General features: G+C 36.0%; 2 protein-coding genes, 2 long non-coding RNA genes and 1 pseudogene across 18 annotated transcripts; 2 read left to right on the top strand and 3 right to left on the bottom strand.

Annotated features, from left to right (window-relative positions):
* Positions 1 to 11,884: 11,884 nt before the first annotated feature.
* LOC120084227 lies at positions 11,885 to 17,547 on the bottom strand. Of its 2 annotated transcripts, XR_005483595.1 has the most exons (4): positions 17,401 to 17,547; positions 15,538 to 16,523; positions 13,459 to 13,627; positions 11,885 to 12,308 (listed from the first exon to the last, which is right to left on the bottom strand). It is a non-coding gene; the product is annotated as an uncharacterized LOC120084227 (long non-coding RNA). The 2 variants fall into 2 exon arrangements; XR_005483594.1 differs by lacking the exon at positions 11,885 to 12,308 and having other exon boundaries at positions 13,022 to 13,627.
* Positions 17,548 to 25,425: 7,878 nt separating this feature from the next.
* Positions 25,426 to 26,878, top strand: LOC120083710. Its single transcript, XR_005483521.1, has 2 exons — positions 25,426 to 26,047; positions 26,497 to 26,878. It is a non-coding gene; the product is annotated as an uncharacterized LOC120083710 (long non-coding RNA).
* An 8,645-nt stretch (positions 26,879 to 35,523) lies between these two features.
* On the bottom strand, positions 35,524 to 65,264 carry LOC120083856 (annotated as a pseudogene).
* LOC120083855 (G-type lectin S-receptor-like serine/threonine-protein kinase SD1-13) lies at positions 42,093 to 70,615 on the bottom strand. 14 transcript variants are annotated; one of them, XM_039039745.1, is made up of 11 exons: positions 68,978 to 69,169; positions 67,293 to 67,489; positions 67,007 to 67,217; positions 66,699 to 66,936; positions 66,436 to 66,586; positions 65,144 to 66,348; positions 44,431 to 44,527; positions 43,958 to 44,084; positions 43,502 to 43,570; positions 43,030 to 43,118; positions 42,093 to 42,353 (listed from the first exon to the last, which is right to left on the bottom strand). In XM_039039745.1, exons 1-6 carry the CDS (start codon positions 69,126 to 69,128, stop codon positions 66,040 to 66,042), a joined length of 1,257 nt encoding a protein of 418 aa, XP_038895673.1. In that variant the 5' UTR covers positions 69,129 to 69,169; the 3' UTR covers positions 42,093 to 42,353; positions 43,030 to 43,118; positions 43,502 to 43,570; positions 43,958 to 44,084; positions 44,431 to 44,527; positions 65,144 to 66,039. The 14 variants fall into 14 exon arrangements, with proteins under 14 accessions (XP_038895673.1, XP_038895674.1, XP_038895678.1 ...); XM_039039746.1 differs by having other exon boundaries at positions 44,431 to 44,469; XM_039039750.1 differs by lacking the exon at positions 43,958 to 44,084.
* A 42,939-nt stretch (positions 70,616 to 113,554) lies between these two features.
* LOC120084138 lies at positions 113,555 to 114,430 on the top strand. Its single transcript, XM_039040038.1, has one exon. The coding sequence runs from the start codon at positions 113,555 to 113,557 to the stop codon at positions 114,428 to 114,430; it is 876 nt and encodes a 291-aa protein (XP_038895966.1).
* The last annotated feature ends 18,239 nt before the right edge of the window (positions 114,431 to 132,669 follow it).

Genomic DNA, 132,669 nt, shown 5'->3' with positions numbered 1-132,669 from the left:
ACCGATAGGGTACATTAGTCGCGTAATAGTTCCATATGGTTTAGATTTGGAGTGGATGTAAACGTTGGAATAGATTGATATGAGGAAATCGGGATCGAATAGGCTTCAGGATAACTCACACATGGAGATAGAAAGAGATGAATCTATAAATTCACTAAGAGCAAGGTATTGATACTTAATGGAAAGGATTTGATTTGTTTACTTCACCGCACAATGAATTTCTCTCAAAAATTCATATTACACTAGAGAAATTATACTATTCTTTTTGCTACATATGGCAGTTCAGAATGGTACATCTACCACTCATACTGTCCATTTATCAGAAGAGCTGAGAAACTTTTCCACAGGTCTATTGTATGAACTAATGATCAGGCATATCATTTAAACATTCGTCTCAGCTGCAAATCGAGCGCGCATAGACATACCGTTTCAATATTGCTGAAGAATCATTCAAACCAGTATCTTTACATATAGAATCCTTCCTTAAGATGTCAGTTCTATGTAGTTAGTCATGCGAGCTTATTCTTCAGAGAGTTTCTGATATATCACACACGTTCTAAAGAATTTCTTTAGTAGAACTAGATGTGCCTGAAAGCCTTCAAATCTTAGGTGCACATGCATGACGGAGAAGTGGCTCCATAACTAAATAGGGCATGTAGATAGAATATGGTGATCAGAATTAAACCGGAACAACAAAGACACACACTCTCAGAAAAATAGGAGACGAGATAATTCTAAGATTTCTGGCAAACTACGGAACAAGACAACATCTGGAAACCAATCATATGCCTAAACGCGCATATATGTATAGATAAAACGATAAGAGCACAAACATCTACATCATAGCAAGGCCGTTAATGCTACATAGACACTGATAAGTTTCAGTCGATATAATGTAGACAAAGCATCGCATTATTCCTATTTAGAGCGATCACTGATTGAAGCGTTCCGTTCTGTGCCTAGGTCTTACGAGAAACCACTTTGTAACTTAATTGATGCTACTCTACATACTCCTTGAGGGATATCAAAATGGTTTTTAGAATGATAGACTACTCCTAGGATGTATAGACTCCAGCGAAAGATTTCGTACCCGAGGATGTCGATTTTATACCAGGGTTGCCACTTTCTTCTATATGAACAATCTCTGTCAAAATTAATCACTATGGCATTTCTTGTACATCGTATCATGTGCAATCGAGACACATAAATATGGATAGGCTCAGTCTTATGACAGGGGCAACACACACCACAATGATTTATTCACGAGGTTAGGGATGAATGAGGAAACATGCCATTGGGTAGCCCCTATAACATCCAAGGATGAGTGCAATTTCATTCGGAAACGTCGTGGGCATGTGAAAAAGTAGCATATCAAGTATACTTAGAGAATGCACCCGTGAAATCCGAAAGGTGATGGAAATCTAAACAGGCATTTGAGGGGAATGGGGTCGAAAAATCTCTCTTTTTACGACCTTGGGGTAGGGGCAAAAATGTGCAAATGATAGAAGAAGAAAGTCAGCAATGGAGAGATTCAGAAATACTTTCCTACTGTTGTCTAGAGGAGCAATTGGTTAAGAAAGAAAAAAATGAGAAGTTGTGCTATGGCAGACATCAGCGATATTTCCACCAGCAATATCGCTATTAGTCAAGAACCTTTGGTCTTGATGGCAATGACCCAAGGATAAGTCTTTGGTAATTCTCTGAATGCATACGTCTTCAGAATGCGACTATATGGATGGCACTAGATGACAGCACCATTGTATTCAAGGAAGGTGTAATACAGTTATTTCTAGCCAGGCATCTACTCTATGTTACCTGTCACGGCTGTTTTTCCGTGAAAAGGCAAGGAACTCCCATAGTGCAGTCCAGAAGCTAAATGTTCGGTGCTAACTGTCCAATCGGAATTTGGTGGGGATGTAGGTGAGTGAAGCGGGGATTCCGACTTACAGTGATGATGTTACACTACATAGAATGGCGCTCTTCTTACCACATAACAAGAGCAGGGGTGTGTCTCCCCTCTTAACTATACAGGTACAACTAGCTTATGAATAGAGCCTATTGCAGGCTTGCCTCGCTGTGCTTTGTTCCACAGTGAGTCTACTAATCTGAGCTTAGTAGTGTTTCCATACGTAGACTGTTATGTCAATAACTTAATGATGAACTTTAAGGAAAGTTGATCTTCTTCTTAAACAAGGGAATTGCTTTATCTTTGAGATATGGATAGTACAGGGCAGAGACACGCAAAATAGCACCAGATAGAGACTGATAGGTTTGCGTCTCTATGGATCGGAAAGTACACACGAGCATGACCAGAACTAGACATTTGGTATACTTTTTGACACCGGTCGAGACCACATAGTTTCGATATTTGGGATACAGAACTTCTCGTTAAGAGTGAGAAACATAAGCCTAACTCACCTAGCAGCTCGTTTTTACATTACGAGCAGGAGGAAAGGATATTAGGCATTGGGTTAAGACTCATGCAAGAAACGAATAGGTGGCAATTGGACAACCGCTTTGTTTAGCAATGACAGGGGTTTTCAGACGAGACACATGAACATTATGGCAACAACATAACTAGAAAATACAAGAAAGCCGTTAACTGGATATCCTTTAGATGTTAGTCCAAGGCGAAGACAATTAGTGGTCGGAATACTAACTTGCCGCCTTAAATTGCTTCTTATACATCGGGAAAGCGATTCAGCACATCACACATCTATCCCGTATCTGGACATAATTTAGCTTTATCCTACGATTCATACCACATAGCGCGATTTGGCGCCAAGCACCCACTGTGAGTATCTACCCGTAAACTATAGTGAGAGGACATCCTGGTTGGGCGCAATGGCGTAGAAGCTCATAGAATGAAATATGAGTAAGCATCTAGCTTCAGAGATAGAGTCTAGGTACAGTGGCTCGGTGTCGATACTGTCTCTGAGGACACCGGAGGGCCAATATCATAAATGTTCAGCATCTTCCAACAGCGCCACTCAAAGGCTGTGGATCAATGAGGAGCTACAGGTGGATTTACAATGACCATCTAGGTGATGTGCTTGGGATGTATCATCAGGTTTCGGATGGATTAAGATTGACGCATTATGTCAAACATTTGTTTCTTGAAGAAATCTTTCAAACAGACAGCCTATAGTAAGTTGGCTAATGTCCGAAGTAGGATCGTAGTTTGGTCACGGATGATGGTACCCTCCAGTCTCTGATTGCGGCCACCTTGCCCTCTTCCATAACAATCCGACCACCTCAATCACGTGGCCGAAGAAATTATGCGCGTTCTTGGGCAAAGGAGACACTTCTCTCTCTTACATACAAACTGATTTTTCCTCAGCTTTTCGAAGACTAGTTGGAGTGATCTCGATGGTCCTCCAGCGAGGCACTATAGACCAAATGTATCGAGATACACTACGACGAATTGTCGAGGTTATTCGTGAACACTTGGTTCATTAAGGTACAAAAGTTGTTGGCGCATTGGTGAGGCCAAAAGGCATCACGAGGAATTCGCAAGGCTCCATATCTCGTGACACAGGTGCGTCTTAGGTTTGGTTCCTTAGCAATTCGGCCTAATAATATCCCGACCACAGGTCAGCCGTTCGAGAAATAACTTGGCACCCCGTGAAGCCGATCAAATAAGTACAGTAATGATAGGAAGGAGGGATATTATGTTGCGGACTGTGAGCGTTGTTCAAGGCCCGATAGTCGATGCACAACCGGGGGCTCCCTCCTTCTTCTTCTGAAAATAGTACTGGGGCTCCGTAGGGGCCTTTGTCGGTTCTGATAAATCTACAACTCTAACAACTTCGTCTAAACTATTTTCGGAGTTCAGGGCCAATTCTGGCGGGGCTATCCGATATGCATTCTTGGCGGGCGGCTTTGCCCCTGGTAAAAACTCAATCTCAATGCTGAATCCCAGTCGTGGGGGTTAATGCGTGATTGGGCAAGCTTTTAGGCATGACATCTCGATATACTTCCAAAGACAATAGAAACGTCTTGGGGACTTCTCTCTTCGGTGGATTTCAACTGATTCTTCGGGACGGCCATGAACGTGGGTTCTCGTGGCTGCTTGATAGCTAAGGCTTGAACTATGTTAGGGTAGATCTGTAATGATTAGACCATTTGGCAGGGGCATTGGTATAACTTTATGTTCAGTCCGAACTCCATCCTCCAATATCCCTAAGTCGAAATCATATCACATCTTGACAATCATGAAGTTAACAAGGCCCTTCCAGTCTCCTAACTTCGCCGAGTTCTTTCGCTATCCCCGTATCGTAGGGCTGCAGACGTTCAACTTTTCATCTTCTTCTGCATCTCTTGTCCCAGGTCAGTTCAGGCGCGGGCTTCTCGTTTCAGTCATGAGTTATGGATGCCCCAGAGTTCGACCCTAGTGCTTTCGGTCCACTCATATGCCAGTTCCTCACACGACGCATAGTCGTCTTCATCCCTATCGTAGATCTAAATACACTTCACTTTCTGCATCCAGTCAGTTCAGCTTCCTCGTCTGAGTTATGGTGCCGCATCGCCTTGTCTTTGCCTGACAAAGTATCTGGTTCTTCTAGTGTCTCCTTATTCCTGCGCAGATAAGAATTTCATGCCCCATCATCCTGGTCTTAATTTTTGCAGGCTGGCTCGATTACTGTCTCTCCAGTTCACCTTGTCTTACGAAGCTAGAGGTTAATGTGGTTGAAAAACTATTGAATGCGGTCCGATTTGAATATTGCCCGCCCTATTGGCCACTCTACACTATGAACAAGACAGGGGGCGATGTAATTGTTAATCTGTTGCGCGCGCCCCGCAGTTGTTTCTTGATCTCTGATTGGGATGTTTTATCGGTCTCCCCTGTGTTATCTTGTCGCCTCCCAAGGTCTGAAGGACGGAACGACTATTTCTTGTCCAACTCCATTTGGAGGAAGTTGCTGGTCTCCTTCACGTCTTGGCGATCAGTGCTACAGGTTATAGCCGTTCTAGAGCGCTAGCATTATAGGCAGAACGGGGAGGTTCCTGTACTCTCTATTTCATAATATTTTGATTCGCTCCATGGTTCCAGCCCTTCGACATAAGCAAAAGATTGTTCTTTCTAGACATATCTCGTAATGTCCAACACGAGTTCATGTAACTGTTTTATACGTATTAGCTGTTCCTGTTGGCTTCACTTCGGAGTTTTCGTCGAGCCAAGAATCTCAATTTGTCAGGGAAGAACACTGCGAGCGAAGTTCTTGTTCAATCTATCTCCAGTTCAATAGTGCATCGTCTTCCTGTCTGTCTGTAATCGTGATCTCCACCATAGCTTTGCCACCTTCCCAATGCATCGTTGCTAGTTGATTTCGACTCTTCAGTCACTGTGTTGTCGCACTTGACAGTATTGCTCAGGTCGAAAATAAAGTTGTTGTCCGGGTTTTTGCTTCCGCAGCCCTATTGAAGGTGTCATCGTTCTGGGATTTTTATTTGTCTTACTGCCATTCGCCCCAGATGGGGCTTGGTTCCTTAACGCTCGGATGGTGAGATTCACCTCTTGAGCATCGACATCCGCTATCTCGGCCTGATGACGAGGGCCGATACCAAAAGTTTTTCAGACAAATCGGTTACAATCTGAAGTATTGGCTTTTGGGGAGCCGTCCAAACTCTTCGAACGCGCTCCTCTATGTGACAACAGAGCTCGATGAGATTCGCGACGTTTTAAAGCTTGCTAGACCGTGCTGTTTTGGTCTCGAGGAGTCTCTACCCTCTACATCATTTCTGACGGGTATCGTCTAGAGCGGCCCAACTACTAAGCATCAATTCCATCGGCTTTCTCAGTATTTCCTTGTAGCCGAGTCTCTAGGAAACGGATATTATCCGGGACCTCTCAGGTAGAGATATTGCTCTTCCATCTCTACCAACCTATCCACATGGGACTTGTTCAGGTTCTTCGTCGCCGACAATAATGTAGTATGATGATCACTGATCTTTCCCTCTGTGAGCCAACCTGTCTCTGATACCAACTGTCACAATCGCTCTTTCAGAAGCTTCTCTTAGCGATTGTGCGGCACTTGTTCCCGCTCACGAACAAGTCAGCCAACTCGAATATGGACTACCGGTGGCACACCGAGAGTCTCTCGCAATCTCCACCCCCGTTTTAGGAAAAACGGTTTTAGAAAACGGTTTTGGAGAAAAAGTTTTCGTAAGCAGTTTTTGTGAGTGTGAATAAAGAAAGAAAGATTGTAGTAGGCTAGAAAGCAATAAGCAACAACAACAACTTTATAGAGTACTACTCCGGGTATGGGGAAGTGATGATTAGTCTTATCCCCATATAGTGCATTCTGAACAAAAAGCTAACTGGCACCCTTGCATATGCAAAAGGGCGAATGGTCACTTACAATGAAAATGTAAAGAAAGCAAGCTAACTAAGTTAATACAATACATGATATGAAAGTATGCTAGAAGGGGGTTGGATCGGGCATGCGACCATGGGCAACAGGCCTTGGACAAGCATGATCGTGACACCGTGCGCCAAGTGCACAGGCCATGCATTGAGGCCCAACGCACAGGCCATGCGCCATGTGCGCAGGCTATGCGGCAAGGACAAGCGCAGGCCATGTGTCAAGTCACGCCCATGCGTCGATGGAGAACGCACTGCCCATGCGTCGATGGGTATGCCGAGTGCGCAGCCCATGCGTCGATGAGCATCTGCCTATACGTCGAACGAACGAGCGAGCGAGCCATCCTATGCGCTGCCGAGCAACCATGCGTCGATGCACCAAACCAAGCGCACGCCCATGCAGTCGAGAGTGCCTATGCGGCCAACCGTGCAAGCGCCTAGGCAGCACACCATGCGTCGATGGTCAGTACCATGCGTTCATGCCTGGTAGGCCGAGCAAGCACACCTAGCAAGCCCAAGCGTCGAGGGTGAGCGGCCACCCTATGCGTTGGTGAAGACCAACTCATGCGTTGGCTAAGTTGGATTTTGATGAAGGAAAGGTGAGTTGCTATGCGTTAAGGATCAAAGGTGAGGCTAATTGATGGAAAACTTCAAGAGAGAATGCCAAGGGTATTCGAATAAAAGACACAAACATTTTGAGTAGGAAAATATGTGAGGTATTTAAGGGATTTAGGTGGCAAAAGGAGGATCCACATAAAACTCAAGTAGGAGGTGGCTAAAGGAGATTTCATGCAGTTCACCCAAGCATGAGGTGGGTGAAGGAGATTTCATGGAACAAAAGGGATTTTGGCTGGCAAGGTGGAAGAGGAACAACTCAAGACTAGTCTAGGGATAAGCTGGGTAGACTTCATGCTGGCAGCTTCAAAGTAAGACAAATGGGAGTTGTGTTGTCAACATGGGGTGAGTTTAAAATGGCTATAAATAGGGGAGTTGGGCAAGGGAAATTCATTCATACTAGCACCTAAATCGTGTGTTGAGAGCATTTTTAGAGAGTGACGTTGAGTTATTAGGCTGATTTGAGATCAAAAGAAATAAGGTTGCGTTGGTGAGATAGTAAGGCAGCCGGACGCATAGCCAGCCCAAGGCAGCCGAACGCACAGCTAGCCCACGCCTTGCGTGCACGTAGCATTGCGTCCAGCCATCCGTCCATCCACACACGCGCATTGGTCATCCCGTGCGCCAGCCCAACGCGTCTGCCTTCCCCGTGCAGCGCCCAAGCGCAACGCCCAACGCCCAGCGTCTAACCCACGCTTAGCGCGCAACACGTCTAGCATGCCCAGCACGCATCACGCCTAGCGTGCAGCGCACACCCAAACGCACCAGCCTGTATAGCATCCCACACCCACCCTGCCTACTGCCCAACACCCAACTGCCTATTTTGGACCAAATAATCTCTAAAGTGGCTAACTTTGATATTTTGGCAGATTTTGAGTAGGGTAAGCTGGTGTTTTCAATAAATAATGATATTTTGGCTAAGTTTGACATATTTATTTATATAACAAATATTAATTAAGAAATTTTCATTGATATGGAGAAATTCATGGGAGAGTAGTCCAAAGGTGATTTTAATGGAAAGCGTGCTGACGGTAAGTGTTTACTTAGCTTTATGCTTTGATATGTGAATAAATGCATATGTAAGTGCAAAATACATGCTTATGATGATATGATGATTGTCATGATATTGTTTGTGGAATTGCTATGGAAACTAAGATTATACCCTGATTACATAGTTAGCATGCTTAACACAAGGTGTTTGGTAAGAAAATATAGTCGGCCTCGGTATGTGGGAGATAATAGTCGGTGACGACCGGCGGAAAATATAGTCAAGTACCTAAGCATGACTAGTGGGATAAAGAATTGTCGGTGTGCACATTGGCGGGGAAGCGGGTTATAGGAAGTTTCCATAGAAAGTTGTGATGATTGATAATGTATCCATGAACATATACATGATCATGCATAGATTATTCTTTATAGCATGGAACTAGAGGATGTTGATTTAATGAACATATACATGATCATGCATAGATTATACTGGAATTATGATTATGTGATTGATTTCCCAAAAATATGATTTGCAAATTGATTATTATTCTAAAAGAACCATTCACTGGGCTTAGTAGCTCACATTCTTCCAAATGTTTTCTTATATCTCCCCAGGGAGCAAAGCGGAGCGTTCAAGGAGGAGTCTACTACCCACCATCACACCAGGACTTGGTAAATTCTCAGGGTACGGCTCGGATCATGTAACAAAGAATATAGAAAATTAAACTATATGTATGAAAGATAGATAGAGTGTTGTAAACATACTGAAGTCTTTAATAGATATAGGGGGAATGTTAAATGTAAATGTTGTCTTGGAATACTACTAGTTTACCCTCACACTCCCTTCCCAGTCTTGGGGGTTAAGGCTAGGGAGGGGGTTGGACAAGAATAAAGCTAAAAATCAAAATAAAATAATAAAAGATAATATGAGATTTTATCCTAGTTTGTTAGGGATTAGGAAATTCATATTGTAATCCTAGTAGGATTAAGATAAATCCTAGCACAAATCCCCTATAAATACACTTTTTATGGCTCCATATGAGGTAATAAAACCTTCGGACTTATTATCTTATTCAACAATTCTCTTACCGACTTACATATTTGAGCATTTTTTTCCTTTTGTTTTATAGGTCTTCACTTCTCCAAATTCTGGTGTCACATAAGGGTTATGTACATTTCCCCTATTCCAAATTTTGCATCAACAACACTAGTTATACAAGTGAAATTATTTCCATTAATTTTTCTATGTCATGCATACCAAATATTTTTAGAAAAATTGCAATGGATAGCCATAGCCATAAGGGTATTGGCAAATATAGTAATGATTTTCCAAAAATGCAAATATAACAAAAAATTTAAACTTGCTTCTCGATTTTTTTTTATCTTTATAATTTTACCCTTGCTTGTGTATCAACAAGTATATCATATATACCTTATATTTTTGTATCTCAGTCAACTGATAGACATTATATTTAGTATATCAATCAAATGATATGCTTTATTTAAATAATATCATTTATACAATTAATAGATCATGATTTTAATTGTGTTATATGGTCGATATTGTTTACTTGATTATGATAAATATTATTTGTATTTGTATTTATAAAGTTATTTTCATTCAGTTAGTTCAATTTTGATGTCATGGTATATGTTAAATGCATTAATATTGTAAGTAATATACCAAATATAAATTATATTAGTTAATCTGTTTTATTTTCAAATTTTTATATGATTTTAATGATATATAAGTTATATTTAATTTGGTATATCAATTGTATAACAAACATTTCATATTTTGTATATTAATTGGTTGATATATCTGATTTAGAAAGGGAAAAAAACCATATCAATGATATTGTTGATATACCAAATATGAAATATATCGTTTCCAATAATACATAAAGTTTTAACATTAACATTTCAATTATATATTAGTACTAATTCAAATGAATCATAAGTAGCCCATTCGTGTATCAATGTTATATCATAATGAGTTGAAAATTAAATGTAATATTATATATTTGTTGTATCAATAATTTATCAACACTCATTCAAATTTTATTTAAATTGTAATATAGACGTATCAATAGTATATCAGTAGTTATTAAGAATTCATGTCATGTACATTTTTAGTGTATCAATCAATAGTATCACTTATGAAATAAATCCATTTTAAGTGTTGTATTGGTATATTATTAGTATATCAACACTCATTCAAAATTCAATTTCAAGTATTATATTATTAATACATTAGTAGTTATAGATAGACACTTATTTAAAATTCATTTAAAGTATAAATTCTTTTGTCAACATTGTTTGAATGCTCATAAAAAACTAATTTAAAATATATCATTAATATATCATCTAAAATGTCTCTAAACTTGCAATTTTGTACTAATAAATCCATGACTACTTTCAATTTTATGTTAAATATCTTTGAAGAATAAAAATTTGTGTATAATATAAATGTTAAACTTTCAATTTTGTACACCATAGATTTTTGAATTTTTAGATATAGTGAATATGTCAATAACCTATTTGATACAAAATTGAAAGCTTGGGACTTATTAGACATAATAATGAAAGTTTAATGACTTATAAATACCTTATAAAGGTACTCTAAAACCTATTAGACACAAAAATTGAAAGTTTAAGAATCTATATTCGATACTAACCTATAAGTCTAGGAACTAGATTCTTTATGAGTGTTCTTATCAAAATTTAGGGGCCTCAAATTGAAAAGGTTGCTTAACCCAAAAAAAGAAAAAAGAAAAAAGAAAAAAGTTCTTTGGTGGATGGCGTGCGTGGGAACAAACAGAAGTTGATCGTATTTTTCTGTCTTCATTAATTCCTCACATCTTCATTTTTCTCGTTCTTCAACCAACAAAACACTTCCAATTCATCTTTTGTCAATTTTCATGGCTAATTTAAACATCAAACCTTTGAATTTTCTCTCTTACCATCTTAGAAATTCAATTGTAATTAATTATGGCTAAAAAATATCAAATTTATAGGGTTTAACGTGTAAACTAAAAGTTTATTTATCTCCATTCTTGTTCAATCTTTCTTCGATTATACTTTACTCAACTAATAATCTATACTAAAATATCTAAAAGCCAACAAAAAAGGTTTCTTCTAAGGGTGTTCGTGGGTTGAGTTGGATTTAGGGATATTTTAGACCCAACCCTATGTGTTGGTTTGTGTATTTTTCTAACCAAAACTAACCCTTGCTAAATTATGAACCCGAACCAAAAAGCTTGGAATCACCAATAAAAACACATAAGATTCCACAATCCACGAGAACAATATCTAAAATCTATTATAACAAAACAAGACTCCAAAATTCACAAGAAAGACCATAATGTCTACACAATTCAAAATATAGGCAACAATGTTTTCAAATGTCTACAAAATCCATAAGTAAGACTATAATGTAATGTCTACAAAAGTTTTTAGATTTCAACGACTCATTCATGATCTTGACAAAACTTGATCCTTGAAGAACTCTAAACAAGATTTAAACAATAAATTATATAAGAATACTATCATAATTTCAATATATTAATATAGATTATAGAGTAAATATATAAAAGATAACACTACCTCATAAAACTTGATCACAAGTTTCCAATTCTCCAGTTTGTGGAGTAAGATCTAATAATGTTGGCTTAACACATAGCCAATTTTGTGTACATATTAAAGCCTCCACCATCTTAGGACGTAAAGAACTTCTAAAACAGTCAAGTATTCTACCTCTTATACTAAATGTTGATTTAGAAGCAATTGTTGACACTGGTACGGGTAAAACATCTCGAGCAACTTGTGATAAAATTTTGTATTTAGGAGCATTTAATTTCCACCTATTCAAAATATCAAAATTTTCCATCAGATCTTCATTAGGTTCTGACAAATATCTCTCCACATCATTTATTGTTTCATTCAAATTTTTCTCTTTTCTTCTTCGTTTGTATTCCAACTGTAGATCTATTTCCATGTCATCACAATCCTCAATTATTTCAACTATGTGACATGGTTATTCAAAAGCATGACCACTTGAATCACTTATCTTATAAAACTCATACAATTGCATCAAACTAACTTTCACCTCATCAGTCATTGTTCTAGCAACTCCATCCCCATAGATACTTATGAAGAAAAAGTCACATAATCCAACTTATTTCGTGGATTAAGCACAATAGCTAGAAACAACATTTAGTTCATCATGTCAAGAGATCCCTAATACTTATCAAATTTCATTCTCATATTGGAAGCCATAGTATATCACACTATTTACATTTTCGCTCCAACCTGTTAAAAGTCGTTGAATCCTACGAAGTTCCTGAAAAAATGTATTAGAAGTGACATAAGTTGAGCCATTAACTTTCAATGTCAGATCATAAAACATCTTGAAAAATTTGACAAATGTTTGAACGTTGTTCCAATCGGCTAAGGTCAGTGATCCCTTTCTTTTCTTTCCATTCTCATCTTCAGTAAAGGGATGTATAAAATCTTCATCGTCTTCTTTTAAGCACTGAAAAGTCTTTTCAAATTTTAAAGCATGATCAAGCATCAAATAGGTTGAATTCCATCTTGTAGACACATCCAGACAAACAAGGGCTTTAGATTCATTCTTTTCATGTCCAACACAATCTAATTTTTTTTTTCAATCGCTTAGGAGAAGATCTAATATATCTTACAACATTTCGTACACTAGCTATCGAATCATGCAATTCTTTCAATCCATCATCGACAATCAAGTTCATAATATGAGCATAATTTACCATCCAAAATAAGATACTTCCAAATCTTTAGTTTTCCCTTCATATATGAAATTGCTGAATCATTTGAAGTTGCATTATCAACAATAGTTGAAAATACTTTATCAATACCCCAATCTAATAAACAATATTCAATTACTTTACCAATTGTCTCTCCCTTATGATTAGACACTTGACAAAAATTCATTATTCTTTTCTATAAATTCCATTCAGAATCAGCAAAATGTGTTGTAAGAACAATATATTTGATGTTCTATAAGGAAGTCCAAGTATCTGTTGTTAGGCTCACTCTTTGACTACTTTTGATTGAAGTTGATTTCAACAATTTTTTTTCATCCACATACAACTGATAAATATCCATAGCAATTGTGATTCTGGAAGGAATGTCAAACTTAAGACATGCAATATTACAAAATTCTTTAAACCCCTCTGTCTCTACAAATCTAAATGGTACCTCAGACAATACTAGCATCTTAGCACATGCATTTCTAACTCTTTGTTGACTAAAGGCAGTAGACAAAAACTTCATATTGATAGCACCTTTTGCATCAATTTCATTCGGTTGAAATTTTAGTATGGTTTGTCCTTTAGGTTGCTCTTTAAATGGATAATTTTTGCATTATTTTCGTAAATGCTTCCATAAGGTACTAGTTCCACATGAAGTGTCATAAGCGTAATCTTTATCACAATAATTATATTTGCATCTTATACCTTCAGTGTTAAATCTTTCCATCTTTGTAAAGTGATCCCACATTGAAGATGATGGCCTAGTTGGTTTTCTCTTGCCAATGACTTCCGATGGTTTAGAACATGCATCGGGGACGAAAATATTTATAGGTGGTGATTCATTGTCGATGTCGATCAACTCACTATTTTGCATCTACAATATTAACAAATAAAGAAAAACTAAAAAAAATTGTGAGCATAGGTGAACCATGAGGAATAAATAAAATAATAAAAAATATATATATATATATATAAAATCGTTTAATGGCTAACGTGAAGATGACACTCACGAAGAGGAAGAGTCAGAACTCGGACAAGTGATGAAAAGGAGTGACTCGAAAGATGACATTGACAGAGAGGAGTGACGGACGGAGAGGCTTGGCGTGATGAGTGACGAAAAGCGGAAAAGGGAATGGCAGACGGACGATTGAGGAGTGACGGACTCGGACGGAGTCGACGAGTCGATGGAACAGACGAGTGAAGAATGACGTGACAAAAAAAAGGGACGAATGGCGCCGCTGACCTACCGTCTGGTCTGTCTCTGTCTGACGTGAGCGTCTATTGACTACTGGGAAGTTGAAATGTGGAGAAGAAGGAAATCAAAATGACCTCCAATCTCTAAGGGCCACGTGTCAACAAGAGAATGGCTTTAGCCTTCAGGCTTCTACCGAGAAGTGGGAAGTTGATTTGGGCCTTATGGTTCTTGGGCTGAGATGAACTGAAGGCCGAAGGGAATGGGCTGAGTTGAACTGGGCACTGGGTCTACATACAAATTACAATTAATTCTCTATACTTCCTAGGTCGGTTTGGTTTGAACCGAACTTTTTTTCTACGAACCCGCAAACCGAACCAACCTATTTGGGTTCATTAAAAAAAACCCAAACCAAACCATTTTTTTTAACCAACCCAAATCAGCTGATTGGATTGGATTGCTCGATTTTTTCGGATCTTCGATTTTTTTAACACCCTTAGTTCCTATCCAGTGACTGTTTACTTCTATTTATTGTATTGAAATTTGAATTTGGAAATTATGAGAATTTGAAAATTGTTTTGTGTTCAATTCGATATTATTGAAGATATATAATTTTTTTAAAAAAAAAATTTAAATACAATTTTTGGGTAGATTTACGAATTTTTTTTTTTTTTTTTTTATTAAAATTTATCAATGTACTCATATTTTTGTTTGTTTTATGGTTTTTCATTGAAGGTTAAATTTATAATTGGGAGATAAGGTGAATGGCCAACGCTCTTCAAGTTTTTGAATCTTTATTAATTGATGACTAATGTTTCAGATAATTATTTTCTATTTTCTTGTTATCCTTCTATTTTTAATTCTCTCGCTTGATTTATTTTTTAAGAATTCGATCAGTAGTCTTGGAATTAGAAAACTATATATCCTTTTGATTCTTATTCTCTCACTTGGTTTCTTTTAGATTTTTTTCCTAATGTTATTATTACATATAGAATTTTGTTTATTATTCCTATGACAGTTGTATTCGTATAAAGAAACTTTTCCAAATTGAAGTTGTTGAAGATTTTTATGCACTATACAATATCACAGGAAAGGCTTATGTGAGTTAGCAATGATAGTGACTCAAAATGATATTTTGGAGAGAGTTGACTATAAACAGTTTACTGATAATTTTGCTTCAAAAAAAAGTTTGGAGGATTACGCTTTTTCTAAAAAAAAAAAAATATATCATTGTTATATAGTTGTTTGATGACATATTCTTAGTTTCATATATTTTGTTATTTATTTTTATTTATTTTTTTTTGTAAGAAGCAATTGTATAATATGATAAAATTTTGATATTGTACAATTTATTCTTTGGTATCACATATTTTAGGGTCTCAATTTGAAAAATATCACGAGGTCCATCTCATTTGGGACGAGCATGCAAACTATAAGGACTAATGTAAAGTCTGTGACAGAACTAATGTGAAAACAACATTTATACTTTAAAACTCACTCTATTTGTAACATCCTACTCTATATAAAGGATGATAATTAGTAAGAAATGAAGAGATGATAATTAGTAAGTTGAACCACGTATATCTACTTACTTCTCTTTTGCTTCTATCTTTTTCTACTTCATGTTCTTCGGTGCTTCATTATCTCAATCAAAATCCATAGCCATTCGAATAACAGTGAGAGCGAGCTTTTGGGAAAATCGTGAAGAAACTGAGAGGAAGAGAAAGGTCTGAAGCTCTCCTCTACTCATGCATGCCTCCACTAACCAGAAAGAAAGGGGAGGAAGCTTCCTCTGATCATCCCTGCAGCAACGTGGCGTCTTCACAGCCACTTCCTCAAGCCAGCCTCCATTTCCCTACTAAATCACAATCTTGGGCCTAATATTTGGCCCATCCGATATTAGATTCTTACATTTTGTACAACTGTGTTTTGTGAACAATAATTTCCCATGATACATGACCATCAAGAAAATATGAATAAATAAAAGAGTTAGACAACTGAGGCAAACACCAGGGGAATTTAAGATTGTAAAATCTGTAACATCTAGAGTGAAAACAATATTTACATACCCTTCTAGACTCACTAATCATGTACCATCTTTCTCTTTATAAAGGATGCTTGTCAGTAAGAAAATTAGAGTGTGAGAGTTAGAGACTTATCTTTGTAAAATTCCTCCAAGAATCAAAAAATTCTTCTTCTCCCTTGGATGTAGGCATCTTGTCGAACCATGTACATCTGCTTGCAATATTCTCTTATCTCCATCCTCTTCTACTTCTTCGTTCATCCATGCACAATTCTCTCAATCAATTTGCACAGTCATATGAATTACAAGTTAGAGAAGTTTTAGGAAGTAATCGAGAGAGAGTTTGAGAAGTTTTTCCACTTTATCTTTCTAATCAGAATACAATTCAACTTACAAAGATAAAAGATGAAAAGAAGGACGAAGCTTCCTCTGTCTTGTCATCAGCTAGTGGCTTCTTTACAACCACTTCTTCCAAGTCATACCTCATTCCCTTGCATTAATCACAATCATGGGCCTAGTTTGGGCCCTTCAAACCCAACAGATTGGTATCAGAGCCTGCAAGAAGTAGGCAAGAACTTCAAAGAAAGAAAATCTCGAAGAATTAACATCAGTCAATGGCATTCACAAGGTATGAAGTTGAAAATTTTGATGGCAAATGAGATTTTAACTTGTGGAAAACAAAGGTAAAAGTGATTCTTGGACAGCAAAAGGCATATAAAGCAATTCAAGATTCTTCAAAGCTACCAAAAGAACTTACAGAAGATGAATTAGAAACCATCGAGCTAACAGCTTATGACACTATTGTCCTTAATCTAAGTGACAACGTTCTAAGACAAGTGGTGGATCAAGATACTGCATTTAAACTGTGGAATAAGTTGAATGAAATAAACAAAAGTAGATCTTTCTAACAAGATGTTCTAATGGGAAAGGATTTTTACATTCAAGATGAATCCTTCAAAAACATTAAATGAAAATCTTGATGACTTCAGAAAGATTACCACTGAATTTAATAATCATGGTGAATCAATTAGTGCTAATAATGAAGCATTTATTCTATTAAATTCTCTTCCAGAGACATATAAAGATGTGAAAAATGCATTAAAATATGATAAAGAATCCATATCAGTAGATGTTATCATTTCTGCTCTTAAACCCATAAAATAGAACTACAGAATTGTAAACAAGAATCACAGAATGCAAAAGGCCTCTTTGTCAAAGGCAAAAATAAGAAATAGTGGAAGAATAAAGGAAAACAACAATCATCAGAAGAAAATAAAGAAAAATCCAATATTAGTGCAAATACTGTAAAAAGAAGGACATCTAATCAAAGATTGTCAAACTCTCAAGTAGAAAAATGAACAGAAGACTCAAAAGAAGAAAAATTAGATGTTAGAAACTCCTGCTCCTAAAGCATTAGTTGGAGAAGACTCACTGTTTTACTTTGATGCTCTTTCAACCTCCATCAAAGTTGTTGTCCTTGAGAATCCAGCGAAAGATCGTGATTGGATGTTCGATTTAGGTTGCTCTTTCCATATGACACCCAACATGGAGTGGTTTAATACTTATAAGGCAGTAGATGGAGAATCAGTCTATATGGGCAACAACAATGTCTATCTTGTCATTGGCATTGAATCTGTCCCCCTAAAACATAAAGATGGATCAGTAAAGTTGCTATGAAATGTCAGACATGTACCTAAACTAAAGAGGAATCTAATCTCTTGAGGAATGCTTGACTTAGTTGGGTATGAATACAGAGGTAGAGAAAGTCATTGGGAGATTTGGAAAGATTCCTAACTGGTCATAAAAGGAGAAAAAGTGAATGGTGTGTATGTTATCCAAAATATGTAGAAAGTGATGAATGCCCTAATAGTTTCTCATAAATCACTTTCACAAGGAGGCCTATGGCACAAAAGATTAGCCCATATTAGTGTCAAGGGTCTACAAGTACTTTCTAAGCAAGGAATTCTTCCAAAGGGAGCTGATGAAGATGTGGCTTTCTGTGAACATTGTATAGTTGGAAAGGCCATTAGACAGAGCTTCACCAAAGCTCAACACAAAACTAAAGGCATTTTAGACTACATACACTCAAACCTATGAGGTCCCTCTCCATCACAATCATTTAGTGGATCCAGGTACTTCCTAACCTTTATTGATGACAACTTTAGGAAGAGTTGGATCTTCTTTCTTAAAACTAAAGATTCTTTTTTTGAGAAACTTAAAAAATGAAAAATGATGACTGAAAAAGAAACCAGCAGACAAATTAAATGTTTGAGGACCAACAATGGTCTTGAGTTTTGTGGAGAAAACTTTAACCAATTTTGCAGGGAGAATGGGATTGTTAAACACAGAACAGTAAGGTATACACCTCAACAAAATGGGGTTTCAGAGAGGCTGAATAGAACAATTCTTGAAAGACTAAGAAGCCTACTGTCTGATGCTATTCTACTTGAGAAATTTTGGGCTGAAACAGCCTGCTATTTTGTCTAACACTGAACAGATGCCCACATGTCTCCCTAGAATTTCTCACCACTGAATAAAAGTGGTCCAAGCACCCACCTAAGTAACCTAAATTTTTTTGGGTGTGTTGGGTATGTCCATTAGAATAAAGGGAAGTTAACAGCAAGAGTAGTCAAGTGCATGTTTGTAGGTTTCACAGAGGGTATAAAGGGTTTCAGACTCTAGCACCCAACTGAAAAAGATGTGTAAACAGTAGGGATGCGATTTTTCATGAAGATGAGATGTTTATGCAACATATTGAAGGAACTCCATTTACAGAGAACCTATGTGCGAAAACGAATCGTCCAAATCCCATTGTGTTTGAACACATACATTTACAGTCATACAAAACAGATTATGCATTAAAACTTAAATTACAACTGAAGGAACTCTTAAACAAGAGTATCATTGAGCGGAAGCTAGATCGTTCCAAACCCATTGTGACAGAACAACACATTTACAATCACACAAGAATAGTTATGCATCATTGAGTAAATTACAACATGCTTTTAAGTTAAATACACAGGGAGTTGAGTGACATGCCTTTGAAGATTTCTTTTTCGAGTATTCCCTCGATCAACACCAGTCAAGAGTCCAAGCAAACTCGATCAAGTGCATGAACACAACGAACAACCAGTGAATCACTCGAACTATTTGATCCTCGAACACAATCGATTAAAACTCGACCCTCGACCCTCGAATAGCAAACTCAACACTACCACTCAGTTACCTTGGTATTCCCGGTGTGAGAATCCAGGAGGTGTGAGCTCTGTATGTATTTGGTAGAGGGAAGGAGAAATTGAACGATCGAGTAAATGGGAGAATAACTAAGTCTATCTATAGACTAGGTACTCGATCGTCTAGCAAATTTGATGCTTGATGCTTGATCGTTCACTCTCTCAATGGCTATCGTATAGCTTTTCTTTTTACCCAATCGATGTGAATATCGATTCTAAAAAATGAAAACCATTTTCATTTTTATCCTTCAGTCATTAAAAAAATGATAAAAACTTCCTACTTGCAACGATTAAAGGAGAAAATAATAAATACCAAACAATTATCTCATAATTGCTTTATTATAAATAAATATAATAACTAATTTATCATATTATATTTATAACATATAGTTTTAATTTCACAACATATGTAATATTTAAAACATAGTTCTTTTTCTTTTTTATTGCATTTAATATAAATCGTATTTATATTAATTCCTCCAATTAATGTATCTAATACATCAAATCAATTATATCATATATAATTGAATTAATTTAATTATATCATATATAATCAAATTCCCTCTTGTTAATTTGAACACTTCAAACTAACCCAAAAACTGATTCTCAACATGAATTCTTTGAGCTACCAAGGGGACCTTATGGACATGTAGCTTCAAGCTCCAACAGTACATGAATAATTGACTAAACTCTTTAATCACGATATCCACCATCTGTTAACTGCCGGACACTCCACTAAAGATCAATAACTGCACTATTCGCACTACAGATATATTTCTGTGTCCATTGGATATAATCAATCAACAGTACGATGACCCTTCATAAATCACTCGAAGTATAGTTGGGCCAATTTACCGTTTTGCCCCTGTAGTTACATCTAACTCCTTAAGTACCACTAATTCCTCTAATGAACAATACATCATAGTCCCACTATGAGTGAACATTTCTCGGGCCATGAGAAGGTGTGGCATCACATTGTTAAAGCCCCAGAATCAGTTCTTAAGGGAGTAATTTATCTACTTGCCCTTGCTTCAGAGAAGAAGTGAATTCCGTCTTGTGTAGCTGAGTTCCCAGCTTCCCAATCAGACGAATGCCCAAAGTGGTAAGTGTGAGTAAAAAATTTGGCCACTCGCACCCATGCAAATCAAAGGACCGCCCTCATAGTCAGGAGTTCACAACTCATTTAGGATTAAGGTCATATACCTATGGTCATCCTAGTGAAATGAAAGTCTCTGTCCTGAACGACGTTTTATAACGAGACTAAACATTTTGTGGTCCGGTCTTATACAAACTCCTTTGTATACGATACCTCCGCTCGCATGTCTCCACATGAATGACTAGGATCAAATCATTTGTAGCACTTTACAACACTTGTAACATCTACAAAACGAGTCGTATCCGTAGTGTCACCAGGATCAAATTTCCCTCATTTATCCATATACTACAGACCATTTAGGTTATCACTTAAGGCACGATCCACTTGTATGTCTTCACATACATGCTTAAGTTACAATGATAACCATGGATCTTTGTTTATTGGTTTGTGGTTAATGCAACTAAAATATCTCATATTTTATAGACTGATGTGAATAAAATATCTCATATTATAAATCACAAATGTTTGTTCATACATGTGTTTACAAACTGCAGAACCCTACGAGATTTAGGGTGTCAACCCTAACAACAACATGCTTTGAAATAAAAATAAAGGATTAAGAGATTATACCTTTGAAGAACCGTTCTTCAAGTAAAGCCCTCAATAGTACTCATTCATGAACGCAGCGAACAAGTCACGAACTCCCTCGAACGAGCAGTAAGTAGCAACTCGATCCTCGAACCAAAAGGACACTACCACTTGGTGACCTTGGTATTCTCGATGTGAGAATCTAGTAGTGGTGGAATCTGGCTAATTTTGGTTAGAGGGTAAGTTTTTGTTTGGAGGGGGAAGACGATTGAGTAGACGAACAATACTATCGTGTAAACGATGAAGTCTATCGCATAGACAAGCCACTCAATCCTGTAGATGATAAGGCTATCGTATAGTCTCTCAAGCAATCATGTAGATACTCGATTATTAACTCGATTGTATTTCTTGTCTCACAGAATAATTAGAAAACCATTTTCTTTTATCCCACTTTTTCCATAAAACCAAATAACTACCAACTAAGGGTGGTTATGGAGAAATTTTTTTTTATTATCAAATAATTAATAAATATGATAACTAACTTATCATATTATATTTATAACCTATAGTTTTAATATCGCATCTTATACAATATATAAACTATAGTTATTTTTCTCTATTCTATGGCATTTAATATAAATCATATTTATATTAAATTTAATAACTATAAATCTTATTCATACAAAATATATTTTAATCATATTCAAATATTAGTTCATCCAATCAAACAATAATGTATCAAATACATTATATCAATTATATCATGTATAATTGAACTAATTTAATTATATCATATATAATCAAATTCGCTTTTATTAATTTGAACATTTCAAACTAATCTAAAAACTGATTCTCAAATTAAATCCATTGAGCTACTAAGGGGACCTTATGAACCTATAACTTGAAGCTCCAATGTTACGTGAATAACTGATTAACTCTTTAATCACATTATTCACCATCCGTTAACTACCGAGCACTCCACTAAAGACCGACAGCTGCACTCTTCTCACTACAGATATATTTCTGTGTCCATTGGATATAACCAATCAACAGTACAATTACCCTTCACAAATCGCTCATAAGTACAGGTGGGCCAAATTACCGTTTTGCCCCTATAATTACATCTAACTCCTTAAGTACCACTGATCCCTCTAATGATCAATAGATCATAGTCCCACTATGACTTAACCCATCGGGCCAAGAGAGGGTGTGGCGCCACATTGTTCAAGACCCGAAATCAGCCCTTAAGGGTGCAATCAGATGAATCCCCAAAATGGTAGGCTTGTTGAGTCGGCGATCTGGCCACTCTCATCCAAGTAAATCAAAGGACCGCCCTGTTGGATTTTATGTCCTAAAACTCGTAGTTTGTAAATTAATAAACATATTCTGTTTTGTTTTTCGATAAAGTTGCTATTGAAATTGTAATCTTGAATCCAATAAACTAAGGTCCTGAGGCTATTTAATGTAGTTTGAACTTTATGTAGTGACATAAAGGTGGATCAAGTTCAAATATATAGCCAAAATGGTCTATAGTATACGAATAAGGTTGGACGCCTTATTCTAGGGACAATATGGATGCGGCCCACTTTGTAGTTAGTACAAACGATGTGATCCTGAATCGTTCATATAGAGATATGTGAGTGGGGGCATCCTATGTAAAGAGTTTACATAAGATTGAACCATGAAATAGTTACTTTTTACGTTCTAAATGCCATTTTATGTATAAAACTGACTATTTCGTTAATTGATGACCTAGGTAACTTAATCTTAATCGTGAGCTAACTATGAACTCCTATTCACTCGGAATTATCCTTAGATCTGCATAGGTGAGGGCAGCTCAATATCATTGGCCCAATAAGCCTCCCATTTTTGGGGTAAGATCGGGTGGATAGCTAGGAACATAGGGTGCAAGACGAAATTCACTCCTACTCGTCATAGGGATAGTAGATAGGTTGTTCCCTTTAGTACTGAATCTAGGTTTTGAACAAGGGGCCTCACCCTCTCCTTGGCTCGAGAGGGATTCGGTTTATAGGTTGGATCTTAAACCAATTGTTCATTAGAGAATCAATGGAACTTAAGGAATAAGATGTAATCTTGGGGATAAAACGGTTTTTATGATCCAGCCGTGATTACGAACAACCTGTGAAGGATTAGCTTACTAATCATGGTTATATCAAATGGATACAAATATATCTATAGTGAGGAGAGTGCAACTACGGTACTATAGTGGAATGACCCATTAGTTAACGAATGTTGATTAGCTTTATTTAAAGAGTTTAGGTAGCTAATCTCAGATCGTTGGAGCCCATGATCTATAGGTCCATTAGGTTCCCCTATTAGCTCATATGGAATAAACTTAGAACAGTATGATAGAATGGTTCGAATTGTTTGAATTAGGTGAAGAGAGAGAAACCGACAAGTATATGTGATATAGTGGTCGGATTTTAAGTTTAGAGATACATCTTTAATATTTAAATGTGATTTAAATATCAAGAATATGATTACGTTCATATTCGAAGCTCGAAAATAATGGAAATGGTCAAAGATATAAAAAGTCAAAGAGTTGACTTTTTGACTTTGAAAAGTCAAACTTTGACCGACCTTATATTCAAATGTGATTTGAATTTCGAGAAAATGAATGCGGATTCATGCTCGGGAGGTCAAAATTAGTCAACAAGAAAAAAATCTTAAAAAGTCAAAATATTGACTTTTTGGTCAAAGTTTGACTTTGACCAAATGACTATTTTGCCCTTTGACTATAGTTAGTGGAAAAATCCAAACTTTTGTTGGATAATTCCAATAACAAAATAGTGAGCTAGGTGTTGGCTTATAGTGGAGACATTAAGCCCACTAAGATAGTAGATTATAGGTGTTGGGTTTTTATGGATTTGGTTCATGCAATTGTTGCATGGTTTTTTTCTTTAAAATGGGCTTTCATTTTGAATGAAAATTTTTTTTGCCCATTTTTTGCCAAAATTGTTTTTCAAATTTGGGCTGAAAAAAACTATTTTCTTTGAGGAAAATTCATAACCCAATCCAAAGATCTATCTTATTTTCCATCTCTTTTCTCTCTCTCGTTTTCTTCATCCACCGGGTCCCACAATCAGGTTCCGATTCCAGAGGATAGTAGGTCGGGAGCTTCAAAGGTAAGTTAATTACTGTTTTTTTTCCCTTCAAATTGCATGTTTTTCCTTTAAGTTAAAAGCAATTAGAGTGTAATTAGATCCTAATTCCGCTGCGTATGTCTCGTGTTCCATCAATATAAAAGAGAAAACAAACGATAGTTTATATTGTAAGTGATACGATATTAAAACTATAGGTTATATGTTTTCAAAGAGTTCAAAGAGTTCGTGATCCGTTCGAGGGAAAAACGCGAAGAAATGTCTTCAAAGGTGAGATTTCTTGAAATCCTTTAATTCTTTCTAGAGTATGTTGTAATTTAGAAACATATCATGTGTAGTTGTTTCCTGTAAACTTTATTTCAATGAAAATAAAATTTGGTCAATTTGCTTCCGCGCAAGATTTTCTTCTCTGTAAGAGTTCCTTTAATTATATCAATAATAATATGATACTATCCACTTTGGACATAGTTATCATGTATTTATTTTTTATTTTTACTCCCAAAAATCTCATACCAAAAAAGATAATTATCTTCACTTATAGATTCATAATTATCTCTCCATCGAGACAGCTTGGTTGCATTTCTAACATTAGTTTCAATTTTTACGAGACTTTTTTTTAAATGCTATGATGTAACCAAAAAATTCTATCGTGAATAACCTAGTAAAAGATCAAAATAATCCAACATAAAAACAAGCTTTAACGAATCTCGAGAAGAAACAGCAATATCCATAAATTAATTAGTATCACAAGAAGACTTCGAAGTGAATGATATTTTGTTTTTTTTCCCCTTCCTGTGGAACCTTTTGAACAAAATTCAGATCATTAACCTAGAAAAAAAAAACATACAAACAGTGTATAATTTTTTTGGGGAGAAAAAACTAACAGCGAAATCAAACTAAAAACTTACACAACATACTAACAAAGAAAACTACTAGGATTAGAGATATGTTGAGCAAAAGAAACTTGTTCTAAACCATTATGCACATTGTAACCTTGTTTTACTCTTCACAATAGATGAAAACAAACCAAAACTAGAACATGTTCATATTCTCTTTTCACCCAATTAAACTCAGAATTTTTGTTTAAGTTATTTAACATTTTCAAGAGTGATCTATAACTACGAGTTTTTGGGTGTGTTTGGAAAAACTACGAGTTTTCAAATGTGTGAAATACATTTTCAAGTGTTTAATTTAAAAAGTAAGTTATTTTGGAAGAAATTGTAGTAGTTGGCAACTATTAAAAATAGTTTTTCAAATGTATTTTAATTCGTTGTAAACCAAAATGTACAGATAAAATTGAGTTTTTTGAAAAACACTTTTTTTCTTAAGTCAACCTAAATGGGTCCGATAATTATTGTATATAATAACTTCATAATCTATCCCACGAGATATTTACTTTTATGCTCGATAGTGGAAGACTGAACTAGTCTTCCTTCAACACCCACCTCAACTTATCTTCAAGGTCAAATGTGTCTACTAGTCTCTTGTTTGCTTTTAATTTGAGCCAATTGTTTCTGGTTTGGTTTGGTTTGGTTTTATTTTGTTTTGTTTTGTTTGTTTTGTTTGTTTTTTTTTTTTTGAATTTGGGGGATTTGGCTTGTTTTTGGTTAAATTCAATGTAGAATGTGAATTGAAATGCCTTAAGACAGTTGTTTCTTTTTCTATGTGGAGGTTCCCTGATTGATATGTACTCTGTTTCATGAATATATTGGTTGATTGAAGTTTGGTGGACAATTTGAGCCAATTGTTTTGGTTTTATTTTGTTGAAATGGGGGGCCTTAGCTTGTTTTTGGTTAAATTCAGTGGAGAATGTGAACTGAAATGCTCGATTGGACTAATAGTAAGAAGGTCGAGACTTCTTCCACTCATTGATCTCAATTGTGCGTCGTGCCAGTACCCAGTCTCCCACCTTATTAACCTTTCATTAACTTGTGGGGGACAAAGTTAGTTGCCCTTTTAGGTAATGCCTCCACCTTTTGGCACTGTATTTTGGTGCTGATGATTTGGAAGCTCTGGATAATTGATCTGCTTCTTGTTCGGGTATGAAACTGTTTATTTTATATGGTTTAATCCAAATTTTGCTGGTTCATCTTTTCTTTTAGATATTTGGAAACTTGACTCAAAGTGAGAGGTTGTTTGAATATAAGTTATATATTCTTCTTGATATTTTTCTGTTTGGAATAGGGGTTTAATCCATATTCTCCATGGACTTGACGTAGTTGGCTTGAATGTGAAACCCCCTACCCAAAAAGATAAAGTTTTATTTGGTGCTTGTTGTGTGATTAAAGTATGCTTTTTAAGCATTTCTTTTGGGTTCAAAATATGTATGAAACTTATTTGTGTGATTGAAGTTTGATTTGGAGTCTAGTGTGATTAAAATATACTTCTAAACTTTTATTCATTTGGAGTTTCTGATGCATTTTGAGTAATTTAAAGTAGTGTATCAAGTCTTCTTCTTAATGCTTATGATTTCACTTCAAATCGTGCAGATTGGGTATTTGAAACTTGAATTTAGAATTGTCGGATGATTTGAGGATCATTGGATTTGCCTTGTCATTTGGACGAATGGTTCAAAGGCGTTGGATGCTATTAGATTGGTGATTCACTTTTGCAAATTCATGACCAACTTGACAGGGTAATCAAAGACCATCAAACCTTCGATACTAGATTTAATATTTTTTTTTCTGGATTTGGATTATGGTAGTATTTGAATATTACTCTTTGTAATCATCATTCATCAAATTTCATAGGGTGGAGAAGAACTTGATTTTCTTTGTTATTAAATTGGTGGAAATTTAGTTTTATTTGTTGTTAAACTCATGATGTTGTAAGTTATATATTGATAATATTGAAGAAGTGAAGTTTTGGTTTGATGAATGTTTGTCCTATGTGTGTATATATATATCATTTCCTGGGCCAAAATACAGAAACAATTTATAGGTAAACATCTATATTAAAAAAAATTTAAAAATCACAAACAGACTTGACAAGTTAAATGTGTCAAGAAGTTTTGCACTTGACACTTTATTCTTGTTAAAAACACTCATTCTTTAAATTTTTCGCATATAAAGTCAAGTATATCTTGACATTTTTAACATATCAAGTAAAAAATATCTTGATATTTTTTCTTTGTCAAGAATGTTCATATTCTTGACATTTCAAATATGTCAAGTGTCACTGTTCTTGATGTTTTTTTCTTGGTGGTGAACATCCACATTTTTTACACTGAATTCCTTGATGTTTTTTAAAACGTTCAGAAATGTGACACTTGACATTTAAAAAAACGTAAGAAATACTGTTTTTGTAGTAGTGTTTAATTTTAATTCCTATACTTTTCATTGTCAATTAAGTTCATGCATTTTTAATAAATCATGTCACAAAACCGATTTCCTCTGTTTTTCTTCTCGAATTATTACAAAATAAGCTATGCCCAGGGTAAATTTGATGAATAAGAATCATTTAGTCCCAAAAGAAATTGCATTACTTTTTCTTTCTCCATATGGTCTCTCATCTTCGGAATTATTGCATCGGATGAAGATTGAGGCAACTCACTGTAGGTTGCAATTTTATCCCACGCTGCCATGAGATTTGTGAAGTAAGATTGAATGGATGATTTTCCTCGACGATGACATGCAATTTCCTAGTAAATTTTATCTAATATGTTAGACGTATTTAAATAATTATATGTATATTGTGAATTTGAGGAGCACAACGAAAATACGGATGGTAATAAAATATAATATAATATTAAAATAAATAAAACACAATATATAAATAAATAAAATGAAACAAAATAAGAAAATAAGAAATGAGAAAATTCTCAAATTTCTGCAGATTCTCCAACTTGAGTAGATTCCTGCCCTTCAGGGTTCTTGGTTTCTTGCGAAGCACGCACTGGACTGACGATCTGGGAAGTAGATTTCATATGCGTTGATTCTTTCTTTGGATATGGTTCTAGTGTTGATGGTAGAGAAGTAATTAAAGTGTTGGTCGCGTTAGTAGTCTCTTATCACACCCCTCCCGATTTACCTCTAAAACAAAAAGAGGATGTGACGGCAGTAGTTACCGACCTAGGTGCCAGCACTTACTATCTAACTTAAGTGAACCTACTTAAACCTGAATATGCAACAACTTGGCACAAAACACATCCATGAAATTAAACAGTGCAAGTCTTAATTACATTTCCAAAACAAACATATGTCCAATGAAATAAGATGATCAAAATAAACATGTGTCCCGAAAGAAAAATAAGTTTCATAAGTCCCCGACTCCTTTCCAAATGAGTGTACATCAAAACAAGTTTAACCTAAGCTTCTTCCTAAGGTCACCAAACTTTGGGTGGCAAGTTGCAGAGGATTCAACCGCGGGGGAACTGACCGCTACATGGAAAAAAGGAAAACATTTGAAAACTGTGAGCTGGTTGCCCAGTGAGTGACACATAGAAATACATTTCTTCTCAAACCTTTCATATGCTTTAATGTAAAATAAATAACATGCTGGAAAATAATCTCAAGCAACTTGCATAATATCGTACATTAATCATAGCATTCTAATCATCATGCTACCAAACCTTAGTTGAGAACGAGCATTCATAGATTAAGCTCCCAAAATCCATTTACGGCCGTGAGACCCATACTTCGATCCCATAATAAATAGTGTAGCCAGGAGACCCATACTTCGACCTTTCATAAAGAACTGCCTACGTGCACGTGGAGTATACTAAGTACCGTCAATACCTTAGGTACTTCCTCGGATACCTTCTATACCTTCGGTACCCAGTATATTAGAAACATAATATCCATGGAAGATTCGAGTATCATTATCAGTCAACATGCATACTTCACAATTAATAACATGTAGTTGCATTACTTTTCATACATTATTAACCTACTTTAGGATTAACAAAACTCATTTAAACACAATTAGTTGCTTGGAAAACCCATGACCGTTAGCATGAAATTCATTTGAAACGCATGTTCCTTTTGTGAACATATTTGAAAACATTTAATCACTCACAAATCCTTGGACTTAGTTCTTCCTAAGCTTTGTATGCCTCCCCAATGGGTGTAGCTCCTACACATAAAACGATAAGAGTTTAGTTGCTACTTGGCCTCCCTTTTGAGATTACTCTTTTAATTAAACTCATACTTGGCAAGGGGTGGCCTAATCGTCCAACATTTTCTAGGTTCAACTTCTAACGTAAATAACTTGAAAACAAAACCTATTTTAAGAAAGTTTCTTCTCCAAACATGTTTAGAATTTCGTTATCAATGTTACCTCAAAGTTTTAGCATGAAACTCCTTGTGGTTTAACCTGGGTCCTCAGATCTTTCTCGGCAGCCCTAACCGAAACTCTCTACTTGAGTAAAAATTTTAGGGTTAACTTCCCAAAATGTATAACTCGAACCATAGACTTATTCTTGTCAAGGGTCTTTCTACAAACTTATTTGAAATGGTGTCTACGAGAATTCTTAAAGCCTCGGCTTAAAAATCTAAGTGGTTCAGTCAAGATCTACGTTTCTTCGTTGAGTGCTCGGAAACGCCCAAAAATGAACCTTTGAATCCTCCTTCCTTCTCCGGCTTTATTTCCGATGAGAACTCCCTTTCAAAGGCTCGATTTCAAAAACTAGACTCGAAGAGATTTCCAATGGTACCAACTTCGTCTAGTTTGCTTGAGTAAAATGTCCAAAACAAGACTTTGAAATTCTCTTCCTTTTTATACTACTGTCCAGCCCTTTACCTGAAATCTCCTTAAGACACCTCACCCACTAGTGGAGATCAAGGGCTGAGATTAAGCCATCTGTCCAGACATCTAAAAGAGAAGATTAAAACTGAGTATTTAAAACTGGGCGTTTCGAGCAATTCGATCCTCGCTAGGAAAACTCAATGGAGAGAGCTTCTTACTCGACGGAAAATTTCAAGATCTTAGTTTCACCCGCTGCGTATTTCTCGTATTCCATCACGCCTTCATAGGCAGGAGCTCACAACTCACTCAGAATTAAGGTCATGTTACATATGGTCATCCTAGTGAAGTGAATGTCTTAATTATGAACGGTGTTATATAACGAGATAAAACATTTCATGGACTGGTCTTATAGAAACTCCTTTGTATAGAATATCTTCGCTCGCATGTCTAATACATGAATGATAAAGATCAGGTCATTTGTAGCACTTTACAACATTTCTAACACATACAAAGCGGGTCATATTCGTAGTGTCACCAGGATATGGTACCCAACCTTGTTCATATACTACAGACCATTTAGGTTCTCACTGAAACACGAACCACTTGTATGTCTCTACATATATGTTTAAGTTACAACGATAACCATGGATCTTAGTTTACTTGTTTATGGTTAATGCAACTAAAATATCATATATTTCGTAGACAATGTAAATAAAATATCATATATTATAAATCATAGAATGTTTGTTCATACAAGTGTTTACAAACTACAGGACCCTACGAGATTTAGGGTATCAACCCCAACAATCTTCTACTTGTCCTAAAGCTAATGGGGTGTATAAGATAATCAAATTATAAGTACACAAAACAATAAACTAAGGCACAACCAGCCCAGTACAAGATCTTCCACTTGCCTTAATCCAGCCATGGTCTGTTGCATAAACCCTTACTTTGCAGGTGACCCTCAAACACTATAACTGTGAGGGCTTTCGTAAACGGATCAGCAATGTTGTGCTCCGAAGCTATCTTTGTAACAATCACGCCCCCTCGATGCATAATCACTCGGATGAGATGGTATTTGAAGGAGTATATCAGCCTGCAGTAGAAGCAACAAGAATCAATAAGCATTCTAATTCAGTAATTTTGGTTGTAAATAAAGCATATTCATACAATAATAAGAGGATTTCATGTCATACCTTTGTAGAACCTCTTGAAACTCGAATTCAGCTGCAAATCTTCTCCAACTTCTTGTGAACCACCTCAAGTCTTCTATACTATTCTCTTGGAACATTAGATTGAGTTATGAGACACAAAATAAGCTTGAATGAAGGGAATTTTGAGAAAAAGCTCACTAATGCAACTTAAAGAACACTTCTTCAACCTTACAAGTTTTCAACAAAACTTCAACAAGTTCATCAACTATTGCATGCCCGATTTCCACTTCCATCTTCTCTATTTATTGTAGGACATTCATGCAAAGAAGAAGATTGCATGAGGTGAAGCTCATGCTTGTGAATCATGATTCAAGTGGACAAATTAGTGAGCTGCTTGAAGGTGTTAATGGAAAAATCCAATTTTCCACTTTATGTTTTTCCAAACTTTTCCAATTTTCAAATTGATTTCCAAAATAAATTTTAATTTCAAAAATTGAAATTATAGTTAATTTTACAAAATTAATTTCAAAAATTAATTTTCTAATAAAATTAATAATAATTAATTAATTAAACAATTTAATTAATTCTAATTAATTTAATATCAAATATTAAATTAATTTTTACACAAATTCCACCTTCATGTATTTAATATTTAAATCATATTTAAATATTAATTAATTCTTCAATTCCGTTTAATTCCAAAATTAAACGCATAATTATATCTCATATATTTATTAATTCCCTTAATTCTAATTTGAACGTTTCAAATTAACTTATCACGCTACTCTAAGGCTAATCCATTTACAAGCTAGTAGGGGGACCTCGTGGACCTACAGATCATGGGCTCCAATGATCCGAGATTAATTGTCTAAACTCTTTACACCAAATTAATCCATATTCGTTAACTAATGGGTTACTCCACTAAAGCCCATAATTATGTCCACTCGATATAACCATAATTAGTAAGATGGCACTTCACAGGTTGATCGTAATAATGGTTGGATCAAATGTTTATTTTACCCCTGAGATTACGTCTTGTTACTTAAGTTCCTATTGATCCTCTAACGAACAATTGGTTTGTGATCCAATCACTAAACCAGATTCATCTCAGCTCAGTGAGAGGGTTGTACCCCTTGTTCAAGACCTGGATTCAGAAGAGAACAATCTTTCTCCTATCCCTAAATCGGGTAGACATGAATTCTGTCTTGTACCCTATGTCCCAGCTATTTACCCGATCTTACCCCTGAAATGGGAGGCTTATTGAGTCGGCGCTGTTGAGCCAACCCTCACCTATGAAAATCTAAGGATAATCTCGAATAAAAAGGAGTTCGTAGTTAGCTTAGGATTAAGATCGAGTTACCTAGGCCATCTAAGTGAAATAGTCAGTCTTATACAGTAAACAACATTATAAAGTAAGAGTGACTTATTTCTTGGTCCGATCTTATGCAAACTCGTTGCATAGAATGCCCCTACTCCTCATGTTAATGCATGAATGCATCTGGATCACTTCGTTTGTAGTAACTTTACAACAACTTGTAACAGCTACAGAGTAGGCTGCATCCAATAATGTTATCAGAATAAGGTACCCAACCTTAATCATGTACTATACACCGTTTTGGCTATTTACTCAAACTTGATCCATCTCTATGTCTCTACATAAAGTTCAAGTATTCATATAATAGCAATGAATCTTAATTTATTGGATTTAGACTTTTAGATATGCAATTTATAGAATCAATAATAAGTTTATTGACTATAGAATATGTTTATCTTTTACAAATTGTGAGTTTTAGGACATAAAATCCAACAATACTCACTTGGACTAAAACTCCAGTGGATCAATATATACAAATATATACAATGTTGAGTTACACTAAGAGAATAAAAAGTATAGATACAATAAACTAGGGCATTAGATACCCATAAATTCTCCCACTTGCCCTAGTGATAAATATCTCGTAGAACTAGTCCTACTAGATGACTCTCGAACACTTTAGCTGAAAAGGCCTTTGTAAATGGATCAGCTAAGTTGTCTTGTGAGGCTATGTACTTGACGATCACATCTCCTCTGTGTACAATCTCTATGATGAGATGGTACTTCCACTCGATATGTTTTCCTCTTTTGTCGCTTCGAGGTTCCTTTGAATTTGCAACTGCTCCACTATTGTCACAATAGAGGGTGACAGGCAGGTGCGTATTAGGAACTACTTCCAAGTCAGTCAGGAACTTTCTGAGTCATACTGCTTCTTTTGCTGCTTCACTTGTAGCTACATACTCAGCTTCCATTATGGAGTCAGTAATACGACTCTGCTTAATGCTTCTCTACATAACAAATCCTCCATTCAGAGTGAATACTAACCCGGAAGTTGATTTCCTAGAATTAATATCAAATGGAAGTCAGAATCAGTGTATTCAGTAAGGATCAGATCCTCAGCACTATACATGAGCATATAATCTCTCGTTCTTCGGAAATACTCGAGAATGTTCTTAACGGCAGTCCAATGATCTGCTGACTATTCCAATGACAAAGTATATATCGAGAAGAGTACATAACATTACATACATTACATACATTACATACATTACATAGTATATGTAACATTACATACATTACATAACGGCAGTCCAGGATTGGACTGAAATCTGCTGACTATTCCAATGACATAGTATATATCGAAACGAGTACATAACATTACATACATTAAACTCCCTACTGATGATGCATATGGAATTTATTTCATATCCTCAACCTCTTGAAGTGTCTTAGGACTTTGTTCCTTAGACAGATGAATTCCATGTCTGAAAGGCAACGTTCCTTTCTTGAAATTTTGCATTTTATACCTAGATAATATCTTGTCTATATAAGATGCTTGAGACAATGCGAATGTTCTATTCTTAAAATTCTGAACTATTTGGATCCCAAGAACATACTGTGCTTCTCTCAAATCTTTCATTTGGAATTACGTAGCTAGCCATCTCTTAACGTCAGCTAGAAATTATACTTCATTTCCAATGAGTAGAATATCGTCAACATATAACACCAGAAAAGCGATAGTTTTGTTAACGATTTCTTGTATACTAAGGTTCATCAACGTTTTCTTCAAAGCCATAACATTTGATCGTAGTGTCAAATCTCATATTCCAGGATCTAGATGCTTGTTTCAACTTGTAAATGGATTGATTAACACTAGAAGAAATTTGGGCTTTAATGTCGGTTTTAAACCGACATTAAAGGGCTTCAATAACACAACCTTTAATGTCGGTTGTAACCGACATTAAAAGTCTTTAGTAATTAAAGCCTGTTGGTTGCAACCGACATTAAAAGCATAATGTCATTAATAGCAAAAGAAAAAGAGATGTCAAGGTGCAGTAAATAAAACTGACACATCACCAGGTTCTTCTTTTTCCCCCTAAAAATAAAAGTAACCAAATAAACAAAATAAATGTACACACACAGATGAAGACAGTAATAATAAAAATACTTTATACCTCACAACCCAGAAATTACATAACACGAACACACATAACCATAACCACCAAATTATTTAGTCCATTCCTTTCTAAAATTCACAGTAGTAACTCTACTTTATTAGTATACACAAACATGAGGAGTGCAAGTCCTCAGTGATGTCCCTGCAGCTTCTCCTTGATCTTCTCTATTATTCCCTTCTTCTCATGCTGCCCACCGTACTGGGCCGACGAATAACCGCCTGGCATTGTGGTTGACACTGCCTGGGGCTCCTTCAGCCCCTTCCTCCTCCTCCCTCCATGACCGTCATCTTCCGACTGACATTTTCACAATTAAATCATCAATTCTTCCGTTTTAAATCAGACCAAATAAAACAATNCTTCCGACTGACATTTTCACAATTAAATCATCAATTCTTCCGTTTTAAATCAGACCAAATAAAACAATGAAAATATATGCAAACATTAAGGTTGTTTGAAGGAACTTGCAAGGTGGAGTTCTAAATGCGTCCACCAATTTTTTTAAATTTTTTTTTTTTTTTTTTTTTTTATAAAGATGGATGATGCAGCATGAACATTCACACTTGAAAATTTCAATCCCTTTTCGTATGAAAGTATACAGTCGCACCTGAAAATGCAGCAAGCATACAAGCAGCATTTAAAACTTTCCTGGGGGTGCATAGATCTATCTTCCTAGTTTGTGAAAATTCAAAGGTTAAATTTGTATATTTTAAATCAGTACAACATATTTCGACAAGAAAAAAAACTTGAGTGCGCTTTGAGCTGCACTCATCTTTGTGCAGCCCAAATTGGGCAGATTATTTTTTAATAAAAGTTATGTTTATTCTTTTTAATAATGAAAAGGGGCAGAATGGGATTTGATACAGTCTAATCCTTGCCCTTTCAACAAATACATGTATTTTAACTGAGGATATCCAGAGAATAAAAGTTACACAAAAAATGGATATCAATGCAATTTTAGATTGTATAAAAATGACCATCTACATCTAAATAAAATCAGATGTCGAAATCAACATGTACTGCAATAATAAAAGCTTACCATTCTGGAGTACGCCTTCCAACTTTTGGATCTTCGCCGTAATACTTCTCTGAATTGTTCTTGTATTTATAGGTCGGAGCAAAAGTTAAATTTCCCCCAGTCCATCCATCAAATGCACGACCCTTTTTAAGCTCCCGCAATAACTGACAAAATGTAAGGAAAAAACTCAATGAACAAGTAGGCATTTTGTCACATTATTCACAGTTTGACACAAATTAACCATATTCCAGAGCCCCTGCTTAAGCATTTCCCATCTCCTTGAAACACTACAATAAAGAACTAGTTAAGTAATTGCTTTTTCCAGCTAACAACAGATACTGTCTGGAGAATCCTAGCTTTTGAGCACAAACTTCAGTTTCCAAAGCACATATCAAAAAAGAATTACACTGAAATGCCTTGTATATGGCTTTTGAGTCCTACAACGGGTAGAGGAATTTTTTCTTTTTCTTTTTAATAGAAACAACAACTTTTATTGAGAAAGAACCAAAGAATAGCATACAAAAAACACAAGCCACAAAAGAGCGAGTGGAGAGCGAGAGCGAGAGGGGACTTTATGTGCGAAAGCGAGAGCGGGGGTATGTGCGAGAGCGAGAGCAAGAGAGGGAACTTTATGTGCAAGAGCGAGAGCGGGGGTATGTGCGAGTGCGAGAGCGAGAGCGAGATACCAGTAAGCGAGACACCTGAAATGTTAACTTATTCTGAATCTAATGAGTCTGATCTCGTACTTTGTCGTACACTTCTCCTGGTCTGTGCACTAGATTTTGAAGCATTTATGGATGATTCACCTTCATGGAAGATGACTTGACATTTTGCCAATCTATCTTCCAATTCCTCTGTGCTGAATTCGTCAGTTCCACCAAGCTCATCAAATCCTACCTGATAGATTCACATTAGAGAAAGGTAATGTTAATAAAAACAACCATAATTCAGTAATCAATGGTGTATTATCATAAAAGACATACCACATAGTCATCTACTTTTGCATTCTTGATCAGAGCAAGGGTTGGAAGAACAATGATCTTCAACTTCTCAGCCAGGACTTTTCTCAACATTAATTTTTACAAAACGTGTCTCAATATGTTGCTTTGCCAAAATGCTCAAGTGCTTGTCCATAACTTGTAATTTGTGTGAAAATACATTGTTCACCATTAAAATTCCCCAACTTCTCTGTCAAATATTTGTTTCCGCAATAGTGGAAACCCAACAGAAAAAAAAACCCTCAAGCTTCACTCCTAAACATTCGCAATAACATACAAATAAAAACCATTAACCAGTGCCCTTCAAACATATAAATTTAAGCAACAAAAAAACAGATAATAATATGCGTTAAACATTTGGAATGCTAGTACTCAGATTGAAATATGGAGTGGGGACAAAGAAAATTTCACCTTTGAACGGATCTAACCCAGAGATCGAAGATTGAAATAGTTATGAGTTGGAAGAACAAGGATCTGAGCCACAATGACCGACTGGGCTACGACGAAAGGGATCTGAGCTACAACGATCGACTTGTACCTTTGATGGCTCAACTTCAACTGAATGGAGGGCTGGGCTTGTACCTTCAACAACGGAACGAACGGTTGGGCTTCCACGGAATGGATGGTGGATCTCCTAGAAGAAGACAACTAGTTCTACTATGGCTACACGTGAAGAACGACAAATCTTCCACGACTAGATCTAAGGTGTGGCGAGGAGGTGGCGAGATGGTGTCGAGCTATGGTGAGCGGCGAGGTCCAGGGAGCGAGGAGATGGATGATGGGGAAAATAGGGTTTAGAAAAGGAATGAACCGACATTATACATCCAATTTCACTTTTTTCAATCGACATTAAAGCCCAAAATTCTTGTAGTGTAAGTTTGCAAATCTTTTACTCTTGACTCTGTTCAATAAACCCTTTTGGTTGAGACATTTAGATACTGTCTTTAAGATAGTCATACACAAAAGTTTTCTTGACATCCATTTGCCATAATTCATAATCATAAAATGTAGCTATGGACAAGAGTATTCTAATTGAATTTATCATGGCAACCGGAGAGAAGGTTTTTTCATAGTCTACCCCATCTCTTTGGGTAAACCCTTTTGCCACAAGTCCTTCTTTGTAGGTTTGTACCTTACCAGCTTGGTCTCGTTTCCTCTTGTAAATCCATTTGCAATCGATGGGTTTTACCCCTTCAGGTTGATCTACAAGATCCCAGGCAGAATTGAAATACATAGATTCCATTTCAAGGTCCATAGCTTTAATCCATTTGTCTTTATCCACATCATTCATTGCTTGTTTGAAAGACAATGGATCCTCTAAGCCATCATCTGGTATGATGACTTGAGTTTCAGTTAAACCCATGTACCAGTCAGGCTATTGTACAACCCTCCCACTGCGACGAGGCATTCTCAACTCTTGAGAATGATGTGAAATACTAGTTTCATCAATAATTTTTGTCGATGGATGTGCTCTGTCAACAACTCTTGTTGATGTATTTTTTGTTTCTCTAGACATTTCCTCTATTACTAACTTACTGCGAGGTTGATGATTCTTCATGTGGTTTTCTTCTAGGAAGGTTGCATTTATCGATACAAATACCTTGTCTTCCTGAGAATCGTAAAAGAAACCACCTTTCGTTTCTTTTAGGTAGCCTACAAATAAGCATACTTTTGAACAACGTTCCAACATTTTAGGATTTTGCACTCATACATGTGCTGGGCAAGCCCAAATTCTGAAGTGACGTAAATTTCCTTTACGTCCTCTCCAGAGCTCTAAGGTATTTCAAAATTACTTTTCGAGGGAACCATGTTCAAAATATTCATACTCTCCTCTAACTCTAACATTCATAAGACCACAAAGGTCTGAATGTACCAGCTCCAATGGTTCTTTGGGTCTAAGACCTTTTTCAGAAAAAGATTTTTTAGTCATTTTACCCTCAAGATAGGATTCACAATGTGGTAATGAACTGTCTTCTAACTTATTTAGATTACTGTTCTTAACCAGTCACTCAATCCTATTGAGATTTATGTGACCCAGTCTCAAGTGCTAAAGATAGACATTTGGAGAAACTTTTCTTTTCTTATGAGTCCCAGCGGTTTTAAACATCTCATTGTTCAAAACGGCTTTAACCTCAGTCGGTTTTAACAAATATAAGTTATTTTCTAATTTTACAGAACAAATTTGTTTATTTCTTGTATTGATGAACACTTCATTTAAAAAAAAAAAACTTTATAATTTTTTTCTAGCAAACAAGAGATAGATATTAGATTCCTTTTCATGGAAGAAATGTAATAAGCATTTTTCAGATAAATGTACTTATCTTCTATAAATAACTTCATATCTTCCACTACTTTAGCTGAAACAACCTCCCCGGTCCTTACATTAAAGATTGTTTCGCCTTCTGTCAACTGTCTCCTGAAACTTGTCTCCTGTGAGAAAGTACAGACGTGATTAGCAGCACCTGAATCAATTATCTAGGTTTTATCGTTTTCCACTAAACATGCTTCGATAACAAGTAAATCATATTTATCTTGTTGTTTGAATTTTGCATTCTTCTATATTATTCAAAATTTTAGATGAGTTGGGATATAGAGGACAATCCTCTGTTAAAACTCTTTTGGTGTTATCAACTGCTAGTAATTTGTTTGTTGATTTGATTTTACCGTTAACTAATTCAGAAGTGAGTATTCTAGAAGAATTCGACATGCTGAAAAATTTTAAACAAATTCTAATTAGAAAATTGCAACTAAATCCATAATTAAGTTTTAGCTAAACAAGTAATAATGTACCCATAACCATTATTTATTCGGTCAGAAATTACTAACATTTTAGTAATTCTGTAAGTGTAACCCTCCATTTTCAGACGTCAGAGGTCAGCCCCAACTATGCTATCGAAATGGAGAGTCAAGGTTGGGAATCGACCTAAGAAATCCTATCCATTTTTGGAGTTTGAGTTGTTCTGAATCCTATGTTACAACCCTCTGTGGAGATAACCATCGTTAAACGACTAGCAAGGGCCGCCTAAAGCAAAACAGTAGGTGCAACATAGGAATCTCACGCTCCAAACTAACGAAAGAGACAGCAGGACATGTTGACACAAATCTTTCACCCACTTACTATGAACTACTTCCCCTGTTCACCTTGTTCTTGACTCATACAAACACTTTCCGAATGGAGGTCACTTCCAGGGTGTCACGAAGCGTCATATGAATCTCACGGTGTGAACTATGTAGAGATGTGGAAGTTAAGATCTATGTATCATATATTTGATTTGTGTTTGAATGACTTCCCCTTATTCACCAGAATCTTGATTTCTGAAAATACTTTCCGAATGAAGGTCACTTCCAGGGTGACATGAAGTACCGCTTAAATCTTGATTGTGAATTCTTAGGGACGTGAGAGCTAAAAATAACGCATCGTATATGTTATTAATCTCCCATTGAAGTGATCTAATAACTTTATCATATATAAGTTATTAAACTCTCATTGAAGTGTTCTATTAATATGCGTAAAAATATACTTAGGTTCTTTTTGGCTAGTTAAAACAACCCTAAGTCTAAGTGGTTTATCCAAGTATAATGCTTATAATTAGATTTTAACCTACAATGTCTAGGTGATAAACCGTTTTATTACCTCACACCGCTCATGTACGCTTATAAAAATCGGTTAACAACACTCAATTATTCAGCCATAATCCCCAAGTAGGAGGTGTTCCATAGACCGTCAACTTAAGCACTTCCATTCTTAGATATGATTATCTACCGGTTGAGTTTATAACCAGAATTTACAAGATGTCGACCTATTTTAACTTATTAAAATTGGTGATTAACTTACGTGAGCATGCAACTTATTTCGTTATGAATTTTAATGTCTAAACTCAATTTTATAACAACTTATAAAAATTAGACATGTTTTTACATCCACAACATGCATCAAAGATATTCAAATTTAATATAACAGTTATATTAAATAACAGAAACCCTAAATATGCATTCTATATATTATAACATAAACATAATACATGTAACATGCTTCCTATAGTGGGATTTTAAATCTACATGGCATACTGTATGCACATACAGATTGATTTAATTATAACATACATCACATGCATAAATAATTAAACACATTCTAATAAGGTTTTAGTTTCGGCATAAACAAGCAAACAAAGGCCTAACAAATACAAAACTGCAAGAAATGGCTCCATACCGCTTCTGGACCGCTCGAACTGCTCTAAACTAGACCTAAACAGCTTGAACCGAATGTGAACCACCAGAACCGGACCAATCAAAACACTTTTGAAGGTGAACCGGGTCAAATTTGAAGAAAATCGGTCAAACTGGTTAATCCTCAATGGTTCTTGTTCAGTTAATGGGTCAAACTCGTCAAACCGGTTAAAAAATCTCGCTCAAACTCGATCGCTCGCTCATTGCTCAAAATCTCGCTCGAACTCGATTCAAAATCTCACTCGAACTTAATCTCTCGCTCGAACTAGAAATCTCGCTCAAACTTGATTCAAAATCTCACTCGAAAATTCCATCAGAATCTCACTTGAAACTTGAAATATCGCTGCTTGTAAATGGAATCTCGCTGGAATTGTGAAAATCCCGCTCTCGCTCAAGGGAAATCTTGCTAGCTTTGACATGGAATCTCGCTGGAATTGTGAAAATCTCACTTTCGCTTGAACTTCAAATGGAAATCTCGCTCTCGCTCAAGGGCAATCTCACTAGCTTTGAACAATGAGATTTGAGCAGATGCTGAGGAACTGGTTCTTGCTGCTCGACATTCTTCACTTCTTTCTTTGATTACAACTTAATTTCAACTCCAATGACTCCAAATAAATTACAGACTCTTAATCACACATATAAGCTCATAAAAAAAAGAGCCAATTACAAATTTAAACAAAGAATTAAAGAGAAATTAAATGCCAAAACTAAGAAAACCATATCAATTCATCATTTTCATATAACTCATGAAAAACATCCACCACACCAAAACTAAAGCAAATTGAATACTTAAATGATGCTCTGATACCAACTGAAGGAGTATATCAGCATGCAATGAAAGCAACAAGGATCAATAAGCATTCTAATTCATTAATGTTGGCTATAAATAAAGCATGCTCATATAATACACTAAGATCCCTGGTTATCGTTGTAACTTAAGCATGTATGTTAAGACATACAAGTGGATCGTGCTTTATGTGATAACCTAAATGGTCTGTAGTATATGGATAAAGGAGGGAAACCTTATCCTAGTGACGCTACGAGTGTGGTCTGCTTTGTAGGTGTTACAAGCATTGTAAAGGGCAACAAATGGTCTGATCACTAGAAGAAATTTGGGCTTCAATGTCGGTTTTAAAACGACATTAAAGATAGTGTTATTAAATCCCTTTAATGTCGGTTGCCTTTAATGTCGGTTGTCTTTAATGTCGATTTAAAACCGACATTAAATGGCTTCAATAACACCAATAACACAGCCTTCAATGTCGGTTGCAACCGTCATTGAAGGTCTTTAATGTTGGTTGCAACCGACATTAAAGGTCTTTAGTGATTAAAGGTTTTTAAGCCTGTTTTTTTTTTAATTCTTAACTGACATTGAAGCCCGAATCTGTCCTTTTTTTTTTTTTTTAAATTCCATTGCCAAATCCATTTTTTTGGTCAAATAAGTTAAAAACAACATTATATGTCTCATGTTGGGTCAGGAAATGTCTGTGTTTTATATTAAAAAGTATAGAAAATTTTGCATGGCGAGACCATCAATATTTGTCTTCCACCTATGAATTTATCCACCAAAATTTGCAAAACAATACCAGAACAAGAATATTTGCATGGCAAGCCCATCAATATTTTCCTTCCAATCCATTACATTTACATTCATTCTAAGCTAGCATTTACATTTTATTGAGACAAAAAACAAGAATTATATCCTTACACAAATCGGCCAACAAAACTTGCCCATTGGGTCCGAATTACGTCGATCTCTCCTTGCGTATATACATCTTTTGTATTGAACAAAAAAAAAAGGAAATAAAAAAAAAGAAGATAAATTCAACATAAGTTTACGTCCATTTATTAAATTAAAGCTAGTACTATATAAAAAATAAATAATTTACGTACGAGGCTAGCATATTCAACTAAAAAGTTTTACATTATCCATATAACTAAAAAGTAAAAAGCCCCTTAAAGCAACACCAAAACTTCAAGCATCTAAAAAGCACACCAATGGATACAAGACTTCAATCAAATGAAACCACAAAAAACATCTCCAACTAAAAGATGCTATCGAGGGTCAATCTTAGATTATCTAAACAAGATTCCAAAGACGAATTAGACTCAAATTGTATGTAACTAAAAGCAAATAAGTAGCAAAAATAAAAATCTTATGAATAGAGAAAGGCCCAAACTAACTGCCTACCTACCCAAATAAGTAGCAAAAATAAATTAAAGAATCCAAGATCTGAAACAAAAATAAAACTAACACCTGCAAGATAACAAAGAAAAAGAATACTAATAAAACAAAAACGACTCAACAGTGGTTACACCCAAAATTCTAGGCTTATAGGTTCCCCAGCTTTACAAAATGACATACTAAAATCTCCATGCTTGAATCCACCAGTAAAATATCACCATAAAGTTAAAGAGTAATAGAACGCTGAGGTATATAACAGAGCATACCTACAATGACGTTAAACACGACACACTCTGTCGGTCGCTCTGGAATCACAATGTGAATGGGGATCCAAAATGGTGGGTTTGCATTGGAACTAGAAAAAGATAAAAACGATGATGAACATTTAGCAGACAAATGTTACAAAGCAAATATCATAAAGAAGGTTTCATCAGAGGGTAACAACATTAGAAAGTTCTCTAATTGGAGCATATATTAGACACCGTGCCTAGAGAAGGGGAAAATCATTTGGCATGGATTCGCAGGGATTCTAACATAAATAAGCGTAGCCGTAAGATGAGCTTTAATTGTACAACTAAATTCCTTCAATTCTTGGCATATACAGAGCAAAAAGTTTCTAAAAATTCAAATAGTTCAAGATGGTATATGATTTATTTCATCGTAACTTCCTTCGAAATGAAACCACAAACCCACATGACTAATCCAAAAGATGATAAAAAAAAATAAACGATTGTTAACCTTGGAATTCTCGCACATGTCTCAGATGCACAGGCAATAGCATTCAGCTTGACACACCAAGCAACAGCACTGGGGAAAAAAAACCAGCAGAGAGTTGAAATTGAAGCTCCCTAAAGTTAAAGCATAAAACTACCGAACTAAGGTATTAGTCATAGGGCAATCTAAGGAAGAGATCTAAGGAAGAGATAAACATCTATAGTTGGAAAAAACTTGAAGATCATCAAGAAGGTACTGATGCTTCATGGAAAGGTTCATGGCCCGCTTCAAATGCTGATTGCTCGTATCAACAACCTCCCTGAGGAGTCGATTCAAAGCCTTCTTCACATCAATATCATAATATGGATCATACAGATTAAATCGAAGACCTAACCTAGTGACACAACCCAAAATCCATCTCCACGGAACAAAATTCGAAATCAACTCCATAGAAAGAGAAACGATTAGGGTTTCAATTACCATAATTATGGAGGCATTGGGTCGATCTGGCGATGAATCCCCAATCTTCTTCTTTGGGTCAATGAAGGACTGCAAAAAGGACACCATTTCGATCTCTCTTCTTTCTTCCTCCAGAAAAATTTACTCTCTGATTTTTCCGTCAAAACAAGATTTGTTAATGAACATGAACTTCAGGCATGGACAAACTCAATTTATGAACATGAGCTGCACAACGGCTAGATCTGGCGTATGGCTTGTAGATTGGTGAGAGTGAGAGAAAGAGAAAGAAAGATCGGAACTTCAGGCGGTGGATCAACTTTTTCGTGGGTTAGAGAGAGAGTTCAACATACCAAAATTTAGGATTTACATATAACAAAATTTAGGTCTTTCTTCTCAATAACAATCAACAATCAATCAATAGATTCTTTGATTTACACATCTAATAATCAATCAATAGATCAAGATTTACACAATAAAATTTAGGATTTACACACCTAAGCATTTGTTCTTCTCCGAGCGATGTTCTTCAAGACCTATAGTATTTGGAAAAAGATATTTCTCTAATACGAAATTAAATTTTGCCTCTTTGTTCTTTGAAAACAACAACACAATAACAAAAGTATGAGTACAATCTTAAATCATACAACATTTGAGTTTTAGGTTCTGAAAGTTTACTGCATGGGATATGCACAGTATGAAAAAAAGCATGAGATAGAACTTCTTCAAGTAACTTCATCAATGTTCTTGTCCAACAATGCTTACATGCATCAGCTTTAAGGCTTATATCACACAATAATTGCAGTAAACGTTCCAAAAGCTTATTGACAAAATTGTGAAATCCTGTTTTCTTGGTTAGGTGAATCCACAAAAATTTAGCAAAAGGTTCAAGCATTATTCACGAAAATTTAATAGCAAAATTGGCTACATCTCTACCTTCCGAGTTATTTACATAAATTATGTGAAGAAACTCGAGCGCTGCATCAATTGTAGAAATTCAAGCATCTAAATTATTGGGATTAAGTTCTAATTACAAACCATAGATACTAAATTTTAACTATATAATATTGTTTCCACCATGTACAAGTAAAAATACAACAACAAGAGTACTGGAATGGGTCACTCCATTTTTCAAATTGAACCCCAATTTGTTCAGTAGAAGCAGTAAAATAAACAACAATGAACTTAATTAGGTATCAATTCATTTCAATCAAACAATACAATGAGGTAACCGATTCTCATACTAACGGACTCACTAGCAGAGACAAGTAGTAAAAAAATGGATATAAGAAAATATCATACTAACGGACGACTCACTGGCATACAAACAATATATAAGATAAGCATCAATTCATTTCAGTTGCATCTTTCGATCATAGATTATGAAATCAGATCGCCAATTCTGCACAACCGTTAGTTGTACACGCGTCTCAATCTCCCGCTCTCACGTTGCTCAGTTGCATCTTTCGATCATAGATTCGCATGCGGTGTTTGTTTTTATTACCGCATGCGGTCGAAACATAGCTCTGGATCGACTATCGCATTGCGTTGTTACTTTGGTGATTGTCTCTTCAAGGTTCATTGATAGGCGCAATTGTGATAGAGATGCGTTGATTAGTTTCTCATGAGCCTTGAGCGCAAGCGGTGCCTTGGTCTTCCTGCAAAACAGAATAAAGTTTGGCGTGTCCTCCATCTTTTTGGCATTAGTGGGTGTTATTGCAAACATTTATAATTATTGTCATACTAAGTTAATTTTCACACATTTGGCGCATAATTACTAACTTTTGGCCGCAATATCTAGATAAGATGGCATAAATAACTTGTATTTCTACAAGTTATCACACCCCGAAATTTAGATATATGTTTGTCCTCAATCATATCTTCTGCTAAGGAAATCATGCTCCAATCCTATCCTATATTCTTGCAAAAAATTTGGTTGCTCCGAATGTTACACTTAGGCACATTCCCTAACATCGCATTTCCCTTCCATCCTTGCTAATTCTTAGCAAGCCTTACTTTATTCTTCTATGTAACAAAATCCTACTCAAAGAAACTTTTCTAGTTTTCAAGATAGAATGTTTATCTCTTCTTTGTCAAAACGACTTGATGCATCTATATCCTGTGAGCAAAACTTTGCGTCATTTATTCACCTAGGGATAGTTGGTCATGGCTACACTCTTCGTTTTGACTTATCCCCACGGGTGTCATGCAAATATCCAACTACGGTGATGTGCCAGTTACAACTTTAACTCATGATATTCAGAGGAGTTGTCCCTTGCATTCTTTTTCTCTTTTTAGTTTACACTACATTATTCTGGTAACCCACCTTCGTTTTGGTTTGTTCCTACGGGTGTCATACAAACATCCAACTACGAGCGGGCTCCTTTCACAACTAAACTCTTATCAGGTTGGGAACATTTTTTGAAATTTCCCTTGCGCTGACATTGAAGTTTTGCATTTTTTTTTCTTTTTATAAATGCTATACACAAAGACGCATTTTCTTGAATACTGCATACTTCTGAGTTCATCTGCTCAGACCTTCCTCACCCCCAAATTTAAGGATGAGCAAGGTTCTCATTGCGTTGTTTGGATAGACTAGACAAACACTTAGAAGAAAATTTCAAAAAGAAGGTTTGAGCAGGACTTTGAAAAATAAAAGGTAAAGTACTGCTAAACTAAGAGTTAACTAAGTGTTAGTCAGAATTTACTAAGTATGGGAAATGTTTCTAAGTTTCACATATAACACATCATAGCAATGCAATAAAGATCATAAAAATACAAGAGTAAAAATAAAGCACAGATTAACAAAGGAAGATAAAGAGAGAGACACAGGCAAAAAGTAGAGAGAATTATGTACTTTGATTGTATTGGATATTAACAAAGTATGATAATAATTACAAATGATCACAAAAGAATTTTTTTCTATGCCTGTACATGAGTCAAAGAATTTTTGTTAAGTTACACGATTTGATTCGAACGGGTGCATGAAATGCAGTTCTTAGTATGCTTCCAATAGACGCATGTACATTTTTGCTGAGGACGGGCAACATGCATGCATCCCCGCAACACACCCCTTATTTAAATAAATATGGAGGATACCTCAACATAGTGCATTTAATTAAGGTAGGGCAAAGAACTCATATGTGCGTAATACACCCCTCATCGCAATGTATTTGAGTGTATTATATGCATATCTTCTTTTTTTTTTCTTTCTCCTTACTACACCCATCCTTTCGTTATGTACCAGTTTAATTTTCTCTCTTCCTAACTCAAGTTGACAAGATTACTTTATCCATCATTCGCAAAGACATGTACCTAGCACTATGTAACGAAACATATGCAACATGAAACTTCTAAAGCATTACTGACTACTTCTAAAAAATAACAATTACAACATAAAACAAGTGATAACAGAAAGCTGTAAGGAAAGCAAGTAAACATAAATGGGAAAGCCGACATGAAATAATTTCTCATAGTTACCGCAATCGCTTTCCCTGTGGGCATTTTAATCCTACTTGCCCAAATCAATGGTGACCATATGCCGACCGAAGTCACCCCCATAATACGGTTTGATCCACTGACCATTAACTTTGAATGTGCTGCTCCCATCCAAAGTTGTTAACTCCACTACACCGTGGGGAAAGATGGTCTTGATCCGGAATGGTTTCAACCAACGAGATTTCAGCTTCCCAAGGAACAGTCGTAGACGTGCGTTGAATAGTAGTACTTGCTGACCTTTGGTGAATGTCCGGTCATTGATGCGCTCATCATGCCATTGCTTTGTTTTCTTCTTATATATCTTGGCATTTTCATAGGCATCCCTTCGCCATTCGATCAACTGATTCATTGTAACTTCCGGATTTTCCCCGCACTAGCTAAATCGAACTTCAGCTTCTTGCATGCCCACATTGCTTTGTGTTCTAACTCAAGCGGCAGATGACAAGCTTTTCTGAAGACCAGGGCATACGGGGACATGCCAATTGGTGTTTTGTAGGCAGTCCTATATGCCCATAGTGCTTCGTCAAGCTTGGATGACCAATCCCTCCTGGTAGTATTAACTACCTTCTCCAAGGTGGTTTTGATCTCTCTATTAGAAATTTCTGCCTGCCCATTAGTCTGTGGGTGGTATGCGGTTGCCACTTGATGGCTAACGTTGAATTTAGTTAACACGTTAGCAATTATGCGGTTGATGAAATGAGAGCCCTCATCACTGATCAAGGCATGTGGTATTCCATAGCACGCAAAAATATTTTTCTTCAAAAAATTTGCCATAGTGGCTGCGTCGTTTTTGGCATATGCGATGGCCTCAACCCATTTTGAAACATAATCAACTGCAACCAGAATATATTGATGACCTTCAGATGGTGGAAACGAGCCCATTAATTCAATTCCCTATACATCAAATAGTTCAACTTCTAGGATTGACGTCAATGGCATTTCATTCCTTTTTGACATATTCCCTGTCCTTTGGCATCTATCGCATTTTATAACATAGGCATGGGCATCTTTGAACAGTGTTGGTCAAAAGTAGCTGCATTGTAGGATTTTTGCGGCAGTTCTTTGCCCCCCAAAATATCCTCCGTATGGGGATTCTTGACAGAGTTCTAAAATGCTCTTGGCTTCGTGCTTAGGGACACATCGTCGTATGATATGATCAGGTCCTTGTTGATACAGGAATGGGTCATCCCAGAAATAAAATTTTGCATCATGTCTTAGCTCTTCTTCTGTTGGTAGGTATAATCATCCGGTAATTGACCGCAAACTATAAAGTTTACTATGTCCGCATACCAGGGGACATTAACACGTACTGCCATCAGCATCTCATCAGGGAATCTTTCCTCAATATCTTTCTCTGTCCCTTGAACCTCACTGTTTTTCAGTCTTGACAAATGATCGGCGACTTGGTTCTCGGTGCCTTTTCTATCTTTAATTTCCAAGTCAAACTCTTGTAGGAGCAACACCCACCGTATCAATCTTGGTTTCACATCCTTCTTTGTCATTAGATACTTGATCGCAGAGTGATCTGTATAAACCATCACATTTGTTCCGATCAGGTACTGTCGAAACTTTTCTAGTGCACATACCACTGCCATCATTTCTTTCTTTGTGGTCGTATAGTTCTCATGTGCATCGTTCAACGTTTTACTTGCATAATAAATGGGATGCAAAACCTTTTCCCTGTGTTGACTCAAAATTGCCCCTACAACATATCCGCTTGCGTCACACATTAATACAAAGGGTTACGTAAAATCCTGCATGACCCAGAAAGCTCCTTAGTGTCTTTACATTCACTGGTGAGGGTAACTTGGAAATTGCATCGACTTTTTCTTGATCAACTTCCAATCCTGCCTTAGAGATCTTGTGACCCAGAACTATTCCTTCTTCCACCATGAAGTGACATTTTTCCCAATTCAAAACAAGATTTGTTTCTACACATCTCTTCAAAACTTTCTCAAGATTAGTTAAACAGGAGTCATAATTACTGCTGAAAACTAAGAAATCATCCATAAAAACCTTGACTGACTCCTCCAAGTAATCTGAAAAGACTACTATCATGCATCTTTGGAAAGTACCTGGTGCGTTACAGAGTCTAAATGGCATGCGTCGGAATGCGAACGTACCAAATGGGCACGTGAATGTAGTTTTATCTTGGTCCTCCGGCGCGATTGCTATTTGGTTATACCCTGAATATCCATCAAGAAAGCAAAAGAACTAGTTCCCCGCTAGCCTGTCCAACATCTGGTCAATGAACGGTAGTGGAAAATGGTCCTTTTTAGTGGCTAAATTTAACTTGCGATAGTCCATGCAGATTCTACACCCCGTGGTTGTCTTTGTGTGAACTAGTTCATTCTTGTCGTTAGTAATGACTGTCATCCCCCCTTTCTTTAGGACACATTGCACTGGGCTTACCCAGCTGCTATCAGAGATTGGGTAGATGACACCGACATCCAGCCACTTCACTATTTTCTTCTTTACCACCTCCTTCATGGCAGGGTTTAAGCGACGCTGCCTTTCCACCGATCCATTCTTTCCTTCCTCCAGATGAATCTTGTGCATGTAATACGAGGGGCTGATTCCTCGAATATTTGCCAAGGTCCATCCCAGGGCTTTTGCATTGTTTCGCATGATTCATATGAGAGCATCTTCTTTCTCCTTACATAGTGATGCAGAGATGATAACAGGTAACGTGTCGTTACTTCCTAAGTAAGCATACTTTAAATGCACTGGCAACGACTTCAACTCCAACACAGGAGGATCTTCTAATGATGGCTTAATACGCTGCGTAGTCCACTCAGATAACTTGAGTGGTTCGAAATTTGATTCCGCATGAATTGCGGTGCAATCTTCCTCCACTAATGTGTCATCCTTAGAATCTTCCTCCTCCATCTCTTTTAGGGGTTCGTATAGCTGTTCACCCTCTAGATCTTCAATGCATTGGCAATTTTCCATATCTCCTGGATATTTCAATGCATTGAGTACGCTGAACTTTACCTATTGATCATTAACTCGGATGGTCAATTCTCCCTTTTGTACATCGATCAAAGCTCGCCCTGTAGCGAGAAATGGGCGTCCCAGGATGATAGGAATTTCCCTATCTGCCTCATAATCCAATATAACGAAATCTGCGGGGAAGATAAACTTATCTACCTGTACGAGAACATCTTCTATCTTGCCCTCTGGAAGCTTTATTGATCAATCAGCTAGCTATAATGTAATCGTGGTTGGTATGGCTTTGCTGATGTCTAACTTCTTAAAGATTGATAAGGGCATCAAATTTATGCTTGCCCCCAAATCACACAATGCATTCCCGACCATCTTCCCTCCTATGGTGCAGGGTAATGTAAAAGTCCCATGATCCTTCATCTTAGCTGGGAGATTATTTTGAAATAAAGCGCTACATTCGTATGTTAATGAAACGATTTCATTTTCTCCGATTTTCCTTTTGTTGGTCAAAATGTCCTTGAGGAATTTCATATAGCTTAGCATCTGCTTTAATGCTTTTATTAAGGGATATTGATATGAATTTATCGAAGAATGTCAAGAAACCTCTGGATATGCTTACTGTCGTCTTTCTTTTTCAGCCTAAACGGGAAAGGTGGAGGATCCTATCGTATTTCATGCTCACTTGGCTGCTTATTGAGGTCCTGCGCTTGTTGTAGATTATTGGTCGGAGGTTGCGTTGATTGAGAATTTAAATTTTGAGAAGCTTCATCTTTCGTAGACAATCTTGCTTCTGAACTGGGATTGCTTTCATTATTTTGTACTTGGTCATCCTTATTAGTTAACTCAGCTGGTACTGATGCCGCATCTGGTACCTTTGGCACAATAGGTGCTGTTGTTTTGCCACTCCACAATGTCATGACATGACATTCTTCTTTACCTTTTTGCCCTATTATTCCCGAACTTCTTTGCGATGTACCAGGCATTTGCTTCTTTAACTCTCTTGCAAGCTGATCTATTTGGTCTTCTAATTCTTTGAGCGAGTAAGCTTGCGCTTGTCTCATTGCCTCGCTCTTTTCAATGTAATGCTTCAGTGACGTTTCTAGAGACGAGGTACTGCAAGAGGTATTATATGCAAACAGTTGGTTGCATTGCTGTGTACCCTGAAAATCACTTGTGCTGCAGTCCGAAGTAGTAAAGACTGGAGGGTTGCCTCGATTCTCTTGATAATTGAATTGATAGGAACTATGGCCTTCATGAGCAAGATTCTCATCCAATCTGAAAATTGGATGATCCCCCCAACCCTGGTTGTGGTCGTTGCCCCACGATTCATCATAAACAGCATATACGGGTTGTTGAGTCCATGGGCAGACATCTCTCGGATGCTCTTCTCCCTATTGCATGCAATCCATTGCGGTTGTATGACTCACCGCATTAATTTGCGTTGTACCCTGGGAAAGAATTCTCTATTGATCAGCTACTGTCTGGAGGAGTGAGGTCATCATGGTCATTTGCTCGACCAATGCACTCATCGTGTCTACCGGCACATCAGCTCTTTTTACATGTTCTTGCTCCAGACCTCTTTCATCAAGCCCCGTATCAACCCATTCATCAGAGTGTCGCGATGTGCGATCCAATATATCCTTTGCTTCCGTATATGTCTTATTCATTAATCCTTCTTCTGCAAAGGAGTCGACAACTGCTTGCGTTGACTGGTCCAGGCCATTGTAAAAGGTTTCCATCAAAATACTATCAGGAATCCCTACATGTGGACAATTCTTTACTAACTGTCAGAATCGCACCCAAGCGGTGCTTAAGGTTTCAAAGTTTTTTTGTTCAAAATTCAAGATCTCCCTCTTTCTTTGTGCGTTGACAGATGGAGGAAAGAACCTGTTCATAAACCTGTCAACCAACTGATTCCATCCATGAATTTCGCCCGGCTCTAATGCTTGAGCCCACCTCTTTGTTTCATCCCACAATGTGTACGGGAATAGATACAGTTTAAAATTTTCTTGAGTTACACCAGGCAGGTAGAATGCGCTACACATGTCTGCGAAATTAGTCAAATGTGCGTGTGGGTCCTCCCCCGATAATCCTCCAAATTATCCCACATTCTGAATCATTTGCAGCATGATCGGTTTTATTTCGAAGCTTACATTTCCCTCAACCACTGGTCGTGAGATTCCTGGTGAAAAATTGTAAAAATCTGGTGCTGCATAATCCCTCATAGGGATGTTCTGATTACTGGCAAGAAAGACAGGATCTTTATAGGCAGATCTTCCCTCAGGTTTCCAACAGATGCCACATTCTCTTCAGTCATATTTTTCCACCAATAAATTCAGCCCTAATGAACTCTGTGCGAAAAATTTACTTGATTTCTAGGTTCTCTTAGAATTATTAGATTACTCTAGCGCTCATAAGCCATCAGACTACTCTTCGCATTAAACAGTCAGTACAAAGAGATATGTCCTGCACATAACATGAAAATACTAAACATTAATCGTTGACCAGTTTTCCCCGGCAACGGCGCCATAAACTTGTTGTTGTACGCTAAAGTGTATAGATGAAATTCAATGCTCATGATGATGGGATACTACTGCTATTTATGCGCTAATTAGATATACTCAAGTAGTATGCCTTGCGTTGTCACAAGTTTCCTTACGATGGAACCAAGTATAATTCCACCGCAAGTTTCTTAGTATGATCCGAGGTCGAATGCGGGGAAAATGGTGCCGGTTATTGTGGTATGTTCATGGTGTATGCGACCAGGTTTTTCAGTATTGTATAAAAGTGTGTACAGTAAGTAATTACAATAAAATATAGAAAAGTTATAAAGATGCGGTAAAAATACAATAAACCTAAGCTAGATGTATAAGATACAGGATTTATGTGCAAGATACTAGGATTAGAGCTGGTTGTGAAGGCTGTGCAAAGACGTGGGTTGCGACGACAAGTCTCGTGAATAAATTAGAAAAGAAAGATAAGTAGTACAAACAACGCAAGCTCTTAATAGAATTGAAGGTACAAATACTGTTCCGCTCTTCTCTTGGTGTACACCTTTTAGTGATCGGCCACGTTCCCTACATGTCTGTGGTGAAACAGAGTCTAACGTAATGAATGCAAGGTTGCTTCCATGTCTGGAAGTACTACTCACTTTAGTTAACGCACTCTTCTGATCTTCTCTCGATAGATCAGAATGACATCTTCACTTCTGCTCTCACAGGTGAAGATGTCGTCCAACATGCTTTAGCTAAACGTATTTCATAACTTTAATACATATTAAGTTCTTGGAGATTCATAGTGCTTATCAAGAGAGTAAGAAAACATCATGGAGAAAATGACTAATGGGTGAACGAAAACAGACAGAATATGGTAGACGAAATTTATCGAAACATTTAATATTTCTACTAAATGTTTGATACATAATGTGTAAATGTAGAGATAAAGAAATCATGGAATACAATGGAGAGAGTTAGAACAGATACAATCATATGCCAATATCTTGGCACAGATTCAATGGAAATCTGCTTGCCGGATAGGATAATGTCGATGGTAGGAAGAGCTTCCCTCTCAGGCTTACTCCACCAGTAGCAGGTGTCTCTACACAGGGCTTCGCTCGGGTATATAGCAGATTAGAATGGAGATTTACTTTTGGCCTTATCTCTTTCTCTTCCCGGATTCTTCTTTTCAGCACGCAGCTCAACCTTTTTCTCTCTAAAATCTTACAGCACTTAGCCCAGTGTCAAATAGCATGCTTTTCTCTGAATTCGCTGGGGTATTTATAGGAGTAAATCCCTTCACTCCGGCCATGTAGTCCCCACCTGATGCTCATGGTAATTCCGTAGACGGAGGGATATTATTCCTTCTGTTATGAAATCAGATCGCCAATTCTGCACAACCGTTAGTTGTACACGCGTCTCAATCTCCCACTCTCACGTTGCTCAGTTGCATCTTTCGATCATAGATTCGTATGCGGTGTTTGTTTTTATTACCGCATGCGGTCGAAACATAGCTCTGGATCGACTATCGCATTGCGTTGTTACTTTGGTGATTGTCTCTTCAAGGTTCATTGACAGGCGCAATTGTGATAGAGATGCGTTGATTAGTTTCTCATGAGCCTTGAGCGCAAGCGGTGCCTTGGTCTTCCTGCAAAACAGAATAAAGTTTGGCGTGTCCTCCATCTTTTTGGCGTTAGTGGGTGTTATTGCAAATATTTATAATTATTGTCATACTAAGTTAATTTTCACACATTTGGCGCATAATTACTAACTTTTGGCCGCAATATCTAGATAAGATGGCATAAATAACTTGTATTTCTACAAGTTATCAACGACCCACTCACAGATTTGTATCCCACGGCTATAGATTTGAAAATGACAAGACTAACAGAAATAAATTCTTGAATCTTCCGACCTACCTACCAAGGAACGAATATTAATTACATAGAAATAATTACATTGCAAATGGTCAGTGATTCGGTTAGTTTTCCATTGTAAACGTTTCTCAAGAACCAAACACAAATGATACACAAAGAATTACAGCATAGAGATGGAACAACGATTTATTGATTGCAATAAAGAATACTGCCAAAGCAACAAAATTCGATTGAAAATCTAATGCAAACAAAAAAACAAAAAATAAAAAACTCACAACTCCACTGGAAGTGATGGTCACTCGAATCGAAGAGACTGATGGACGGCCGGCGATATCGTTTCTGATTTAAAGCCCGACGGACTACGGACGACCGACGAACTGCCAAAGCCTTAAAGCCCGAAATTCTCAGATCGACGGTTGGAGACTAAAGGACAACAAACGACAAACTTGATAGAGACTGATGGAGATCGACGGACGACCGGCGGACAACCACGGACGAACGGACAGTGAAGTAGATCGGTTAGGGTTTGGGTAAGAGAGAAATAGAGGCTGGCGCGCGCGATAGGGTAAAGATGAAAAAGGGGGCAAGCGCGATAGTTGTTTAATTTTTTATAAGAAAAAAAAATATTACACCTTTAATGTCGGTTTAAAACCGACATTAAAATCCCATCTTCAATGTCGGTTTAAAACCGACATTAAAGATCCATTTTTTTTAAACACGACATTATACATGTTGATTTCAGTTTTTCCAACCGATATTAAAGCCCGAAATTCTCTAGTGGATCCTGACCATTCATGTATTAGACATGCGAGCGGGATGCTCTATATAGAGGAGGTTGTATAAGACCGGACCACAAAATGTTTAGTCTCGTTATATAACGCCATTCATGACAGAGACTTTCATTTCACTAGGATGACCATAGGTAACATGACCTTAATCCTAAGTGAGTTGTGAACTCCTGCCTATGAGGGTGGTCCTTTGATTTCATGGGTGCAAAGTCTGCCAGAATTGCCGACTCAAATACCACTTTGGGAATTCGTCTGATTGTGTGGAGACTGAGACTCAGCTACATAGACGAAATTCACCATTCCCCGAAGTATCAGGGGGTAAAGTTAGATAAATTTCTCACTTAAGAGTTGATTCTTGGCTGTAGCAATGTGTCACACACCTTCTCTTTGCCAGGAGAAGGGTTAATTCATAGTAGAACTATGAACGTATTGTTCATTAGAAGGAATCATGTACTGAATGAGTTAGATGTAACTAAAGGGGCAATACAGTTTTAAATGGATCCAGCTGTACTTATGATAGCAATTTTGTGGAAGGGTCATCTACTGTTGCATTTGTTATATCCAATGGAACATAAATATATATGTAGTCGAAAGATTGGAAATATTGTCTTTCCGCAACAGTGTCCGACAGTTAAGCGTATTGTGGATATCGTGATTAAAGATGTTAGTGAAGTTATTCACGTACCGTGAGTTTATCTTCAAGCTACAAGTCTATCAGGTCCCCTGGTCGGTAGCTCAATGGATCTCATGTTAAGAATAGTTTTTGATTATGCTTGAAGTGTTCAAATTAACGAGAGGATTTTTGATTATATATTGATATATAATTAAAATTTGATTCAATTATATGTGATATAATTGATTTAATTTATTAATATATTAATTGAGGAAAATAATGTATATTTATATTAAATGACATAAAGGAGAGAAAAGAACCATTGGTTTATATGATTACATATGATGTAATATTTAAACACTTATAGATAGAATATAATATACATAAATTAGTTATTATATGTATTTATAATTAAATCAATTATAAGATAATTGATTTCGATTTTGTCCAATAACCAAATGAGTGAGACGTTATAATCAATTTTTGATAACTGATGGATAAAAATGAAAATCATTTTCATATTTTCATAATCGAACGCACAGAAACAAAAAGGATATACGATAACCTTGAGAGAGTAAACGACAAAGTATCGAGTTTTCCTATATGATAGCTACTCGCTGCTAAACGATCGAGTACCCAAGTCTAAACGATAAACTTCTGTATTCTCCCACTTACTCAATTGTCTACATGATCGTTCAGTTCCTCTTTCCCTGTACCAAATCCATACAAAGCCCACACCTTTTGGATTCTCACACCGAGAACACCAAGGTAGCCTCTTGGTAGTGTCGAGTTTTCATTTGGGGGTCGAGTATCGAGTTTAACTCGATTGTGATCGAGGATCTGACAGTTCGCACTGTTTGCTGGATTGATTCGTGTTGCATTTCTGCTATTGAACGTTGGGCTGATTAATCGAGGAAATAAAAGAAGAAAGGTTCTTCAAGGGTAAGTTTACTCAATCTCTTGTATTTTTTTTTTGAAGCATGTTATAATTTAGATTTAATCATAATTGATCTGTTGGATTGTAAATTTTCATGTTCTTTCACAATGGAGTTTGGAACGATCTGCTTCCGCTCATTGGATCTCTATTTTAAGAGTTCCTTCAAAAAGGCCTTTTAGTCATTTTATCTTCATGGTATGACTCACACACAGGTAAGAAATTTTCTTCTAACTCGCTTAGAAGTCCATTATTCACCAATCTCTCAATCCTATTGAGATTAATATGCCTTAAACGAGGTGCCAAAGTTGGGCATTTTCTTGAGGAGAAATTTTAAGTTGTTTATTTTAAGTTACGACAGTTTTAAACATCTCTATATTATGGATGGCATTTGTTGCTAACGGCCTTAGCACATACAAATTATTTTCCAATTGAGCTGAACATACATCAACACTATTTTTCAAAATAAACACTTTATTTACAGAGAAATGTATTTGATATTTACATTCAAGTAGAGACTTTACAGAAGTTAAGTTCCTCTTTAACTCGGGAACTACATACACATCATTCAAAATGATAAACCTATTTTGTAAAGTCAACTAGAGACCTCCCACTGCCATAGTCGAGACGACATACCCAGTTCCAACTCGCATCGTCATCTCACCAGCACCAAGCTACCGCCAGGAACTAATTCCCTAAAATGAAGAACAAACATGGTTAGTGGCCCCAGAGTCAATAATCCAAGCAAAATCATTATTTTCCACTAAACAAGTTTCCAAAACTAGTAAATCGCATTTACCTTGTTTGGCCTTCTTCTTTTCAGCCAAATAACGTGGGCAGTTGTGGTTCCAGTGTCCGTCCTGATTGCAATGGAAACATTTTCCCTTGTTAACTCTCATTACTTGCTTACCCCATGGAGCAACACGTTGTGGGTTAGCAGGCGCCTTCCTCTTACCACCATTCTTCTTCTTCCACTTTTTAGTGCCAAAAGTAGAAAGTACAGACTTAGTTCCAGAGATCGAACCTTTATGGAACTTTTTAGAAGATGAGGCAACATTTACCTCACCAATCTTCTTCTCCGTACTTTTTAGCAAATATTGGAGAGTCTGCAACTCATTGAGTAGAGTTGTAAGGTTGTAATCCACACTATTCAAAATAGTGTTGCTAACGAAGTGAAGGAAGCTTTCTGGTAACGACTCCAAAATAATGCTAACCTAGCTGGCCTCATCGATGCTCGACCCATTCATCTCTACCACATCGAAGTGGACCATCATATTGAGAACATGTTCCTGAACAAATGTTCCCTCATTCATCCGTGAGTTGAATATGTACTTCAGAGCGTTGTGCCTGAGCTACGCGGACGGTTGTCCGAACATTCCCCTCAGGGACTCCATGATCTCACGTGCAGTGATCATGGGCTCATGCTTCTTGGCTAAAACATCGTTAAGGCTAGCCAAGATATACGCTCGAGCCTTTTAATTCGTCCGTGTCCATCGCTCATACGTGTGTCGAGCGTTTCGAGTAGCGTCAGGAGGTGGAATAGGAGGACATTCCTCCATAAGAACGAACCTCAGGTCATGATGATCAAAACCGTATTTATCTTGTTTTTCCAACAAGCGTAATTCTTGCCAGTCAATTTATCAGCGACAAGTAGTGATAAGGTAGCGGTTGTCATAATTTAAAATTTGTTTAAACAATGAACAAACTTAATAAGTCTACTTGCATTAAACCACTTTTAATGCCAATTTAAGTTTTAGCAAAATAGTTCTAGTGTACCCTAAGTGACATCTATTTTGCAATAATGCTTCAGTGAGGTAGGAAAAATGTCACCGTAGGGTGATCATGTGCCCCTTCACTTAAATGAGACAATCTCAACCATTAGACTAAAACAACTCATTGTAACTGAATCTAATAGTCACCATTGTTCGATCTAGAATTTGTTGACATTCTTAACAATTTTGTGTAAGTGTAACCCCTCATTTTAGGCCTTAGAGTCCCGCCCTAAGCCAACCTTAGGGAAACGCCGATTAGGACAAGAGACTAAAGCAATCCTATCCATTTCTGGAGATCAAATAAAGAGTTGTGCAAAACAACTATCCTTTAGGGGGACACTCCCAGGGTGCCACAAGGCGATGCACTAAAACTTTATCCAACCTAATGAGAGAGACCGAGGGATATGTTGTCACACATCCCGCTCCCACTTACTATGAACATTTTCTCCATTCACCTTGTTATTGACCTACCCAAATTCCATCCGTAGGCAGATACTCTAGTGGTGCCTTGAGGCAGAGGATAGATCTCATGGTGTGAACTTTTTAGGGAGAAATGTGAAGAAGTAAAATGAAGTATCACATACCCCAATTACCTCCCATTGAATGTTATAACTAGGGTTTTATTAACTTAGAAAATCCGGCTACTAATTTTAACTTGTTTAATTTACTTAAAATCAATACTTGCTTTTGATGATTAAACAAGTTTGATTCAAGTCCTATTAAACACTTTAACAGACTTTCATCAAATTTCCATGCATGTAACAAATCTATCTAATTCATCTTTCCAGGTAGATTCCCAGGTAGGGGTGCGACGTTTCTATCGACTTAAGTACCCCAACCTAGCCAGAACCAGCCTTAGACAGAAGGTACCTTATAGATACATTTGTTACATATTTAATCTTTTATTAGTCAATTTAATCCTATTAAACTAAATTAAAAGATTAAACTTAGGTTTCTAATCTTATTAGAAACGTGATCTTAGGTCCAACTCAATCAAGTTTTAAAACACTTTTAAAACATGATTAAAACTAAGATGTACATGCAACTCTTTCTATTTGATTTTAATTCTAATTTCATTATTTATAACTTTTATAAAGAATGAAACAATTAAAATCATTCACATTGCTAGCTAGACAAACATAAGGTATTTATAACTTTTATAAATAAACCTAAGTGTCATGCTTCATACAATGTTCATTCATTACTAATATATAACTTTTATATAACAAGTAATGAACTAAGAATACATTTCATGCTAACATACAACCTTATATTATAACATTTATAATATAGATGATGCATGGATATGCTTTAATGCATGCATATATTATAACTCTTATATTATATGATGCACGAGCATGCTTTAAGTAATTTAATCATGCATACTAATATATTATAACACTTAAAATATAAAGATGATGCATGAATTAAATGCATAACCTATGGTGGGTTTTAAAACTATATGACATATATGATGGCATATAATATACACATACATCACTGCACATTTAAGAAAAATTGATGGATCGAGAAAGTATATCTCAAATTCGAAAAGGAAATGTTAAACTATTACAAAGTTGGAGTCAACCGGCTCGAACAGGTGAACCGGGTCTTGAACAGCCCTTGAAGTCTCGTCACTTGATCATGTAGCAAATCCTTCTAATCATCAAGTAACGAACGTCGAGTATAAACGATCGTGTAGCAATGATCGTGTGGCTTAGGACTATGCGATGAGCATGCAAGTCCACACGATCGTGCAGCGTGCTTCGAGTAACGCATGTCATGCGATCATGTAACTAACGACTATGCGATAAGCATGATAGCCTACACGATCGAGTAGCAAGCACCGAGTATCATATACCATACGATCTTGTAGCTACTGACTACACGATGAGCATGATGGCCTACACGATCGTTTAGCGTGCATGCCTTGCATCGAGTATCAAATAATATGCAATCGTTTTTACCCTCGATTGTTTATGCGATCATGCAGCCAACACAACACGATCGTGTAAACTCTTTACACGATCGCGTAGCATTAACTATGTGATCGTTTAGCAAATGGTACATGATCGAGTAGAACAGTTCTACATGAACGCATAGCCAAATCTAAACGATCATCTATCTTAAGCTACAAGATGCGACCACCATTTCGTCTTCTCTATTGAAGCAAACTGTAACTCTTTGCGTCTGAAGCTTTTTCACAAACGACTCAAAAACTTAAAATGAATACAAACTCGATTGCAAGTGTTTATGCCCAAAAATGAAGGGGCCCTTACAAATTAACTTTTGTAAAAGTAAACAAAAACATTAAATAGAGACAATTATCCCGAAATTATCCATCAACAACATCCATAAAGATTTAACACTTTAAATTGATTGCAGAAACTTAAAAACCCACCAAACTGTAAACAAAATTCAATACAACTTGGCTCTGCAACAATAGAAGGAACTCCATTTACAGAGAATCTTTGAGCGGAAGCAGATCGTCCAAATCCCATCGTGTTTGAACGCATACTTTTACAGTCATACAGAACAAACCATGCACTAAAACTTAAATTACAGTATGCTTTGAAATAAAAACGTAGGATTAAGAGAATATACCTTTGAAGAACCATTCTTTAAGTAAATCCCTTGATGGTACTAGTTTAAGAACACAGCGAACAAGTCACGAATTCCCTTGAACAAGCAGCAAGCAGCAACTCGATCTTCGAACCAAACGGATACTACCACTTGGTGACCTTGGTATTCTCGGTGTGAGAATCCAGGAGTGGTGGGCACTGGCTAATTTTGGTCAGAGGGGAAGGTTTTGTGTGGAGGAGGAAGACGATCGAGTAGACGAACAACACTATCGTGGAAACGACGAAGTCTATCGCATAAACAAGTCACTCGATCGTGTAGATGATAAGACTATCATATATCGTCTCGAGTAATCGTGTAGATACTCGATTATTAACTTGATTGATTTTCTCTCAAGGGAATAATTAGAAAACCATTTTTCTTTTATCCCACTTTTTCCCATAAAACCAAATAACTACCACCAAGGGTGGTTATGGAGAAAAAGAATTTAATTATCAAATAATTAATAAATATAAATAAATATGATTAACTAACTTATCATATTATATTTATAACCTATAGTTTTTAATATGCATCATATATAATATATAAACCATAGTTCTTTTTCTCTATTTTAGACATTAATATACATAATTTATATTAAATTTAATATTTATGAACCTTATTCATAGAAATATATTTGAATCATATTCTAATATTAGTTCCTCCAATCAAATAATAATGTATCAAACACATTATATCAATTATATCATATATAATTGAATTAATTGAATTATATCATATATAATCAAATTCCTTCTTATTAATTTGAACATTTCAAATTAACCCAAAAACTAATTCTCAACTAAAATTCATTGAGCTACCTAGGGGACCTTATGGACCTGTAGCTTGAAGCTTCAACGGTATGTGATAACTAATTAAACCCTTTAATCACATTATTCACCATCCGTTAACTGTCGGGCACTCCACTAAAGATCGACAGCTGCACTCTTCGCACTACAGATATATTTCCATGTCCATTGGATATAACCAATCAACAGTACAATGACCTTTCACAAATCGCTCGTAAGTATAGTTGAACTAAATTACCATTTTGCCCCTGTAGTTACATATATTTCCTTAAGTATCACTGATCCCTCTAGTGAACAATAGATCATAGTCCCACTATGACTAAACCCCTCTCGGGCCAAGGGAGGGTGTGGCGTCACATCGTTCAAGACCCGAAATCAGCCCTTAAGGGAGTAATTTATCTACTTACCCTTACTTTGGGAAAGGAGTGAATTCCATCTTGTGTACCTGAGTTCCCAGCCCAATCAGATGAATCTCCAAAATGGCAGGCTTGTTGAGTCGGCGATTTGACCACTTTCACCAATGCAAATCAAAGGACCGCCCTCATAAGCAGGAGTTCACAACTCACTCAGGATTAAGGTCATGTTATCTATGGTCATCCTAGTGAAATGAAAGTCTCAATTATGAACGGTATTATATAACGAGACTAAATATTTCGTGGTTCGGTCTTATACAAACTCTTTTATATAGAATATCCCCGCTCGCATGTCTAATTCATGAATGATCAGGATCAGATCATTTGTAGCACTTTACAACATTTGTAACACCTAGTGTCACCAAGATAAGGTACTCAACCTTATCCATATACTACAGACCATTTAGGTTATCACATAAACACGATCCACTTGTATGTCAATACATATATGTTTAAGTTATAACGATAAATTGTATGTCAATACATATATGTTTAAGTTATAACGATAAACATGGATCTTAGTTTATTGGTTTGTGGTTAATGCAACTAAAATATCATATATTTCATAGACAATGTGAATAAAATATCATATATTATAAATCACAAAATATTTGTTCATACAAGTGTTTACAAACTACAAGATCCTACGAGATTTAGGGCATCAACCCCAAAATATATCATTGCTAAATCACCTCAAGAACCTATTGATAAAATTGAGGTGGAACAGATACTCAGAGCAAACCCAGAATCTTTCATGTCATGGTTGGAGAATAGTGGTAATGAACCTCTTGATCAAGAAGAAGAAGGGGTGATTGAAGAAACTGAAGCTGAACAATAAGATTTAAGAGACTACTTCTTAGCTAGAGATACGCAAAGGAGGGTCATTGTGCCACCAATCAGATATAAGGCAGACTACATTAATCTTGCCCTAAATATTTCAGATAGTGTGAATGAATCAGAACGCATCATCTTTTGAAGAGGCTGTGAGCAGCTCTAATGCTAGAAGATGGGTTGAAGCTATGAATAAGAAGATCGAGTCACTAAACCTAAATAAAACTTGGACTTTCGAACCACTTCCAAAAGGATGTAAACCTATTGCATCCAAATGGATTTACAAATTCAAAGAGGGCATAGCTAAGGTTCAAGAGCCAAGATTAAAGGCTAGATTAGTTGCCAAGGGATTCACACAAAGACAAGGTATCAACTATAATGAAATATTTTCTCCAGTAGTCAAGCATATCTCAATCAGAATGTTATTATCACTTGTGGCACAACAAAGCCTAGAGCTATATCAACTTGATTTTAAAACAACCTTCCTTCATGGACATTTGATAGAAACTATTTACATGGTTCAGCTTAAGAGATATGAAGTTAAAGGAAAAGAAGACCACTACTGCTTATTGAAAAAGTCTATCTTTGGCTTAAAACAATCACCAAAGTTTTGGTATCAAAGGTTTGATGATTATATTACTAAGATTGGTTTCTAGAGAAGCTCATTTGGTAGTTGTGCCTATGTAAATACCAAGTCTTTTCATGACTGTGTCTACTTACTTTTATATGTTGATAACATGCTTCTAGCCGGAAAATCCAAAGAGGATCTAAAGTATGTTAAGAAACTCTTAAAGGCAAAATTTGACATGAAGGACCTAGGGGAATCCAAAAGAATTCTTGGAATTGAAAATGAAAGACACAGAGACAAGTCAAAGCTATATACAAGTCAACCTAATTACTGAAGAAAGTTGATAGAGAAGTTCAATATGGAGGAAGCAAAACCAGTTAATACACCTTTGGCACAACACTTCAAGATCTCAGCTGTTAACTCTCCCAAAGACACTGATGTTGAGCACAGAAGAATGATGTCTACAGTGCCTTATACCCAACCTGTAGGAAGCCTAATGTACTTGATAATTTCTACAAGCCCAGATTTTTCTTATGCAAGAAACCGTGTTAGTTGATATATGGCTAATCCATGAAGAAAGATTTGGAAGCAACTAGGTAGATCTTAAGGTACTTAAAAAGTACTAAAGATGCAAAAATTGTATCAACCTACCACTAATTTTGAACCATAACTATTTAGGTTTGTGGACTCAGATTATGCAGGGGATTTGGATAAAAGGAGGTCTCTCTTAGGCTATATCTTCCTATATGGAAGATGTTTACTAAGCTGAAAAGCTAACTTACAACCTGTAATAGCTCTCTCAACCACTGAGGCTGAGTTCATAGCTCTGTCTAAGGCAGTTAAAGAAGCTCCATGGCTAAAAGGACTCCTGCAAGACTTTGGATTCAAACAAAAAATAGTAAAAATATACTGTAACAACCAAAGCACAATACACCTATCCAAAAATCCTAAATTTTACAATCGTACTAAACATATTGATATTAAATACCACTTTGTTCGAGAACATATAGAAAACAGAAATGTGGAAATATTAAAAATTCATACCTCGGACATGCTCACCAAATTAGTCCCTCGGCTCAAGCTCTAGAAATGTCTAGACATCATCAGCTTCGAGCTACCTGACAACGGATGACAGAAAGAAAGTCAGGAGAAGAAACAATCCATTTAACACCTTAAATGTTGTTTTCAAGATGGAATGTAAAGTCTGTAACATCTAGAGAGAAAACAACATTTACATACACTTCTAGACTCACTAATCATGTACCATCCTTCTCTATATAAAGAATTCTTATCAGTAAGAAAATTAGAGTGTGAGAGTTAGAGACTTATCTGTGTAAAATTCCTCCAAGAATAAAAGAATTCTTTTTCTCCCGTGGATGTAGGCATCTTGCCAAACCATATACATCTGCTTGCAATATTCTCTCATCTCCATCCTCTTCTATTTCTCTGTTCATCCATGCACAATTCTCTCAATCAATTTGCACAACCATATGAATTACAAGTTAGAGAAGTTTTAGGAAGTAATCAACAGAGAGTCTGAGAAGTTTTTCCACTTTACTTTTCTAATCAGAATAGAATTCCACTAACAAGGATAAAAGAAGAAAAGAGGGACGAAGCTTCCTCTATCTTGTCACCAGCTATGTGGCTTCTTTACAGCCACTTCTTCCAAGCCAGACCTCATTCCCTTTCATTAATCACAATCTTGGGCCTAGTTTGGGCCCTTCAAGCCCAACAAAAATCGATATATGTATATATATGAAATGGGAGCAGTTGTATTCATATATATAGGTGGCATTGTTGACAGGTTATATCCGTGTTAGGGATTACCCACCAAATTTTACATCAGTTCATTTAATTAAAAGATTAATTGTTCCTCATAAACTGAAAGATCCTTCAGAAGGCAAAATTGCATAACCTAAGATCCTTCATAACCTAATGTACTATCGAGCTATAATTGTAGTGAATGTAACACTGTTTATAGAATACTTATCTAAATTTTGTTGAGACGAATCTATGTTTTTTTCATATGGTCTACCAACAAAGCCAGGTTCCTTTGGAGAAGGAAGATCTACAATTGCACCGTTGAGCATTGAAATAATAGTGGAGATATTTGGCCTATCATTTACAAATTCTTGTACGCATAAGAGCCCCACTTCAATGCATCTCAAAATTTCTTGTTGATAACACGATTCATATATTGTTGGTTCAATCATAGTAATAAGATTGTCTTCCATCCATAATTTCCATGCCTGAAACCAAGTTAAGAAAATTTGTTTAATTGATATTTGAATGTTATCATGAACTTTGAGAGAGTGGAGTTTTTATGTAGACAATACAAATCCCAATAAGCTTATGGCTTCTTCATGGTGGTAGAACTCTGTATTTCGTCTCCCGCTGATAATTTCAAGCAATAAAACTCCAAAGCTAAATACATCTGACTTCTCTGAAAATTGACCTTGCATTGCGTACTCAGGAGACATGTATCCACTAGATTCATACAATAGAAAAATAAACACACATAAATGGAATTTGGTTGGCCGCATAAAAATATAGGAATCAAAGTAAATTACTATAAATATAGTTTTAGAAGAGTACTTACTAAGTTCCAACAACTCTTAAAGTGTTCGCCTGAGCTTCATTACCACAAAAAATTCTTGCCATGCCAAAATCTGAAATTTTAGGATTCAAATCTTTGTCTAATAAAATATTACTTGCTTTGAGATCTCTATGAATGATTTTCAATCTAGAATCCCTATGAAGGTAAAGAAGACCTCGAGCAATTCCATCAATAATATTAAATCTCTTTCTCCAATCCAAAAGTTCTTGTTTTGCGGAGCCTACAAATACACATAAAATTTTAATAATGCAACACACAAATCATTAAAATTTAGCATAAAAATAACTCACCAAAGATGAATGCATCCAAGCTTAGATTGGGCATATACTCATATATCAATATTTTCTCTTCTCCTTCAATGCAACAACCATAGAGGCGTACAAGATTTCTATGTTGAAGTTTAGAAATCACTCTCACTTCATTTATAAATTCTTCATACCCTTGGTTGGAGGCTCTTGAAAGCCTCTTTATTGCTATTTCCTGTCCATTTAATAAATTTCCCTAAAACACAAAACATTTGCTTCTAATCAATCAATCCAAATAAAATAAAATCTAAATTTAAGTACTACGACATACCTTATACACTAGACCAAAGCCGCCTTGCCCGAGTTTGTTATTTATATCAAAATTGTTGGTTGCAATTGCCAGCTTCTCAAAATCATAAAGAGGTAGCTCTTCAAGTTTAATATCATCCTCAATCATATCATCCTCCCTTGTCAATTTTAAAATCTTTTTCCCTTTTTTGTTGGTCATCGTAGTTATGATCTTCTTCTCTGTTTATAAGTATAAGACCTCAAAAGGTTAATTAGCAAATGTATATGCATATCTTTGTCTTTTACTTGGTAGAGATGGGGATCAATAAATTATATGTCAAATGGGCATATATAACACTTTTTTTTTTTAGCTTTATTAAGAATAAAAGGATTTAAACCATCCATGATTATTGATATACTTGTATGTCAATTGAGCTATCTTCGATTTGAAAAATATAACACTAAATAACTAATGGATAAAATGGTAAAGAAATGACATTACTACTACTAGTATTATAGACCTCTAACATTGTTATAGGTTGAAAACAAAACCTAATCCTTTGACTACAACTTGGTTTTTAGTTTTCTTTTCTAAAATTCATTTGTACTTTCGCGCAATTTCTTATCTAAGAAAATGCATTTTAGTTATTAGTCAAATTCTAAAACAAAAATAAATTTTTAAAAATTAATACTCCATTTGATAACTATTTGGTTGTTGATTAACTTTTGGTTTTAGAAAATTATTAAACCTATAAATACATCTTTCACCTTTAGGTTTTTTATTTTGTTTTCTAGATTATACCAATATTACAAAAACCAAGCTATATTTTGAAAACTTAAAAAAGTATTTTCAGAAAACTACTTTTATTTTTTTAAATCTGCCTAAACATTCAACTATGTTACTAAAATGAAAGATGGAAACTAATATATGAAAAATTAAGAGGAAACAATTATAATTTTTAGAAAACAAAATTGTTAGGCCTCATTTGGTAATCATTTTGTTTTTTTGTTTTTGTTTTTGAAAATTAAGCATATGAATACTACTTACTCCTTCAAATTTCTTCCTTTGTTATCTACTTTTCACTAATGGTTTAAAAACTAAGCTAAATTTCGAGAACTTAAAAAATAGCTTTCAAAAAGTGGTTTTTGTTTTTGGAATTTGGTTAAGAATTCGACTATTATATATAAGAAATATGTAAATTATTGTAAGAAATGTGGATAAAATAGACTTAATTTTCAAAATAAAAACAAAAGCCACAAAGATTAAAATTTTCATTTTTTGTTTTCGAAAATTAATTATGATTATAAACAATATTTATACCTATTGATTTTTTTTGTTTTGTTATCTACTTTTTTTATAATGACTTTAAATAAAACCACAATAAGTTTTGAAAACTTATTAAAAAAATAGTTTTCTGAAAACCTATTTATTTTTTAAACTTGGTTAAAAATTTAAGTGTTTAGATAGAAAATACAAGAAATGGTAAATAAGTTATAGAGAAACAAACAAAATTTAAGAGGCAACCGTTTTCTTTTTCAAAACTTAACCAAAAAAAAAAAAAAAAAAGATATTTCCAAGACAAAGAAACTTATATGTAGAGGTAACCTTTATGTAATTAATTTCCAAAAATGTTTCCAAATGATTAATTAAAGGACTTAAAATAAAAAACAATAATAAAAAAAAAAACAAAAAATGAAATAGTTATAAGGTGGGTGAAATTTAGTTACCGCGTTTGTGAGTCCTCCATTTCCACCAAAAAGATACAGCAATGATAATGAACACCAAAATGGTCGTCTTGTCTTTCACATGATGATCATATGTGGAAAGCAAAAAAAAAAAAAAAAAAAAAAAACAAAAAGAAAAGAAAAGAAAAAACATTAAACAAATTCTGATGTAACAACAAAGATATAAAATTTTAAGAAATGAAAAATTAATGGTAGAACTTTAGGAAAAGAGTACATGTATGATCTAGTTCTGCATATGCCATCCGAAGGTGAAGAGTAGCTCCACGTATCTCAAACTTTTGTATATCAATTAACTCATCACTTTTCCATAGCATACACCGAATACCATTTTCATATGCATAAGCTTTACACGAACAATTTCTCAAGCACTCTTGTTTGCAATCTTCTTCTGTATAACCTAAAATGAACCATTCTACAAAAAATGGCAATTTAACCATTTCAACTGATACAAACCCATCTTCTTCAGCACGGCCATTAATGTTAATGCATTGCAATGGTGTCCTTCTTACACATCCACCGCTCCAATTTCCTTCATTCCATTCCTTTTCATTCTTTGGCTTAAACCCTTTTAAACAGCTGCAAATTGGAGACGCTTTTGGATTACAAATCCCAAATGCCCCACAAGTACCATAGTAATCACACTCTGTTTTTAGTAACGACCAACCAGCATTCCAGTGTTTCTTTTCAGTATCCCAATTGGTTAGCTCCAAATTCCCTCGAGAAGTTAAGGCCAAATAAGCAAAATATTGAATATGGTAATTGCGAGGAATGGAGAGAGTGTATGTTTGGTTGGCAATAAAAAGGTTCAATCCAGAAATGTAATCCAAATCCATATCGGGTATTCCAGTAAAAGATCGACCGTTCCATGGGCCAGATCGCCAATAGGGGTTATTGTTATTGTTATTATTTTTCCAAATCACAACTTCAGGAAGAGTGAGAACTTCTAGTGCTAAGGAAAAGTTTCCTGTGGAAGGATTAAAAGGGGTGTTCCATGAGGTCAGCTTGACCTTCTCCTTTGTTCTTTTGTTTGTGATGAGTTTCATGGAATTCAAGAATTTATCAGAAGGGTGTTTGAAACTCTCCCATATAGTGTTTCCAGAAGTAGTATCTTCCAAAACAAGGTTACCTGAGTCTAAAATTCGAGCGATTGTGTTGGTTGTAGAAGAAGAAGAGGAAACATTTGAAGACCAGAGGACGGTGCCGTTTCCGTCTAAGACGACAAGATTTCCATCCTTGTAAATAGTGAAAATCCCAGAAGTATTGTTGAGAGGTTTGTCTCTGTTGGCCACCCATACTATTGTTTGAGAGGATGATATATGGTTGAACCAAATTCCGACATATCGGCCCGTAGAATTAAGAGGTGTGAAGAACCCCAACCGGAAAGAACTGCCATTGGAAATTATAGATGCAGGGTCTTTGATGAATTTTTTTGATGTGATTGTATCCTCGCCCAAGCTTGTAAAGGAAAAAAGAAGAAGAAGAACCCGACCAAGACATGGAAAGCTGCAGCACTTTTTGTGTTTCATGAGTTCCGATGTATACTAATTATTGAACTCCGATGTAGAAAAATGTGTGTACTTCGAATCCTAATCTGAATTCTAGGACTAGAGAATTACAAGTTGAGTGCGATAAAGAATGACAATTTTATACTACTTTTGTTCTGTTCCAAATGAACTTGCACCTTAGTCTCTTGCTCCCTTTCCTCTGACAATAAAATTAAATAAATAAATAAAAAAAAAAAATATATATATATATATATATATATATATATATTTTTTAAAAAATGTGACACATGGCCAACTTTGGTTGGAGGTTATTTGTGTTGCATAAGAGGAACAGCTGCATCCAAATTATTTTAATAATAGTAGTTAGAATTTGAGATGTCAGGACAGGGTCGGGGATGTCATTCCCCATCCCCGTCCCCATTTTTCATTTCATTCTTCATTCCCGTGAAATTTACCATGGGAGCGGGGCAGGAATTCTGGGAGAATTCGTGGGATAGGGTTCCCCGCAGGAATTTTTCCTGTTACCTTTTTTTTTTTTTTTTTTTTTTTTTTTTTTGTAAAAAGTCAATTAATTTAAATCACTAATATGAACAAATTTTAATTAAATAATTAACTCTATCACTAAATTGTTTATTATGGTTAGTTTTACCAACAATTTGAATTTAAAGATAAATTATCAAATTTTGACCTAAAAAAGTTAATTAATATTTTTTAATAGAAAGAAATAAATATAAATCAAATTATTCACATATATAATCTAAATTAAAATATTCAATTTAAACATATTTATTATCTTTCCTAATAAATAATCAAATTTGAAATTCAAATTTAATATTTATATAATAATAATAATAACATAACATTAAATAACTATACTAAATAAATATGTAGAAGCTAATCGGGGTGTCGTTTAGCTCACGGAAAACTTTCTTCCTCCACTCCTTCCCCCATTCTCCGCCTAATCGGGAAATCCCCGCCTTGTTCGAGGCCCGTGGGAAAATTGGACATCTCTAGCTAGAAGTGTGCATGGTTGAATTTGGAAAAGAGCGTAGCTCAATTGACAAAATGTTTATACTATCAATCTCGTGGTCTGAGGTTTGATTCCTCCACTCACACTTTAATTACAATACTTTTGGGAAAAAAAATAATTAGAAAGGAGAAGAAGAGGTTGTGAAGGTTACAAAAGTCATACATAAAAGCATTTCAGTCCACTTTTTCTACCACTTTTTTCATGTTTTTCTTGCAAAGTTCTCTGTTTCGTTGATTGAATCTCTAGCCATCAAAAAAGAAAAAAAGACTTATACCCATATAATGTTTACAGCTATTGTATCAATTTTGGGGAAAATTTGAAAAACATGGTACGTCTCAAAATTAATTAGAAAAATAAGATAGTTTCTAAACTATTTATATTAATATTGTAGTTCTAAACTATTTATATTAATATTGTAGTTCTAAAGAAACTTGCTAACTTCATTAAAACTCCAATTTTTTTAATTGTATTAAAAAAATAAAATAAATAGGAGGTCACAAGTTGAACTTGCAACCTTCTTGGTCGTTTAAAAAAACCAATAACAATAGCAAACTAGCGACCTTGTTCAACCAAATACAAAACTCTACTAAATTTAACACTTTAAAGAACCACTAAGTTTAACCGTTCTAAATTTAACCATTTAGTTTTCTCGCCGTTTTCTCACTCCAACTAACAATTTTTTTTTTCCTCTTATATTTTTTACTACATGAACCTTAATTGTTATGCAACTAGTTAGCATATTCATCATTTCTATTATGATACATTCTTTTTTGTTCATTTTATAATAAGTTAGCACATTTGACATTTACAATTTTGTTTTATAATTACAATTAATTTACTTTATAATTAGGAAAAAAGATCAATTTTAATTAAAATGTCAACATCAATACAAGAACCTAATGTGTCCCATTCATATATATATATATATAAACTTAATGTGTCACACAAAGAAGATATTGTCAATTTCGAGCCGATTATCGTCGTTAAATTTGAACTCTAGGCTGCTTTGATTTCTCTGATGCCTCTAATTCCTCTACAAGCACTTCATACTATAAATATTTTTCATACTCTCCACAATCACATATGAATCATAATATTGTGCATCGCCGTCACCAGCCTAGCTTTGTGTCTATATCATAGGAGGCATGTCTTCAACATTGTGGTCAACCCCATCATATTCAACTTCTTCTTCTCGAGCTCGTCCTCTACGCCTAGGACCAAGTGGAGGTGCAACAGGTATATCGTATATATGGGGTGTAGTTGCTCCATGTGACTCTCTCCACTATTGCATAGGCTAAGCATGATTTCTGCAAATAATAAAATGAATTAGACGATATTCAAAATTAAGTTTAGATTAAGTAAAAAAAAATTATTTGTAATACGTATAACTTGACCGAAAGATGCTCCTTCTTAAGTAATGTAGCATCTTGTGATATTTTGATACCAATAGATGTAATTTTGTTACATTTCCACTATATGGATCAATTGGAACACCGACTGTAACAAATTTCTACGTGAGTATCATCACATTACCAAATGTGCAATCAAGTTAGACCAATATTGAGTTCATAGATCTATGCCATGCAATTCGAGTTGAGTATTGCACGATGATTAGACATCTTATTGGAGGCCAAACTATTTGATCACTCTATCAGGAAGATGTTACTTAGCAATGTGAAAATAGATGAGTGAACTTATCGTCCGCCATATGTTGTGACCATTGGTACAGAAAATTGGGCAAAAGTGTCCATGATGCCGTTATAAAGCTTTCAAATCAACCGAACCATAACATATACTTAGGAATATTAAATATAAGTAAATAAAACAATATGTATAAAAAAAAATCAATTGTATTATTCACTACCAGATCAGGTCCAAGTATATCAAATATATATCAGTACTGAATCAATACATGTAAAGTCAATCTAGTTATACAAAATCCATCTCTCCACGTATATCAATAAATATAAATTTTAAAATTTTAAATTTTAAATTTTAAATTAAATATGTCTATGATATAAAAAAAACATTATTTGAATTAAATTAAAGTTACATATCAGGAACCATATGCTTGAACTAATTCATGATCATTGATGTGTCGGAGCTGAGGTGCTATTATTGGAAATCTTTCCCAAGCCTAGATTTGTAGAAGTATTATAGGCCCAATAATTTTATAGAAATTATATTTTGTTTGCCTTACATAGTTATCTATACAACCAGGCTAAACATGCTCCACCCAAAGAATATCTTCCCACATCCTCGAGATTGACTAACAATGGCAGGAACATTAAGTACATCATGTGGCTTGATTTATTACAAAAAAAAACTTCCTCCCATCGACGATAGTATATATGCTAGAGCATATCTTATGACAACTTTACGCATATCTTATGACAACTTTCTCATTTGTATCATCATCCAAATCTTGAAATTGCAGTGATAGCCATGTTAAACTTAACCTCGATTCCTTAATAGAACGAGCATCTAGGGTCACACCTTGTAGTAATTGGCACATATTAGGCTGGCATAAATCATTATTCCTATAATAGGCCCACCGTGAACTAGTAACCCAAATAAATTTTCTAGATCATGTTGCATGATAATGCACTCTCTGCCAAACACATGAAATGTGTATGTCTCTTAACTCCATCTCTCAAAGAGTGTAGTGATAAGTTGTCAATCTAACTGAATGAATCTCAATTTAGCCACCCCATAAAATCCTAGTGTATGAAGTGCTGGATTATGCAAGGGTGGAGTGGGATGGTGAGATGAGCAATCGCCTCTCGACATTTACAATGTAACTCACCCAAAGTCGAATCTCAACATACAAACTCTGGTCGATGGTATGGTTGATCGTAGAAAACTGCTCGATTAGCTCGCTCTAGGTTTAAATCCATGATTTAAAAAAATCTACACATTTCTAAATTAAAACACATAAATTAATTAGAACTAAAAAAACAAAGTATGTAACGAGTAATAATTAAAGAAACAAAATATATAATAAAAAAAAAGATAATGTTATTATATAATAAAAATAATCATTACAAAAATATTAATCTATGGTGCCTTTCTTTGTCTCGAAAAACATTTCCTTTGATTGTGACCTAATTGATTATACAATCTACATCGTAGTTGAGCACTTGCTTCTCTCACTAGAAGAAATTCGGGTCAACCGACATTAAAGATAGTGTTATTAACGCCCTTTAATATCGGTTGCCTTTAATGTCGGTTTTAAACCGATATTAAAGGGCTTCAATAACACAGCCTTCAATGTCGGTTGCAACAGACATTAAAGACCTTCAATGAAATTTTCAACCGACATTAAAGGTCTTTAATATCGATTGCAACCGACATTAAAGACCTTCAATGAAATTTCCAACTGACATTAAAGCCTCTGTACTTTTTAAATTATTAACCGACATTGAAGCCTGAATGTATCCCTTTTTTTTTTTAATTCTGTTGCCGAATCCATTTTTTTGGTCAAAAAGTATAACATGACACATCATCATTGCATGTTGTGGCTATGACATATTATTCATGTATGGATTGTAAATCTATTACATTTAATCCACAAATTCTGCTATAAAATTATAATTTAAAAGGCTGTACAATAATTTAGGCCTTGAAAACACAAATTACAAGTAATACAAACATTATGATTTTACAAACATTATGAGATTACTGTCTCTCCGTCTACTTGGTAAGTATGGATCCTTCATAATTCTTCTTGAACCAACCCTTAGCTTGAGCAATGTCTAGTTATAGGCATCTTTATCTGACCACTGTTGTTCAAAGGATCACAAACAAAAAAGGTTTAAGACAAAGGATTGAAAGTGAAAATGTGATAAGAATTCATATTCAACTAACTGTGTTTATTGGGAATGTGCATAAATGGTACATTCAAGGCAAAATTCTTGTAGTGAAAGTGTTGGATCTAAAGTTCCCCAAGAAAAAGCATAAAGAGGTTGCGATACCAAATATTTACTCCTTTGTTGCATCTGCAAAACAAGAAAACTCAATAGTTGAATAAATGAGAGAATCTTCTTTTTCAAGATCTTGAAGAAGAGAAGTTTGGTTACCTAGATATGAGATACGAAGACGATGGAAAATTTTCAAAAACACATACATCAATAAAGAAAATTTAGCTCACAATATACTACAAACCTCAAAAGTTGTCAAAAAGACTACCATAGTGCGACCTACAAACTCGAACACCTTGAATTTCTATTGTACTGAATTATTGAGAACTATGATAACTGTCCTAACAAGAAATCAATCTTTGTAATATCTCAAGCCAATAATTGGGGGGGGGGGGGGGGGGTATTGCAAGAAGCAATAAAAACGAGTCTTTGAGAGAGAATAAATGATATATATAATATATATATATATATAATTTTTTTCCTTTTAAGATCTTCTTCCATGGAAAGTTTTCTATAAAATCTCGAGTAAAATCGATTCCTCCCCACGCCTCCCTGCGCAATGGTTGAAAATATCTGAAGAGAGTATGGGAAAAAACTCATCAGCTAAAATCATGTGTAGAAGAAAGAAAACAAACTCATCTTGAGCAATTCATTTGCAAGTTGAAGTGGGAGACACCATCAAATGGAGAGCATAGCAGAACACGTTGGTTTTTTGTCTTTTTTTTTTTTTAAAAAGTTTCAGCATCCCATCACAGCACAGTTATACACAAAATTTGCAGATGGTTTCCTTGCAAGAAAATCCCACCTTGGAGGTCCTTCACTTGGAACCCATGAATTGAGTTCTATATAACCTTCCGCCATGGCCCTTGGTCCACCAATAACAATAAGCCTATCTCGACAAGCTCTAAATGCAAGCCATATAAACACTTCCGTGTTTATAAAAAACTAAGCAACATGAATGAAAATTGAACTTTGAAGTGTACAAAATATAGTTCTCTACTCCTACCTGACCAATTTCCCAAGCATTTTGCTTTTCTTTGGGGTCAACGGATTGACCAATCCATATAAACACTTCAGCTTGAGTGTCAAGTATCAAGATATCCTCTGTCAATAAATCATCTTGAGAGAAGGTATTAATTTCCTCTACCTGCGCATGATAAATATAAGATCATAACACTGCATCTGGTTTAACTTCTTCATTAACAAGAATTCAAATATTCACCTAGAACTTTCTTGTAAGGACAAATGTGAAGATCAACCATCAAAATGGAAAGTCAGCAATGGTAATAGTTAAATGCCAAATGAGAACTTTTTTGTAACTTAAAAAGATAACACATGTCACCTCTAGTGAATAAAAATGCATACAAGTGGGGATCCCTGACAATATCCTGAGATACTTTTTTACTGTTGTAACATCCACTCTTTCTATGGAATAATAGTCGATAATCTTAACCATTACAGTTTCAAAAAGGACAAAATATAACCTTACAAGAATATATAAAATAGCTAACTAATTATAGCGAAATTACCAAACCAGTGAAACTTACATCCTGCCCGAGTATTGTAGAGTATGAATCGGCAACAAAATCTTTAACATCGATTTTAGTTGTTTTTGATCTCACAGTCAGATCATTCTCAAGGGACAAAATTAAACTTCCTGTACTAGTTTCCCAAAGTGAACTTCCTGTACCAATAATTCTTGTTAACAAGGATCAATCACCAAATATTAACCATCACACAATAAAAATAAAGCGGCCACCAGTAGGATTAACTAAAAAAGGCATGATTCAAATTGAGCACACATGGACTATTGTGGAACAAACAACCACGACACGTAGCTAACTGTATTTTCAACCATGAAATCTGACAAGACTTATGAATTAAAACATCTTGTGTAAACCATTGGAAAGTAAGTCAAGAAAGAAATTTTGACAAGTGATGGTGATATTAATAGTTCACTACAGGAATAATAATTAATCCACATGTCCTTGTCCCCTTCCCTCTAATAGAGAGAAAATCCAATTGGAAGGCACGGAATAAATTATGAAACGCATGATGATAAGAATATAATCCAATAAATTAAAGGGAAAAAACCACCAATTTACAAAGTCAAAAGGAAAAAAGAAAAAAAAGAGAAAGACAACACTTACTCAAGGCGCTAGATTTAATAGGATCAGTTTCCTCATAGTTAAAATGGTCGATGCCTGGCTTCATGTTGGGTGTATCAGCATCAATCTCTGAAGCATCTGTGCCTTTAGCAACCTCTTCACTTTTTGAATCATCGTTCTTACTCTCACTAACATTCTCTTGCTCACATCATACATACATTGCATCCCAAAGAAAACAAAAGAAGTTGATGCACAGGTTATAGAATCTATCTATAACAATTAGATTAAAAACAGTGCTACCTTCAATCATAACCAATATCCACGGTGAAGGACAATTTTCAAATAGAAATTCAAATCCACCTAACAACGAAGTTTTCCAGTTAAGGCACTTATTTATGGCAATGGATATCTTTTGAGGATCCTTGCAGACCAACTATTTTCGGGGGAATTAGAAAGATCTAGAATGTTTAATATATAGCTCAGTGCTGGGGCTCAAGAATGCGAAGCTTAGGAACAGGATTGCTTGAAATTGGAAAACAAAAGCCTGCTTCAGAGCATAAACCAATGATTCTTAGATAACTAGGAACAAAGTTTGAGTCATATAATTGTTTGCATTGGTGAAGGATTTGTAAAATGTAATTCAATTATAGTTAATTGTAATTATGCTTCATAGGTTAACTGATCTACTTGTCAACTTTATATTTTATAATGCAATAGTTTCGTGAACGCGAGTAAGACTGGTCTGAAGTGTGCTGAATTAGGATGCCGATGGTACATAATTTCAAAATCTGATAGGTTTATGATGCCACTGCCAACCGAAACGCTGGGCTAAACAAAATGCTGAAATGGATTTAGAAAACCATGTTTGATGAACAAAATGTTCTACATATGGAAAGAGGTTGATGGCTAGGCGAACACACCTGATCTAACGGTGGAACGAACGACGAATGACAACAGAACAAATGATGAACAATGACGGAACGAACAACGAACGGCGAGCGGCGACAGTCGATGAGATGGTGTCGAGCAGGAACGGCGAGCGGCGGGACGAGGTGTAGTGGCTGGTAATGGGAGGGAGGAGGTGGTTGATAGGGAAAATAGGGTTTAGAAAAGGGATAAATAGGGAAGTCTAGGAATGAAAGGAAAAAGAAAATTTTGGTTGGGGGGGGATGGGTTTTGTTTTTTCTTTTTTTAAAAAAAAAGAAAAGCGGATCTTTAATGTCGGTTTTAAACCGACAATAAAGATCCGCTTTTTTAAAAAAACAAAACCGACATTATACATCCGATTTCACTTTTTTCCAAAGTTCTTGTAGTGTCTCTAATCAATCTCATTATAATACCATGAACATTTTGGTCTACTAGTTACCTTAATAATAATGAGTCAGATTGTAAAATAAGCATATTAGGAGATGAGATTTAGTAATCTTCATGAGGTACTAGTTGAAACTGAGGAGAATGGTAATAATCCGACATTCTAGAATGAGAATCAGATCGTTACTACATGCATACATAAGTCTCAAAATAACTTTTTCACAAAATTTGACCAAATACAAAAGAATTTTGTAAAATAAACTTCTAATATAAAATCTCAAAGAACATAAATTCATTATTCGGGGTACCCCTAATTTTAATTTAAAAATAAATTAAATAAATAACTGAATTAAAAATTCAAAAAAATTAAAATTTTAACTACTAAGCTAAAATGCGAAAACATAAGAAAGACATATGTGGAAGCATTGTCAAGTCCCAAGGCTTGGTCACAGATTCTTCTTGTCATTCGACGAGTTGTCCTTGCTCTTACCTAAAAAAAATGTAGAGAAAAGGGTGAGTATAAGAATACTCAGTAAGTGATTGACTATTGGGCCCACTAGCTGTACTTGTTAGCCTTTCTATCGTGATAAGAGTTTGCATCCCGAACATAAACATAGGCATAGGCATAAGGGGCGAACCCAAAGGCACACTGTCATAGAAGTGGCTTCAAAGAGTCACACAATCATAAGCAAAGGTGGTGTTCCTATAAGGACGCCGAAACATACATAGGGTGTTGGGGTTGATGCCCTAAATCTTGTAGGGTCCTATAGTTTGTAAACCTTGTATGAACAAACTTGTATGTGATTAATAATATTTGATATTTTATTCACTTTGTCTATGAAGTATGTGATATTTTAGTTGCATTAACCACAAACCAATAATCTAACTTCCAAGGTTATCGTTGTAACTTAAACATGTATGTGAAGATATACAGGTGGATCTTGTTTAAGTGATAACGTAAATGGTCGTTAGTATATGGATAAGGCTGCGTACCTTATCCTAGTGACACTATGAGTATGGCCCGCTTTATAGATGTTACAAATGTTGTAAAGTGCTACAAATGATCTGATCCTGATCATTCATGTACTAGACATGCGAATGGGGATATTCTATACAAAGGAGTTTGTATAAGACCGGACCATGAAATGTTTAGTCTCATTATATAACATCGTTCATAATAGATACTTTCATTTCACTAGGATGACCATAGGTAACATGACCTTAATCCTGAGTTAGTTGTGAATTCCTGCCTATGAAGACGGTCCTTTGATTAGTATGAGTGAGAGTGGCCAGATCGCCGACTCAACAAGCCTACCATTTTAGGGATTTGTCTGATCGGAGAGTTGGGAACTCAGCTATACAAGATGAAATTCACTTCTTCCCCATAGTAGGGGTAAGTAGATAAATTGCTCTTTTAAGGGTTGATTCCGGGTCTTGAATAATATGGCACCACACCCTCTCCTGGCCCGAGAGGGGTTTAGTCATAGTAGAACTATGATATATTATTCATTAGAGGGATCAGTGGTACTTAAGAAGTTAGATGTAACTACAGGAGCAATACGGTAATTTGGCCCAGTTGTACTTACAAGCAATTTGTGAAAGGTCATCGCACTGTTGATTGGTCATATCCAATGGACACATAAATATATATATATATATATAGTGCGAAGAGTACAGTTACCGGTCTTTAGTGGAGTATCCGACAGTTTAACGGATGGTGGATAACATAATTAAAGAGTTTAATTAACTATTCACGTACTGTTGGAGCTTTAAGCTATATGTCCATAAGGTCCCCTTGGTAGCTCAAAAGAATTTAGTTGAGAATCAATTTTTGAGTTAATGTGAAATGTTCAAATTAATAAGATATAATTAAATTCATTCAATTATATATGATATAATTGACATAATGTATTTGATACATTATAGTTTAATTGGAGGAATAAATATTTGAATGTGATTCAAAATATCTTTTCTATGAATGAGATTCATAGTTGTTAAATTTAATATAAATGTGATATTAAATGCCATAAAATAGAGAAAAATGACTATAGTTCATATTATATATGATGCAATATTAAAACTATAGGTTATAAATATAATATGACAAGTTGGTTATCATATTTATTTATATTATTTATTATTTTGAATAATAATCCCTTTTTCCCTCAAACCACCTTAGTGAGTGGTTATGCAATTTTTATGGGATTTTGGAATAAAGGAAAAATGGTTTTTCTTTTCTTCAAGATGACATATACGTGTGAACAAGTCTACATGAAAAAACCGAGAGACTACACAATTGTGAAGGATTTTGCTATACGATAGTATTCTTCTTCTACCTTCTTCCCCCTCATAACTCAAAATCCCTCCTTACAAAATAATTAGAGCCCACAACTCCTGGGTTCTCACCTCGAGTATACCGAAGATTCTAAATGGTGGTGTCTTCCTTTTTGGTTCATGACAGTCTTCAAGGTTGCTGTGTTCGAGGTATATGACAGTTCGAGGGGTTTACGCGAAGAAACATTCTTCAAAGGTATAATCTCTTGAATTCTATTTCTTGTTTAAAAAGCATGTTATAATTTTACTTAGAATGTATAATCTGTATGTTTACTGTAAATTTATGTTTTCAATCTAAATGGAATTTGGACGATCCGCCTGCTCATGGATCTCTATAAAAACGAGTTCCTTCATAGGGGATGTACACAGTCCAGTAGGAGTACTAATAGTTACCATCAGTCTATCATGCAACATACAACGTCCAAATTCATATCAAGTCATAGCACATTATAATAATCATTATAACATAACTCATGAGTTTTCACAAAAGTCTCATCAGTCCTCCATCAGTCAATCATGACAGAACATTCCATCACAATAGAAACATGCTTTCAATGTATTCACAGTCTTAACATCAACTTGGGGTTCGAGGGCGAACCAGTAGTAAATGACTTACCTTAAATTATGTCGAATAACTAGCAAAACAAATACATCTTTGACTTTAGTCAAATTTTTGAATCGCCTTAAAATAAACAAATTTAATATCAAACCCTATAAACACAACCCAAATCACCCAAAATGCACAACCAAAAGTCTCCAAACCACTTACCCAAAGTGTTGGCTTAACCGGAACTACACCTGAGTTTCAATTACAGAATCTAATCTAGACATATGCGAAACTGAAGGGTGTTAAACCCAAAATCTAATATCCAATCAATTATTAAATTCCTGCCAACTTAATTGGGTAAGTTAGGAAGAACCTAAAATAAGCTTACCAACAAATCACCAATCGATCACTGTTCTTTTTGGACAACAGTAATCGACACTCCAAAATTTCGTTCTAGCATCCAAAGCACAATAGGTATCACAAAATTGGAGCCAAACATCAATGGGCAAACAAGAACCATCAAGAAACCCAACCAAAAGGGCAAAATTACCCAAAAATCCATAAGTCGGCGGCGGTACAAGGTGGAAACGATGGTGATGTGAGTTTTTTGGTGTTACGTCGATGACAACCAGCGCGCAAAACCAGATCTGGGACTGTGACCGGGTAGTGCTCTCGATTGACGAAACGGCAGTGGCACAGACGGCTGAGCTGAGATGCAGATGTTTGATGAACGATGGCGAACGACTTCACTAGACCAACGGTGATACGTAAATGCATACCTGCTTCAGCTAACGGATGACCTACACAAGTGAGGATCGACAAACTTCTTTTGTGCAGGGATGCCAACGTTTGGACAGTAGAGTGATGTGTTAGGGATGGCCAACGAGAACTAGTGATGATCAAGGAGTTGGACAGTGGAAACTATTGGATTGTATGTCCTAAAACTCGCAGTTTGTAAAGTTAAATATATTATATTATCAATAAAGATGTTATTCAATATTTCTTCAATAAAATTGTTATTGAATTTGTAAATTGCACTTGTAAAGACTGAATCCAATAAACTAAGATCCATGGCTATTATATGAATACTTGAACTTTATGTGGAGACACAAAGATGGATAAGTTCGAGTACATAGCCAAAACGATCTATAGTATACGAATAAGGTTGGGTGCTTTATTCTAGTAACACTATTAGATACAACCCACTCTGTACTTGTTACAATTTGTTGTAAGTTACTACAAACGAAATGAACCTGATTCGTTCCTGTATTGATATGAGGAATGGGGGTGTTCTATCCAATTAGTTTGTGTAAGATTGGATCAAGAACTAAGTCATTCTTACTTTATAAAGTTGTTTACTATTTAAAGACTGACTATTTCACTTAGATAACCTAGGTAACTTGATCTTAATCCTGATCTAACTATCAACTCTTGTTTATTTGGGATTATCCTTAGAGTTACATAGGTGAGGGTTGGCTCAACAGTACCAACTCAATAAGCCTCCCATTTTAGGGGTAAAACCGGGTAGATAGCTGGAGACATAAGGTGCAAGAAGAAATTCACACTTACCCAATTTAGGGATAGGAGGAAGGTTGTTCTCTTAAGGGTTGAATCTAAATCTTGAATAAGGGGCCCCACCCTCTTATTGGCCCGAGAGGAATCCGATTTTATGATTGAATCACAAACCAATTGTTCATTAGAGGATTAGTAGAACTTAAGGAGCAAGATGTAATTTCGGGGGCAAAACAACATTTGAGCCAAGTGTTATTACGAACAACCTGTGAATGATTGATTTTGTAACGACCCGACCCCCTAGGACTTAAGTTAGGCTATTACTAAAATACATGCATGCATGGAACTTAAAACGACACACTTTTATGATGAAATAAATGCTAAATAGATAAGGGGAGTTCAAAAGTCCTTCATTAAATTCAAATATTAAAAACAATAATAGAGTACCCATAAATCATAAAGGTTAATAAATAAGTATGAAAAACAATTCTTAATAATAAGTTTCAAACATCAAAACTAAAAATTAAGTGAAACATGAAAAGAACTCTAAATCTTATAATATCGAAGCATAAAAACTAGTCTCAATGGTTCGATCACGAATTCCGCTTTCCATCGCTGGTGCATCTTTACCCTTACCTGAAACAACAACATGAGAAAAAATGAATATAAAATACTCAGTAAGTAACCCCACCACTAGGGTCAGACTAGACATCTATGTCCTCTAGATACCTATCTTTGGTGAAACATATAAACTGCTCTAGTCTTCATGGGACACATATGCACGTGAAACAAGAAGGAGACTGAGTCCTATCCTACTATAGTTAAGTGTGCCCACTACCTCTAGTGAATCTCAAAGGAGACAAAAACTGGTGAATCTCGAAGAAGACACAAACTGCTGAATCCCGAATGAGACACAAACTCTTGAAAAATTGGATTTTGAAAATTTGAATTTAATTAATTTTAGAATTAATTAAATAAGATTTTAGTTATTTTTTAATTAAATAAAATAAGAAATTAAATTGAAAATTGAAAACATAGTGGAAACATCCAAACCTCTTCAAGTAAGAGGTGGATTCATCAAGATAATCCCACCTAGCCCACTTTCTTCATTAATTAGATGTGGCATTGACTGTCCTCATCGGTGCTTGCATGAAGAGGAGGAATAAAACACCTCAATTTTGGCAGATTGATGTAGAAACTGGTGGTTGAAAATTGGTTTCTGCAATGTTCTTCTTTTTCACCATCAAATCCATTCTATTCCCTTCACAAATTCAGCTCAATTGTGAGTTCCACCACTCAAATTTAAGGCTGAGAATAGTAGAGAAGATCTCTTGGTGGTTCACTGAAGATTTAAGCTAAGAATTCGTGAAGAACAGTTTGGATTGGATTCTTCAAAGGTATGTGTTGCTTGGTACCTTCTTCTAAATTTTTTATTGTGCATGTTCTTAGAACTCAAATTAAGCGTAATTAGAGTGCTTGTTGATTCTGATTGTTTTTGTGGCTGGCTTCTTTATTCCTTTAGAAACTTGGTTTGGTGGCTGACGTTGAATATAAAAACCGGGGGGGTCGACTGGAGCACGAAGAAGGAGAAGGGTTTCAATCTTTTTTTTACCTTTCTTTTCCGTGCACGCCTACAGAGGAGTATTTACTTATATAATTAATTTTTTTCCTTTTCTCCAACCGTAGGCACACACATAAATATATATTGAAAAAACCCTTTTTCCTTTTCCTTATTAAATTCCAAATTCAATTTAAATCCTTCCCAAATTCCAACTTCTTTCCCTTTTCCTTCTTAATTAACAAATCTTTAATCAATCAAATCTAAATAATTCAATTATTCCTAAAATTAAAAGGAGATAAAATCCAATATTTTTCAAGATAATTAATTCAAATCCTTGATCAAATAAATTTCAATTTAGACAATGAGGCTTTTCAATTATCTCAATTTGATCTTAAATTCCTAAAATTAAAGGAAAACTGAACTCAATAATTAGAGATAAATAACTTAATTTTTTTTCGAAAACTTGGGATGTTACATTCTTCCCTCCTTATGAATCTTTTGTCCTCGAAAGTTCTATTCCCGAAAAGCTCTAGGTACTGAGCCCTCATCTTGTCTTCTCGGTCCCAAGTTGTTGCACAATGTCTTCACTTTCCAAGCCAAAATTTACTTGGGTTGCTCCTCATAACTCAAGTTCTCATACAAATGCAAGGGTTCGTAATATACCACATGGGATGGATCTATTACATATTTTCTCAACATCGAGATATGAAAAACATTGTGAATTGTAGAGAGCTGTCTCTTATACACATCTAGATGTGTATAAGAGACAGGGCCAATTCGCTCCAAGACCACGAAAGCTTGGGTTGCTCCTCATAACTCAAGTTCTCATACAAATGCAAGGGTTCGTAATATACCACATGGGATGGATCTATTACATATTTTCTCAACATCGAGATATGAAAAACATTGTGAATTGCAGAGAGAGACGGTGGTAGTGCCAACTAATAAGCCACAGGGCCAATTCGCTCCAAGACCACGAAAGGCCCAAGAAAACGTGGACTTAACTTCCCCTTCCTACCAAACCTTAGAACATCTTTTATAGGTGCTACCTCAAGAACACCTTATCATCTACCTCAAACTCTAAGTCTCTATGCCTAACATAAATGTAACTTTTCTATTTGCTCTAAACTGTCTGCATCCTCACTCTAATCTTCTAAATGGCCTCACTTGTAGGATGTACTAACTAAGGTCCCAAAACCGTTTCATTCTCCAACTTCATCCCAGTAAATAGAAGAATGAAACTTTCTTCATGAAAAGCTTCGAATTATGTCATACCAATAGTAGCTTGATAATAGTTATTGTATGCAAACTCCATAAAATGTATGTGAAAATTCTAGATCCCTGCAAAAACCAATACGTAAATGTGTAACATATCTCCCAAAATTTTGTTCAAACGCTTTATTTGACCATCAGTCTGGGTGCAAAGTTGTACTCATATATAACTGAGTACCTAACACTGACTGGAGTTTTTGCCAAAAACTAGATGCAAAACGGGGTCACTATCTATCATAACTAAAGTCGGTACCTCAAGAAGTGTGACAACCTCTTCCATATAGCTTTGAAACTTAAGATATTAAAAATCAACAGTATATTAACACACTAACTTCGAGAACTCTGAGAGTTGTCATGAGCTTAAGAAGTCCTATCTAGTAGAAACATGTATATGGACCAATTGTACTGATGCAGAGAAATCTCCATATTATGGCAGAGCAACCAGTGACAATAGATGAAGCATAATCTCAAGATGTGTAGAAAAGAAAATTTGGTTAATTGGAAACTGCTTCTACTTTAGGAATGTTAGCTGTGATGCCCTCCTTGTCAGCTACATGTCTGAGAAACCTCTTTAATCCATAAGTCCTAGCTTAAAAATACTTGTACTCCTTAGAAACAGTCAACTTATTATCCATGTAAGAGAAAATATACTATCCTCTAATGCTCCAAACCTATCAATAGCAATTTCTCGCAATCAACTCAACTTTATTATCAAGCCCTTCTCTTATGCCAATGGTGATCTTGGAAGTGATGGAACACGAGACATACACAGTAGAATAAGGATCTAATTACATTCTAATTGCTTTTATTAAAAAGAAAATAGCATGCAACCCTAAATTAATTAATTAGAGTTTTTTTGAAAAATTTACCTTCGAAGCTCCCAAAATACTTTCATCTCCACCCGAAAACGAACCGGACAACCACTAGAGCTGTCCTACTATCCTCTGGACTCAGAACCAGATTGTGGGACCCGATGGATGAAGAAACCAAGAGAGAGAAAGAGATGGAAAAAAGAAATGGATTTTTCTTTTTGGTTTTGGGTTTTCTTTTTTTTTTTCACCCCAATTTTTAAAACTAAATTTGGCAAAATTGTCAAAAAAATTTCATGCAATTTGAAAACCCAAATTTATAGAAAAAAGTCATGCAACAATTGCATAAAACAAATTCATAAAAATTCAACACCAAGAATCCACTATCTAAGTGGGCTTATCCAACAAAAGTTTGGATTTTCCCACTAACTTTAGTCAAAGGGCAAAATAGTCATTTTGTCAAAATCAAACTTTGACTGAAAAGTCAACATTTTGATTTTTTATGATTTTTTCCGTGTTGACTAATTTTGACCTCCTGAGCATGAATCTGCATTTATTTTCTCGAAATTCAAATCACATTTGAATATAAGGTCGGTCAAAGTTTGACTTTTCAAAGTCAAAAGTCAACTATTTGACTTTTTACATCTTTGACTATTTCCATTATTTCCGAGCTTCCGAATATGATCGTACTCATATTCTTGACATTTAAATCACATTTAAATATTAAAGCTGTATCTCTAAATTGAAAAATAGACCATTATATCACATATACTTGTCAGTTTCTCTCTCTTCACCTAATTCGAACAATTAGAATTATTCTGTCATACTGTTCTAAGTTTATTTCATATGAGCTAGTAGGGCAACCTAATGGACCTATAGATCATGGACTCCAACGATCCGATATTAGCTGGCTAAACTCTTTAGATGGAGCTAATCAACATTCGTTAACTAACGGGTCATTCCACTATAGTCCTATAGTTGCACTCCCCTCACTATAGATATATTTGTGTCCATTTGATATAACCATGATTAGTAAGCTAATCCTTCACAGGTTGTTCGTAATCTCGGTTGGGTCATAAAAACCGTTTTACCCCCAAAACTATATCTTGTTCCTTAAGTTCTACTGATCCTCTAATGAACAATTAGTTTAAGGTCCAACCTATAAACCGAACCCTCTCGGGCCAAGGAAAGGGTGGGGCCTCTTATTCAAGACTTGGATTCAATACTAAAGGGAACAACCTATCTACTCTCTCTATAACAGGTAGGAGTGAATTTCATCTTGCACCCTTTGTTCCCAGCTATCCACCTGATCTTAACCCTGAAATGGGTTGCTTATTGGGCCAGTGATAATGAGCTGCCCTAACATATGCAGATCTAAGGATAATTCCGAGTGAACAGGAGTTCATAGTTAGCTCAGGATTAAGATTAAGTTACCTAGGTTATCAATTAACGAAATAGTCAGTTTTATACATAAAACGATATTTAGAACGTAAAAAGTGACTATTTCATGCTTCAGTCTTATGCAAACTCATTGCATAGGATGCCCCCACTCACATATCTCTATATGAACGATCAGGATCACATCGTTTGTACTAACTACAAAGTGGGCCGCATCTATAGTGTCCCTATAACAAGGCGCCCAACATTATTCATATACTATAGACTATTTTGGCTATATATTTGACTTGATCCACATTTATGTTACTAGATAATGTTCAAACTACATTAAATAGCCTCGGGATCTTAGTTTATTGGATCCAAGATTACAATTTCAATAACAATTTTATCGAAAAACAAAACAAAATATGTTTATTAATTTACAAACTACGAGTTTTAGGACATAAAATCCAACAAACTCCCACTTGGACTGAAACTCCTAGTGAAGTATCACAATGTTGAATTTAAGTGAGAAACATATGAGTACAATAAACATATGAATACAATAAACTAGGACATATACCCAAAAGTTCTTCCACTTGTCCTAATTTATAAACTTCGTAGACCTAGACTCTGTAGGTGACCTTCAAACACTTTAGCCATAAGGGCCTTTGTAAAAGGATCAACAATGTTTTGCTCAAAAGATATCTGGGTCACTACAATGTCTCCACGATGTACAATCTCCCAGATCAGATTGTATTTGCGCTCAATATGCTTGCCGCGCTTGTGGCTTATTGGTTCTCTTGAATTTGAAACTACAACACTATTATCACAATATAGGTTGATAGGCATATGCATATTTGGAACGACTTCCAAATCTTTCAAGAATTTCCTTAACCGTACTGCTTCCTTTGCTGCTTCACATGCAGCTACGTATTCAACATCCATTGTGGAGTTTGCAATACAGTTTTGTTTTACACTTCTCCACATTATTGCTCGCCCATTCAGAATGAACACTGATCCCGATGTATATTTTCTTGCATCTTTATTGGTTTGAAAATCAGAGTCAGTGTATTCAGTAAGGATCAAATCCTTAGTACCATACATGAGCATGTAGTTCTTCGTTCTCCTAAGATACTTAAGGATATTTTTAACGGCAGTCCAATGATCATATCCAGGATTAGACTGATACCTACTGACTATCCCTACTGCATAGCATATGTCAGGTCTAGTACATAACATTGCATACATCAGGCTCCCTATTGCGGAAGCATAGAGAATGCGTCTCATATCCTCAACCTCTTGAGGTGTCTTAGGACATTGATCCTTTGACAAATGAATTCCATATCTGTAAGGTAACAGAACTCTTTTGGAATTCTGCATCTTATACCTAGACAACATTTTGTCTATATAAGTTGTTTGAGACATAGCTAGTGTTCTGTTCTTGTGGTTCCGAATAATTTGAATCCCGAGAACATACTGCGCATTTCCAAAATCTTTCATTTGAAACTATGTTGCTAGCTATTTCTTGATGTCAGTTAGGTAACCTACTTCATTCCCAATGAGCAGAATATCGTCAACATATAAAACTAAGAACACTATAGTAGAATTGACGATCTTCTTGTAAACACAAGGCTCATCAACATTCTGTTCAAAGCCATAAAATTTGATCGCAGTATCAAATCTTATATTCCAAGATCTATAAGCTTGTTTCTACTCATAAATGGATTTTTGAAGCTTACAAACCTTTTTTTCTTAACCTTGTGCAATAAACTCCTCTAGTTGAGCCATATAGATACTCTCTTTAAGATCTCCGTTTAGAAAGGCTGTCTTGACATCCATTTGCCAAATTTCATAGTCATAAAAGGTGGCAATGGATAAGAGTATTCTAATCGACTTAAGCATGGCAACGGGAGAGAAAGTTTCTTCATAGTCCACTCCCCCTCTCTGGGTATAACCCTTTGCCACAAGTCGAGCCTTAAAAATCTGTAGTTTACCGGCTTGGTCTCGTTTTCTCTTGTAGATCCACTTACAACCAATTGGTTTTACATCACTAGGTTGATCTACAAGTTCCCAAACAGAATTGAAGTACATAGACTCCATTTCAAGGTCCATGGCTTTGACCCACTGATCACGGTCCACATCTTTTATCGCTTGTTTATAGGTCGATGGATCCTCTATGCCGTCATCAGGTATGACGACTTATGTTTCTGTTAAACCCAAGTAACGGTCAGGCTGATGAACAACCCTCNCGTCATCAGGTATGACGACTTATGTTTCTGTTAAACCCAAGTAACGGTCAGGCTGATGAACAACCCTCCTACTACGTCGAGGCATTCTCAACTCTTGAGAAGGATGTGACTAATCAGATGTACTAGTTTTATCTACTACTTTAGTAGAAGAACTAGCTCTATCTGTAGCGTCTTTGGAAATTTCATTCAATACTAGTCTACTGCGAGGTTGATGACTTCTTATGTGGTCTTCCTCTAAGAATGTGGCATTTGTCAATACAAATACCTTATTCTCTTAAGGATCATAAAATAGACCACCTTTTGTTTCTTTTGGATAACCTACAAATATGCATTGTTTTGAACAATGTTCCAATTTTTTAGGATTTTGCACCAACACGTGTGTCGGGCATCCCCAAATCCTAAAGTGACGTAAACTACCTTTACGCCCTTTCCATAACTCATAATGTGTTTCTGAAACACTTTTAGAGGGAACGTTATTCAAAATATAGATAGCAGTTTCTAATGCATGTCCTCAAAAGGAATCAGGTAACTTAGCAAAGCTCATCATTGAGCGAACCATGTCCAACAAGGTTCTGTTTCTTCTTTCAGATACACCGTTCTGCTGAGGCATATTAGGTACAGAGAGATATGACTTGATTCCGTGTAGTCTTGGAATCTTAAGTCCACCTCGATCTGATCGTAGTGTCTTAATTATTTTACCTAACTGGTTCTCAACCTCAGCCTTCTTTGAACTTTTCAAAAGAATCAGACTTGTGATGCATTAGGTAAATATGACCATACCTTGAATAATCATCAATAAAACTGATGAAATATTCATACCCACCTCAAGCCTTGACATTCATTGGTCCACAAAGGTCCGAACGTACAAGCTCTAAGGGTATTGTGGCTCTGAGACCTTTTCCAGTAAAAGATCTCTTAGTCATTTTTTCCTCAAGACAAGATTCACATGGATGTAAAGAATTGTCTTCTAACTGATTTAGGAGTCCATTCTTAACCAATCTCTCAATCCTTTTGAGATTTATGTGGCCAAGTCTTAAGTGCCATAGATAGATATTAGAAGAAACTTTTTGTCTTTTATTCTGAGTTTCGACTGTTCTAAACATTTCAGTATTTAAGACAAATTTTGCTTTAGTTGATCTTAACTTATATAAGTTGTTTTCAAGTATAGCAGAACAAATTTGAATATCTTTTCTGAAAATGAACGCTTCATTAACTTTAAAAGAAATTTTATACATTTGTTCCAATATACATGTGATAGATATTAAATTCCGTCTCATTTTAGGATCATACAAAACATCTTTAAGTATGATATATCTATCGTTGAAAAACAACTTCAAGTCTCTCACTGCTTCGGCTGAGACAACCTCTCCTATTCCAACCTTGAGGGTGATCTCGCCTTCTTCAAATGTTTTCCAGGAACTAGTTTCCTGAAAAGAGAAGAAAATATGATTAGTGGCTCTGAATCCAATATCCAAGTTGAGGTATCATACTCCACTAAACATGTTTCAGCAACTAGTAAATCATATTTACCTTTCTTTGGAGGCAGGGGCCTGAGGACATTCCTCAGTTAAGACAAATCTTAGGTCATCTATTACTAGTGTTGAATTCGTATTTGTTTTCCATGTTGAGTAGTTGTCGCCGCTAAGTTTTTTAGAAGCTAATAGTTGAACTAAAGACCTAGTCATGCTGAAAAGAAAAACATATCCTTTTTAGTAAAAAAACATTAATCTTTTAAATCCAACCAAGTTTAGCAAAAAAACTAATAATGTACCCTTCATCGTTATATTTTGCAACGATATTTCAAAAGTTTAGAGTAACCTCCACAAATGGGCAGTCGATTATTCCTCTTTTGAACCAAGACAATCTTGTCTAGATGCTAACCCCAGAATAACTCTTTATTCTTATAGCACTTTAGTTATCGCTACTATGGTCAAGAATTTACTAACACTTAGTAATTCTCGTAAGTGTGACCGTCCATTTTCAAACCTTAAAGAACGGAATCATTATGCTCCCGAAGTTAGAAAGACAAGAATAAAAACGGACCTGAGAGACCCTATCAATTTCTAGAGTTTGCGGAGTTCCGAATCCTATAATACAGCCCTCTGATTGGTAAGGTCCCTCCAGGACAGACATACAAGCGCATTATAGGAATCTCACGGTGCAACCTAATGGAAGAGACCGTAGGATGTGTTTACACACTTCCTTCTCCCACTTACTATGAATAAATTTCCCTATTCACCTTGGTATTGACTCATGCAAACACTCTTCGAATGGAGTACGCTTCCAGGGTGGCTCAAAGCCAAGCATAAATCTCACGGTTGAACTCTTAGGGACGCTAGAGCTAAAAGTACATTACTTCTCTCCAGTTGAAGTGTTCTAGACGGTTAGGGTATAAAATACTTAGTGATGCATTTTGGCTAACTAAACATATCCTAAGTCTAGGTGATTCATCTGAGTATAACTTTTGTATTGGATTTTTTACCTACAATGTCTAGGTGATAAACAAATTTTATTACCTCACACCGCTCATGCATGCTCATAAAACCAGTTTAACCTAACTCAGGCGCCAACTTGATCTCCAGGTAGTAGGTGTTCCGTGAACCGTCAACTTAAAAACCTTCAACCTTAGTCATCTTATCTGAATTTTTGCCAAGATCTTTCCAGGTGAGTTTTCTTGTAACTTCAGTTTTACAAGATATCGACCTATTTTCTATGAAAATTGGGATTGCTCGATGGTGGTTAACCCTAAGTGAGCATGCATCTTATATGTATTATAGATTTTAGAAGTCTAGATTATTTTATAACAATTATAAAATAAATTATAACAATTATAACCCTAGAGCATTCATCTATAACATGCTTCCTTCAAACAAAGATGTTTTAATATAACACTTATATTAAAATTAAGCATGCATAGTATATATTTTATAACATTGATAATATATAATAAATGCATGTCACATGCTTTTCCTATGGTGGGGTTTTAAAACTATATGGCATACTATATGCACACATAATCAAACAACATTATATATTACATGCACAATAGGTAAACAACACTAAAGTGGACTGATTTTGGTATTTAAAACAAACAAATAACTAATTTATTACACAAATCAGCAACCAGCTTCTCAGAACCGGCTTCAAACACTTTGAACCATTTGGAACCGCTCAGAAATCACTCGAACCGGCCCAAAAATACCAAAAACCAAGTTGAACCNTGGAACCGCTCAGAAATCACTCGAACCGGCCCAAAAATACCAAAAACCAAGTTGAACCGGTCAAATAGATCGGTCCAGACGATCTTGACCGACTGGTCAACGTGCGCTGGTGCAGTCAACGGAAGTGTGGGCGGGTTGGGTTGAATGGAAATTGCAGGCGAGCGGGCGCAAGCAAGTAGACGGCGAACCGGGTCGACGCATGAGCACGCGAGTCGCGAGTGGGCGGCGCACGCAGCTGCTTTGGGCGGAGAAACCAGGTCGGGTTATGGAACGGGCCGGAGTACTTCGTCGACAATTGGCGCGTGTGAAGCTACTCTGAATCGGGTCAGATCTCAGGCTAGCGGGTCGGGTCATCGAGTCTGGTGGCTAAAACGGGTCTAGAAAAATCCCTTCAATTTTGATGTTGTCCTGTCTCCCGGAATCGAGTAATTACAACCTAATTTTAACTCTAATGACTTCAACAAATTTACATACCCTTTTTCACACATTAATGCTCATAAACATGTGAGAAATTACAAATTTCCACAAGAAATTTAAAGAAAAACAATGCCAAAATCATAATAAATCCACTTTAGTGCACATTTCATTCAACATTTGAATAGAAAAGAAAAAAAAAAGACCCAAGCAATTGAGCATAATTAAAGCATGCTCTGATACCACATGATTAAACACGAGACATACGCAGCGGAATAAGGATCTAATTACACTCTAATTGCTTCTATTAAAAAGAAAATAGCATACAACCCTAAATTAATTAATTAGGGTTTTTTGAAAAAAATACTTTTGAAGCTCCCGAAACGCTTTCATCTCCACTCGAACACGAATCGGACAACCATTAGAGTTGACTTACTATCCTCTGGACTCAGAACCGGATTGTGGGAGCCGATGGATGAAGAAACCGAGAGAGAGAAAGAGATGGAAAAAAGAAATGGATTTTTCTTTTGGTTTTGGGTTTTCTTTCTTTCAGCCCAATTTTGAAAACTAAATTTGGCAAAATTGTCAAAAGTTTTTCATCTAATTTGAAAGCCCAAATTTATAGAAAAAAGTCATGCAACAATTGTATGAAACAAATTCATAAAAACCCAACACTTAGAATCCACAATCTAAGTGGGCTTAATGTCTCTACTATAAGCCAACACCTAGCACACTATCTTGTTAGTGGAATTATCCAACAAAAGTTTGGATTTTCCCACTAACTTTAGTCAGAGAGCAAAATAGTCATTTTGTCAAATTCAAAATTTGACAGAAAAGTCAACATTTTGTCTTTTTATGATTTTTTCCGTATTGACTAATTTTGACCTTTTGAGCATGAATCCGCATTTATTTTCTCGAAATTCAAATCTCATTTGAATATAAAGTCAGTGTAAGTTTGACTTTTCAAAGTCAAAAGTCAATTCTTTGACTTTTTACATCTTTGACCATTTCTATTATTTCCAAGCTTCCGAATATGAACGTACTCATATTCTTGATATTTAAATCACATTTTAATATTAAAGATGTATCTCTAAACTTAAAAACCGACCGCTATATCACATATACTTTTCGGTTTCTCTTTCTTCACCTAATTCGAACAATTCGAATTATTCTGTCATATTATTCTAAGTTTATTCCATATGAGCTAGTAGGGCAACCTAATGGACTTATAGATCATGGGCTCCAACGATCCGAGATTAGCTGGCTAAACTCTTTAGATGGAGCTAATCAACATTCGTTAACTAATGGGTCATTCCACTATAGTCCCATAGTTGCACTCCCCTCACTATGGATATATTTGTATCCATTTGATATAACCATGATTAGTTAGCTAATCCTTCACAGGTTGTTCGTAATCTCTGCTGGGTCATAAAAATCGTTTTACCCCCAAGACTACATCTTGTTCCTTAAGTTCTACTGATCCTCTAATGAACAATTGGTTTAAGGTCCAACCTGTAAACCGAACCCCTCTCGGGCCAAGGAGAGGGTGGGGCCCTTGTTCAAGACTTGGATTCAGGACTAAAGGGAACAACCTATCTACTATCCCTATAATGGGTAGGAGTGAATTTCGTCTTGCACTCTATGTTTCCAGCTATCCACCTGATCTTACCCCTGAAATGGNTGCTGGGTCATAAAAATCGTTTTACCCCCAAGACTACATCTTGTTCCTTAAGTTCTACTGATCCTCTAATGAACAATTGGTTTAAGGTCCAACCTTGCACTCTATGTTTCCAGCTATCCACCTGATCTTACCCCTGAAATGGGAGGCTTATTGGGCCAGCGATAATGAGTTGCCCTCATCTATGCAGATATAAGGTTAATTCCGAGTGAACAATAGTTCATAGTTAGCTCAGGATTAAGATTAAGTTACCTAGGTCATCAATTAACGAAATAGTCAGTTTTATATATAAACGGCATTTAGAACGTAAAAATAGTCACTAAACCGTGACTATTTCATGGTTTAGTCTTATACAAACTCATTGCATAGGATGCCCCCCACTCATATATCTCTATATGAACGATTCAGGATCACATCGTTTGTACTAACTACAAAGTGGGCAGCATCCATAGTGTCCTCAGAACAAGGTGCTCAACCTTATTCATATACTATAGACCATTTTGGCTATATATTTGAACATGATCCACATTTATGTCACTACATAAAGTTCAAACTACATTAAATAGCCTCAGGACCTTAGTTTATTGGATTCAAGATTACAATTTCAATAACAATTTTATCGAAATACAAAACAGAATATGTTTATTAATTTACAAACTACGAGTTTTAGAACATAAAATCCAACAGGAAGATCTAACAGGAAGATCCAACTTACTTACTTTTGTGCATATACCACCTTTGTCTACCTCGAGTTTGATTATTTTCTTTTTTCATTCAAATTAACAATCTTACAAGTTCATGCTTCCAACTTGCACACAAGATCAAAATCTCTTAAATCTTGGTAATGCCTTGAATGATTTACCTCTATCTAATGAAGCCTCAACATTCCATGTGAATTGTTCCTAAATATCTACTGTTACTAATAACTTCACTCCAGCTTATCTCTTTTTAACCTTTTATTTTGGAAACAAATTCTTGTATTAAAACAAAGCTCCACCCTCCATCACCTCTGCAAGTTATCTTCCCAACCACATATTGTCCCAAAGCTCCACATGATACTGACATATTCTTCTTTTACACCAAAACAATCACCTTGTAGCCACTGATCAAATTGCATCTTAGAACCAAACCAAACTTAAGTACTTAGGACTTTTGAACACATCTTCCTGTTATCTCTCCAAAACAGTAACCTTTCTTAAATACTTTCCTTTCCTTTACACTCATGTTGAATAAAACCACTAAATTCAAGACCTTTTTTTTTTTTTTTGTTCCTTTACTTTTCAAGTGGAACTTAATTTCTAAGCCAAAACATGTGACTATTCATAATCCTATAAAATCTACAATCCATGTCGAAACTTGAAGCTGTCATATGGTATTCCCCACTCGTTGACTTTGCTTTCAAACTCCAAATACGTATCCTTATTTTATAATTGTTAATTAAACTTGAGTTTTTTCATTGCAGCAAAACCTAGATCAAACCGAAGTACCTTGCATACAAGAATTCAATTCGACAACTTGCTTTCTAATTTTACACCAACTATAATTTCCAATCATCTTGGATTTTCTTGATGACTCATTTTTCCTTTATCTTATAAAGAGTTCTTCATATCCTCACTTGTACTCCAACGAGTAATTTGTCCTTCTTTTTACGCATGCTAGATGAAGAACAAAAACACACTCCTTACTCAAACCACTAATCTTTAGTACCACAAAAGTGGTCATGTCCTATTAATCCTTTCAAAATTTCTCTTGAAATGTTTGATTTCTAATATCTAGGAACCTTTAATAAATCTATAGTCTCCTCTTCTCTTTCTAGGTTATAAAACAACCAAAACCTTATACCTGAGTATATGCCTTGTGAGGGAATTCACTTGATCTAACACCAATTTCATTACCTAATGCAAAACATAACACCGTTTCTTGATGAATTTTCAACTGGACTACTTTATTCTCTTGATTAAATGAGATATATCCTTTACTATCTTCACTGCCATAACATAACACTATATAGTTTCATCAGGTTTAAGATCTTAGAACAGGATTATCTATTCTTTCTTAACAGTCCTTTCATAAGGTAAACTAGGGTCAAATAATTTTTAATCATCGATCGATTTCTTATTAAGTCATAATTGAATAATCATCTCATATTAACATCGATAAAAGGTATAAAAAACAGTAGAACATAACTTGTTAAAAATATTCAGAATACTCTTATTGCTTGGATGTACCTAGCGATGACAAAAAATCCATTTGTGAGCCATAAGGACATTCTACACATATAATGTAAGTAAATATACAGAATCTAAATGAAGGAACTCTTAAACAAGAGAACCGTTGAGAGGAAGCAGATCATTTCAAACCCATTGTGAAAGAACAACACATTTACAATCAAACAAGAATAGTTATGCATCATTGAGTAAATTACAACATGCTTTTAAAGGAAAATACTAAAGAAATCGACTGACATACCTTTGAAGAACTATTCTTCGAGTATTCTCTCGATCAACACCAGTCAAGCGTCCAAGCAATCTCGATTAACTGTACAAATGCAACGAACAACCAGTGAATAACACGAACTGTCAGATCCTCGAATCCAATCGAGTAAGACTCGATCCTCGACCCTCGAACAGCAAACTCGACACTACTAAGAGGCTAACTTGGTATTCTCGGTGTGAGAATCCAGGAGATATGGGCTCTGTATGGATTTGGTAGAGGGAAGGAGGAACTGAACGATCATTTAAATGATCAAGTAAGTATACGAATGAGAAAGTCTATCGTATAGACTACTTGGTACTCGACCGTTGGGCAACGAGGAACTATCGTCTAGCAAACTCGATGCCTCGATGCTTGATTGTTCACTCTCTCAAAAGCTATCATATAGCTATTTTCTTTACCCAATCGAAATGAGTTGCCTCCTTTGAAAAATGAAACGATTTTCCTTTTATCCATCAGTTATTAAAACTGATAAAAACCTCCCACTCAATCGGTTAATAAAGAAAAATAACCAACCACATTTTGTTATAAATAAATATAATAACTAACATACAGTTTTAATATCACATCCTATGTAATATTCAAACCATAGTTCTTTTTCTCTTTTATGACATTTAATATAAATCATATTTATATTAATTCCTCCAATCAAATAATGTATCAAATACATTAATCAATTATATCATATAATTGAACTAATTATATCATATATAATCAAATTCACTCTTGTTAATTTGAACATTTCAAACTAAACAAAAAACTAATTCTCAACTTGAATCCATTAAGTACGAAGGGGACCTTATGAACCTGTAGCTTGAAGCTCCAACAGTACGCAAATAACTGATTAAACTCTTTAATCACGATATCTACCATCCTTTAACTGTCAGCACTCCACTAAAGTTCGCACTACAGATATATTTTTGTGTCCATTGGATATAACCAATCAACAGTATGATGACGCTTCACAAATCGCTCATAAGTACAGCTGGGCCAATTTACCATTTTACCCCTATAATTACATCTAACTCTTTAAGTACCACTGATTCCTCTAATGAACAATACATCATAGTCCCACTATGAGTGAACACTTCTCGGGCGATGAGTAGGTGTGGTGTCACATTGTTCAAGTCCCGAAATCAGCCCTTAATGCAGCAATTTTTTTATTTACCCCTATTTCAGGGAAGAAGTGAATTCCGTCTTGTATAGCTGAGTTTCCAACTTCCTAATCAGATGAATTGCCAAAGTGGTAGGTTTGAATCGGCGATCTGACCACTCGCACCAATGCAAATCAAAGGACCGCCCTAATAGGCAAGAGTTCCCAACTTACTCAGGATTAAGGTCATGTTACCTATGGTCATCCTAGTGAATGTCATGAACGGCGTTATATAACGAGACTAAACATTTTGTTGTCCGGTCTTATACAACTCCTTCGTATAGAGCATCCCCACTTGCATGTCTAATACATGAATGGTTACGATCAGACCATTTCTTGCACTTTACAACACTTGTAACATCTACAAAGTGGGCAACACTCATAGCGTCACCAAGATAAGGTTTCCCTTCTTTATCTATATACTGTAGACCATTTAGGTTATCACTTAAAGCACGATCCACTTGTATGTCTCCACATACATGCTTAAGTTACAACGACAACCAAGGATATTAGTTTATTGGTTTGTGGTTAATGCAACTAAAATATCTCATATTTCATAGATAATAGTGAATAAAATATCTTATATTATTACATCACAAAAGTTTGTTCATATATGTGTTTAAAAACTACGAGATTTAGGGCATCAACCCCAACACTAAAAACTTAGACTCTGATACCAACTATAACGATCTTGTTGGAGTTGCTGTCCTAAATCTCATTTGTCTTATAGTTTGTAAGCAAATTACATATTTAATAAAAATAAGAGGTATTTTATTGATGTTTAGACTGCATTAATTCAATCCAATGAACTAAGATGTAAGGTTATTTATGAACTTAAACATGTATGTGGAGACATACAGATGAATCATACTTAAGTGATAACCTAAATGGTGTGTAATAGATTGATAAGATTGGATACCTTATCCTGGTGACATTACGAATATGATTCGTTTTGAAAATGTTACAATTGTTGTAAAGTGCTACAAATGATCAGATCCTGGTCGTTCATGTGGAGACATGCGAGCGGGGTATTTTATATAAAAAGTTTGTATAAGACCGGATCACGAAATGAATAATCTCTCTATATAACACCGTTACTAAAAGAGACTTACATTTCACTAGGATGACCATAGGTGACTTGACCTTAATCCCGAGTGAGTTGTGAACTCCTGTTTATGAGGGTAATCCTTTGATTTGCATGGGTGAGAGTGACCTTGTTAGTCGACTTAACAAGCCTACCATTTTGAAGATTTGTCCGAGTAGAAAGCTGGGAACACAACTACACAGGATGAAATTCATTCCTTTCCGACCTTAGGAAAATTAGATAAATTACTCCCTTAATAACTAATTTCGGGTTCTGAACATTGAGGCCTCAACCTCTCACTAGCCTAAGAGGTGTTAGTTTATAAATGGACTATAAATTATTTATTAACTAGAGGAATCAATGGTATTTAAGAAGTTAGAGGTAACTACGAGGGTAAAATAATAATTTAATCTAGTTGTAGTTATGAGCGTTTTATGAAGAGTTGACTCGCTATTGATTGGTTATATCCGTGGATACCGAAATATGTCTACAATGTGAAGAGTGCAGCTATCGGTCTTTAGTGAACTGTCCAGTAGTTAATGAAGATTGATTAATTTAATTAAAGAGTTTAATTAATTAATCTCACGTCATTGGGGGTTTCTATTCTGTAGGTCCACAAGGTCCCATTGTTAGCCCACTAAAGGGTAGATAAGAGGAATAATTTGAATTGTTCAAGTTAATTGATGAAACAACATATTAATGAGATTAATATGATATGGTTAATTATAGATGTGATTTATAATTAAGAGAGAAATATTTGAATAAGATTCAAATATTAAATTCTTATGAATTAGATTCATGAATAATTAATTAATTAATTTTATAAGGTGAAGGCAAATAAACTTGTGATGTTTATTTAATAAGTAATTACCTATAAGGGTAAGCCCTTCTCCATATAAATATCCCTTCATGGTCAATTTAGGGCAAGCAATTTCATTGTGAAAAACCTCAGTCTCCATTCTAGATTTCCTCTCGAACTTTCTCTCAACCATTCTCCATTCTTCTTCCTCCTCCAAGGTGATAGAGACCACTCTTCTACCCTTGGATTCATAGAGAATAACAAAGTTGCACATATGGTGGTGTCCTTTGTTCGTTGAAGAAACGTTCGTGAGAAGACGGAGGGCAAAATGTGACAAGTTCGAGATCCAACAAAGGTTTATGTTGCTTTATCCCTTTACTTCTCCTCTTAAAGCATACTTCCTACAATGCTTATCTATTATTATTTCTGGTTTCTTTGTTGTTTTTGTTTGCTTAAAAACTGAAAAACAAAATGCAAGGCGATCTCACGCTTTCGCGGGAATTCAATTCTCTTCAATTGTTATCAGAGCCAATTCTTGCAATTGTGATTTTCGGTTTTTAGAAAAAAAAAAATAAAGAATATGGTGGGTTCTTTTGTATACTTTTTTCATGAGATGAATATCGTAAATTTCATTTGGGTATTTTTGGCTTAATAGATGTTTTCGGTATTTCGTACATCGATTGGTTTTACTTGATTTGATCATGTAAAGGCTTGTTATTTTTGGGTATTTTTACTATAAATAGAGTCTATAATACTATGCCGTTCGTGGCTAAAAGTTGTTGTGGAAAGAACCGGGAAAAGCAAAGGCGAAACAAGAAAAAACAGATAGAAACTTTGCAGTAAAGTTCGATTTTTTCAGGGACAGCTTTTACAAATTTATCAATAACTGAATTTATAACTGTTGGATCATGCTAAAATTTGGTCAGTATGTTCTAGATATGTAGAGTCTCGTTCTGAATGGTTGGATCGTCATTTTGTCCTTTAGTTTATCCGTCGTAGGCATTGAATAGAAGCAACGTTTTCTATTTTCTTTTAGAATTTTCTAAAATCTAGGGTTTTAGATTTTATTTGTTTATAATTAAATTAGTATAATTCGATTATATTAATTTAATTATTTTATTTGGGTACCAAATCTATCTATTAATGCCTTTTATATCATTGAATGTGCATAATATGTATATTTAAATTATATGATTTATATGTTGCATATTATATGCCATATAGATTTAAAATCCCACCTTAGGATAAACATGTTTCATGCATCCTAAGTATTATATTATGGTTGCATGATTGATTATGCATGTTCATGCATCATACTAGAATATAATTGTTATATAGTATGATAGCATGTGAATTGATTTCATTAGTGACAATATAATTGTTATATTGTTTACTGAAAATGAAAATGAATTTTACATTGAGCATGACATTATTTAGATCAATATAAAATGTTATATTTAATCAATGTCACAAAATAAAATTTATAGATTCTTTTTTTCATTATTTTATAACGGTTATAAGTATAATGAAACTACAATTAAAATCTATAATCAAGAGTTGCATGCAAACATAGGTCCAAATTAATTTTAAATGGTTTAGAATTAATTCATTTAGACTTATATTAAAAGCGTTGCTCATGCGATTAGAAATAGATTAATCTTTTAATTTGTTTTAATATGATTAGAATGAACTCCATTAAAAGATTAAATTTATAAAATAATTGCCCATAAGGGACATTAGTCTTAGGAACGTTTTGTCTAGGAGAGGGTATTTAAGCTGACGGAAACAGAATCCCTTCATTTGGGAACCTATCTAGAAGGTGAATTGGACAAATATTTTATAAGCATGCAATAACTGATTAATTTTATTAAAGTGTTTAATAAATGAAATCAAATATTGTTAAAATATTCAATATAAGCGCTATATTGAACAAATTAACAAGGAGTTAGTTAAAATTAATTAGCCGGATTTTACTAAGTTAATAAACTCATCTTTTGCAAAACACCTAGGGATGTTTGACAACCAATGAGAGTTTGGTTGAGTTGGTATTTTTTACCAACTCAATGTTTGACAACCAAGATTAAATGTTAGTGGAGTTGAGTTGGTTACCAACTCACCCCAACTCTCCCTAGTTCTCTATCCCTCCAATATTTTTAATGGTTCCACCCATCGGTTCTTGGTGGCAAGTATTGCTGCCACACTTCGGTAACATACTCCGATGATCACCTTTGGGTGACCAACTCCGAGTCCGACAACCACCTCTGACGACACTCTAGCAACCAAATCAGACAACGACCTTGATAAAAAAGAAAACTCTTGATTTTCACGTTCGCACGACCAACATCGACGAAGAACTCCAGCCTCCACCAACCACCTTCGATGACAACTCTAGCGACTAACTCCAACGACTACCTTGACACAAGTAACTTCGACGACATACTCTACCTACCACCTTCGTATGCCCAAATTCGATGACCACTAATAAAAATAAAACGGTGAGTTTAATTACCTACTATTTTATCACTCTCACTCTCACTTGTTTTCCCATGTACTTTCATTACTCTCCCATCTCCCTTAAGTTGATTTGTCGTTTCTCTCTCTTTCATGCTCTCTTCATATTTACTCTCCTTCTCTCATCTTCTCTCTTCTTTCGTCGTCTGGTTCGTCTTTCTCATTTTCTGTGAAACACGCATCTTAATTTCTACTTAAGTAAGTAATTAAGTTTAAGTTAATTATAACTTGTAGGGAAAAGCTGGAGGAAAAGGAAGAAATATTCTAAGTATGAGTATCGCTAGTTTTGTGTTGGTATCGCTCGTATCAGTCAAGTCTCGCTAGTATGGGTTCTGTTGGTGAAGATCTCGTTAGCTCCAGTACCACTAGTTTTAGTCTTGCTAGCACCAGTGTTGGTAGCTCTGTGGTATCGGTGGTTTCACTCGTGGAGAAAGTATCGCTAGTCTCGCTCGCTAGAGCTAGTCTCGCTAAGTCTCGCTAAGACTTATCAATCTCGCTAGTCTCGTTCAGTGTCGCTCTTGTCAGTGTCGCTGGGCACGAGAAGTCTCGCAATGAAGCATGTACGTGGCGGAACCAGATGAAGCGTGGGAAACACAAGGTGGAGGTGGACAAATATTAGGACATGCAAAAGGGGTTCTCTGCGTTGGATAACCCTGGAGAAGGACAACCCAGACCCATGCAAGCAGAAGATGGAAAAGTGGAAGCGCTGGACATAGCATGGTGAAGACATGAACGATTTACATGCAGTTCAGATGTCAAGCGTAAGGGAGATGAAGACAAAATTGAAAGCTTATAAATAACCAGAGGCCTTCACTTCATGACATAACACAATTCCCTGCAAGAGAAATGAGGGAGAATATGTGAAGGCAAGGTTTAGAAGGCTACGGTGATCAAGTAGGCCAGAGGTACAGGTTGCTGTCTGGCAGTAAGACTATACTGAGACGTCAACATCAAGTAGCTGCTGTAAGGAAATTCTCAAAGAAGGTGTTAATCGGCAGTAAAGTGATGTTGTTGCATCAACTTCAAAACGAGGAGAAATCTTGCGATATTAAACTCGGCTCGAGAGTTTAGAAGGAACCGAGGGAAACCGGGGAACTCACCGGGAGGGAAGTCCCTACTAATAAATGTGAGTGATATTCTTTTAAGGACTTAAACATATCTTTATAGTTGTTATGCTAGTAATGACGTATGCATAGTGCGAACGTGGATAAGTATCAGTTTCACTGGATGGTCAGGTCGAAAGAACTAGCCCCTAAGCCTGTGAGGGAACTTAGCATGGGATGGTCAGAGGACCGACGGATCTAGTTTAAGAGGGTCTATGTGCATATAGAGAATCTAAGGTATGTAAGAGTTAATGTGAAAACGTTGAGTTTATGTCTACCAACTACCGTGTGTAGATAGGACAGAGATTGGACTCGTTCGAGATTGAGGTTTAAGTATTAACCTCGTATTGTTATATGTTTTTATCTTAATGAGGTGAAGGAAACTCTGTAAGTTGTTTACCACTCACGGAGTTTTGTGAAGCTCATCCTTTTCTTTTATGTTTTCTTTTCCAGGTAGTGATGTGCGAATAGTTCCAGGGTGTTGCTACGGTCAGGGTCTGCCACACACTTCAGCCACACTTCCAAGTTTAGACTGCTGTTAAGAGTTTATAGTCAAGAGTCTGTAAAATATATAAGTTGTACCAATGAAAAATACAGTAAAACCCTGTTAAGAAATGTTATTGAGTTAAAGTTGTTTATTGAGTTTGTATGCATTTTAAGGTTTCTAAGTCAACTTGCCTGCAAGTTAGCAGGCAAAGGGTTGGTAACTGCTGTAGTCATATCTCCTTCTAGGTTTAGAGGGAAATCTGGAAGGGGGTGTGACATTTTCTCTCTTCTCTATCGGACTCGTATGAATTTTATTTTCCCTATTCTTTCTCAACTCCTCTTTTCTCTTTTTTTTTTTTTTATTTTCTTTCTATGGTTATTCTTCTTCTATTTCATTTTTTTTCTTAGATCTAAGAAAGATTACATTTCACTAAACAAAAGTTCAACGATATGTTTTAAACAACATATCTTTTGATGTTTTCAAATATTAATTCCAATGAAATAGTGGAATTTAAAATTATGTCTCGAATTTTTTTTTTTTTTTTTAAAGAAAGATAGTTTGTATACTGATGCAGCATAATAGTAGAAAAAATAGACATCAATATTTCAAATATTAATTCCAATGAAATAGTGGAATTTAAAATTATGTCTCGAATTTTTTTTTTTTTTTTTTAAAGAAAGATAGTTTGTATACTGATGCAGCATAATAGTAGAAAAAATAGACATCAATATTTCAAATATTAATTCCAATGAAATAGTGGAATTTAAAATTATATTCCATAGATTAGTAAAAAAAAACTATCTAATAGTTATGGTTTTAGAAAAAGGTAAATCTATATTCCATAGATTAGTAAAAAAAAACTATCTAATAGTTGGTCTTATGATTTAAATTGTAAGATTTTGTTTTTTTTAAGATTAATATTTAAATGTCATTCCTTCTATCTAAAACAATGTCAATAGTTTCATTTGATGACGCTAATCTTTTTAGGTCTTTTTAATTTTTACGATAATTAAAGATTAAGTTGGTTCATAAATGGAATAATCACTTTTATTTGAGTGTTTAAAAAATTGAATTCAAAATTTTGTGTTCCGTAGAGAATTTATTATGTTTTGAGAATAGAAAATAATTGGAAGTTTTTTTCTTTTTATCTTAGAAAAGATAGAAAAATATGTGTATAGTTAGAAAATTAAAATCAACAATAAAAAAAAAAAAAGACAAAATCAATTTCATTTATAAAAACAACACTAGATATCCCAACTCAATTCAATTTTGCATCCAAACACAGACAATAATTATCAGCTTAACTCAACTCTGCACACCAAATACAAACAATGTAACTCTCTAGATAATAATTACTAAGTCAACTCAACTCTCTACTTTTATCGTGTGCCAAACGTCCCCTAGTGAGAAGAAAAAGATGTATATGATATGTTGTTTTTCTACCCATGTTCTCCTTATTCACAAGGTGAGATTCATGCTCGGCCTCGTAGATTTTACTAAGTTATTTCTAACTTATTTGCTCTCGCATCTACCACAAGTGACAACTCTATCATTTCAATAAATTGTTCAAATACAAATTCAGTGTTCAGATTTATATTAAAATCTTCACATACTGGTTGGTCATATTCAACTCCATAAACACCATCAATCATATGACCATTTATGAGTAAAGTAAATTCCAAACATTTGTCTCCATTTTCTATAAAAAAAAAAAAAATGCAAAGAATGTGTTCTTAATTTATCAGACAAAACTAACTATTTTGTTAACTACCTAACTAAAATGGTTAAACATTTCATAACTAAATATTTAATTAAATTAATATCATACTCCAATTACTAAAAGAAACTTTATATAATTAAAATTAGAAATAAACTAAAGGGTGGTCGCCAATTGGTTTTGTGTTTTAACAAACCAACTAGTCAGTCGGTCGATCAAGGAAAATACTAATTTCCTACCGAACCGACCAAAAACCTAAGAGCTTGTTTGCTAAAAAATCTAAAATTAGAATTTTGAAAACAAGGTTCAAAGAAAACGTAGTTGTATTTCATATTTTCTGATATGTGTTTATTAGCAAATTCATAAATTAAATTCTAATTTAAATAATTTTTCAAAATGTATCTGGGTTATTGTTTATAAACCATAAAACTAAATATAAATATTAGGTTGAATATAAACTATCACTAATTAATGTATGAACTTGTGTTATGTTAAAATTTTAGGCAAATATCAATTTATACCCCTAAACTTTGGGGAGTGTATCAATTTAAATCTTAAACTATGAATTGTATCAATTTAAACCTTAAATTCTGGGTACTGTATCAATTTAAACCCTAAACTTTGGGATTTATATCCATTTATACCCAAACTAATAATTATATCAATTTCAACCCTGACTTTCATAAGTGTATCAATTTAAACCTTAAAATTTCATAAATATATCAATTTAAACCCTGAACATCCATAAGTATTTATATTGATATAAGTGTATCCAAATAGAACATAATGGAGAGTTTAAGTTGATACAATTATGAAAGTTCAAGGTTTAAATTGATACACTTATAAAAGTTATGAGTTTAGATTGATACAATTATTAGTTTAAGGTTTAAATTGATACAATCCCTTAAGTTTAAAGTTTAAATTGATGCAATTATTAGTTTAGAGTTTAAATTTATATAACACCAAAAGTTCAAGGGTATAAATTGATATTTTCCCTAAAGGTTTTGTATAATGATTATTTTGTAACATCATATTAATATAAGATAATTGTTTTAAGCTACAAAACTGCTGAAAATATTTTCAAATATAGGAAAGTGTTACTGTCTATTAGTGGTAGTCAATGATAGAAACTGAGAGACGGTAACATTTTGCTATATTTGTAAATAAGTCATTGACTCATTTTCAATATTTGAAAACAACCTTATAATATATAATGTATTATATAAAACATATTTTAATTTTACAAAAGTAATTGAGTTTATAACATGAAATGATATATTTGTTATTATTTTTATCTATTCTAATATAAATCTTTATTTAAAAATTTTTAATTTAAAATTTGGATATAGAGAAATTATAAAAATATTGTTTTTAGAATTTGCACTATCTAGAGCAATGAAAATGAATAAGAAACAGTTTTTAGAAACATAATCTCGCATATCTATCATACAATAAATCTAAAAACATAAAATAGAATCAAAATTACAGTGCGAAAAACGCTAAAAGTAATGTTGGTTGCCTCCCATCGCTAGAAATGGTTTTGAGAAAACCATGATTTTGCCCAAGGTTTTCTAGAAACTAAGACTTTTCAAAACAAAGATGACATGATTTTTCTTATCTTTCCCACATCTTTGACTCTTTTCACCTATTTTTTCTTCTCTCTCATTTCCCTTTTCATTCTCTCCCAATTTTCCATTCCCAATTTTCCTACTCTCTCATTTGAAGATTAAATTTAATTTTTCTATTTTCTCTCCTACTTTTTTCTTTTTCCAAGTTTCTATTTGATTGAATTTTTCCATCTCTCTCCACGTTTTTTCCACCATTAGCTATATTTCACTATTTTATTTTATTTTTGTTATTTTTCAAACCCACGGTGTAGATGTTGTCATTCCTCATAGTGACCCTAACTTTTTTTTCCAAGAACCCTAAACCCTAAACAAACAACTCTAATATTAAAAGAATGTATAATATTATAAAAAATACACAAAAAAAGAAATTAAATCTCAACTCCATAGAACCAAAAAGCTACAAAAATCATCATTGAAACATTTATGAATTCAAAAAGTATTAAACAATGATGAACTAATAGCAAAGTAATATATCTAACATAAAAAAGTTTAATAAAATTTCAAAAAGCTAAAAAAAATTGGAAAGGAAGTCATAGATCCGATAACCATGGTCGCTTCTTCAATTGCTCCCTTGTTACCCAGACGACAACAAAAACTCTATACTTTATTCGTACAATGACAAAAAAGTGGAATTGTTTTTGTGGCGCCCAAAATTCTTAAAGGTAAATTCAATTTGTTTTATTTTGGGTTAATTGAGGATTTTTTTTGTTAAAAAAAATTGAATTTTGGGTTTAAAAATATGTGATAAGTCATTTGGGGACTTGGAATTAAGTTAATCTTTGGATTTATCTTGTTGTCGGTTAATTAATTTAATGAGGAAATTAAGGTGTTTTAAGGAAAAAAAAAAGAAGGAAAAGAAAAAGGTTTATTTAATTTAGTTGGGGGAATTAGGGTTTTTTTAGAAAAGAAAATTGATCATAAATTAGGGTTAAAGTGGCCACATTATGCGTGGAAGGAAATTTTTTTTTAAAGGAAATTCTTTTCTCTTCTTCTAGCCCTCTCGGCCATATGATCGCCCTCCGCCTTTGGTTTTTCTTCTTTCGTTCGCACACTGCCCACGCTGCCAATGTGGTCCAGCTGTCGATCTCGTCCCCAACCGCGCGTCATTGAATCCATGTTAGTCGCTCACGCTGGATCCAATTGCACGACCTCCAGCTGTCCACGTCCGTGCCACTTCCCTCCTCCGTCCGCACACGCTCGGCTCCAGCCGCGCATCCTCGTTCAGTCACCGTTCACTGTCGGTCCACACATGTGTCAACCACAGTCCTTCTATCATTAGATTCTTGTTAGTTTCCATCGGTTTTTTTTTGCCATTTGGGTTAAAGATTTTGGGCACCTTTAGGTCTGCCCTTGGTTGTTACTTCGATGCCCAACAAATTTCTAGTCTAATTTAAGTTTTACCTGACGTAGAAATACAAGTTATTTATGTCACCTTATCTAGATATTACGGCCAAAAGTTAGTAAATATGCACCTATTATATGAAAATTAGCGTAGTATTACAATAATTATAAATGTTTGCATTTACCCCTACTAACACCATAAAGATGGAAGACAAGCCGAATTTTACTCTGTTTTGCAAGAGACCAAGTCACCGCTTGCACTCAAGGTTCACGAGAAACTGATCAACGCATCTCTGTCACATTACGCCCATCAATCAACAATGAAGAGACGATTACCGCAATGACGGCACAATGTGACAGTCGATCCAGAGCTGTGTTGCAACCGCATGCGGTAATAAAAACAACACCGCATGCGAACCCATGATCGAAAGATGCAAGAGCAACGCAAAAGTAGAGGATTGAGACACATGTACAACTAACGGTTGTGCAGAATTGACGGTCTGATTGCATAACAGAAGGAATAATATCCCTCCATCTTCGAAATTGCCGTAACAATCAGTGGGGACAAAAAATGTTGAGAGAAAAGGCTGAGCTGAGTGCTTAAGTGAAGAAATCCGGGAAGAAGACGAGATAAGGCCGAGAGGTGAATCTCAGATCAAATCTGCCAAACACCCGATTGAAAGCTCTGTGCAAAGATCCCTACTACCGGTGGAGCAAGCCTGAGAGGGAAGCTTTTCCTACCATCAAATCCATCCTATCCGACAAGCAGATCTCCATCGAATCAGTGCCAAGACATTGGCACTTGTTTGTATCTGTTCTATCTCCTTCATAGTTGTATTTCACTGTTTCTTTACCTCTGCATTCACACCATGTATCAAATGCTTAATAGAGATATTAAATGTTTCAATAGCTTTCATTTACCATTTTCTGTCTATTTCCGTTCACCCGTCAATCACTTTTTTCATGATGTCTTCTTAATTCCCTGATAAGCAATATGAATTAACCAAGTACTTAATCTGTGTTAAAGATATAAAATGCATTTAGCTAAGGCATGCTAGACGGCATCTTCACCTGTGAGAGTAGAAGTGAAGATGCCATTCCGACCTATCAAGAGAAGGTCAGAAGAATGCGTTAACTAAAGCGAGCAGTACTTCAAGACATGGAAGAAACCTTGCATTCATTACGTTAGTCTCTGTTTCACTACAGACATGTGGGAACGCGGCCGATCACTGAAAGGTGTACTCCAAGATAAGAGCAGAACAACATTTGTAGCTTCAACGCAATTGAGAACTTGCGTTGTTATATTCTTTGTCTTTGTCTTTCTATTCTGTTCATAAGACTTGCCGCCGCATTCCACGTTTTTTGCATGACTTTCATAGCCAATTTGACCCCAGCATCTTATAATATGAAGCTTGTATCTTGTATCATCTAGCTTAGGTTTATTGTATTTTATTTTATTATCGCACCTTTACTGCTTTACTCTACTTTATTGCAATTTATATACCTATACAAACCAAACTTTTAAAGATTGAAAACCTGGTCGCGTATAACATGAACATACCACAATAACCTAAATCAGCCCCCGTGTTCGACCTCGAATCACACCGAGAAACTTGCGGTGGAATTACACTTGGTTCCATCGTAAGGAAACTTGTGACAACGCATGACATACTATGTGAACATCCATAATTAATGCATATCTAGCAGTTGTATTGCATCATTTCGAGCATAGAACATCATCAATCATACTTCTCAGTGTTAGTGTAGATAAAACGTCCAACAAGTTTATAGTGCAGTTGCCGGGGAATTGGTTAACGGTTAGTGTTGAATATTTTTATGTTATGTGCAGGACAGATCTCTTTGTACTAACTGTTCAACGGGGAGAGCAGACTGTCGGCTTATGAGTGCTGGAGTGATCTGGTAATTCTAAGTGGACCCAGAGATCAAGTGTATTCTTTGCACAAAGTTCATCAGGGCTAAATTAATTGGTGAAAAAGCATGGTTGATGAAAATGTGGCACCTGCTGGAAACTAGAGGGGAGATTTACCAGTGCAAGATCCCATTTTTCTTGCTGCTGACCAGAACATTCCTATGAGGGAATATGCGGCGCTAGATTTCTATAATTTTTCACTAGGAATTTCAAGACCAGTAGTCGAGGGGAATGAAAGTTTTGAAATAAAACCTATTGTGCTACAAATGATTCATAATGTGAGGCAATTCGGAGGATTACAGGGAGAAGACCCACACGCTCATTTGACAAATTTTGTAGACATATGTAGTGCATTCTCCGTGCCTGGTGTAACTCAAGAAAGTCTTAAACTATACCTATTCCCATACACATTGCGGGATGAAGCAAAAAGATGGGCCGAAGCATTAAAGCCAGACGAAATTAATGGATGGGAGCAGTTGGTTGATAGGTTCATGAACAAATTCTTCCCTCCATCTGTCAACCAAAGGAGGCAGAGGGAGGTTTTGAATTTCGAACAAAAGGGTTATGAAACCTTGAGCATCGCCTGGACGCAATTCCGACAGTTAGTGAAGAACTGTCCGCATATCGGGATTCCTGACTGTATTTTGATGGAAACCTTTTACAATGGCCTCGACCAATCAACGCAAGCAGTTGTCGATGCCTCCGCAGAAGGAGGATTAATGAATCATATACGGAAGCGAAGAACATATTGGATCGCATCTTGCGACATTCTGACGAGTGGATTGATACCGGGCTTGAGATAAGAGGTCAGGAGCAAGAAAGAGTAGAAAGGGTCGATGTGCCAACGAACACAATGAGCGCATTGGTCGAACAAATGACCACAATGACCTCGCTCCTCCAAACAGTGGCTAACCAGCAGAGAACTCTCTCTCAAGGAAAAGCGCAGGTTAAGGTGGTGACTCATGGGACTGTAATGGATTGCACTCAATGGAGAGAGGTACATCTGGTAGATGTCTGCCCATGGAATCAACAACCCGTATATGCTATTTATGATGAATCATTGGGCAACAACCACAACCCTGGTTGGTGGGGTCACCCACTTTTTGGTCTGGATGAGAATCTCAATAACGGCCATAGTTTCTATCTATTCAGCTATTAAGAGGACGAGGCAACACTTCAGTCTTCACTAATCCGGATTGCAGCCCAAGTAATTCGCAAGGTATGCCATCCTGTGACCAACTGTTCACATATGATACCTCTTACAGTACCTTGTCTCTGGAGACATCATTAAAACATTACATTGAAAAGAGCGAGGTAATGAGACAATCGCAAGCTGACTCTCTTAAAGAATTAGAAGATCAGATAGATTAGCTTGCATGGAAACTCAGGAGTACTGGGGCCAAGAGGAAAAGAACAATGTCATATAGTGACATTGAGGAGTGGCAGAACGACAGCCTCTATTATGCCAGAAGTACCAGATGCGATAACAAAAGTACCAGAAAATTTGGCTATTGATGATGACCAGTTACTTAATAACGGAAGCAGCACCAGTTCAGAAGTAAGACCATCTACAAAAGATGAAGCTCCTCAAGACATGAATTCTCAATCAACACAACCTCTAGCCAATGACACACAGCAAGCACAGGACCTCATCCAACAACAAAGTGAACAAGAAACACGGTGGTATCCTCCACCCTTCCCGTCCAGGCTGAAAAAGAAAGACGACAGCAAGAAATTTCAGAGGTTTCTGGATATTCTCCAACAGCTACACATTAATATTCCCCTGATAGAAGCATTAGAGCAGATGCTGAGTTATGTGAAATTTCTCAAGGATATTCTCGCCAACAAGAGAAAGATTGGGGAAAGTAAAACAGTTGCACTAACATATGAGTGCAGCGCTCTGTTTCAAAATACTCTCCCTACTAAAATAAAGGACCCTGGGACTTTTACATTGCCCTGCACCATAGGAGGGAAGATAGTCGGAAACACGCTGTGTGATTTAGGAGCAAGCATAAACTTAATGCCCTTGTCAATTTTTAAAAACCTGGACATCGGCGAAGCAAGGCCAACCACGATCACATTACAGCTAGCTGATAGATCGATAAAGCTTCCTGAGGGCAAGATAGAAGATGTTCTCGTGCAAGTGGACAAATTTATCTTCCAAGCAGACTTTGTCATATTGGATTATGAGGCCAATAGAGAGATTCCTATCATCCTAGGATGCCCATTTCTTGCCACAGGGCGAACATTAATCGATGTGCAGAAAGGAGAATTGACCATCCAGGTCGATGATCAAGAAGTAAAATTCAAGGTACTCAATGCATTGAAGTACCCATGAGACATAGAGAACTGCCAATATATCGAGGAGCTGGGGGGAGAACAGTGGCACGAACCCCTGAAGGAAATGGAGGAGGAGGATTTTGAAGTCGGCGCAATGTTGGAGGAGGATTGCGCCACAATTCATGCTGAATCTAATTTTGAACCACTCAAGTTATCTGAACAGACATCGCAGCGCATTAAGCCATCTTTAAAAGAGCCACCTATGTTAGAGTTAAAGTCCTTGCCAGTACACCTAAAGTATGCTTACTTAGGAAGTAACGATCCGTTACCGGTTATCATTTCTGCATCACTGAGTAAAGAGAAAGAAGATGCTCTCATACGGATCCTAAGAAATAACGCAAAAGCATTAGGATGGACCTTGGTAGACATTCAAGGAATCAGTCCCTCGTATTGTATGCACAAGATCCACCTGGAAGAAGGAAAGAATGGATCAGTAGAAAGGCAACGCCACTTGAACCCTGCCATGAAGAAGGTTGTAAAGAAGGAAATAGTAAAGTGGCTGGACGCAGGTGTCATCTACCCGATATCTGATAGCAGTTGGGTGAGTCCAGTTCAATGTGTTCCGAAGAAAAGGGGATGACAGTCATCACTAATGACAAGAATGAATTGGTTCCCACAAGGACAACTATGGGGTGGAGAATCGGCATGGATTATCACAAGCTGAATTTGGCCACTAAAAAGGACCACTTTCCACTCCCATTCATTGATGAGATGTTAGACAGACCTGCGGGGAATGAATTTTTCTGCTTTCTTGATGGCTATTCAGGGTATAACCAAATAGAAATTGCGCCGGAGGACCAAGATAAAACAACCTTCATGTGCTCATTTGGTACGTTTGCATTCCGATGCATGCCATTTGGACTCTGTAATGCACCAGGCACTTTTCAACGATGCATGATGGCAATATTCTCAGATTACTTGGAGGAGTCAGTCGAAGTATTCATGGATGATTTCTCAGTCTTCGACAGTAATTATGACTCTTGTTTGTCTAACCTTGAAAAAGTTTTGAAGAGATGCGTGGCAACAAATCTTGTTTTCAACAGGGAAAAATGCTACTTTATGGTGGAAGAAGGAATAGTTCTGGGTCACAAAATCTCCAAGGCAGGATTGGAAATTGATCAGAAAAAAATCGACGTAATGTCCAAATTACCCCCACCTATGAACGTAAAAACACTTAGGAGCTTTCTAGGACACGCGAGGTTTTATAGAAGATTTATTCGCAACTTCTCCCAGATCGCAAGACCCTTAAATGCACTTCTTGAAGCTGACCGCGAGTATAATTTTGATGACGCCTGCACCAAAGCATTTAACACATTGAAAGATGCACTCATCTCAACACCCATTTTTATTCGCCCGATTGGACGCAACCATTCGCATTGATGTGCGATGCCAGCAAATATGCTGTGGGTGCAGTTTTGAGTCAGCGCAAGCATAAGGTGTTGCATCCTATTTATTATGCGAGCAAAACACTGAACGACACGCAGGAGAACTATACGACCACAGAAAAGGAAATGCTCGCAGTGGTATTTGCACTGGAAAATTTCCGACAGTACTTAATCAGAACGAACGTGGTGGTGTATACGAATCACTCTGCGATTAAGTATTTAATGACGAAAAAGGATGCAAAACCGAGGCTGATACGGTGGATGTTGCTTCTGTAAGAGTTCGACCTAGAAATCAAAGACTGGAAGGGCACCGAGAACCAAGTCGCAGGTCATTTGTCAAGATTGGAAAACTGCGAGGTTCAAGGGACAGAAAAAGATATTGAGGAAAGATTCCCCGATGAGCTGCTGATGGCAGTAGACATTGATGTTCCCTGGTATGCAAACATAGTAAACTTCATAGTTTGCGGTCAACTATCGGATGATTATACATACCAGCAAAAGAAAAAGCTAAGACATGATGCCAAATTTTATTTCTGGGACAACCCCTTCCTATATCGACAAGAACCTAATCATATAATACGTCGATGCGTTCCTGATCATGAAGCCAAGCACATTTTAGAGCTCTGTCATGAGTCCCCATATGGAGGACATTTTTGGGGGCAAAGAACCGCAGCAAAAGTCTTACAGTGCGGCTACTTTTGGCCAACACTGTTTAAGGATGCCATGCCCATGTTGTACAATGCGACAGGTGTCAAAGGACGGGGAATATGTCTAAAAGAAATGAAATGCCATTGACGTCAATCTTAGAAGTTGAATTATTTGATGTTTGGGGAATTGACTTCATGGGCCCGTATTCACCATCTAAGGTCTTCATATATTTCTGGTTGCGGTTGATTATGTATCGAAATGGGTTGAGCATTGCATGTGCCAAGAATGATGCGGCCACTGTGGCAAAGTTTTGAAGAAAGAACATTTTTTGCTCGATATGGACCACCTCGAGCCTTAATCAACAATGAGGGCTCTCACTTTATCAACTGCATAATTGCAACCTGTTGAGTAAATTCAGCGTCAGCCATCGAGTTGCAACTGCTTATCATCTGCAGACTAATGGGTAGGCAGAGATTTTAACAGAGAGATCAAAAATATCTTGGAAAGTAGTTAAATCTGCCAGGAAGGATTTGGTCACCCAGCTTGATGAAGCCACTATGGGCTTACAGGACTGCCTACAAACACCACATTGCCAATTCTTCGTACGCCCTGGTCTCTCGGAAAGCTTGTCATCTGACCACTTGAGTTGGAACATAAGGCGATGTGGGCATGCAAGAAGCTGACAGTTTGATTTAGCCAGTGCGAGGAAAGTTCGAAAGCTGCAATTGAATCAGTTGGTCAAATGGCGAAGGGATGCTATGAAAATGCTAAGATATACAAGGGGGAAAAACAAGGAAATGGCATGATGACCGCATAACCGATCGGATTCACCGAAGGTCAGCAGGTATTATTATTCAACGCACGTTTGTGATTTGTTTCCAGGAAAAGTTGAAGTCTCGCTGGTTTGGACCATTCCGAATCAACACAATCTTTCCTCACGGTACAGTGGAACTAACAACTTTAGACGGAGCAGCGCATTCAAAGTCAATGGTCGCAGTCAAGCCCTACTATGGAGGCGACTTCGATCGGCGCATGGAAATCATTGACTTGGGCAAGCAGGAGTAAACCGCTTGTAGGGAAAGCGATTGTGGTAACTCTAATAACTTCTTTCAATTGACCTTCCTATCTAAGTTTACTTGCTTTCTTTACAGCTTTCTTTTACCGTTTTCTAAATTCCATCAATTATTGTCTAGTAGAATCAGCCTTTAATATTTTTGTATTTCCTTCCAATTTAATTTCGCATGTATCTCCATATCTTAAATTTAGTTGCACTGGTCATATAATTGTTGTGAATGATTAGATAAATCACCGCAAGGTCTTTTCGACTGTCGTTTTTGATGAATTAAGAAGACAGGAAAGTAAACTATGAGGGGTGTAGTAAGTAAGCGACACAGTGCATCCAGTACACCTAAATGCATTGTGGTGAGGGGTGTATTGCACACGTATATGTCTTTTGCCCGTCCTTAGTTAAATGCACCATGTTGAGGTAGCCTCCAGAAATGTATTTAGTTAAGGGGCATGTTGCGGGGATGTATGTGTGCTGCCCGTCCTCGGCAAAAATGTATTTACGTTTATTGGAAGTATGGTGTGAATTATGAATCATGCACCCTTTTGAATCAAATTTGTAAAGTAATCAAATTCTTTGACTCTTGTATAGGCAATAGAAAATTTTTGTAATACATTCATTTGTAATTTATTTGTATCTTTTGTTAATAGTCGATACAATCAGAGTATATATTCACTCCACTTTTTGCCTGTGCCTCTTTTTTTATCTTCCTTTGCTAATTTTTGTGACGTTGTAAATCTCTTATTTTTACGATCTTCATTCCATTGCTAAGATGTATTATATGTTTACACTTAGAAACATTTCTCATACTTAGTAAATTCTGACTAACACTTAATTAATTCTTAGTTTGGCAGTACTTTACCTTTTATCTTTCAAAGTTCTGCTCAAACCTTCTTTTTGAAATTTTCTTCAAGTGTTTGTCTAGTCTCTCCAAACAACGCAATGAGAACCTTGCTCATCTTTAAATTTGGGGGTGGGGAAGGTCTGAGCAGATGAGATCAAGATTATGCTGTATTTAAGAAAATGTGTCCATTTTCATATTTTAATTTTTAATTTTTTTTTGCGAAAGTCCAATGTCAGTGCAAGGGAAAACCTCAAAACTATCCCAACCTGATAAGAGTTTAGTTGTGAAAGATGCCTGCTCATAGTTGAATGTTCGTATGACACCCATAGGAGCAAGCCAAAACGAAGGTGAGTTTCCAGGAACAACGCAGTATGAAAAAAAAAAGAAGAAACAAAAACAAAAATAAAAAGAATGCAAGAGACAACTTCTCTGATCCTCATGAGTTGAAGTTGAAATTGGCACACAACCGTAGTTGGATGTCGCATGACACTCGTGGAGATAAGCCAAAACGAAGAGTGTAACCATGACCAAAAGTCTCTAAATAAAGAAATGACGCAAATTTTTTTCTCATCGCATGTAGATACATTGAGTTATTTTGACAAAGAAGAGATAAACATTCTATTTTGAAAACTAGAAAAGCATTTTTGAGCAGAATTTTGTCATATAGAAGAATAAAGTAAGGATTGCTAAGAATTAGCAAGGATAGAAAGAAATTGCGATGTAAAGTAATGTGCCTAAGTGTAGCATTCGAAGCAACCAATCGTCGTAAAAATAGAGGATAGGAATTGAGCATGATTGCCTTAGTAGAAGATATGCTTGAGGACAAGCATATATCTAAAATTGGGATTGTGATAACTTGTAGAAATACAAGTGATTTATGCCACCTTATCTAGATATTGTGGCCAAAAGTTAGTAAATATGCACCTATTGTATGAAAATTAGCCTAGTATTACAATAATTATAAATGTTTGCAATTACACCCACTAACACCATAAAGATGGAAGACAAGCCGAATTTTACTCTGTTTTGCAAGAGACCAAGTCACCGCATGTGCTCAAGGCTCACGAGAAACTGATCAACACATCTCTGTCACATTACGCCCATCAATCAACAATGAAGAGACGATTACCGCAATGAGGCACAATGCGACAGTCGATCCAGAGCTGTGTTGCAACCGCATGCGGTAATAAAAACAACACCGCATACGAACCCATGATCGAAAGATGCAGCTGAGCAACGCAAAAGCGGAGGATCGAGACACGTGTACAACTAACGGTTGTGCAAAATTGACGATCTAATTGCATAATAGAAGGAATAATATCTCTCCATCTTTGGAATTGCCATAACAATCAGTGGGGACCACAAGGTCGGAGTCAAAGACCTGCACCTATAAATACCCCATAGATTTCAGAGAAAAAAGTCTACTTGATACGAGGTAAGTGCTGCAAAACTGTTGAGAGAAAAGGCTGAGCTGAGTGCTTAAGTGAAGAAATCCGAGAAGAAGACGAGGTAAGGCCAAGAGGTGAATCTCATATCTAATCTTCCAAACACCTGATTGAAAGCTCTGTGCAAAGATCCCTGCTACCGGTGGAGCAAGCCTGAGAGGGAAACTCTTCCTACCATCAAATCCATCCTATCCGGCAAGTAGATCTCCATCGAATCAGTGCCAAGACATTGGAACTTGTTTGTATCTGTTCTATCTCTTTCATCGTTGTATTTCACTGTTTCTTTACCTCTACATTCATACCATGTATTAAATGCTTAATAGAGATATTAAATGTTTCAATAGCTTTCATTTACCATTTTCTTTCTATTTCCATTCAACCGTCAATCACTTTTTTCATGATGTCTTCTTAATTCCCTGATAAGCAATATGAATTAACCAAGTACTCAATCTGTGTTAAAGATATAAAATGCGTTTAGCTAAGGCATGTTAGACGGCATCTTCACCTGTGAGAGTAGAAGTGAAGATGTCATTCCGACCTATCGAGAGAAGGTCAGAAGAATGCGTTAACTAAAGTGAGCAATACTTCCAGACATGGAAGCAACCTTGCATTCATTACGTTAGTCTCTATTTCACCACAGACATGTGGGAGCGCGACCGATCCCTAAAAGGTGTTTGTCAAGAGAAGAGCGGAACAACATTTGTAGCTGAATTGAGAACTTGCATTGTTATATTCTTTGTCTTTGTATTTGTATTTTGTTCATAAGACTTGCCGCCGCATTCCACGTTCTTTGCATAACTTTCACAGCCAGCTTGACCCCAGCATCTTGTAACATGAAGCCTGTATCCTTTATCATCTAGCTTAGGTTTATTGTATTTTTATTTTATTATCGCCCTATTACTGCTTTACTCTACTTTATTGGAATTTATATACCTGTACAAACCAAACTTTTAAAGATTGAAAACCTGGTCGCGTATATCATGAACATACCACAATAACTTAAATCAGTCCCCGTGTTCGACCTCGGATCACACCGAGAAGCTTGCGGTGGAATTACACTTGGTTCCATCATAAGAAAACTTGTGACAACACATGGCATACTATGTGAACATCCATAATTAACGCATATCTAGCGGTAGTATCGCATCATTTCGAGCATAGAACATCATCAATCATACATCTCAGTGTTAGTGTAGATAAAACGTCCAACATTACCCTTAATGTTTTGAAGCTTGGATCGATGTCTCGATGGTTTATCCACACTGTTCAATGGGGTTGTCGTATTTTCAATAATGTTTAAGTAAGTAGTTAGGGATGTTTTTATGGAATTGTAGTTTAAGAAAAGCGAATGTGGAGGTAAATATTAAATTTTTGTGTATTTAGGTCTGTGGTTTCACTTAGGGGGAGAGCTTGTTTCTTGGATTGAATTATTTCATGCTAGATTTTTTAGGTAAGTTACCTACTGTCGGTTCGCCCTCGAACCCAAGTATGTGTTAAGTATGTTGGGGTTGATGCCCTAAAGTCTCATGTCCTGTAGTTTGTAAATAGTATATACGAACACCTGTGATGTTAATATATGATATTTACTTCACATCTTGTATTTTGCTCAGTTAATTGTTTTATTTGCTTGACTACAAACCAATAAATATAAAATCCCTGGTTATCTGTATGTGACTCAAGCATGTATGTGGTGATATACAAGTGGATCATATCTTGAGTGATAACCAAAATGGTTTGTAGTAAATGGATCAAGGAGGGAAACCTTATCCTGGTAACGCTACGGATGCGGCTTGCTTTGTGGAATGGTCACAAATATTGTGACTTGTCACAGATGGTCTGATTCTGATCATTCGTGTTGGGGACATGCGAGCAAGGGTGTCCTATACAAAGAATTTGTATAAGACCTGACCACGAAGTGTTAACGTCTCGCTATATAACACCATTCATGACAGAGACTTCACTTCACTAAGATGACCATATGTAACATGACCTCAATTCTTAGTGAGTTGGAAATTCCTACCATTGAGGGCGGTTCCTTGATTTGTATGGGTGCGAGTGGCCAGGTCGCCGCTTCAAGCTTACCATTTTGGGGATTCATCTGATTTTGGAGTTGGGAACTCAGCTACACGAGATGAAATTCACTCTTTCCCTGAGGCAGGGGTAAGTAGATAGATGGCTCCCTTAAGGGCTGATTCCGGTGCTTGAACGATGTGGTGTCACACACCTTCTCTTGGCTCGTGAGGTGTTCACACATAGTTCGACTATGTTGTATTGTTCATTAGAGGAATCAGTGGTACTTAAAGAGTGAGATGTAACTACAGGGGTAAAACGGTAAATTGGCGTAGCTATACTTATGAGCATCTTTGAAGGGTCATCGTACTCATGATTGGTTATATCCGATAGACATAGAAATATATATGTGGTAAGAAGAGTTCAACTGTTGGTCTTTAGTGGAATCACTGATAGTTAACGGATGGTGGATCTCGTGGCTCAAGAGTTTAGTCATCTATTCACATACCGTTGGAGCTTCAAGCCACAGGTCCTTTAGGTCACCTGGTAGCTTGGATAAAGTTGAGAACCAGTGTTTGGGTTAATTTGAAATATTCAAATTGACAAGAGAAAGTTCAATTATATATGATATAATTGAACTGATTAATTATATATGATATAATTGACTAAATGTATGAGATACATTAATATGGAGGAAATTAGATATAAATATGATTTATATCAAGTAGAGGAGAAAATACTATAGTAAATATGTGATATCAAACTATAGAATATAAATATAATATGATTATATTGATTAATTATATGATAATTAACGAATTTATCCACGTTCGAACGTGGGAAGTGGACTGCGATGGTTATGGTAACCGGCAGATTAAAAAATGAAAATCGTTTTCATTTTTCAAGATCGTGCATTCATATTTTCGTCCACGCCCAAAAGAACTCGTGAAAGCGATCGCGAGTGCCTATACGATAGAAGATCGCCCGTCTAAACAATCGTCTGTCTCACGTTTTCTCTAAACGATCGTGTACGTTTTTCCTAAACGATCATTCAGCCTTTCATACACGATCGTGTAGTTTCATCTCCCACTTGCTTATCGTCTACACGACGCGTTGTCCTCCGTCCTCTACCAAACTCTTGAAAGCCCACTCTTTGGGTTTTCATGCCGAGGATACCTGGGTTTCACTTGTGGTGGTGTCGTCCTCGCTACAGTGTTCGTGTACGTTTTGATCGTGTTGTTGCAGTTGACATACTCGTCGGGTGCTGGTAGATTTGTTGGAGGTTTTTCGCTGCTTAGGGTTCAGACATTCGAAGAGAGTCTTCATCTGGTATGAACCCTTTAATTGTTAATTATCGTATTCTGAGCATGCCGATAATTAGGTTTATATGCATAACTGTTTGTGTGGAATGTATGTGTTTTGTGTTTCGGTCATTGTGAAATCGGAGCGATCTAAACTCGCTCATGGAACTCTCGGTATAAGATCCTTCAAAGTATTGGTTCCTATGTTGGCTTGGAATATTATGACATGCTTATTGGTCAGTTGAAATTTTGGAAGCTTATATCTATATCATGAAGTTTTGATATTATGTTGTTCCGCTTAAAAATGATGCGACTATTGTAAGCTGCACTAGATTGAAGATGCGATATCAATATTGTACGTCTAATTGCAGTAATCATGTGCTAATCACAAGTTTTCTCGTTTTCAAGCCAAGTACAACAAAAAAATATTTTTTTCAGGATAACCAAAGGTAGAACATGGGGTTTTATACTAAGAGTGATAGGTGAATGTGTGTATGCGGCGAAGCAAATATTGTTAGAATAACATTAAGTTCATGCAACTAAATAATTTACGTGATCTAAATATCTAAACTAACAGAGACGTCCTTGAGATAGATTCTGAGAGTACTTAAGAGAAACATTAGTCTTAACGTGAAGAAAATATATGGAGAAAGGCATTGTTTGGTGGAGATCAATACCACATCATAAAGCTTATCGTGAGAGTTTGTCCTAGCTCGCAACTTTTGGTTATCGCACGCTCTTGGTGTCTAGCCGCACTTATCACATGTCTATGATGCGTGAATGAGATTGCTATGAGCACAAGGTTGTTTCTCTCTATAGAAATACTTCTTGCTTTGCTTAATGAGATTTACAACTACTTTCTTTCTCAGATAGTTAGTCATAGCTACTTAAATCAATGAGTACGCATAGGTAAACATTTTAATACTCATACATTAAGTAAACAGATTCTACTTAGATCATGATATTAATCATCCCCTTTACCCTGTTAGAATTAGTTATTCATGTCAATAGATAAAGTAAAAGTGAAGATAGAGAAGGTGATGAAAGTGGACATGATGATATAAAAATAGAAATAGAGTTGTACACAGATTATTAGGTTGTATCTCCTAAAACTTGCAATTTGTAAAGCTAAACATATTCTATTATCAATAAAGATGTTATTCAACATTTCTTCAATAAAGTTGTTATTGAATCTATAAATTGCATTTTATACAGTCCAAATCCAATAAACTAAGATCCATGACTATTATATGAATACTTGAACTTTATGTAGAGACATAAAGTAGATCAGGTTCGAGTAAATAGTCAAAATGATCTATAGTATATGAATATGTTTGGGTGCCTTATTCTCGCAACACTACTGGATGTGGCTCACTCCGTAGTTGTTACAAATTTTTGTAAAGGTGCTACAAACGAAGTGATCTTGATTCGTTCATGTATTGACATAAGGAGTGGGGGTATCCTATGCGATGAGTTTCCATAAGATCAGATCAAGAAATAAATCATTCTTACTTTCTGATGCTTTTTACTGTTTAAGACTGACTATTTCACTTAGATGACCTAAGTAACTCGATCTTAATCTTCAACTAACTACGAACTCTTGTTTATTCGGGATTATCCTTAGATTTGCATAGGTAAGGGTTTGCTCAACAGCGCTAGCTTAATAAGCCTCCCATTTTAGGGGTAAGGCCAGGTAGATAGCTGAAGACATAGGGTGCAATAAGAAATTTACGCCTACCCAATTTAGGGATAGAAGAGAGGTTGTTCTCTTAAGTATTGAATCCAAGTCTTGAACAAGGGGTCTCACCCTCTCATTGGCCCAAGAGGGATATGGTTTAGTGATTATATCACAAACCAATTGAGGATTAGTGGAACTTAAGAAGCAAGATGTAATATCGGGGTAAAACAGCATAACAACCCAGTCGTTATTACGAACAACCTGTGAAGGGTCGACTTATAGATTATAGTTAAATCAAGTGAACACAAATATATCTACAATGAGAAGAGTGCAACTATCAAGCTATAGTAGTGTGACTTGACAGTTAACGAATACTGATTAATTTGGTTTAAAATATTTTAGCTAATTAATCTAAAATCATTGGAGCTCATGATCTATAGGTTCATCAGGTCTATTTACTAGCTTGTAAAACATGAACAACTTGAATTAATAAATTGAGTAAATTTGGAATGATATTAATTTGAATTGTTCAAATTGAATTTCAGTTTGAAAATGTCCAAATTGAAATTATGGTTTGAATTTGAATAGTTCAAAATTCAAATTAGGTTTTGAATAATTATATTTGATATAATTAACATTTAATTTATTGAAATTAAATAAAATTGGAGAGTTTATAATATTTAAATGATGATTTAAATATTAAATACATGAATAAGATTCATGATTAAAATTAACTGTGTGATTAATTTAATATTTGATATTAAATTATTCAAATAATTAAATATGTTTAATTAATTAAAAATCAAATTAATTTTCAATTTCAATTCAATTTAAGAAATTAAATTTTAATGTTTTAGATTTAATTAAATCAAATTTTCGTTTATTTTGGTATTAATTAAAATTTGAAATTGAAAAATACAAAAATATAAAAACTTTGTTTTGAGTGGGTTTTTCCCTCATTTACACCAAGTAGGTGGTGTTCCTCCCAAATTGACACACAAATCTCATTTCTTCATGAAGTTGCTGCTGGCATTAAGCTTATTTTTAATACTTGCATGCACATGGTGAACAAAAGCTCTAAAAATTGGAGATTGGAAGAGAGAATTTCTGAGTTCTTTAGAAGACTGTTGCAAAAATTCATCTTCACCAAAAATCCACACAAACACCCTTCACAAATTCACTCTAATTGGAGTTCCACCACTCAAATTCAAGGTTGCGAATAGTAGAGAAGATCTCTTGGTAGTTCACTGCTGAATTTGAGCTGGAATCATGTGAAGAGAAGCTTGAAGTCGGGAGAATTCATCAAAGGTATGTTGGTAAGAAACCCTCTTCTTAAATTTTTGTTTAAGCATGCTTTTAGAACTCAAATTAAATGTAATTAGAGTGCTTGTTGATTCTGTTTGCTTCTGTTGCATGCTATTTTATTCTAATGCAGATGAGCAATCTCTTAAACAAAATGCAATACAACAACTAAAACGGTAAAGAGATAAGGTGAAGGGCAGTTGTTAATAATCTTTTGCTTCCAATAGATGAATGTCGAGGTTGCTGGTGATATAATGGTTGGGTGAATGGAGAAGGCCCTCTCAGATTCTTGCTCCAGTGAATCTCTAATAAAGAATTGAGGTGAAATATGGAGGTGAAATTTTCTCTCATGAAAATCTCAGCCTTTGGGTCTAAAAGTAATTATCGTCTGACACAGTAGGTGCAGATGTTGGCACATCAATCATAATCAACATTCTTGATGCTTGTCAGAAGATCTTTGGTACCAGCTCAGAGATCTCGAGGCATGCAACCAATTGTTTATTTCGTCGAGTAGGGGTTCCGCGCATGCGATGAAGTCCTGCGATCAATCTGCAAAATATACACTTTGGCACAACATAACTTATGATATGCGGTTAGCGAGTGTTTTTGAGATGCTTTAGCGCAAGTTTAATATTTAGCACGAATTCTTAACAAAATTGATGCATATTTTTCTTATCTGTTCTCATTATTCTAAGTAAAAGACTATAATAACTTGTATTGTCACACACTCAAATATAGAATAATGTTTGTCCTCAAACATATCTTATACTAAAGAAATTCAAATTTACACCTTAAAGTTGTACTGACTAGCTTATCAGAATGCATTCAGTTTTGCTACATTCCTTTTTCAAGTCACCTATTTCTTTTGAGTCTGGTCATTTCTCTAAGGAAATCTTTTCTTAGTCTTGAATCCAGAAAACTTTTGCTAAAAAATCTTTTTCTCATTTCAAATACTTTCATATCCCTTTATCGTTTTATAATGCGTCCGTTTGAAAAGGAAAATAGTCTGCGTTTTACTTATTCAAATTATAGGCAAGGTGTTGAACTTGGTTACACCTTTGTTTCGGTTTTTGTCCACAAGTGTCATGTGAACATCCAACTACGGTTGCATTCTAGGTTCAACTTAACTCTTATCTAGCCTAAGCTTTAACTTGTGCCAGATACCGGAGTTTTTTTTTCTTTTATTTGAAGATATTTGCATTGTGTTGATCTTGGTAACCTACTTTCGTTTTGGTTTATCTACACGGGTGCCATGCGAAGTATCCAACTACAAGTAAGTCCCTTTCATAACTTAAACTCTTATCATGTTGGGTTTTTCCCTTGCGCTGCTGATACTGGAGTTTATTGTTGTTTTTTTTCCGATGAAGGTTGTTTATGAAAACAAAGTGTAAAATTTAAATGCATCTGCTTAGACCTCACCCACCCCCAAATTTTTTAGAGTGGCAAGGTTCTCATTGCACTTTAAGAAAAACAAAAACAAACTTAATCAAAAATTTTGAAAACGAAAGTTGAGTAGAGGCTTGCATGCATAAAAGGTAATATCGTCAAACAATGAAGAAGCTACTAAGGTGGAAACAAGCATGCGATTTGTAAGGAATGAACTAAGGAAGTGCATAAGGATCATCATAGCTACTAATTTGTCAACGCACAAGAAGATATAACATCAAAATGAATTTCACAAGGATAAGTTATAAAAGATAATAAGACAATGATAGATAGAGTTAGAACGATGAGTACAAAAATAATAAGCATTCATTCAATATTATGAGAACGCTAAAGTACAAGGACTGAAAGGATATATTGCAAGTGAAAATATAAGAGATAGAGAAAAAAAAATTACAACTCCAAATACATCACCCTCAAATTTATGGCTATTGTGGAGGATCATCATGTTGTGGGGTCAGAGGGGAAACACCTTGTGAATCAAGAAATCGCAAAGGTAGGCAAAGATGAGGAGGGGCAGTTGGGCCATGCAGGTAGACTGTAAAAAAGTTGAAGTACTTGTGATTCCTTTCTGCCTGCATGTGTTGATTTTGGTGGAGGTTGAGGAGGGTGTGCTACACATTGACAAGAGATTAGCGTATGATTTTTATGTCCTGCTACAGTTCGTATAGAGATTGGCAGAGGGGCGGAAGTTGGGCTTGAAGTTCTTGAGAGATGAAAGTTTTAAGGTCATCAAGGTTGAGGGAAAGAGTGGTTGTGGTTGGGAAGGTTGCGTTAAAACACCCAAAGTCTCATCAGCTTCGGATTGGAGCTGGCTAAAGGGGCCAACATCCAAGCCATGTGAACCATGGAATTTGGGTGGAAAAGGAGGTGATTTTTCTATGGTGGACTATGTGATGATTGGCTTGGGGAGTGTTGGGGAGATTAGAGTGAGGATTGATGAGTTTGCTCAGTCAAAAGAAGAAGGTTGGTCAGGTCTTCGGGTAAAAAAGATAAAGGCTCGAGAGGACTTGGAGAGAGGATTTCTAGTGGAGAAGGGCTAGGTATGCGCTTTTCAGGGTTATGGTGCTCTGGGCTCTCTCTTGCAATTTCTTTGCCTTTGGTAGATGTTCTTTAATGTTTGGCTCTTTGCGGTTAAGAGGCATTAAGGTCAATGGTGGGGCACTTAGGTGCAATGAGTGGCGTTGGATAATGCGGTGAATCCTTCAAAATTTTCCTTAGGATCGTGTTGTTGATCAGCCTGGTTACTTCAATCATAGGCTCTTTGTCAATGCCAAAGCATGCATATAAACAAAGGCTAGTGACGGTCCATAGGAAGAAGAGTTGGCCGTGAGGTTTGCCAAAGGTCCCCTATGATTTGCTTTGCAATTATGCACCCGATGTCAATGGGGATGCCTCTTGCAATGTAGTAGGTAGCCATTACATGGTCCCTTGAGATAGTCTTGTCATGCGTTGTAGGGATGATTTGCTTATTGACCAAATACACCCATAAACGTGCCTCTAATAGAAGATGGTTTGAAGACAACATTCTATTGCCCATGATGGACACTTTCCACTGAGAGTCTGGTTTGTCAAGACCCTCAATGTATCCTCCAAATGCTCATCATCTGGCTCTTCAATCAGCTGATGGCACAACGCATCAGAAATGTCTTTTAGCTTGAACAACTCGTTGATGTCATGAGCGTTGAATGGCAGCACTTGATCATTTATGATCATCGCATCTTCATCCTTGTGTAGGCGGCCTTGAGAGAATACATGCACAACACTTGGAACGACGATGGATAGGCATTGCCAGAATGCTTCCCATCCATGTTCGACTATAATGCTGGTGAGGAATGTCTTTTAGCTTGAACAGCTTGTTGATGTCACAGCCATTGAACGGAACCACCTGATCATTTATAATCATGACATCTTCATCCTCGTGTAGGCATCCTTGAGAGAATGCATGTGATAACTTGTAGAAATACAAGTTATTTATACTGCCTTATCTATATATTGTGGCCAAAAGAGAATATATATGCACCAATTGTATGAAAATTAGCTTAGAAATACAATAATTCTGAATTATTACAATTACACCCACTAACATCATTAAGATGGAAGAAGAGGAGATTTCTACTCTGTTTTGCAGGAAACCAAGTCACCGCTTGTGATTAAGGCTCAAGAAAAACTGACCAATGCATCTCTCACACATTGCGCCTGTCAATCAACAATGAAAAGACGATTAACGCAATGACGGCGTAATGCGACAGTCGATCTAGAGCTGAATTTCAACTACATGAGGTAATAAAAACAACACCGCATGCAAACACTCGATCGAAAGATGCAGTTGAGCAATGCAAATGCGGAGGATTGAGCCAAGTGTACGCCTAACGGTTGTACAGAGTTGATGGTCTGAATGCATAACAGAAGGAATAATATTCCTCCATCTTCGGAATTTCCATAACAACAAGTGGGGACCACAAGGCGGCAGTTAAAGATCTTCACCTATAAATACCCCAGAGAATTCACAGAAAAAGAGGTTACTTGATACAGGGCTAATTGTTGCTATTATATTGAGAAAAAGGATGAGCTGAGTGTTAAACTGAAGAAATTCGGGAAAAAGAAGAGACAAGGATGAGAGGGGAGTCTCAATGTTAATCTGCCAGATACCCGCCGCGAAGCTCTATACTTAGATTCCTACTATCGGTTGAGCAAGCCTGAGAGGGAAGCCTATCCTTCCACACGATCCATCCATTCCGGTAAGCAAATCTCCATCCAAATTGGTGCTGAGACGTTGAAGCTTGTTTGTATTTGTTTCTCTCTCTTTTCATCATTGTATCTCATCTCCTTTATCTCTTCATTCACACACCATGTATCAGAAGCTAAATAGATATGTTGAATGTCTCAATCGTTTTCATTACCACTTCTCTGTCTATTTTCGTTCCTTCGTTTATCGTTTTCTTCATGAAATGTTCTTACTCCCCGGGTAGTCAATATGAATTAAACGGGTACATAATCTGTGTTAGAGAGATAATTACATTTAGCTAAGGCATGCTAGACGACATCTTCACCTGTGAGAGCAGAAGTGAAGATGTCATTCTGATCTATCGAGAGAAGGTCAGAAGAATGCATTAACTAGAACGAGTAGTACATCCAGGAATTGAAGCAACCTTGCGTTCGTTACGTTCGTCTCTGTTTCACCACAGACATGTGGGAATGCGGCTGGTCACTGAAAGGTGTATACCAAGGGAAAAACAGAATCATACTTATGACTTTAACGCAATTAAGGAACTTGCGATGTTTATATTAGTTATCTTTCTTTTTTTTTCTTCGTACATAAGACTTGTCATCGCATTACATGATCTGTGTATAATCTTCACAGCCAGCCTTGCCCTCAGTATTTTGTATCATGCCGCCTGTATCTTGTACCATCTTAGCTTAGGTTTACTGCATTTTATTTTATTATCACATTTTTACTGCTTTTCTTTACTTTATCACAACTTTATATTCTTGTACACAAATACTTTTATTAAATTGAAAAACCTAGTCGCATGTATCATAAACATAACATAATAACCTCAAACAGTCCCTGTGTTCATCTTGGATCACACCGAAAAACTTGCAGTGGAATTATACTTGGTTCCAATGCAAGGAAACTTGATAACACACAGCATACTACAAGAGCATCCATTAATAACGCATATCTAGAAGTAGTATTGCATGAATTGAGTCCATTAACACATGCATCATTAATAAGGAAGTAATTTCACCGTTACAAATTTATGGCATCATTGCTGGGGATTGGTTAATGGTTTATTGTTTGAGTGTGTTTGTGGTATTTTGCAAGACAGATCTCATTGTACTGGTTGTTCAATGCGAAGAGCAGCTTGACGGTTTATGAGTACTAGTGCTGAACCAGAATTCAAAGCTAACCCTGAGGTCGAGTGTACCTTTCGCGCACGGGCACGTCAGAATCGAAATAGGCGAAAGAAGGCAATAAATATGGCAGACAACAATGATAATGCGGTACCGTTAGTGAATCAAGGAGTTGTTCGACCAGTGCAGGATCCTGTCTTCCTGGCAGTTGACCGCAATATTCCTATGAGGAATTACGCAGCACCCAACCTGTATGACTTTTCACCTAGGATTTCGAGGCCTACTTTCAAGGGGAACGCAAGGTTCAAAATTAAGCCGGTCATGCTTCAGATGATCCAAAATGCCGGGCAATTTGGGGGTTTGCAAGGTGAAGACCCACATGCCCACCTGACCAGCTTTGTTGAAATGTGCGGCAACTTCTCTCTACCTGGCATAACCTCAGAGAGTATAAGACTGTATTTGTTCCCTTACACCTTGAGGGATGAGGCCAAGAAATGGGCTCACTCACTGGAGCCAAATGAAATTACGTCATGGGACCAACTGGTGGAACGATTTATGAAGAAGTTCTTCCCACCAACCGTCAACGCAAGGTGACAGAAGGACGTGCTGAACTTCGAGTAGAAGGAGAATGAGACCCTGAGCACCGCCTGGGTGCGATTTAGAAGATTGGTAAAAAATTCCCCGCATATCGAGATTCCCGATTGTGTCTTGATGGAAACTTTTTATAACGGCCTGAACAGATCAACGCAAGCTGTTGCTGACGCCTCCGCGGTAGGAGGTTTTATGGATAAAACATACACTGAGGCTAAGGTCATCCTTGACTACATAGCACAGAATATTGATGATTGGATTGACAATGGATATGGAGGCTGAGGTGCCGACAGAAGAAAGAGCGAAAATGCCATTGTCCCTAGAGAGACGATGACCACGTTGGCCGCGATGACTTCTATCCTCCAATCGATGGAAATTAATCAAGGAGCCATCTCTCAACAATCAGCACAACATGCTGCGCCGGCTCAAGTGGTCGCATTAAGTTGCGTCAATTGTGGAGGTGCTCATGGAGCTGAACTGTGCCCATCGAACATTCAACAAGAATGCGCCATCTAGAACAACCCCTTCAGCAACACCTATAATTCAGGCATCTTCGATTAGGAATTTGGAGATCCAGGTGGGCCAACTGGCTTCCGAGTTGAGAAGTAGAGCACCAGGAACGTTGCCCAGCAATTCAGAAGCTTTGGGATCTATAGGAAAGGAGCA

The sequence above is a fragment of the Benincasa hispida genome, chromosome 8 (assembly GCF_009727055.1).
Source record: "Benincasa hispida cultivar B227 chromosome 8, ASM972705v1, whole genome shotgun sequence".
NCBI lineage: Eukaryota > Viridiplantae > Streptophyta > Magnoliopsida > Cucurbitales > Cucurbitaceae > Benincasa > Benincasa hispida.
The sequence above is the reverse complement of the archived record's forward strand: the minus strand, read 5'-3'. Positions and strand labels throughout refer to the sequence as shown.

What these genes read in the sequence shown, in the direction of transcription:
- LOC120083855 (XM_039039742.1), bottom strand. Translation starts at nt 70,521, where the DNA reads ATGAAACACAAAAAGTGCTGCAGCTTTCCATGTCTTGGTCGGGTTCTT.
- LOC120084138 (XM_039040038.1), top strand. Translation starts at nt 113,555, where the DNA reads ATGCCAGAAGTACCAGATGCGATAACAAAAGTACCAGAAAATTTGGCT.